Source organism: Conger conger, chromosome 12 (assembly GCF_963514075.1).
Source record: "Conger conger chromosome 12, fConCon1.1, whole genome shotgun sequence".
NCBI classification, from domain to species: domain Eukaryota; kingdom Metazoa; phylum Chordata; class Actinopteri; order Anguilliformes; family Congridae; genus Conger; species Conger conger.
The window spans coordinates 35987874-36094572 of record NC_083771.1 but is presented as its reverse complement, the minus strand read 5'-3'; the positions used below and the strand labels follow the sequence as shown (position 1 = coordinate 36094572).

General features: G+C 39.7%; 4 protein-coding genes across 7 annotated transcripts; all 4 read right to left on the bottom strand.

The window, feature by feature from the left end:
- Nucleotides 1-1789: 1789 nt before the first annotated feature.
- plpp1a (phospholipid phosphatase 1a) lies at nucleotides 1790-19755 on the bottom strand. Of its 2 annotated transcripts, none has more exons than XM_061263604.1 (6): nucleotides 19295-19755; nucleotides 11220-11371; nucleotides 9377-9657; nucleotides 8233-8290; nucleotides 2667-2843; nucleotides 1790-2278 (listed from the first exon to the last, which is right to left on the bottom strand). In XM_061263604.1, exons 1-6 carry the CDS (start codon nucleotides 19350-19352, stop codon nucleotides 2168-2170), a joined length of 837 nt encoding a protein of 278 aa, XP_061119588.1. In that variant the 5' UTR covers nucleotides 19353-19755; the 3' UTR covers nucleotides 1790-2167. The 2 variants fall into 2 exon arrangements, with proteins under 2 accessions (XP_061119588.1, XP_061119587.1); XM_061263603.1 differs by lacking the exon at nucleotides 11220-11371 and adding an exon at nucleotides 16120-16274 and having other exon boundaries at nucleotides 19295-19746.
- A 5842-nt stretch (nucleotides 19756-25597) lies between these two features.
- On the bottom strand, nucleotides 25598-65738 carry csgalnact1a (chondroitin sulfate N-acetylgalactosaminyltransferase 1a). 2 transcript variants are annotated; one of them, XM_061263684.1, is made up of 8 exons: nucleotides 65440-65738; nucleotides 52162-54076; nucleotides 47162-47378; nucleotides 41408-41509; nucleotides 30448-30626; nucleotides 30160-30254; nucleotides 29963-30044; nucleotides 25598-28066 (listed from the first exon to the last, which is right to left on the bottom strand). In XM_061263684.1, exons 2-8 carry the CDS (start codon nucleotides 52802-52804, stop codon nucleotides 27777-27779), a joined length of 1608 nt encoding a protein of 535 aa, XP_061119668.1. In that variant the 5' UTR covers nucleotides 52805-54076; nucleotides 65440-65738; the 3' UTR covers nucleotides 25598-27776. The 2 variants fall into 2 exon arrangements, with proteins under 2 accessions (XP_061119668.1, XP_061119670.1); XM_061263686.1 differs by lacking the exon at nucleotides 65440-65738 and adding an exon at nucleotides 65238-65282.
- Nucleotides 65739-73527: 7789 nt separating this feature from the next.
- Nucleotides 73528-77733, bottom strand: nxnl2 (nucleoredoxin like 2). 2 transcript variants are annotated; one of them, XM_061263513.1, is made up of 3 exons: nucleotides 77364-77733; nucleotides 75859-76032; nucleotides 73528-75273 (listed from the first exon to the last, which is right to left on the bottom strand). In XM_061263513.1, the coding sequence occupies exons 1-2, from the start codon at nucleotides 77663-77665 to the stop codon at nucleotides 75864-75866; spliced, it is 471 nt and encodes a 156-aa protein (XP_061119497.1). In that variant the 5' UTR covers nucleotides 77666-77733; the 3' UTR covers nucleotides 73528-75273; nucleotides 75859-75863. The 2 variants fall into 2 exon arrangements, with proteins under 2 accessions (XP_061119497.1, XP_061119496.1); XM_061263512.1 differs by having other exon boundaries at nucleotides 73528-76032.
- A 3400-nt stretch (nucleotides 77734-81133) lies between these two features.
- On the bottom strand, nucleotides 81134-104303 carry LOC133141936 (spindlin-Z). Its single transcript, XM_061262768.1, has 7 exons — nucleotides 104134-104303; nucleotides 94557-94783; nucleotides 90602-90653; nucleotides 87775-88028; nucleotides 85614-85847; nucleotides 84327-84526; nucleotides 81134-84218 (listed from the first exon to the last, which is right to left on the bottom strand). The coding sequence occupies exons 2-6, from the start codon at nucleotides 94606-94608 to the stop codon at nucleotides 84327-84329; spliced, it is 792 nt and encodes a 263-aa protein (XP_061118752.1). The 5' UTR covers nucleotides 94609-94783; nucleotides 104134-104303; the 3' UTR covers nucleotides 81134-84218.
- Between the last annotated feature and the right edge of the window lie 2396 nt (nucleotides 104304-106699).

Here is a 106699-nt window from a genome sequence, read left to right as displayed (position 1 = left end):
CCCTACGAACTGGAGTCCCGCAGGGCTCGGTTCTTGGGCCTCTCCTCTTCTCGCTATACACCATGTCCCTTGGTTCTGTTATCTCTTCCCACGGCTTCTCTTATCACTCCTACGCTGATGACACCCAACTCTTCATTTCCTTCCCCCCCGACACCCAAATCACCACACAGATCTCTGCCTGCTTGATGATATCTCTGCGTGGATGACTTCCCATCACCTGAAGCTCAACCTTGCCAAAACTGAGCTTCTCTACATCCCTGCTAAGTCCTCTCCGTCAATCGACCTCTCACTGACTCTGGAGGACTTTGTAGTTTCCTCCTCCCGTACGGCAAAGAATCTTGGGGTGACTCTTGATAACTGCCTCTCCCTGGCTCCACAAGTATCCTCCACTGCCAGAACCTGCAGGTTCTTTCTGTATAATATACGCCGCATCCGTCATCTCCTGACGGAGAAAGCCACCCAGCTCCTAGTCCAGGCGCTCGTCATTTACCGCCTGGATTACTGCAACTCCCTCCTAGCCGGTCTCCCAGCGTGCGCCATCAAGCCCCTCCAGCTGGTCCAGAATGCTGCAGCCCGCTTGATCACCAGTCAGCCCAGGTCGGCTCATGTCACCCCGCTTCTCATTGGCCTCCACTGGCTTCCTATTGCCGCACGCATCCGATTCAAGGCCCTAGTGTTGGCATTTCAGGCTGCTAAGGGGACTGCCCCACATTACATACAATCCCTGATCACTCCCTACTCCCCAGCTAGACCACTCCGGTCTGCCAGCTCTGGTCGCCTTACGGTTCCCTCTCTACGGGCACCTGGCGGTCGAGCTGCACGTTCACGCCTGTTTTCCGTTCTGGTTCCTCAGTGGTGGAATGACTAGCCTACCACTGTCAGGACAGCAGAATCCCTCCCCCTATTTCGACGCAGACTCAAAACACACCTCTTCAAACTCTACCTTAGTCCTCCCTCCTGATTAAAAAAAAATAATAATTGCACTTATGATGACGACTATATGTTTAGAACAGCAGTCCAGGTGTATTTTCCTAGTTCTGGATGTGATGCTTTGACTTGTGGTAGAACCTATGCACTTGTAAGTCGCTTTGGATTAAAAGCGTCTGCCAAATGACTAAAATGTAAATGTAAAATGTAACCAATCTTATTTTGATTTATAGCTGGTATGAGTATTCTTTTGAAGCATCAGAGGCCTTTCACTGCTATGACATTATATGCTTTTTTTTGCATGCTTGGTGGTTGGTTTGGGGGTTTGAAATTGATGACTTGAAGTAGTTGCACGCGGTTATAGGCAGTGTATTATGGTGATGTAATTGTGAGATTTTTAGGTGGTTTTGTGGGAGACGCTCACTGAAGGCCAAGGTCTGAAATGCACAGCCAGATCCTGCATTTTAGTTTGTGTCAGCTGTCCAGAGCAATTGCTCTTCTTGGTGTCTTTACCGCCTTAAGTATTGCCCCTTTTCTTGATACAAGCTTAAAAATAATATACCCAAAATAAAATATTATTCTTGAACCCTTTTAACTACATGCATAATCCTGGTCTCTTGTGAAGGGTAACCATTTGGGGTCAGAATGACTCCAAATATTACCGAAACAAAGTTACAGAAGCTCAAATACAGTAAAAGTTGTTTCAAATGGTATATCCTGTTACCATAGTGATTGGAAATTGAGAATTAAGGGGTTAAAGACTATTTGAAATCATAACCGCTGTCAGGCTATACTGTTGTAGATATAGTAACCAGACACTATCCTTCTGCATTATGTTTATCAAAAGACTGGAAACTGGAAATGTGCTGATTTGTTTTTATTTGTTACTAAGCATAGTGGGTTTTTCATTTTTTAAAAAGCGCAGAACACAAATTGGTATATAACACTTTAAAACAATTTTTATATAAAAAATAATTTTGCATATTGCTTGTATACATGGAACAGTAAAAAAAGTTGAAATGGAGGGGTTTTCTTTGTAAGCACAGGTACATAATATGGGTGCTCAGTGAAGAGGGATACACAGGGTGCTTTGGTTGCAGCAGTAGCAGTCCGGCCAAGGCAGTATTTGACATAATCACACATAGTCCATTATGAGTTCTGCCTCCAGGCTTGTATATGTCATCTGGAGAGCGAGAAGCAGGGTTACATTCACAGATTGTCCACCTGAGTCCTCCTTGTCTTAGTGGCTACTGCCAAAATGGTTTCCATTAGTGGGGGTTTCCTGTAAACTGGTCTCCTCCAGTTTTACTGGCACCACTGGCTTCTTGAAGAAATCAGACACAAATGCCACCTGTGTGGAGAACATAGGGGTTTAATGGAATCGTACACGTATCTCATAATTCTACAACTCCTTTTGTCCCATTTAATTTTGCTGTCAAAGTTTTACTGTCCATTCTTTATTAAGAAAGAATGGAGTTCTTTTCAAATTTTTTATTTGTATCCCCATGGGGAAAGCCAGAAGGGGTTACAGGTAGCAATGGCTTGGCAGTATAGAAACTGCAATGGTGGGAAATTAAACCCCCAAATGCTAGCGTGTAAATAACTGATCAAATCGCATAACTGTTCACTACTGGATCACAAAATAAAATAAATTGTCATAACTGACATAATCCACAGTGTGATCATCGCAGATAAGTAGAGGCTCCGGGCTCCAGGGTGACAGCCTGGCATGTACTCACCACCAGTATGGCCATCAGAGCCCCCTGGATCAGGCCGGTGAGGACATCGCTCCAGTGGTGCTTGTAGTCAGACACGCGGGAGAGGCCCACGTACACAGAGGCAGCGATCAGGAAGAACTGGAGGGTTGGCCGGAGCAGTCGGGCCCACTCCGTTTGAAGTCTGGCCTGAATATACAGCTGGGGAGGAAACATGGGAAATGGAGTTCCTGAGTCAATCGTCAATCGCCGAGACCTCACCCTCGCCCCCCCCCCCCCCCCTTTCCATACCTTAGTTTAATTTCATAACATTTTGTTTGACTGATTAGTTGATGCTGGATATGCAGATATGAATTTAGTATCACAAGTCTTGTTCTTGTTTTCAGCTAAGATTAAGCAGTGTCAACTTTTGAATCACACAAATCGAATCCATATAAATCTAGTTTGGTGTAAAAATATTTAGTAATTTGCTTCAGCCACAGTAAATATACTGTAAGTAAAAAAGAGCTGGGATGATACCTTTTTTCCAGTTAATTTAGGCCTACTTTAGAAGGATATTTAGAAGGATATCATCTTTTAGAATGAACCTCACAAAGGAGAACCATTTTGGATACACTGGTTTACAGCCCTTGTTTTCTAGGCCACACACTGGAAAAGTAAACATGAACTCTTAAGTGGTCCGCAGCTTGTCTGATTGGATGTCTGCTCTTCCTGTAGTCTCCCCAGCTGAAAGCCAGCTGTATTGAGCTCATTCCTCCCACTCAGATGCAAATAGCAACATTTCCATTTTAGGTGCCATCCAAGAGCAACAGACTTCAAGTGAAGAGAGATACAGGTCTGCCTTCAAGTCATTTTTACATTTGGGTTTAACTGAAAGAAACAACAGACTTTCTCTCATATCGCAAGCCTAAGAGAGGAATCCAAATATGCTGGCTCGACAAGACGTCAATGAGAGAAGGCTGTGTCCGGTCTCGCCTCTGCAAGCTGTCATTTTGCCAAGGGAGTCAATTGGCTGAAAGGTCGGGTGGCATGGTTTGTGTGCCTGGTATTGTTTGTGTCTTGGGTGGGCACTGAATGCTGAGTGCTGTGGGCGACCTCACAACCTGTTTTCAATAAGGTCTCTCTGTGGCCCCAGAGAGGCAGGGCAGTGGTGCTCCCAGCCACTCTGCTCACTCTTACTGTGGCGGGAGCCATCGCGTGAGCCAGCCCTCCGATAATAAACAACATGTAGAGCTGAGCCTTGCTGGTACCGCAAACCCAAGTCTGACCACCAGCTCTTCAGCAGCCAGCCAGTGCCCTACCACAGTATAATCCCCAGGCCAGACATGCTCTTCTCTCTCTGTCAGAGAAGACTCTCTCTGTCTCTCTGTGAGGCTGTGACAGAGAGGTACTTTTTGCATTGTCACCAATAGATTGCATATGGGTGGCTGAAAATACGTGGCCGGATATGCATGTTTCATAAACACGACTTGTAATTTTGGTTAAAACTGTTCTCTCGTCTGTTTCTTTGGCAGTTCTTTCAGGAAGTATTGTCAGTGCTCATTACATATTACATATGTATACAATATTGCAATATACAGTGGTGTACAAAGACTTGGGCAAAAAAGGCTTCCAATTAATATCGAAGTGAATAGAAATGAACCTGACTTCCAGATGGTACAAAGTGCATGGTACATGTGTTAAACATGACATATTTCTTCAATTTTAAAGCAGATTACTCTTTAGAAAAATAATTGACAGTTTCCAAATAATAATAAGATATATATGTATACACACACACACACACACACACACACACATATATATATCTGTATATCATCTATAGAAAATTTAAATGAAAAGCAATCTTGCTTTAAAATCTGCAGAAGGTTTTCATGTTTAACTCATTTAGAGTTCAGGTTTGCTTTCAGTCATGTACAGATTCAATGTAACCGACATTTGTTTTCAATAAGGTGTTACAAGGGGTGCCCAAATTCTTGCACCCTGCTGTATGCACTATTACCTATATGCAACAATAGCAATGCTAAATAGTTCCCGCTTGTATACATTCCACACCCTACTCTAAATGCAAAACATCCCTCTATTTGGTTACTTTAATCCTGTCCCTCGACATACTACAAGATTGGTGGGGAACAACAACGGGACAATACGGAAATATGACCCTTTTGGGAATTTTGGGAATGAGGCAATATTTCCTGACTTGACCTGATACTGTGTTCGTGCTATGACTTCACACCCCAGTGGGGGGCGATATGAAGTAAGCATGGTGTGTTAATGCGCAAATGGAATCTGGGTTTAGTCCCAGCAGACTTCATCAGTGGATGTGTGCCAACTGGTGCAACAGCTTACAAGGGATTGAGCAGGAAAAATTAGCCTTGAGAAAATTTTAATCAGGTTGCAGAGACGTGCCGCAGCTGTGCTCCACCGGTGCTGCGTAAGCAGTTTTTCATGCTAAGATTTGAGATATGGGTTCACTCCACTCCTCCTATGGTCTCATTCAGTACAGCAGACATAATTTTAGTCATAAACTGTAAGTGACTTAAATGCTCTGACACAAGCCTTGCTGCAAGCAAACACAAACCGTCCAAGCCAAATATCAGGCTTCTTTCACAGCCTCTCATTTCCTGTGCCGTGAACCTGTTGATCTACTGAGCTTCAGTAGGATGTTAACCCAAAAACATCCCTTTTTACAAAACAAAGATCAGTTACCCCTGAAAACATCTTCATTGTTTCATCATGCTTGGTTACAGTAGACCTGTGTTATCAGATTGGTAAATCTTTATTTAAAGTAAATAACCTCTCCCACTGGCCTAGACCTAACCTAACACTCTGAAAGATCTGAAGCCTGCAAAGTAAGTTCAATAAATGCGTGACAAGTTGTGACATTCAATAAATGTGTGATACAGCACAGTCTCCATGCCAGACACACTCTTATCTCTCTGTCAGAGGAGACAGAGTGAAGCTGTCGTTCTGTGACAGAGAGGCACTCTAACAGCATTGTCACAAATGGAAGTAAGTTCAATAAATGTGCGACAACTTCTCATATGGACCCAGTAAAAATATCTATCCAAGCACAGCCTGGGGATGGAGAACATCTGCAACTGCCTCATTACACGGACACTATACAGCCATAGTATGAACAGAGAAATCCCACATTCTTATCAGATGATGTAAAATTATGTAAATGTATTTTAGTGAATGGTGGTCTAATGCAGTGACTAAATTACCAATGCTAAGCAGAATGAGGCACGTTCCATTCAGAGAAGCCTCTGCACTTGTACCTGTGAATAAATTCCTTAAGCGGAGTTGCTTCAATAAATGGGTAGCTGTATAAATAGTTTCTGTGAATGGGTGTAAACCATATAAACCATATAAAACCCCTGGAAAAAGGTGTCTGATAACGAAATAAATACTGCAGTTAGAGTATTATTATGCTAAATCCTGGGATTACTATGTGATATATTATGAACTGTGATGTAATGCAAATACAGATCATGGTCTATATAGATGCTGAATTTTCATTGTGCAGTGTATCACACTGCGATCAGTTTAAATCAGGTCTACCTCAAGTCCAGTCAAGGTACGTAATCCAATAGGTTTTACACACAACTTTGAATTGTTAGTATGCTCAGATTAATGGAAAAGAGACAAAATGGTTGATCAAGGCGATGGCTGAGTAATCATGATCGAAGAACTTACAGATGTACACTCACTGAACACTTTATTAGGAACACTATAGTAATACTGGCCTCCCTTTGCTCTCAAAACAGCCTCAATTCTTCATGGCATGGATTCCACAAGATGTTGAAAACATTCCTTTGAGATTCTGTTCCGTGATGACATGATTGCATCACACAATTTCTGCAGATTTGTCAGTTTCACATTCAAGCTGCGAATCTCTCGTTCTCCCACATCCCAAAGGTGTTCTATTGGATTCAGATCTGGTGACAGGGAAGCCCGCTGAAGACCACTGAACTCATTGTCATGTTCATGAAACTAGGTTGAGATGACTTTTGCTTTGTGACATGGTGCATTATCATGCTGGAAGTAGCCATTAGAAGATGGGTACATTGTGCCATGAAGGGATGCACATGGTCAGCAACAATACTCAAATAGGCTGTGGTATTGGCTTTCTGTCAGCTCAAACCAGTCTGGCCATTCTCCCTTGACCTCTCTCATCAACAAGGCGTTTCTGTCCACCGAACTGCCGCTCACAGGATGTTTTTTGTTTTTCTGAGTAAACTGTTGCCTTTTGTCATTCTGAGTAAACTGTTGAGTCTGTTGTGCGTAAAAATTCTAGGAGATCAGCAGTTACAAAAATACTCAAACCAGTCTGGCACCAACAATCATGCCATGGTCAAAATCACTGAAATCAAATTTTTTCCACATTATGATGGTCGATGTGAACATTAACTGAAGCTCCTGATCTGTATCTATATGATTGTATGCATTGCACTGCTGTCACATGATTGGCTGATTAGATAGTCACATTAATAAGTAGGTGTAATTAAAGTAAACAACATAAAAGTAAATAAAGTGCTCTGTGAGTGTATATCAAAAAAAAAAAAATTCATATTGTTTAAATGATTAAGGTGACATCCCTGTTGAGGTTTGTCTCCTCAAATATGATTTTTTTTCATATCAAGGTCACACAACAGACAACCGAACATGCCAAATAAGGTACAATTAATATATGATTGGTTGTAAGGCCATGAACATAAAGTCCAGTACACTAGATAGGCCAAGTCTCTAACTACCATAGTAAGACAACTACAACTTGAACATGAACATTATTTAACTGAATACACTGGTCACTGACAACACTACCTTCACTGCCTGGTTCATTCAGTTTACAGACAGACAGGCGGACACTCTATAAATAGAAAGGAATGTTGGGCATATACTTCTGTTCCATTATACAGCTTCCCGCATAGCATGCTAGAAGCAGAGTACTTGAGTGACGTTATACTGAAGGTAATTCCAATGTCATTTACAACCGCAGGATCTGCCATTGTAGTTGTGTCTTGATTGTAATTTAGAACATGCTATTTTGACTACCGTGAAATACTCGATTAGCCTGTGCTTTTAAGAAGAGGTTAAAAATTGTCTCGCTAATGGGTCAGTTATCATCATTGCAGTCAGTAAATGAACACTATTTTTACTGGCATTATAGGGAGAAAAGTGAAAAGCCCATAGGCTTGTTTTGCTGACAGTTACCTCTGTGAGAAGAAACAAGGCTAAAATACAATGAATGAGAATAAATTAAACTGGCATACTATAAAAGGAACAATGACACTACACATCACTTAGAATGTGTGTACACAGACAATGGTGAAGTTGTTTCTATAGGCCTCATGCATGCAAAGATAAAACTAATGACATGTGTGAGCCTACTGTATACAGTAGGCTCACACATGTCATTAGTTTTATCTTTGCTTGGTTCACAGAAAGGAAATCTTGCAAGTCTGTTTGGAAAAGACCAATGTCTTCTGACATTTTCTGAAGAGAAATAGACCTTTCCACTTCTCTTAAATAATATGGCAGACGGATTGTAAATGTGTTGAACATTTGGCTCAGAATTAATACTTACTGCTAGGAAAAACATGCAGTACATGGAGAAGGAAGAGTGACCCGAATAGAAGGAAAGCCTGCAAAACAAAAGACAAAATGAATATGGGAGTTTGTGCTGTACAGTCCCATTGAATTCTAAGACAAACAAAACCCTATACACCATTATTGTTGATTGAAATATTCCCCCTCACCATTGTTCACTAGAATAACACACACACACCTTTTTCCTGGTGACCGAACTTCACTAAATGTCACATCCATTGGCGTCAGTAAGCTAGCACAACAGGGGATGTTGAAACTGCACCAGAAAATGAGACCAAATTATTTGTTGGATATAGGGCCTTCCTGTTTACTTAAGCAGGGGAGAGCAGACTCCACCCATAGATGGCTCTGATAAGGAACTGCTGAATTAAAACCTTGAGTCCACGTGTAGTGAATGATGGGGGCTGCTGTTTAAGTACATGTCAGCTGTTGTTTTAGGCCCGGATTATATTATCCACTGTTAAACTCTCCATAGCCTCCCGGACACGGCAGAGATATAATATAAAACCCGCAGCAGAACAGCATGGATGTTTAACTCACGCCGCACAAGTCACATGGGCAGTGCCAAAATGTAAATTAACATGCCATGTGCTCTACTTTGCCAGCACTGTAAAATATTTGTCTTAACAAGCGTTCTGTCTTGTAATAAGAATGTAACACTGGTTTGGTATACATTTTCAGTTCCAGGAAACTACTCATTCTTATAACATGACACCATCCCTGAGCTCCAACTTCCAATGGTAAATTCCCGGATGGCTGAAAGATTATCCACCAGGCTTGATTTATTTGCTCCACTAATAACTCCCACACTCATCGAAAAGGTTGAGAACCTGAGCCAAATTTACTTTACTATATTAGCTACAGGAACCACACCTTCTCCAACTATAGCCCCGTCAAGACTTGAATTCCAATCAGTGTGATTCATATTCACAGAATATATGTTCATTATGCACACCACCCTGACAGATGTGCTTGTGCATTTTTTATGATTGCAATCCTGGTTAAAGGCTTCACGCCCAGGAAAAGCGCAGAAAGAAAGCCTTTAATTTGATGCCTTTATTTTGAGTCAGTGTTCACTGTACAGATTTATGAAAAATATTTCCATTCTCAGTATCACTTACCTGCCCGCATTGACCATGGTCTTGTCCCCGGTGCAGGTGAAGTTCTCGACGTAGCCATCGGTTTTGCAGATCTGGTCCCACACAGGCTTGCACACGTCCAGAAAATGCGGCCTCAGCCGACCAATTGAGTACTTAGCAATATCAGTCAGTGAATGGCTCATAGCAGCACCAAATAAAAAAGTGCCCACTGCCTTGTAAATACGGGCCACATAGATATTGCCAAAAGATGACTTTGAATTGACACGCTTAAGATATACGGAAAGGCACTCCCCAAAGATCATCTGCAAGAATGAGATAGGTGAACAAAGATTAATGTCACAAACTCTTGCCACCTTCATTCACTTGCATTCATATATGAAGCACAGAACTCACCAATGTACAGTCACTTGTTGACTCATGCTATTGTTGGTAACACTTTATATGCATACACCTTAACTGAGGCAAATTCTCCAAGCAAATGCCCATATGTTGTTTTGAACAAACAATGTGTACCGCTGTAAATGGGTGTATACTAGGTACCCCCAAATAACAAAATTAAATTAAACCAGCATTTGGAAATCCTGATGCAAAATGTTACCAACACTTTAGTTTCCAATTTCAGTTAAGAGACAGTAGGAACAATGTGCAAAAAAAAGAAAGATTGAATGAGTGTCCACTGAAACAGCTACATCATACATATGCAATGCACCAATTGCAAGAAAGCAAACCATATGGAGACAGAGAAAAGACAAGTGGTACTTCACAATGCAGCTGTCACTGATTTACAAAAAAAGTAGACACAGATGTGCACCGAACCGTTTAATTTTAAATGAAGTGAAACTGCAACTCACACTACTACTGTATGTAAATTACAGAATCTTATGATTGCATACTGTGGGATCGATCACACAATAACACAGAGACCCCACAAACACACTGTGTGGAGTCTGATTCATGTCAACTTTAGTGCTACACTAGCATTATGCTGGTAGTGATGTCACAGCATGACAAACAAGGATAATGTAGGGACAAACTAATATAATTATTATTCCAGATGCTGAACGAAACAAAATATATACAAAGCAATTAACTCTCGGCATACGAGTGCATATGTACTTTTTAAAATCATCTGCCATTGTTTCACTTTACTTTGTCTTGGTGCAAGTATTCACACTGCATATGTGCAGAAACTCAATAGTAGATCTCATATTACCAATCCTTCCCTGTATTAATTCTTTATACCACAGCCAAGAACTGAAGAACACTCCAAAGAGAGTTGGCCATCTCGCAAGGGTAGCAGTGCATCTGTGAAGTGTTTTTCCATTTGTTTAGTTAAAATATTATCTCTGTACACTACACATGTCTATACATTTGTCATGCATTACAGTCATTTTCTTGTGTGTCATGCTTATATGTTAATGGTTTGATATTTGTTTTCTCGTTCTCAAGTCAGTCAATTCACATGCACTGTGAACAGAAGTGTAAATTAACTGGCATTTAGTGGCTAAATGTCAGTAAATTAAAAGATCACAAAGCATGTAGAACAGAATTCACCACACGAGAAATAAAGGCTTAAAGGCTTATCATATACAGACAGAATGCATTTGCCGGATGAAATCATGCCTAGAAAATATGGAACCATTTATCAACTTATTTCAAATTAGTAGCCTTTTACTTTTGTGTCATTAACACCATTATTTTGTTATGCATTTGTTTTTCATACGGACAAACGTGTTGACAGAAAGACAGAAGGGGAATGGCATGGGTAGAGTAAGCAGTACATTGCTCAGGTATACGCCTCCCGCGACGAACAGCAGACAGAGCAGAAAGGGGATATTTAGGCGACAAAGCAAGAATCACTTACAGCAAGCACTGTGAAGGGAATCATTATCCCACCTAACAACTGATGGGATATGGTGTCTTCTTTAAAGGGGTACTTGATCGATTCATCGTTACAGAAAAATCCTCGTTTGAATGGATTGTGTAGCAGTGTGAGTATTGTGAATGGCAGTCCAGCTAACAAAAGCAATAAGAGAATAGAGAACAGTTAACAGAAGGCTCCACGCCCACAAACCGTTATGGTAGACTGCTCATTAATCAGGGAAATTAGCATTTAAACAGAGAGGAAGAACAATGAGAAATGACCAAATCCCTGTAAGTTAGAGAAAGCAATCCATGGTGGTGCCTGATGAAGAAAATGTGTTAACTGAAGAAGATGCATACATAGCAGCCAAGACAACATAAAAAGCTTAAATACTGATGGAGCCTGAACAGAAAAAAATAGTCAGTGGTTAAATTAATTCAGTTATCCCAATTATTTCAGTCCTCAACTTGTCACTGTATGACTTTATCCTGAACAAGTAGGCCTATTCAAGAAAGTATACAGCATTTCAATGGTACTCGATTATTTTGTATTTCCTAGAGGCCAGCAGCAAAATTGTTGTTGAAGTTGTAATTTGTGTGTATTATTATCATTTAATCATATCTCTGCTTTATTAATCATATACAAAAATCAAAGTGGATGTACAGTAGGCTGTGGGGATTTATTTCCCCATGGCACTGCATGGCTCAGGCTTGGTCAAACTCTCAAGGGACCTCAAATTTCAAACTAGTCAGATTTGTGGGACCATCTCCCAGATATTTGGTTCAGTCTGCATGCAAAAGCCATTGCGCTGCCTGGTTCTTTCTGCTGCACTGCCTGTTTTGGAATGGTGCCATTGCCCATATTGCATGTTATTTTAGCGCTGCCACCACCACCCCAGCATCCACCGGTGAGCTCTGCTTATCAAGATCCCCATGAGGAGGGGTTTGTAGCCACATCCTCTTCAGCAGGCTTACAACAGGGAGTGATGAAAGGCAGAGCTCACAGCAATGTTTGCATTTACATTAAACCTACATTAAAATATTAAATATTGCTTAATTCATCGTGAGTTGCCTGACAGAAATACATTTATCCTCGGTTTAATACTTGTGCTACTTTTAACACTATAGCCTCAGGTCCCTTTGTTACTTAAGTCATTATATACTCAATCTCCCTTTTATGCCTACAGTACTATGAAACTTGACATTATGTTGTTGGCTTACGTAAGGACTTCCATTCATCACTCATTGTGTTGGCTCTGCTATTTGCCTGACCTTCTTGTGAGCACATAGGTTTGCTTTCTGATATTAACTTTATTAACTTTATAACTGTGACAAATACAACTGAAATGTGGATAAATCAAAATGTTAGGCATGTATTGCCAGTCATATTTGTAGGCTTACTGTTACTGTTTTTGTTTCATTGAAGCTGCAGTGATTGAAATAAAACTGAAATGTAGAAAATGTGAGAAAACTGTTTATAAAAACGGCCTAGAAAATATTGGCCTATGACATTCTGGCAAGTGCCCTATCAGTACTGAGGCTCTTCAAATTAGGCACAATTTGTAGCCATAGTGACGCCTACCAAGCATATCAGGAAATAACTTGTGTCCACTTGTAACAAAAGCAACTGTTCAAACCATCAGTATCAGGTTCAGAGGGCTCCATGAAATGTCTTGGTAGAGCCTTTCTTTCTGTGCAATGCCAAAACCACAGAAAACAATACGACCACTGACATTTTATTAAAACAATACGACAAGCACAGTGCTCCTCCCTCGTGTAACAGAAAGCAGAAATACAAAGAGAAAACACCCTTTTCGGGGGCATGGTTTGTGAAATTTCAGCGAGAAGACATTTTGTAAGCATTAAGCGCAGACGACCCAGCCCCATGCTAAATCAGCCGCGCTGGGTCACTCTTTAAGCAGCTCTCACATCACAAGCACATTTCATGCTATACATATTTACAATTTATTAACAGTTTTGCTGACATTAAGAACATCTAAGTACTTCATGCAATTAACTGAAGCTACATACATACACTCTAAATGAGTGATACACTCTTAAACAAAATTTATTGTAATGAGAGAACATGCTTAAAGCACTGAACTCAATTTAAAGTGGAAGTACTCATGTTTAATGTAAAATCTAAATGATATCATTACAAATGAGAAGGTTGCATACTGTATATATTTCAATATGTTTGATTTTACCGATCTAATAAGATCTAATGTCTCTGTAAATTAGACAATGCGTCTGCAGTGAATATATATATATATATATATATATATATATTTATATACATATAGTATATTAATTATATATTAATTACTATCTCAGAATGATTCGGAGATGGTTCTTGCAGTAGCTGTAAAGACAAATATCCAGTTGAATCATCATTTTTTTGGATGAAAATCCAAGCTACCCTTCCACAATACTACAGTCGCAGAATCTTTTGACCTGTTATAGCCCAGCCCAGTGATACATGAATAATAACTGTTTAAAAAAGCACCAACCATTGATGAAAACCACAAATAGCCCTACTGACTGACGTAGTTGCAGTTTCAGAAGCGTGACAGACATCCAATCTCTCCAGATGCAGACAGCCTGCATGTAAATCTAGTTTCCATCAGAAAAAACTGTCTGGTGATGGGGGTGATGTTTGATTTTACCGATCTAATAAGATCTAATGTCTCTGTAAATTAGACAATGCGTCTGCAGTGACCAACCATAATAACAGCAAGGAAAATCCTAGTGGCAGACAACCACAAAACTAAAACCCTTCATTTAAGACAATGTTAATAGACAGCCCCTGAAAAAGGCAGACAGTCCACATCATAGTGTTCAATAAATCACTAACAAACAAAACAACAGCTGCATTGAAAGTACCACTCATTTCACTTGCCTGCAATATGGCTGCAAAACCACTTGCGCAATCCTGGTTTACTCAAAAGACACAAGGACTGAAACAACTGAAATAGATTACAAGGAATTGATGTATGTTTTCAATATTTATTTTCTTGTGGAACAAAATACATTGTGTAAACCAGCATTCCTTGTGGGGCTATTTTAGGTTTTCATTAACGTGAGTGCAGGAAAACGAGGATTAGGCAGACATGGCTTTTTGGATCACCGGAAGCAGCAGAAACTGTCAACAGGTCTGCATACAAATTGGCTGAACTTCAGTCCAAAATCCTGAATTACAGAGAAGGTAATTACAGAATAATTCTAGCCACAGGACATAAGGTTCTGACATTGTATAATAATATTGAATTTGTATTGACCATTTGTGTTCTAGAAAACTATTTCAGATGTTTTTGTGCACATTCAAACCAGAGACAAGGGCAGGCCTATAGGAAGCACCCACTAACTGGCATATGGGTTCAACACAGTCAGCACCCATTTGCTGTAATTTTACTGTAAATGTTGGTCTCATGTGGTCTTTTACAGTACGACTGAACAATGGTGCTGAGGTCAGATGAGACCAAATGGAACATTTTGGTCAGATGTGTATGTTTGGTGTCAGAGATGCATAAAAGGATATGTGCCTCATACTCATGGTGAAATTTGGTGGTGGGTCAGTGATGTTTTGGGGCTGTTTTAAGTCCAGGGGCACTGGCTAAAATCAATGGTATAATGGATTCAACTATATTAACACCCCTTCACAATGTTGGCCTCACTGTGGAATCAGCTCTAAGCACAATAATCTGCCCGGTAATCACGTCTTTCTGAGCCATTGTACCACTGTGTGACAAGACAGGATATCCCACCTTGCCTAATTCCAGTAAGAGAGTTAACTGATTTTTGTCAGTTTTCCCTCATGCAATATGGGACCAGAGTGCTTTGGCTGGAGTGAGTCTTCAGACTTATTTTCCTGGAGGTAACGGTCTTTCCTTGGCCCTTGATAGTCATTGCAAAATTTCTGAAAGCAACTTTAATCTGTACAACTCATAAACTGTTGTGTTAATTATTGTACAATGTTTTTACTTATTTTAGTTTTTGTCCCAATGTTCTATACAAAGGTTTTATAAAACATATTTATATTAATAATAATAATTAAAAAATATATATATATATATATATATATATTTATATACATATAGTATATTAATTATATATTAATTACTATCTCAGAATGATTCGGAGATGGTTCTTGCAGTAGCTGTAAAGACAAATATCCAGTTGAATCATCATTTTTTTGGATGAAAATCCAAGCTACCTTTCCACGATACTACAGTCGCAGAATCTTTTGACCTGTTATAGCCCAGCCCAGTGATACATGAATAATAACTGTTTAAAAAAGCACCAACCATTGATGAAAACCACAAATAGCCCTACTGACTGACGTAGTTGCAGTTTCAGAAGCGTGACAGACATCCAATCTCTCCAGATGCAGACAGCCTGCATGTAAATCTAGTTTCCATCAGAAAAAACTGTCTGGTGATGGGGGTGAAGAACACATCGCTACATAACAGATAAATGCACACAGCAACACTGTCAAAGGACCAGACAATTCATTGAAGATTTGTAGCCTGTAAATTGCAATGATCCCTGGAGCATTAGCAAAGTGAAGTGTTTGGTGCATACCTACTTCAAATAATCATAACAAAATCAGCCACAATTGAAACAAACATAATTTCATTGGTACAGCAAAAATAGAGCTGCACTGCAGAAGTATTCTGCTGACCCCCGTCACCACAGCTGAGTTTCTGTGCACCTGATTACAGTCTATTCGTCAGCCTGACGTTACAGATTGCACATGATGATTAGACACTGTAGACAGTTATAGTCAGATCTCCAGTAGAGATCCCATGAGAGTGACTGTCATGACATGCCATGGCAGCAAGGGCATGGACAGAGGCTTAAGCATGCCCCCCCAGCACCAGAGACAGGTGGAGATTACTTACAGAGCAGATAGGCAGGGAGAAGCCCACTGTGTACAGCACAGTGGAGGTGATGGTACTGTGATGGAACGGGTACTTGATGCTGTCATCGTTACAGAAAAATCCCCTCTGGTAGGGTTTTATTTTGCCCAGGTTAAATGCTGCCAGCGGCAAACCAGCTGTGGATGGAAACAGGTTACACACATTAACCCTCCTCATCCGTAACTGCTCCTTATAAGATGTGGGCACTGCAGAGCAGCCATATGGCAGAGAGGATAAGCATTCTTAAACAATCAGAGAGCCTCCAGTGGATCCATAAATTGTTCTGTCACATGTATATGCAGTACAGTAACAGAGAACTACAGAGTGAGAATATGGCAGGGATTAGATTGTGTTCTTTTTCTTGACACAAGGTGGAAAGAAATGAAATGGTTTGCACACAAAAAATAATTTATAACTGTGTAAGATGTCAGTCAATAACTGTACATATTACACTTTTTATTGTTTACAAATGCTGACCAGATCTAGCACAAATGTATGCATGTATGCCTGCATATCAGATATATAGCCAAAAAGGCGCAAGTTATCTGTCGCATTTATTAACAATAAAAACTATAATATGTATATTATTATATTATTAATTTAAATATTGGAAATGTCATTTCTGAGTGTGAACCACCACCCCCCCCCACCCCCCATTTACAACGTCTCACTGTTTCATACACTTTAAACACAAGGGAGAGAGAGGTGGTTCCTCAAGCTTGGCACATAAGGACATAAGGTGGCATGACCAGCTGCAACGAGCACTCATAGCCACACCTTCTTTAAACTAATTTCAACTACAGGCATATCGCTTGGGGCTACATATTTTGGCCCTCTAGTGAATAACTGCACTTTGACCGTTGATTTTTGCCACTGTGCTTGATAACAGTGTCTGCTAAAGGTCAAATCTGATAACGGTGATAGCAGTGAAATCAGATCCAGTGTCAGACCACAGTTGGTAAATAGGACGCATACTGGAGTGAAGGAACAGTCCCTTCCCACTGACATGTTAGAAATAAATTAAAAATTGGTTAACAATTTGAAACGAGACTCTGGTTCTTGGGATATCAAAGGGAGAACCACTACCTTATTTTTATAATGGTAAATTGTTGGCATTTATAGAGCGCCTTTATCCAAAGCACTGTACAATTGATGCTTCTCATTCACCCATTCATACACACTCACACACTGACAGCAATCGGCTGCCATGCAAGGCGCCGACCAGCTCGTCAGGAGTATTTGGGGGTTAGGTGTTTTGCTCAGGGACACTTCGACACAGTCCAGGAGGGGGATCGAACCGGCAACCCTCCGACTGCCAGACAACTGTTCTTACTGCCTGAGCCATGTCGCCCCATTATTTTTTAACTATCATCCATCCATTATCCTAACCCAGCATAAATTGGGTGAAAGGCAGGAATACACCCTGGACAGGTCACCAGTCCATCGCAGGGCACACACACCATTCACTTCCACACTATACATTTCCAACAGTGGCTTCTCATACAAGCTGCTGAATAATGTTAGAGCGGCAGTTCATGCCCAAGGAACGCTGGAGCAAGAGAAGCTCAGGGGAAAATATCCCGTTTAATGCAACAGGGGAAAAAGACTGATGTGTCAACGTCTACAAAATCTTCCTCAGAGTCAAGAGTGAAAATACAGGTACCGCACCAGAGGTATACTGTATATATCCTCCCATCCATTACATAATTAAGCTGCGCATGTATAGCGGCTAATAGTACCTTGCACAGATAACATACTTATAATAACAAATTACGCATTCAAATGTAACATTAGAGCAAAGTAAAATAACAATAACTCATCAACTGTGTCCGCGAACCAAAATACACAACAACAAAACTAAAAAATATATGTCTCTAGGCATGCACCAGAAGGCTACTTCTGTGATACATACTGCAGACAACTTCACCTTAATGCCGATCTATAGAGGTGATCTAAGTAAATAATTTGCCACACAGTGGATCCATTCACAGCAATAGACGACCATGCAAGTTAGCCTTAGTCTTCTGCAGCCTACTCCACAGGCCCATCTGTCATTTCCATGAACAAAACCATTAGCCTAATCTTCACAATATGACTAATGAAGGGGATCATTCTTTTAAGTTTGCGACAACAACAAAAAATGTCCATGGAACTTTAGTGTCCATGGAATATTGGAATTGTATCAATTAGGTAAATGAGCCGGCATGCGAAGCGAACTGAAGATTAGGCTCTTGCCACAGGAAAAAACTTTGAACAGAAGACACATAATCGAGCCTGCTGAATATTCATCTAGCTAACCTAGCTAAAGTAGCGTGGCAACTTGAAGCTTGAAGGCGCGGTATATCGTGAACATATTTCTAATTAATGCATGTTTAGTCTGTTTAGTGCATGTCTTCTTTTATTGCAGATCTATAAAATGTCTGTTTTCACTACATTCTATACTAGAAACGAATTACAGAGAAATAGCATAGACGTAGCATAACCATTGTCAGCTGAATAGCCCATTCGTGTGTAAAGCCATCTAAAAGGGAGGTCTGACTGTATTGTATGCTCAGCGTCGTAATAGTCAGAGCAGGTTAAACGATCATTACACAGTGCAATGTCTATTATAAGTAGGCTATTATGTTCAATATATGTTCGTTCAAAACAAACAAATCACCAGGCTCCATGTAGCTTCACTTTGAGGATAAACCTGCACGCACACTCAGTCACGGTTAAGGCACCATACGTTCCACTTGATCGACAAAAAAAGTCTAAATACGCAATTTAGCTTTCACGCAAAAATAGTTGCTTCCGCATAAGATAGTAAACTAAATACTACAAATGACAGATTGGACATTTGGGCAAACTGTTCTAGCTCGTCTGTGTGTACAATGACGTAGATAGCTAGTTGAATTAGGCTATGTCCAAACTACAGACATGCTAAAAAATAAAATAAAAAATAAAACTGCGCATGTACCCCAATATAAAGTTGGTAGATCTATTTCATGTGAAAAGGAAGAGTTTAAAACGACATATGCATGACCACGCCCTTTATATTGACGTAGCAATCTAATAAGAATGAACCTGTCAAGTAGCGTGTAACGTTTCAAATAAAACACAAAACTCACATGTAACTAGATAGTAGATAAACACACATAATATTCTTTATACATACCAAGTATAAGACAGGCTATGTCAAGAAGAATGAATGGGATTCCTCTCGTTTCAAACATGTTCGATCTTCGTATTCAGTTTCAATAAATAAATTGCTCCTTGGGTCGTTGACTTCGATTGATTTCCTTGAAAAGTGTCTGACCTCCACCGCTAGTTTTTTTCATTTAAAGATAAAACTGCATTACAAATATTCACTGAATAGAATTCAAATAAAATGTAGACTATATGCATACGTTAATGACTACTACGTTAATCTCTGTTTAAGGAAATGAAACAGAATATTTCGCTTGCTCCCTTCTACCAAGCTGCCAGCACGGAAAGGAAAAAATAACAAGCGGCACCGACCCTCTCCCACTGAACTTGGCCCACCGCCGTCTCATTTACCAGTGCTTTTCTCAAATGGTGGCAGTGCAACTCCAGCACAACCCCGGTCAGAACAGTATCGCCTCGTCCATATCGCTCCTCCTTCCTGTCACTGCTGTACTGCGGTTGAAATGTATTTATTTATTTATCTATTATGCTTGCAGAAATTCCTGTCCAACCCCAAAGGCACAAGAAATAAAATGAGCATGTATATGCTTGTATATGTTTTGAGAGCCAGACTGTCTTTCATTACACACATAGACCCACTTTTAAATTCATTAAAGGGATTAACAAAGTGAACTACGGGAGATTCTTCAAGTTGAGTTAGCAGAACGAGGGGACATAAATGGAAATGCGATTCATGGATTAATTCCGCGCAGACATTAGGAAGTATTTATTCATACGGAGGGTGGTCACAGTGTGGGACATTTAGTGGTACACTTTAATGGTAGGAAAGGCAAGCATGCTATGTTACATAAACATAATTATTAACTTAAAGCTTCAGCTTTATGCCAAAGGAGCAAGAAGCAGTCCCAGAGAGTATCAACTTGACTCAACATGAATATAACAGTCATGAAAAACCACAGTATTCATGGTGGTATTTTCATGTGGTAACTTCAAACTAGTGTGCTTGAGCTGGTGTAGAGCCTCTTCTGGAAATGCATACAACCACCATGCTGTGATACTGGCACCAGCTTTCAGCATGAATGTATAATATAATAATAATGCACGTTATCAAACACTGAATGGAAAATAATGCCGCAGTTATAGGGTTTTTGGACTATAAAATGAGACATATTCAATCTTTTATTTATTCCTTGACAGCAAAAAAAGAAAGAAAAGAAACGAAACGAAACGAAACGAAAAGAAGAAAAAACAAAAAGAAATGTGTGGCTCAGGCCACTGACACTGCCGCCTTTATAACAAGGGGTGTCGTACTATATCATGTGACCCGGTTATCTTGCTCATACGTAACTGGCTGTTGTCCAACAACACAGCGTGGCTTTTCAGACAAGCTTTTAACTTCTGGTCTGTACTCCTACATTTATTACGTTTATAATGTAATCATACTGCTATCACATGACTAATCCATGTCTTGGCAGTAAAGTCGCTTTATAGGATTGGCCATGTATTAAGTTAATTAACTTGCAGGATACCACTGGGATGGATGGAATATGCTTCTATTGCAGTTTTTTTTTACAATCACTTTGACACTAATTTCAGAACCTTGAGGTCATTTTTCCGAACTCTAAACTTTTCTTGGATACAATATACATAAACCAAAAATAACTAGGTCTAAATGATCCCATCAACTTGCTAGTTTATTTCGTAAGTGGCCACTTCTCCGTGTTCAGTTTGGATATGATTCATATGGTTCATATGATTCTGACCTGCTTACTGTTCCCATATGTTAGGGAATAATGCCGTTTTGCATATTTTACAGGTGAGCATCGTCTGATGAAACAGATCCCAGTAAAAACAATGATAGCTATACTTGAGTTTAACTTTCAGATTTATTTGCAAAGAAATTGAGAAAGCTTACCGGCTTTCTGATTTGAATCAGACATAGTAAGGCTCTTATACACACTTTTCCAGAAGGGGGGGCTTTACCAAAAAAAAAGACATGAAGCTGGCCACTAAAATGTATCAGTATTTTGTCTTCTGAATACCCCTTGTTGACCTTGCTGTAAGACCGGAATGTGCTAGCTACCCCCTTCCAGGAGACATTAAGGTCAAAGGCTGTCTGTCTGCTGGGAGAGAGACAGAGAAAGACTCCTAGTACGTTTCATGCTTGTCATGTCATGTTTTATGTTTAGTTATTGTCTTGGTTATGTTATTGTCATGTATTATGTTGGTCTTGTCATGTCACGTAATATAGTTTATTGTCATAGTTTTGCAAACTTGTTATGTCACAAATTATGTTTCATGTTATGTTGTACTGTTCATTGATTAGCATACACTTTTTTGTGTCTTTCTGCAAATCTTGCATTCCTGCTTTCTCTCTCTCCCTTTCTGTCACTCACACCCTAATTGTTTCAATTTCCCTTGTCTTCTTACGAATCTACTAACTTTAGATCAGGATTGGGTAATACTAACATTCTAACCATGTGTTCATGTTACCTTACATTTCTTGTGCATGTCATTTACTAATTTACTAACGCTAGGGCAGGATAGGTTTATTACTAACGATTACTAATTACCTCGTTAACTTGTCAATCCTCCACACCTGATTTCCATTCTCATGCTGCTCTCAAGCTAATTGTCTGCACCTGTCTACACCTGCATATAAAGCTAAGTTTCATGTCATGTCTTTGCGAAATTAAGAATGCGAAATTAAGAATCAATCAATTTTAATATTGCATCACCGTCATTTGTCACAGAGGTTTTCAACCTTTTTTGACGTTTGAGCTGGTGGTCAAATGTCTGATGATTGATTTTACATAGTGGTAAGAGCAGGAGTAAGGATGTGTAGTCACCTGCAAGAACATAGCGCCAACATGGAGCAGTCAGATGATCCTTGTTAGAATAGAGATCAAGCAGTGAGAGGAGGAGGTGGAGGTGAAAAATGGAATGGCAGACGACAGGTACTCCTTCAGAGAGGGCCTTGTTTCTCATCTTAGAGGTGGGGGGGTTGTCCTAGTAGAGGATAATGTCTTTCACTGAAGTTCAGGATTTCCCCCCCACTTTGTTACCTGTAATTTTGTTTTGCAATTGCTAAAAATGCACTTTTTCAAAACTGTTCATGCAACTCTCTGCACCAACATGCAGGTTGTCGGTTCATTTCAGTCAAAAAATGGATCAAAACTACCAAACCACTGTGAACATGTTTCAAAGGAAGCACCAGCACTGGAATTCTTTGTCACCACCAAAATACTTTATTCAAACATGTATCAAGTATTTTTCCTGCTATAGTAAAGTATTGTAAAAACAACTAAACAGTGAAACTATAGGGATCTTTTGTGTGGGCGATCGAAACAAATGTTCCTATAGTAATTAATGAAAAATGATGAATTTGAACCAATGAGTTTGAAAGTGCAAAATTTCCTCAAAGATATGCTTACCATTTTGAGTGTTGTGTCTATGGTTTTGAAAATTGAGCACAAGCTTGTGAGATTAGCGTCTAAGTGATTGTAAAAACTGTAATCTGCTCTTAGAATCTTAATTAATCAAACAATAATTTCCTTAGGCAGTGTTTAATCACACAGGTAAAATAAATACGTGAATAAACGCTTCTTCTTGATGCCCACTTTAATGTTTGCAATGAGCACTGCCTCCCATCATTTTACTCTCAAATATTTACATTCAAATTCTGCTCTGTATTAACACTAACCACTGCTAAATCAACATCAATGAAACACTGCCATCTGCTGGCTACTATTAGTATGCGGATGCTTATGACGCACTCAATGTTTAACTATTACAGTGCCACTGGATAAGCTTGCTATGCACTCATAATCAGATAAGCTTTCAAAACAAAGTGTGTCTAAGGGCTGGTCCCAGGTCAGCAAACATGGCTCTTACCACAACACTTTTAATAACCTCACTCTTATAACTATACAACTGTACAATAAGGGTTAACTGATTTGAACTAGGCTACTCCAAAGCCATTTCTAAAGATCTGGGACTCTGGGACCATTATCTGACTCTGAGAGCCATTATCTCCAAATGGAGAACTCTTGGAACAGTGGTGAATCTCCCCAGGAGTGGCCAGTCTGCCAACATTTCAAGGGTACAGCAACAATTCATCCAGGAAGTCACACGATACCAGAAGAACATCCAACGAACTCTTCAGGACTGCTAACCAAGAGAAGTATCAATGCTCATTTCACATTAAAAAATCCAGTTGATTCCCAAGCTTGTGGGATAATGTTGTATCTGCAGATGGGTGAAAAGTGGAACTTTATGGGTTAAAACTGGAACAGTCAAACATGGTGTGTGATGGTGTGGGGATGCTTTGCTGCCTTGGGATCTGGAAGACTTGCCATTATTGACAGGAGGGTGTCCAGTCATCTCTACCTGAGCTGCATAATTTGTTTACGCAGAAAGACAATGATCCAAAACACAAAAGCAAGTCTACATTGACTGGCTGAAAAGAAACAAGAGTAAAAATTTGGAGCGGTCTAGTCAAAGTCCTGACTTGAATCAAATAGAGATGCTGTGGTTGGACTTGAAAGACGCAGATTATGCAAAAAAAACTTTGGAGGTTATTATATATTATTATAGCCTTTTTTGTTATATAGGCAAAGGGATAAACATGTCGAAGCATATTCAGTTACAGGCATGCTGAGAAAAGCAATAAAATAAGCGAAACAAGATAAAACAGAAAACAGAGTTTTAAATATGAAATCCATCCATCCATTATCTTAACCCGCTTATCCTGAACAGGGTTGCAGGGGGGCTGGAGCCTATCCCAGCATACATTGGGCGAAAGGCAGGAATACACCCTGGACAGGTCGCCAGTCCATCGCAGGGCACACACACCAGTCACTCACACACTCATACCTACGGGCAATTTAGACTCTCCAATCAGCCTAACCTGCATGTCTTTGGACTGTGGGAGGAAACCGGAGTACCCGGAGGAAACCCATGCAGACACGGGGAGAACATGCAAACTTCGCACAGAGAGGCCCCGGTCGACGGGGATTCGAACCCAGGACCTCCTTGCTGTGAGGCAGCAGTGCTACCCACTGCACCATCCGTGCCGCCACTAAATATGAAATGATATATATATATTTTTAAGTTCTTTACTCGCAAGAAATTCAGCACACTTCTCCATTCCTCTGCTTTCACATTCAGCACAGGGCACAGAGAACACACAACTTTGACTGTTTTTTTGTGGAAAAAAAGGCACAAACTGGCTGTATTTCTTTACTGAGTGAATTTTTTTAAGCCCAAAAATTTAGGAAAATTCATGGTAGGAGTATTTCGCATTTACAGTTTTGGAATAATTTTAATTTTAATCCAAATGCGTGATGGCCTCAACTCTGGCCTTTCTAGTGTTCATGGTCATTATCATGATGATTATTATTGCTATAAGTAGAAAAAAATCCAGTATAAATGTATTGATTTCATAGTTTAATTTTGTAAATAAGTGTCTGACACAAAAATGCATAGAGTACACTCAATCAACATGCAGCATTCAGTTTGCCGGAGAATTGGAGATTTCTGTGAAGAAGCGCATTTATTTTCAGTATTTCTTTTCCATTCACTTCAAAAGAAAATGCATATAAGAAAGATATTATTCAAACTATCTTTTACAATGCAATTTGAAAATTTAATTAAAAACAAAATGTTTTTTTTCTTCTGTGACAGTTATAACCTTTCTATTGATATGCAAACATACATCACAGCTTTCAATGCAAAGTGCATTCCTAAATTATATTAGTATATATTATGTTCTCTGTACAGGCTTTGGTGAACCAAATACAAAAATAGGACTCTTCAGTCCTCGTAAAAACATAGAGGATTTTTAAGTAAAATTTGTATAAAAAGAAAACAATCTCTTTATTAACAACCATAACATTTCTGTATGAATTTACTCATGGCAAAGTACAAATTACAACAGCTGCTTTTCCAAACTGTGGCCTTTCATTGTTCTGTGTATAACACTGTGATTGCTAGGCTGAATGTTTGTATGTACAATTTTTTGTCTTTAAAGACTACAGTTTATAAAGCTTATAGTATAAGTTAAGTATACGCACATTTTCAGATTTTCTGGTTAATGAAACACAATTGAATAAACCTGTGCCTGTGAGTGCATGTACAATGTTTGGGCACTAGGTGGAACACAAACCTCAGCCAATAAACAGTTGCACATTTGAAAGGTCTGTACAGTTTGATAGTTCTTATAACTGCTTGTTAAGTTAAAGCTTTACATTCTTATGAACTGTTAGACCAATGCTGTCCTGTGGTTCAGGATTACACAAAAAGCTGAAACAAATACCGATTCACTGACATTTTATTTTGCATATCAACACCTGCAGCCACATTGTGCCATCAGATTAGGTTTTTGGACCTTTGTAATACCTTTCTTTGCATTTTCATAAAAGAGTGCAGTTTCAATTAATAACAAAAATACCAAACTCTTTGTTTTACAGTAATTAACAAGCTCATATGTATTGTGAACACAAAAATAAATATAGACAGAGTGAAATGTAACTTTTGGGGTTACATACAGTGTTTGAAATATGAAAATATGTGCTTAATGGTTATGCATTTTGATATGATTTCTCTATTTCAACTATTGAAGCCTGCGTTTCCAACCGGGGGTCCGCTATCTCCACTAATGTACCCGCTTCCATCCTGGTCCACAGCATCAAGAAGGCTATGCCTTATTCCCTCCTCCAATTGCTTCCCAACTCCAAAAAGATGGAACATGCAAGCAGTGAAGCTTTTGCGAGCTTTCCAAATAAATATGGTTTCATTCATGAAATAAGTTGGAAAAAATAAATCTCTACTGGATGTTTTTTTTAAATAAGACATAGAACATATGATCAGCAAACCAAGGCCCAGATATAGTCACACTGAGGTCAGGTGAATTTCTGCAGCAATAAAACACTATTTCAGGTCTACAGTTGTTATATTTTAGTTATGACTCTTTTCTGAATTGATCATATGTATTATGAACATATTAAATGTATTTTGCGTTTGGATTTTGATTCAATGGCTGAAGGTGCCACGTTCAAATCTAAATGTCATTCATCACAATTGAATGAATGACACTGTATGTATGAATACATACAGTACAGTAAATTCATATTTAACTTTCAGAAATCCTGTAGACTTTTCCTTGGCAAAAGAAACTTACTTTCAGTAACACCAACAAGCCCAGCCACCCCATGTTTGCCCTTTGGGGTTACCATAATTCAAACTGAAGTCTGCCTCTATGCTGGTTATGCCTGTAATATGAAAAATACTTAAAGGGTCCTTATAGTCAGAGACTATATACAAATGATTTTTAGAATTCTTTCATATAAGTACTGCTGTAAAAATGCATACATATATACATTAAATACTATATGTAAGACACAAAATAAAAATCTCTAGGACAGGGGAAACATTTTTGTAAACATGTTTTAAGTGTTTTAAACTTTTCGACAAGGATTGAGGCTGATATTGTGAATATTCAGGTCCAACATCACCTTTCTAGATAAATGAACCAATGTCATTGACATCAGGGGACATTACTTGTGATCATATTAAAATGGATTTTGACTGTCACTAACACTAAATACATCCTTTTATGCATTGCAAATGCCAGTGTGCACTCAAGTTTGTGCCAAGTTCTGGTCAAGAAATGTTTTTGATTGCACGACTCAATCTGCAGCTGCAATGCCATTTTCAACTATCACCAACAGGCATATTTCCATACATACCCAGTAGGATATTAACTGTTAAATCAACTCTGTTCAAGTAGATGTTACTCTAATATAGTACATTATGATCTCTGTTGGAGTCATAGTTGAACTCAGTGTTGCATCATCTGTGAACATTTTCCTCTGTAGCTTTCAGCAGTGAAGCATGCAAGTCTCTTAAGTGTTTACTATGTGGTATTTGTTCTTGGTAGCCGATACATATTATTAGGCCTAGTGAAAATCCCCCCTCCCCTGTGGCCAGATTGCTTGATTTATTGCTTGCTTGCACTCTACAATGTTAAACTCAGACCCCACATGACTGAAAGATGGAGACTTTCTGTTCACACGTCTCATAATGATGGCTCAACACATATGGTTCTTATCTAGAATCAAATACAGCTGTCATCTATTCACATCTTCACAAATGAAGTTGCCATAAACTTGTAGGATCTGATAGAGGCCTGAGTGGGGAGGGTGGAAGTTAGGCATGGGGCTAGCAGAAAGACGTATCTCTGTTTTATCCATTGTGTGTGTCGTTGAGTATATCTCTAACCTCTCACCTCTCCCTCTGCCATTGTTCTATCATAACTGTTTGAGTCCTTCCCCCACCCTATCCACCGGTACAATTACACATCCTCTATTTCCACCCTCTCAAAACTTCTTCCTCGGCGGTTTTCTTTGTTTAACCTAAAGCACTTCATGTCCTATAGACGCAGTCTCTGAAAGCATCTTCCCACACCATTCCAGGTTCTTCGCCCTGCGCTCTCATGTCTTTTTGCCAGCTCCGTGTTGCTTCTGCTTGCGCAGATGGGCCTCGATCTCGTGTCTGAAGAAGAGCATTCCCAGCTGTCCGTGCGAGGCCTCGTTCATGGCTTTGGACTGCATGCACATCTTGTACTGTTCGGGCGGGAGCTCGTCAGCGCAGCGCTTCTCGTGCCACAGGTGGAACAGGCCCCGTGAGGGCGAGCGCACCACCAGGAGGTTACTGTGCAGGTACTTCCTGTAGAGGTGCACGTCCTCCCCGCCCCAGCCCTTAATGTCCACGTCAAAGCCACCTGCCGGGGATACAAGGAGAAGCAGCATTCAGACTGTACCCATAGACTGCACTGTGCCAGTGGCAATGTTTATATCAATGTTGTTGTTCTGTTCTGTTTGACACAAGTTCCCAAGTTACCGCAAAATAAATGACTTGATGATTCATGATACAGTAAGTCATGTTGAGGTGTGGCGGCTGTATTTTCTGAAAATTATTAATTTATGTATAATTGCAGAATAAGGAATTGCAACCTTACTAAAATATATTGAGTGAGGGCACTGTGGCCAGTTGTGTTTTATTTATGCTTGGTGTGTGTGTGTGTGTGTGTGCGTGCGTGTGTGTGTGTGTGTGTGTGTGTGTGTGTGTATGTGTATGTGTGCGTGTAAGAGAGAGTGAAAGATCACACAAAAGTTTGAGTGGGTGAGAAAGAGAGAAAAAAGGGAAAGTGAGAGGATGAAAGAGATTTTTTTAATCTCCCTATTAAACTGGAAATGCAGTGCTCAGAGCCAGAACAAATAGCTGAACCATGAAGCTAAGAAGTCATTTTCATTTGTCATCTATTTACACATCAGGGGCCAAGTCACATTCTAATTCCAAAATGTTATTGCGCAAACACCCAATGACATGAATGACTTGATTTCTGCAGCTGTGTTGTTGTTGTGAGCTTGTGACCCAAATAAAGGACACATGTCCTCTAGTTGAATGGAGGCAGTGATCATACTCAATAACCTCATCACATTTGAGCCAATATAGATCCCTCAGCAGACAAATACACACATGCCACACACACACACACACACACACACGCGCGCGCGCCTGCACAGACACACACACGCATACACACACATACACCCACACACACACATACACACTTCAAGTGCCAATTTTAGAGATATACAGAGTCTTGCCCCTAGAATTCTCTATATTCGGAACAGGGGAAGTAATGGGAAATAAGATAATTTAGACTACAGGAATTGGTATTTTCATCCCGCATGAAAAAATGAAAAATAGCAAATAAAAATAAATAAATTCATGTTTTCCAATAACAAGCTGACAGATGATTCGCTGACTGAATTGCCATTTCTAGACATATTGTCCACTTGGTGGAAATTGGTGGTTATAAAATATTTTACAACTTCTGATTTCATCTCCTGGCTTTGCCTTGAGTGGAAAAATCAATTGAAGCAAACTTGCTAAAGAAGCTGATATCCCAAGAGCTTGCTACACTGCAGATGGTATGGATCTAGATCCCCATGGCACTTTGCAAATGGACCAGGCTGCCCTTCATGTTTTCTTCGACTGCAATTTAATTCATTCATTCATTATCCTAACCTGCTTATCCTGAACACGGTCGCAGGGGGGCTGGATGGAATACACCCTGGACAGGTCGCCAGTCCATCGCAGGGCACACACACCATTCACTCACACATTCATACCTACGGGCAATTTAGACTCTCCAATCAGCCTGACCTGCATGTCTTTGGATTGTGAGAGGAAACCGGAGTACCCGGAGGAAACCCACGCGAACACGGGGAGAACATGCAAACTCCACACAGAGAGGCCCCGGCCAACGGGGATTCGAACCCAGGACCTCCTTGCTGTGAGGCGGCAGTGCACCATCCGTACCGCCTCAACTGCAATTTCACAATCCAATTTAGAAGAATGCAGCCAATTCCAAGTTGTGCTGTTTGTATCCAAACACAAAAGGTACCATGGAGCATTTACATGTAAATTACATGCAACCAATGCAAAAATGCAACAAGATTACATTAATGGGGGTCAATCTGTGATATAATGCAGCAGATATAGACATTACCTTTGTAATAATGCACGTAGTCATTCATTAGAACATTTCAAGTGACATGATGAACATGTTGAGTAATATGCACACTATTAGACTTCTTCCCACATTTACCTATATTGATGAAATCTGACCTATACTGACAGGTCATGCCAAAGCCAAAATCCCTCCAGAATCCTGTATCTTTTTTGATTGCCTGGAAAAAAGATAAGCACAGTAAATAAGAACAACTATCAGAATACATATTTTTTAAATGTTTTTTCATAAAGCTTTTTTCCAAAAAAATGTTCAATTTAGATAGGATACATTACCAGCTGTTGCTCTATAGGAGGAATGTTGTCATGATGGCCATAAATCAGGCTTGGGTTATACTGACTGAATAGAACTGGATAGAATACTTTTTTACCTAAGGGATTGGGAGAAAACAACATGTTATCATTCTTGGGCTTCATGTCCGAAATGTATTAGATGATTTGTGAAAAGAAGCTCAGCAGATCTGGGTCTAAAATATGTGAACTGTCCCTTTAAGGTGATGGGATTCTGTCAGCAGTGAGAATCACTAACGCTTTTGGATTTTTCTGAATGACAGGGGTCCTCACCAGGCTGCGCGTTGAGTCGGCAGGAGTCCAGAAACTCAGCCGTAAAGTAGATGTCCACATCACAGAAAAAGAGAAGGATGTTTCCGCCCTTCCACGCCCTCGCCCCCACATCCAGGCCCCTCCCCCGGGAGAATTCCTCATTCAGCTGGATCAAGGTGAAGTTCTTGAAGTTTATCTCTCTGCATAGAAGAAGAGAAGGGCTTCAATCTCTTGTGGTTGGTGTGTCAGAGTGATGGCATGCTGTTATGCCATTGTTTAGGCTATGTTTTTGACATTTGAAATGTATTTAAGTATGATTTTCCTGATCTTTTAGGCACCTTAACTTCAAAAAGAGCCAAAAAACTCTTCACTCAAGGTTGAATGGAGCCTCAAGAGATGTAGCAGGAAGCTTTTTGCATGAAATATCAAGTACTTTTACCATAGGAATTATTTATGATGGGCATGGACCATAAAATTATTTTGTCTTGAAGTGGATCTAGTAATGAAATAATAAAGTCTCTAACTTAGACTCAGGGGTCGATTAAATCTTAGATGACATGCTTTTGCATAATTTACATTACAATTCAATTTAAAATTAGCTGTAAAGGTTGTCTAAGCAAGGATGCAATAACAATAACAGAAATGAAGTAGTTTATTATTGGGCAGCATAGTGGTGCAGTGAATCTTGGCTGAGTAGAGTTGGGAGTTTTATCATGTCTGTGTGGGTTCCCTCAGGGTACTCTGATCCAGAAACATGCAGGTTAGGTTAACTGGAGAGTGTAAATTGTCCTTGGGGTATGAATGTGTGAGTTAATAGTGTTTCGGCCCTGCAATGGATTAGTGACCTGTCCAGGATTAATTCCTGCCACTCACCCAATGCTGGGATAGGCTCCAGCAGATCTTCCCCCTACCCCCCACTCAAACAACCCTGACCCAGGAGTAAGTGGTTTAGAGATGGATAGTGAATTATTGTAATGTTTTACAAGATAGACTCAAAAAAGGAGAAAAACGTTGTCAGTGATTACATTGGTGAGACTTTGAACATGATTTTAAGAATGTTCTCAGTCAAACCCAACTTTTATTTGTACTTGTAAGGACAGTCCCACAAGAAATGTTGCTTGCATAACTCATGGCCAGAACTGGGACACCCAGGAACTGTCTTCATTAAGTCAAACATTCGATTGGTAGAGAAAGTTCTAAACTAGTCACTTGGATCCAAATGCTTCACAAGAAAACGTCAAAAACTAGCCTCGTCTCGATTAGTCATCTCTAATGTCCGCAATGCAGTAAAGAGAGACCACCTGAATCCTGCGTTTCAGAAAAAAGAAAAGAAATGCCCTGATTAATCTTTTATCTTGGACCTACCTCTGGGCAAAAATAATTTCACAACTGAAATGAGTTAACCTAATAATTGCAAAGTAATATTAAGCAGGCAGATGGCACATGAAAAAGATGGTACCTCAAGTACCTAACTGGAACCGTGCCACATCAGAGCCGTGCACAAATATTATCTCCTACAGCAGTGTTCTCTGTGCTCCATTTACCCACAATTCTAAGGGATGAGTAGAAGAAAAGACACGCATGACCAGCAGATGACTCGGTATTGATGTGATTTCATATCACTACTGCCCGAATGGATAGCTAAGCAAAGTGACACAGTAATGAGGACACCATGCTGACCAGGCCCACTGTTTTCCTTAGGCAGACTGTGAAGGTGAAAGGCTGTTATGCAGAGTTTTTCTCCTGCATGCTGAACAACTGAAGCACTGTGAGAGATACCCTAGTTCTATGTTGTCAAAGTCAGCCATTTTGCCTCTGGTGATGTACCTGTTACTCAGAGTACCAGGTCTGTTTATGTCCCATGACACAGCCATCAGGAAATGCTTTAAATAGCTAATTCTATCGGAGAACGAAGTACGACAACACAAACATGGTGAATAATTTACTCACAGGCCTTCGGCTTCATAAAGCAGTCTGAGGAAATGTGTCAGAAAGAAAAATGGTCTATCAAGGGTAGGGGCTGCTTATTAATTTTACATTTATATTTCAGCCCCTTTCCTCTTAACGGAAGGGACATCAGAGACAGTCACCATCCCAATATGATGGCATACATTATTTACAGTATGTTCCTGAATCAGTCTAATATTTTTATTTGTATTTAAGTATTTATTGTGTACCACATACCTGGTAAACAGAGAAAATAAGGGGTCTGGCACAGGTGTGTAGACTAATGAATGATTTTCAATTTCAATAGTCATCAGACATTTTTGACTTTACAGTGTGCCACCTACAGTAAAAACATTGTTTTTGTTGCCCTTCCTTTATTTGAGCCTGGAGTGAGAGGGATTGTCTTGAGTTTCCCTTGGTATTGTTTGTCATGCTAAATCATTTACACCTTTCACACTTGGAATCAGTGACACGAAAGTGTCACCAAGCCTTCAGAAGGGTTTGGAACATGTCAGATGGAGTTCATGTTCATATGTGCTGAAAACAGTTACTCGTTTAACACTAGGTTTGTCTGAGTAATGCTGACTAATGAGGGAAATCAAGAATTTGATTCCATTATTGGATCATCGCTCAAAAGGAAAATCAATGTGTAATTTTCATGGACGTACATGCATGCATGTGGCAGACAATCTTATCCAGACTGGCACCTTACATTGTACAAATAGATCAGACGAACATGAGTATGATAGCACCTTCATGCAGTAAATGGTCTGCTTAGTCATTCTGTAGGCCAGAGTTGAGCAATAACATGTTTTATTTCCATCACTGTGGCTATATTAGCTAATTGGCTGTACACCAACATTGGTTCTCTAATAGATTAAAAGTAAAATGTTAGATGGAAGACATTTTATACAGGGACACAAGCACAGTCTTTGGCTGTCTTGCATGTGCTTATCAATGTGAGATGGCATAAATCTTTGTAAATGTAATTAAATCATTAAAGGCAGAAAAGCAGATGAAAACCAAAAACAGATACAGCCCTTGTTGCCCACCTCTGCTCTAGACCACCTTCTAGCAACATCTCCAGTTTGAATATTCCTTTGTGAAATTCTTCTCCATACAGTTTACCCAAACAACCTCTGGGTAATATAGCACAGAAACATATCTGTGTGATGAATAGAGCTTTCAGATGAAGAATTCCGTAGTTTCCCAGAGTGATCCAAAAATAAACTTTTTTATCATACTGAGTCAACAAGGCATCCGCTGTCCAATAGGGGGCTCTGCAGAGTCTGGTTGCAGTTCAGCCTTCAGTCAACGTTTTTGTGCCAAAATGGGATAAATGGCGAATACTTAATTACTTATATTTCAGGCACAGGAATATTAGTTGGGTAATTTACACTGAGGTCAGAATTTCAATTCTAAAGCTGGAGAGAACAGTTTATTCTACCTCATCAAAATTCCTCTACAGAAGCGGAAGCCTGCTAAAAATAGCCAGGAATTCATTTATATTTATTATTTTCCATCCTGTAAGTGGTAAGAAAATGCAGAGTTCTCTGCAGGGAGTCGTCGTATTGTTGCAGAAAACTTGAACTGCACATGTGCCTGGGGAATAGACTGAAGAGGGTGTGGAGCAGATATTTACATGTTCCCCAATAGCATCCAAAGAATATGTCTCATTATGAGTTGTTATTCCAAACTGCCAAACAAGCACTCCACTCTTGACCATAACATTTATAACCACGTTAAATGATTCAAGGGAATGAGTGAATAAACCAACTGACAAATGGACAGCAGAGCAGGGTCAGTTTACTGGGATAATTTGGATTAATTATCATCTCCACACTCCAGTCTGTTAATTAATCTAAATGAGAGCCCTATATAATATAATAAGCATAAAATGTGGTTCTTAGTTAGTATGCTTATTGTGCTTAGGTCTGCTGGGGAGGAAAGCACTGGACAAAACACTACATTTCCATATGCTAAATGTCACCTGACCAGGGTACTTCAATGTACTGTGCATTTGCTACACAGTAAAATGTCCAGTGTTCATACAAATGAGGACCATACTAAATTTTACTGTGCATTAAATACTGAATATTTATACAGTGTGCAGTCAACATTAAGGTATACATAAACTTTAAGATTTGCCTTCAGCAATAACAGTTAATTATAAGAAGTGGTAACTGTCAGTACCATGAACAACAATTTAATTTTCATTTAATTAAGTGCTAAAAACATGTTATATACATCTAAGCAATATGACTGGAATATTTTTAATAGGAGCCAAGTTCACAGGTACTGTATTAAAAAGATTACATAATAATCAGTTTGGTCAGTGTTAGAATGTGTGTAAAATAATATCACAACAAAATAGAATTATTTTATTTTATTTTACTAAAGCACAGTATGGCGCAGTGTTACTGGTATTAAAACCACCACCACCCCTGCACGCTGTCTAATACTGTTCCAGGAAGTAGTGCAACTATCTGATAAAATACAGAGGCAGCTGTTACTCATATACTGTTTGCTGGAAAATTCCAAGGCTAAAAAAAAATACATCATGTATTGCACGTTTTCTGTTGATTTGGAATCTGCAAGGGTATTTGAATGTTAAGATGAAAGTATTTAAAATATTAATACAACTTTAGAGAACAACTTGAGAAGCACAGTCCATGCAATTTAAGGTGACATCCACCACCTGCTTCTGTGTGCCCATAGACTCCTTCTCTGGGGTGAAGACAAGAACAGCTAATTTCATTCTGAAATGACTTTCTGAAACATATGTTTAATCAAAGGGACCATCTATTCCATTTCCTATTAATTTCTGGGGCAGTTTCTACAGTGCAGTCATGATGAAATTATGTCCTGAATTAGGCCTCTGCATCCTAAAACTGCTGCTTGAAGATTTAAAATTATGCATAAGGAAGATGAAAAAAAAAAATTAGGCACAGTGCGATTTTTAGATAATGTCAGCCAGATGAAACATTTTCATTTTAAATTGTGCATGCACTCCTGCTGATAACGAAATGTTCCTTATCCTTGACTCTGAGTGTCCCTGTCATTATTACAAAACCAATGTTTTAATTTCCTTCTTGAACTGACAGAGCTTTTAACTTTGTTTTTGCCAAATGAATTTAAAGTTTAATGAACTGAAAACAGCTTCTTATATTTGGATATTTTGTGGATTCACTTCTCCATACTCCTGTAGTCCATTCTGCTGTTGCTTTTCTGCTTTTCTGGACCCTGACAGCGAGGCAGCTGTCCTGGTTGCGTTAAAGGATAACTAACCAGGTCAATGGACGATAGAGAACCTGTTATTTCTGAAGCTACAGTATTACATTACATTACTGGCATTTGGCAGATGCTCTTATCCAGAGCAACGTACAGTTGATTAGACTAAGCAGGAGACAATCCTCCCCTGGAGCAATGCAGGGTTAAGGACCTTGCTCAAGGGCCCAATCGCTGTGCGGATCTTATTGTGGCTACACCAGGATTAGAACCACCGACCTTGCATGTGCCAGTCATTTACCTTATCTTATTGTGGCTACACCGGGATTAGAACCACCGACCTTGCGTGTCCCAGTCATTTACCTTAACCACTACACTACAGGCCACCCCATAGTAGAGAAGGAGATCTAGTGGAAGAGGTTCAACTGCTTGGCTCTGTTGGCAGGCAGGCATTTATTGCCAGTAGAGAGGTCCTGGAGCCTCAAAACCTTTTCCGTTTGGCCACTGCCATGGTGTAGGTGTACATGTATATTTTTGTGCCTTGTCTAATTTGACAATCGCCTCCACATTGCTAGAGATGCCAGTGCTGACACTATAAAAAGCAGCTACTGCATGGTGGAGCTCCTATGATCCAGGACTGGATTCAGTCAACTTGCACAATTAAAGGCAAGTGTTAATTAGTGTTTTTTTTACTGTTGTGAAGAAAAAAACATTTGGTATTTGGCTCTGAGTTAACATTAAAAGAACAGTATTGAATCTGAAATGGCATGTGCTTTGGTATATCCAACCTAATGCCTTCTCAAGGTTAATTTTCAAATACTTTACTAATTTTCTAACTAGTTCCAGTATATACTCCAAAAGAGAATTATGAGGCAAAATACAGTAGCTGCTGATATTTCACAGCACAGCCTCAGGTTTCCGTGGGTGCACCATTGCGTGATTCATCTCTGCACACTGGGACCCTACAGTACAGCCCCTCACTCCCCATTGCAGCTCAGGAACAGGAAGTTGGGCTCAAACAGATGGGATTGTCCTTCAGGCCTGCAGACTGGGAAACGGCTTGGCCAGAAAAACAGACACACAGTGGAATTGCAGGTGCTCGTTGGAAGAAGCTCGGCATGTTTACACTGTCTCGACTGTTAGCGGGCGAGGCACAGACCTCAATGTGCGGGAAAGTGGCATCCGACTCGTCCCATCTGCTGTTGACTTTACCAAAGGGAAGGGCTTCCTTCCTTCTCTCGGGAGATGGGAGTTTGCAAAACAAACTGGACGTTTGCTTTGGAGATATGGTGACATTCTATTTTATCTGCAGTTTTGGAGAAAAACAGCCCTTCCCCCTATGTGCACACATGCATTATATCATGTCTATGCTGACTATGCGGAAGGAAGTCTGTTCATCTTGCAGAGCTGCACAAAAACCATGATCGCCTGAAATGCAGAAGCCTTGTAGGAATATCACATTCTACACGTTCCTGTGATATTTCCCTGTGCTTTTATGCTTATGTTCTACTGAAAACGCATCTTTAGTCTTCCAGATCATTTCAGACGTATGTACATCAATTATTATGAGGAAATTACAAATTTGTCATGAAGACAAAACAATTAAATGTCAGGATCTAACAAAAAGATTTCTGATGCTGTACCCTCCCCTAAAGCATATAACAAGAAAATAATTGCCTAAAAACTCTCCTGGATATGGAGTAAAGGTTTGCAAAGCTTTGTGATGATACAATGACTATGCACTGACAAAAATAGTCCTGTAATTAGGTTTTGAGAAAATTGACACCAAAGATAGAAATGGTAAATAATTATACTTATTTCACCATACACATGGTGTAATCATTCTAAAGATGGTATTGTCCTGAAAGTTGAATAGTTGAGGGATGATTTGCAGCAGTAAACAGAAAAAGGTCAATTTGACTGAAAATGTGATTTTAAACATACCCGTGGGCTATGTTCTTACAAGAATTTCTCGGTGGTGGCAGCTTGCTACAGTAGAATTTTTACTGGAGCTTTATTACAAATCAATATATCCTCAAGCTGTGAAAACATTTTTATTTCAGAATGATAATATGAATGGATTTGTTTTTGACATTTAGGAATATGTAGGAAGATAACTATTAAAACACAGCTGTCATTGTCCATCATCCTCATCTTATGCATGCCTAACAACCATTTTGGGTAACATGCAGTCCCTGATATATTCAGTCATACACACTGGGCCTTTCAGAATGAAGACTTATTTTGATGACTAACATTAAATATGGCATTCAAACATGGACTCATCTGCTCCTTTATAGTTTAATAGCTATTATGGTAGTTACTACAACTAGATAACTGTAATGTATCTATTAAAATGCTTGCCAACTGGCCAGCAATGGATGTCCTGTGACTATTGTGTTGTGAGAGTCTAAGGTGGAGTCTGGTGTATAGATTCAGTCTGGTATTGAGGAATCTGTACCCAGTTAATCCCAACTCTAAACCCTATAATTCCAGGTCAGAACCCCTATGACTTAGGCAAGGCTAGACAAAAAGGCTTAGGTAACGGGTTTTCCATTGCATAAAATTCATACAGCATTACAGAGCCCTGCATTTAACTGACTAGTTTCCTGTCAAAAACAGATATTTATGTATATATCTGCGGAGCTACTGTAATCTCGCAGCGAGCAAATCTTTTTTGGATAATTACCTTCAGTTTGAAGTAAATTTCCTTCAGGATGTTATCATTATACATTCAGAGTAAGTTACAATTTGAGAAGCTGGTAATTAGCATGGATTTGTCCCCATTCCCCATGGGATGTTGAGGACAGAGACCAATTCAAAGAGATATAATGCAATGTATCCTCACAATAACTCTAACTGCTCTACTTCATTTGCCCACAGATATTGTGGACCATTTCAATGTGTCATGTCGAATAACAAGTATTCATTTTTGGATCATTTTTTTTACATTATTTTAAGTTAAACAATTACAATTTATAGGGAAAAACTTAAATTTTGCTAAATATTAAAATAATTATTAATAAACATATATAAAGTAGATTGTCCCAATTTCTATAAATATTTTATACATTCGCACAAAAGCACTACACTGTGAATAAACTCTTGAAACTCTCAACTGAAGGGCCACACATCTGTGTTTCCTTTTACTTTGGTCAAAAGACCTCCTGCTCTCCTTCTCATCTATGATTTATTACAGGCACAGTGCACAGACAGACCTCGAGCGGGGCTTGAGCCCTTGCCCATTTGCCCTCTCACTCAACATACCCGTTTGACCAGTGGTGTTTATAATTTGGGTTCATAGTTTTAGCACCAACCATAGTAGCTCTTTTAGCTGCCGTAGCTACCGGGCGCTGCTACTTTGTCTGGATCAGCAAACATTTGCCCACTTGTTATGGATGTACTTTGCTGTCGATGCACATCCTTAGATAACAGGTAACAACACTGTGATTTCCCTACTGTGTACTCTTTTGCACTGGCATTAAACAAAATCACTGTTGAAACAGCAACACTTACAATCCTCCGAATAGAATAGTCAGATTAGACAATTTACAAATATGCAATGTTTGAAGCATATGGCCAAGTGTTTGTAAGTGTCCCCTTTTGTTGAGTAATGCAGAGGATGGTAGTCCGTTTGTTTACTAGTTGGTTTAAGTTGGTGGTAATGACACATTGTGAATTAAAAAAAATGCTATGTTCAACAACAAAAGCCTGGATGTTTGTATGGTCATGCTGTGGTTTATCCTCGCTTGTGATGCTCAAAACATGTTACTAAATCATATAACTTCAGCTATACTTTATTCCTCAATTCTAAAACTATACTCAATATGAATAACAATATGATACAATACAAGAAAACAGAGGGAAGTAATGAAACCTTAAAATCAGGAATTTCAGAGTAGTGGAACTTATCTAATCTCATTTAAAGTTATACTGGTAGTTTTCTTTGCCTAAAAATATTATAAAAGAAAATATGAAAAATTCTTCTTATTATAAAGTAATGGCTAAATGATACAGACTGAACGATAGCGAATAATGCTATTGTGCAGTGGACATGCTTATTAGGTCCAAAAAATGAAAGCGAGATTAAATATTACTTTAAGGAATTATGTTTGAGAAGACTCAAAACAAGGCCCATATTATGAACATAGTGTGTGATTATGAATGTGGTGTCGGTGTGGCAATATCAGGGTGAAGATATTGGGGATGGTGTGCAGAGGGTGGAGGGTGCCATTTTGTTTTGAGCCCCTGCCCACCAAAATGTCTGCGCACAGCCCTGATTTATTACATTCAATTATGAAGTAATTGAAGCTGTTTTCTATTTAGAAATCAAAGTGTTTCTTTGGGCCAGTTTTCAGTCTCTTGACTGCACACTTGTTGGATGTGTATTACACACACTTGGAGGACTTGTATCACTGTACTTGCTTAATGAGAAAAACAGGACCAATCATTCCCTGGCGGTTACTTTGAACATGTTTTTAAATGTTTTTCTCTTCTTGCAATCCTCATAAAACCAAGAGATTCCAAATCCCTCGGGAGTAGAAAAAAAGCAGCGTTTAGACAGATCTATTAACAATGATTTCAGATGTGCTCTGATGAGCTTCCCTTGGGAGCCTGTCAGTCTAATTTCTCCGGGCAGGGACTGACATCAGAGATTCAATCAAGTACGGCAAAAAGCAAGAATCCATCTCGCAAGGCTGCGGCGATAATGGCTGGCTGCCAGACATCAACAACCTGTCAAAAACCCTGGTGATCTAATGCTATCCTGGTCTGTCCTGACCACGAAGAACTGTCATTTTCTACACAGGCAAGAGGGTCAGTTCATGTTACCGGTTGCCCACATTTGCATTATTCATCAAGTGATGAGGGTTGTTTTGAAATGCTTTATTAATGTAGCATAGGTATCCACTATTGGCTCTCATACCCTGTGTGCAAGGGAGTATTTCTTACATTGAACACAAAACAAATGGGCAGTAACTTTTCATTAAAATGTATTACCACTTCAGTCTCATCCCGGAAGGAAGCGCATTGTGAGCAGATTTATGGATTGTCATTTGCAAAATTGTACTTATAAAAAGACAAATACAAATTTAGCGTTGAAAATGGGCTGCCATTATGATAAATATAATTGATTTTGGCATCTGGATACATTTTGGATACAAGGTTTTGAGAAAAAGCTTTCCATAAATAAAATTCCTGTTGGCAGGAATAGATTTGCCTAAATCTTATTTATTGAAAATTGCACTGCTGTGAGATTATATCATTCTAATGATGTCTTCACAAACAATCAATTACAAGCTAGTACGCATTCAGGGCCTGATCCTGGCTTGAGATAAGCACACTTAACTGAAATTTTAGCACAATTTAAGCATCCTGGCTTGAGTGACTTGAGAGGGGGTGTAATAGATATTGGAGTGGTTCTCACTGAAAAAAACATATGGCTCATTGAATTCAAGTATAAGTTATCTAGCTATATGTGTGTAACCTTAGGTGGTGTAAAAAGGTTGATTTAAAATGGCAAACCTATTGGCCAGCATATGAAACATTGAGAAAAAAGGTTAGAAAAAGAAAATAAATTCATGAAGCTCACTCTCGCCTAAATTAATCACTATTTATCATTTATTTTGGACTGACTAAAATGCTCCTTATTCCTTTTAAGTGCATGTGTTCAGTGTTTTGAAGTAAGTGTTAAGTCATAAAATGTGTCAGCGCTCACAGACGAATGGAATCTGTGAGCTGTGGGAAATACTTGCAGACGCTTGGGTTCCTGTGTGGGCAGCAGTAGACAGGAAATGGCCTGACTCACCTGGAAGTATTCTCCAAGATTCCCTTCACATCGCTCATCTGGTCCTTCCCAAAATACACCACTGTGAGGTGGATCCTCCCATCCTGACGAACACAGACGTCTCTGGAAAAAACGCATCACAAATCAACCAATGTCAACTTTTCATTAGAGACATGTATCACACTGCATTTATATTAAATTTCAGTACATCCACATATCCAGAGTAACTTATAACATAAGATAACCTGTGGTTCTGGTATATGAACAATGCTGATAGACCTGACTACATACAGTATATAGTGTACAGCATAGCTAAAGCAGTAAGCAAAGATAACTACACCAACCCAACTATATACCCTGGCCTAAAAACCCCAAAAAGCAAATCAAGGGTGGCAGTGGTAAGGAAAGATCCCCAGAAGGCATGTAGAAATAAGTCTTGGCAGGAACCAGACTCAGTAGGGGTCCATCTTGTTCATCTTATTTATTACTGAGACAGTGAGCAGTACATCTCCATACTGGCCCGGAAAGGCAGTTATATCTCAGAATGAATATTTCTACCTGGCCCCATCCTCAGTGGCGTGTGGCGTGTTTTGGTAAAACCGGCAGATTTACAGTGCCGTAAAGCTGCAGCGTGAAACACTTGAGGAAGTTCTCCGCTCAGCGGTGAAAGCCGCAGCGCTGTTTCCATTTCACACGAGGCGCGCTGTAAATTCCAGCCGGGGGCGCAGAAGGAGGGAGCCGTAAGTCTTCCGGCAGGGCCGCCGTTCTTCTGAACATCGCTCTCCCACTCCCAGCGAAATGGTGCATTAATTATGAGATTAGCGCTGATAATTCACTCTCCTCTCCGTGGCTCCTGAGTAGCAGTGGCTCAATTTCAGGCTCTTAGTGTTTTGTCTGAGCCTGTGATTTAGACTTAGTCGCATCTGTCTAGTGTCTATGGTGCGGAGCGCTGTCAAAGTGTCCTGGCTGCTAAATTAGCTATCTTGATATTTTGAACACAAGAAACTAGAAAATAAATATATTTCAGACTTCACGTGCATTTAAAGTATGCATTTCTTTAATTTTATTAGAAACATAATTTTCTGGTGCAATGTCGTGCTTTGAATAGATCTTTGCATGGATCATAAATTATTTGTTCCATGTATGCCATAAAGAATGTAAGTTGTTACAATTAATACAATTATCTCTATTTTTTGAAGCTTAAGAAATTTATAGTATGGTTTCTATGGCTTTTTAGTCAGGAAAAACCATTGCTTACATCCTAGGGTAAATCATGTCATGAAATAAAATTTCAAAGCACCACTGGATTTTGATAGATTGCAACGTAATCTTATTTTACTTCCATACAGTTCAGACCACAGTTCCTTGAAAGAGATTAATCACGTAATCCCATTACCATGACTCTTCCCTGCTTAAACTCCCTTTGACCAGTTCTCCCAGAGATTTGCATGAAAAAGAATAACCCCTGACACTTAAATTGCACTGTCAGTCTTTTTGATATTAAGCCTCCTTACAGAATATGACAGAAAAATTGATGAGATATATACCCACAGTGCGCACTGCGGTCAACAGTTTTCAAAATGCGACATACACACTCAGTGAGCACTTTATTAGGTATTTACTAGACTTATTTGTTAGTCTTATAAATGCATGGTTATTTGCATTACTGTCACCTTCAACCAGTCTGGCCCTTCTCCTCTGACCTCTCTCATTAACAACGCGTTTCTTCCCGCAGAACCGCTGCTCACTGGATGTTTTTTGTTTTTCACGCCATCTGCAAACAAATCTGCAAACTCTAGACTGTTGTGCGTGAAAATCCCAGGAGATCAGCCGTTTCTGAGATGCTCAAACCACCCTGTCTGGTACGAACAAGGTCACTCAGATCACACTTCTTCCCCATTTTGATATTTGGTCTGAAAAACAGCTTAACCTCTTGACCATGTCTGCATGCTTTTATGCATTTAGTTGCTGCCACACAATTGGCTTATTAAGCTGGTGTACAGGTCTACCTAAATAAGTTATCTCCGAGTGTGTAAGACAGGGAAACGAACAGCTTTTTTGCCAGTTAGCCTTGAGGTATGCAAAGCACCGACCAGCACCGAGGACACTGAGAAGCCAGCAGAGGCACATTTCTCATTTGGAATGGCTGGCCTGTTGGAAGAGAGCCATCACCAGGGAACCAGAGGAGGCTGCTGGTTATTGATTAGCTGTCAGAGGCAGAAGGAATGGATATGTTTGAGAGATGCTGCAGTCTGACCAGCCTCCCTGGCCCAGACATCGCAATCACCCCGCAATACGGCGCACTCCTGTCATGTGTCACACCACATCTCAGAACACATCTGTTTATCTGTGTGTGTACAGTGCACCTTGTCTTGTGCACCACTGCTCCTGTGTAATGATCTATTGTAAAGACAAGCAGTCTGTTGCTTAAGGGATACTATTGGTGAAATAGTCATCTGGTCCAGGAATTGGGAGCAAGAAGTGCATTTCTATAGAGAGTGTGCAGACTCTTCCATTTTACTAAGAGGGGTGGACAAATGGGTAGAGGCTTTGTAAAATATGGGTGGCTGTGGCTAAAGAACTGGCCTTGAGCCCCTGAGATGCAGGCTGGGTTGCTGGGATAGACATTGCTGTTTTACCTTTGACCAACAGACATAAACATGTATACCTTCATACATTTCCTACCTGTACAAATAGAAATGTCAGCTATTTAAATAATAATAATAATAATAATAATAATAATAATAATAATAATAATAATAATAATGATAGCATAAGTTGTCTCGCTGATACAGCAAGCTGAGATTTGCACATGAGCACACAGTCATGACCCAGGCAGTGGGAATCACTTGCAGTACAATGTTTAAAAAGGAAAAGCAGCGAAAGTATCATGGGCCAGAAAAATTGTCCCTTTACAATCTAAGGATGTTTCTATACAAGAGAGCTAAATCATTCCAAAAAAACATAAACCCATTAGTGTAAGTCATGCTTTACAATATAAACAACAGCTGATTTGATTCAATGTGTGTGTGTGTGTGTGTGTGTACAAAAAAGCAAGTTACTTTCAATGACTGTAACGATGTTTAGCGCTTAATGAATATTCACATGGTGCTCTGCAATAGTATTCAAGCCTTTTTCTGTAAGAACTACGCCTTTCAAGGGTTTTCAGTCTTTTTGTGCAAATCAAAAAAATGAAAGGAGAAAAATTCAAAGGAGCTGAAAGAGCTTTGCAAAAGCATTGAAGTGATGAAAATGTCCATCACTGGAGAGTACTTCTGTTTCACATCCATCCACATGATTCAAATTGTGGATTTCCAATGGTTTATTTATATGCTTCAATCAAAGTGTCTGTTTTTGCAGGGATTACGAGATACATAAATTGCTCCAGGATCTGGCGCTGTGTGAATAAATTATTCAAATATTTATATCGAAGATACTGTGGAACTGAGGAATCATGTCAATTCCTTTTTGTCTTGCCCTGAATGGACTTGTTAGCCGTTATTATCTATTTATGTATTCATTTATTTAGCAAACTCATCAACCTAAGTGACTGTGCTACTCAGAAAAAAACCAGCACTGAGCCAGAACATGTTTAATATATTTAATTAATCATTTCATTTATATTTAAATATAGGACTAATTTAGATTCCTGATGTACACATTTCCTTTCCATCTGTATAAAAATACAACCCCAAATGTGGGATCTAGTCATACCCCTCTCAGACACACTCAGATCATTACTAAGTCCAGCGGGAGCTACATTCAACTGACTGGCACAGGCATGAAGGAAGTGCTAGAGACAACTATGGCTAGACAGAGTGGGAGCATAGGGGTGCACTATTCACTATGGAACTACATACAAATATTGCCTGGGGCAGACAGCTCCACAGCTGCTGTGAACACAGACCGCAGCTCCCGTGTGAAATTCCTGCCCTTTGAAACAGATACATTCTAATGGAGAGATGACAAATTCACCACACAGATGATGAATATGTTTTTTGTTTTTTTCCCATGTAAAAAACTGTGCGGTAAAGGCACCCTCCCAAAAGGAACTCCCTTTTGTTCATTTTTTGTATCTTCTGCCAGTTCCACAGACACACAAGCTGTAGCACATTGTTTATAAATGAGGATGTTCTGCTTTTTTGGTGAAAGGAAAGAATTGAAGATTCCAATATCCAAGGCTGATATACATAATCCATTATGAGTCAGTCCACCTCAGGAATTGTTTTCAGAGAAGCTTCTTGGATCAGAAATGTCAGTTTGTTGTTATATATTTTGAAAGGGTGATATAATAGGATGCCAATACTATAGTAAATCCGACCAGCCATCCCAACTTGAATCAAAGATAATTTTCTTTTCTAATTTAACTAATTTTCTCAGACATTCTTCATTCTTCAAGGAATTTTTATTCCTTAAATATCTTGAATGAATTTAGATTTAAAGCTTCAGTCATATTGACGATAAACAAGGAGCCCCACCATCTTAATGCATGTTTTATTTTTAAATAATGTATTCACATACCACTGAAAAGCATACGTTTCCTGGTAACCGCACATTTTACTCTCAACCAGCAGTAAAGAGTTTTCCATTAGGAAGCACTGTGCTTATTTATACTTGCACACAGTCGGGACAGCTCCAGCAGGAACCTGTGTTTTATCTCATTATGCTGCATGTGCAGTTTAGTTCTTACATTAACTACCATGTTGTTAAATGCAGGGTTGAAAAGCTCAGCTGTTCCTGTGAAGCACTTTGAGAGAAAAATGTAGGGTAAGCATTTTACGGTTGCAATAGTAAATTGTGCCCTCCCATGTTTCACAAACTGCAAACAAACAGCAGCATTGAGTGGCTAATCAACTAATGCAGAAACGGAACAATTCTGTCTTAGATATTTATGCCTCAATGCTTAATCAATGAACGGATCCCTGTTCTGTGCAGCATGTTACATAATTAAAAGGAAATGTAAGATTCCGCATTAAAGAAGAGAAATGTGCAGCTACCTCTGGGGTAACATTCTTCCTGCCTGCCTAAACCTACCTGAGACAAGGGTGGCTAGCCAACATGGCTGGATATTTATATGTTGGTTATCATAGGTGGACGAAAAACACAGAAACACATTCTAATGCCATGGAGCCTCTTATTGTTGTATGCTTTGTGCTTTATTTAAAGGTGTCTGAGACAAAGCACACCAGCTGGACTATGTGTGTAATGTGATATATTGTGACATCATTAGAGACTGAAATAAAGGAGAGGTGTATCAGGTAATGGCGATGTTTGGCCCTGCGTATATCTGCCAGGGAGCCATTATCCGCAGCATAAAGCCTGTGTGTGACGGTGAATTCCATAATGTGCTGCAATAGAATTCAGCAGCAGTTTGAGTGACAGCCCTTTCACTTTACTCCCCGGAGTCTCCCAACGGAGCACAACACAATTGTTGTTCCGACAGCTCTGGACAAGGTACAGCAGGTAAATATGATGTTACATCAGCCACTGCGGGTATTAGCATAAGGGTTGTTCAATGCAGCAGTGGTGGGCTGGCAGATTAAACTAAGGCGATCTTAAGATCAGCTATGAAAGCAAATAAATCCATTATAAAAGGTAGAAAGGCAAACTGGAGGGTAGAGTAAGTAAGTGCCATGCTGCAAATGTTAAGTTTGGGGCATATTTGTAGGATGTACAGTGAGTCAGTACCATGATGTAATCTAATTGAAAGGTAAGTTGTGCCTGTTTTTATCCAACATTGTAAACACTGCAGAAAGTTGGAGTATGCATCCTAACCTGAAGTTGTGCATGAAGTTCCTGAATTTGTCTGCCCGCTTGGCCAGCGGGACGACAATGTTGATGAGCATGTTGGCCGTGTCCACCCTCTCATTCTTCACCTTCATCAGGGGGCCAAACGGCCGGAAGAACACCAGCTTCCTGAACTCCTGACTGCGATCACTCCTGAAGGTCAGCTCATATAAAGTCCCCTTGTCTTTCTCTGTACGAGAAATTCCTGCCAAAGATAAATAAACAGCAAGGTGCAGTGGACACATTTACTTTAGTTAAAAATTAAATATCTGCATGCATGTGAAGGAGTAGAAGCACTTAGAGTAGAGTAGAAACATGAGATATCTAAATAATCCTCTTTGAACAAACAACATATTCAGCATCAATATACCCCAGCCACCTATACCCCAGCCTAAACCTACAATGCCAAGAGAAAAGGCATTTTTTATTCATTCATTCATTTATTTATTAGCATTTCTTGGCTGGGAAATGAAATGGAAATCTTCTCCTGGCAGGATAGAAACTCAAAGCGCGACACAAAAAATAACTCTGAGTAGGACTGAATGACATTCTGGGAAGACAGAACATTGTGTAAACTGTTAATAATCAAATGGAGATTTCACATCACATGAAAGTCTGTTAGCTCTCTGGCTGGGAAATGACTTGGTCTTGATTCTTGATGAGGCAGAGCCAATGTAATTCACTGTAACAACTCAATCACATTCCCACAGCGATTCGGTGGGAACGAGAACATTTAAGGGCCTGGCAGTGACAGTGGCATCGGCTTTCTTCCCGGACAAGATACAGCTGCTTCAGGGCGCCAAGCAAGGCTGGCTGTACAACCCAGGTTTCCTTAAAATGTGACTTATTGAACCATTTTATGCGATTCAGAAAAAAACAGCAACAATCTCCTTGCCACCCCTCTGCCAGCTTCTGTACATCAATCAAAACTCTTATGTTGGAAATGCCAAGCAGAACTTGGTACAATGCAATCAGTGCATATGCAACTCGAGGCCTTTTCATACTGTACTTAAGATACATTTCAGTGAAGTTTCAGTCAATTTACAACCATTGTAAACCAGCCTGAAAGTTCCATTAATCAATATATCATAAAGAGGATTTATCATTTGAGGACCTGGAAGGTATCTTCCTATGATTGGTTGATTTTTGGATGTTGGGCGGATGAGAATAAAAAAGACCAGACTTCTGCAATGCAGAGACATTTGAGAATTTATAGCCCCAAACCTCTCCCGTTGGTCTCTGAACATTAAACTGCAGCAGCCCACAGGAAAAAACACCAACTACAGTACAAAACACTTGGCCAGACACAAACAAGTGTAAGAAAAACACTCTCACTTATTATTATATATAATTACCATCGCATGTTCAATTTTACTTTTTAGCCAGAGTGTTGCCCCCATATTTTTAATTTACTGTAATTTAGAACAGTCAATCATATTTGCAGTCCTGTCCTATTGCTGCAAAGATCTCCATAAATTCTGGAGCCTGCAGACTAGGATGTGGGTTTTCTAGGGTCATGCAGCCAGCTGCTGATTCCTTTCACTCTGCAGATCACGATTTGAGCTGCCAGCTGTTGAACTTGCAGGATGAGGCAGTGGAGACCCAGCCGATGATGCACTCCCTCTCTTTGACACCCATATTATCAAAACAATCAAACAATCACTTACACCAGGTAGCCTACTGGTTTCAGTGATTAGCAGTACACAGATAAAACAAACTAGCTCAAAGCTCTAACCTCAGTTGTTCAATATAGCGATTTATAAATCTGTACTAAACCTGCTGTAATGGAACGGCCTACAGCAGTATCAACATACCTGGATGAAATAATGCACTCACTGCATCACTGCACTAAGGTCATGTGGACATGTCACGAAACAGACCCAATGCCTGGTATTTGAAGTCACTTATATTCTGTACAATATACCTGAAATGGTACAATATACCTGCTCCTCAGCCAATACAAAGCATACTAAGCACAAGCGTGGTCAATCATTAAAAGATACGGATTGATACTGTAGATACTAAGGGCCAGATTTACGTACAAGAAGCTTGCAGCGCAAAATGTGGCCTGAGGAAAGTGTGTTGATGCGGTCACAGTCAGCCTCATTTACGAACGCAAACAGCGAATGGGACTGCCTATGAGCCACATTTTGTGAATGAGACAGCTCTTAAACAGCGCAATTAAAATGTGTGTTTAGTTCCTTAAATATCTTCACTGCATGAGGCGATACCCATATATCGGCTGCCAGATAAAAGTGTATCCAGCGCAGGACAAAATGTGTACATATTCCAGCTGTGGTGGCTATTGACATTTCCATGACATATTTTATTTCTCCCAGAAGCACAATTATTTGTATGGCTAGTTGTTTGTCTTTCCCCATTCCTTTTCCATGGTTGTTTAGGAGGACAACCAATCAAAACAAGCACACAGCGCTGTTTTTATTATTTTAGCAATGCCATGAGCATGCTCTGTTTCTAACAATGTTCTGCTAAAAGTGACTATCACCAACAATTTTTTGATCCTTCAAACATTTCTTACTGTCTATGGTTGAGCACATTATATCATTAATTTCCCACAGCTTCATATGAGATATTCATTAATTTAATTAATTGTTTTGAAAATATTTTCTGTGATAAGCACCCAGCTATATTATTATTGCTTGGCTGCAGTCAATAAGTAATACTTAATATTAAATAGTTGAAATAGTGTGATTTTTGAGAAATTTCATGCAAAATGGATCATTGTTAAGTGCGTGAACTTTAGTAAATACAACAGGATACATAATCTGCCACACTTATAATATCTCTGCCCTTTATTTGCGTGATCCACCCTTAAATGGAGAGATGGCATGCATACTGCTGACCCAACCCCATACTGCTGGTCCACAGTGAGTGTGTCAACAAAAAGACACACAAGACAATAAGGTCTTTAGAAATCCTGGGGCCTGTGTCACAAAGCAGGATTATGGAGTTAACTGTAAAACTACACGGAGTAAAACCTGGGTCATTCCCAAATATGGAACATGGACTGAAGTACTGTAACAAGAGAAGTTCTGATTTTTACTTTGTGGGGTTATCCGACTCAGTAATCCTTCTTTGTGGAACTGGCCCCAGGAAGACTGAGAATGTTGATGTCTGACACAATGACACGCTGAGGTTCATATGAAGGGTGTGAAGATAATTCATGAAACATTGGATCAATTATCTGGGTGTGGTGTGTAGTGAGGTTACTCCACCAAGAAAAAAAATTACATAAACCCTCATTCAAATTAAAACAACAACATGCTGCACACACTATGGCTTAAACACACTAACCCATGTACTGTATTCCTAGTAAGTAAACTAGCGAACGCATACACTCACACACTCACACACATATACATGCACACACAGCTGTTTCATACAATTCTTATAATTCACAGTTTCATTTCCTGCGATGTTGGCATGCTCATCAAAGAGATGATTGAGTGCATTTCAAGCACAAACACGTCAAGGGATGTGTAGTGCTGTCATAATTTGCAGGCTATGCAAAGTCATCTGAGGCATGAGTATAATATTCCTTGGAAGCACTAAAAATATAGGTAAAGTACTGGAAGCTGGTGTCTGTATTAGATTGAAACCATTAAAAACACAGATGTGGCTATTTCCTCAGCCACCTGTGCAAAATCTGTAAAAAGCTGGTCAAATGTTTCAGCTACAAAATATGTTTCCACTCAAGAGCTTGTATGGAGTTGAGCATTAGCAGCATGCAACTGTAAATGTATAAAATGTTAGATATACAGTATGCAAGTTTGGCTTTGTGGGTAGATGATCATCTGACGGCCTTCTTGGAGAACTTTCCCTCCAAGTGCAATCCCAGACCTGATATGACATCTGTTCATTGTGTATATCAGGCTACTGGAATTGTTTGTACATGATGTATTGTGTCCTGTGCAGTGCACTCTAATTGGTGAAGTGCTGATTCAGAGGTAACTCAGCCTCTACAACGAGACGTGACCTTTAGAAGGAAGCTCACAGCCTCCATTAGGCAGAAGAGCCGTGGAGATGGACCAAGCCAGAAGCAAACACAGCTGTGTTCATTTCCTATGCTGGATCATCACACACAGACTTACAGGATATCCTGGCATGAGTCACATGAGAAGCTGTATTTGTGCCACCATTCTCTCATTCTGAGGTGGTCGATACAACTACACTCTTGTGTAAAAGCAAACCCAAACAACAAAACAAAACAACAATACATTTTGTCTGCCAATTTCCCCCTGCAGACTGAGAGGGATGATGAAAAGGAAGCAAATACAACCCATTCCACCTTTATTTTTAAGTGCAGTAAGATATAAAAACTAGACCTTGCAGCAGGTCTGCTTGTACATGACAAAAAAATGTTTCGCATTTTTGGTGACCATGAGGTTTTGAGGCTTTTAATTCCACAGTACTTCACTGGCTGTCAATGCCAGACAGTTTGCAAAACTTTAGCTACTCAAAGACATAACAGAAACAAGGTTGAAACTGAATCTAAACATGATTCATGTCTATGGACAAGGTTATGGCTGTCAAAGCTCTATCAGAAAATGTCCACTGATGTGCGTGGAGTGTATTTCTAATCTGACAAAACAGACATAATACAAAGGAACATGTTGAATTGAATTCTCTTTGGTTATCTTTAGAGTAAAAATGACAAATGTTTCAAGTTTTATTGTCATTTCCCCTTCAAAACTAATTATATGAGTCTTTATCCCACTTAATATAATTTACGAGTTATTTATGAGTTATTCTTTATTCATTATTTGACTTACAATGATATGTTTTGTTATCAGATGATGTTTGTGTTTCTCTTTTGCAATTTAGTCTATTTACTTTTATATAATGGCATATTCAGATGTTGCCAGATGACTCCAGTGTATCTATGTGTCCATCCATCTATTTATTTTTCAGTAATTCAAACAGTACTGATGAATGCAGTGAAGGCTGTGGATTTATGCTTGACTCACCTTCGATGAAGTCGGAGTGTGAGTAGACCTTTTGCTGCTGGGGGCTGTCTCCATCCCGGGGCGTGTTGAGGGCCTGCACGGCGGTCTCCACGGTCTCGCTCAGCTCGTCTCTGCGGTCCTTGCGGACCGGCTTCTCCTCGGGGTGGCGGGTGAGGCCCATCTCCAGCTGGTAGACCTTCTGCAGGGTGAAGCTCTCGAAGGGCACCACGGCGTACTCGCTGGGCAGCTTGACGCCGGAGTGCAGCTCGGCCCGGCCCAGCTGCGAGCGCAGGAACTCCTGCAGGTCGGCGTGGCTTCTTTCCGCCCCCCCGTCCAGCAGGCCCACAGGAGGAGGCCCGGCCGCCTTCTCCAGCGAGTCCTGGACGCTCTTCAGCTGCTGGCTGCGCTCCTGCAGGGCCTCCTTCAGCTGCGAGATTTGCTTCTTCAGGCTGCTGATGTAGTGGCGGTGCTGCTCCTCGCGCTCCTGCAGGAGAGCCTGGTAGCCCTCCTTCCCCGTGGGGGCGTAGGGCCGGGGCAGGGGGGCCAGGCTCTGGTCCGAGTGCGGGCTGCAGGCCAGCATGTAAAGGAGGGACAGGCAGCAGCAGGCTACCACCAGCACCACCCCGACACGGGACGCCCAGGCCACCAGTCCCCTGCGCAACATAGCACCACCCACGGCTACATCAGGGGTCCTGCCCTGTGCGTCCAGGGCTACGCATTGCAGGCGGAGCAATACGGTCCCAAGGCTAGACCTCCTCAAACACCATCAACCAGCCTTCCAGAAATCAGGCCGCTACCATGGATCTCCAAGCAGGTGACTGATGAGGGTGCGCATAAAAACAACCTCTATGTGAATCCTAAAGATAGACTCGGGTCACGTATAAAAGATGACGGTTTTGGTAATATTGTGCTCACCATTACCCACTGTCAAATTTCAGCAGACCAAAAAAAGCTGCTGTGCTGCACCCTGTGAGTTACACCCCTTCAAATTATAAGGTCCAAACAATCCGTCTGCCCATATGACCGTCTTCTGTGGATCTTGTGGGATGAATTTGTGTGTGCTATCAGACTGCTTGAATCATTGTGTGCCAGTCTAATGTCCTCATGCTGTACATGAGCAGGGCACAGGCTGGGGGTAACACAACAGTGTGTGATGTCCTTAATGGGTCTGCTACAACAATGGGTTGTGCCAAATCACTTCCCCTTTACGGAGCCAGGCATACCGCTCCTTCCCCAGGGCCAATCTGCTCAATATATACTGCTGAACCGATCTACTTTCAGTTCAGAAAGCACGATCAGCCATCACTCATCTGTACCTTTTCACATGCAAAAAAAGCTGCTCAGACGTTGAAGAATGCTGACAGGCTGTGTCTATTGAATGTGGCTCTAATCTGTTTATCTGGTCAATATTTTCATTCCTCACCCAGAAATGCCTAGCATGTTTTTTTTGCTGCTTGTATCCCATCACAAGCTCATCAGCTTATTGCACCAAACAAAGACAATACTGTCTGTTCATGTCATATGTGATAAAGGAGAGGCATGCTTAACAGTACACTATGCCTTGTGACCTAAATTTGCCGTTGGCTCCCCATTGTCTGCACAGATCTGGAATAAAAAAGCTTGCACACTAATTTTCATTAATAAGTTCTGTCATCCATTTTATGTCAATGACATACAGAGAATATCCCAAAGCTCTTAATTATGTTGTTCAAATTCCCTTATGTATTTAGCAGCTATTCAGAAAATGCTGGTTATGCTTTCTGGTACAAAATGTGCTTGAGAAAGTAAAATGTTTTCAATGGTTAAAGACAATGTTAGGGCCAGCTACAGCACAGAGCATTGTGTGACTCTTATTTGTATGTACGATGAAGTCTCTCCCCGGTGAAGGAGAAAATAGCTCCTCAGTTGTGGCATCCTCTTGTGAGTCCTGGTGGATCTGGAATGAGAAATACTTAAATTAGTATTCCAGGGTGTCTTGAAAAGCATGTTTTAAGGGGGCACAAATCTGTATTGGGTTGTCTGAGTACAACTAAGGGCTGTGTAGGCTACACGTTAACAGATTCATTGGTAAGTGTCATGAGGTCATAGGCTTCTGCTTGAATGTGCTGCAGATGCTATGTAGCATACATCATTACACATGCATTGGTATGCAATGATGCTCACAGGAAAAAATGCTCACAGTGGCTACAGATTTCTTTTTTTTATATGAAAAGCTACTTTTCTACATATTCTACATTCTGGATGAATGCAGATTACATTGCTAACAGTATTAGTGCAGGTAACTTGAGGGACTTTAAAATACGGCAGGCACGTTTTCCATAGAAAAGAACATTAAACGCAGCTGAAATATCACTGCTACATGCTGGCTGCCAGACCTCCCTCATAGTGGTTGATGTGGGATGAATCTAGCTAGCATAGCATAACAGACTGAAGCACCTTGTAATGGATGACTTCACAGCCACTGTTAAACGGAGTTATGGCTACACAGCAAAAGGCAATACATAATGTGATTCAGTCGAGTGGTCACTGGCCACTCATTTTTCCAGTGCAGCTACATTTAGCTAATATGCATACGTATTAGCATGCACCACGAAGTAGCTCTGCGGATGTTATGGGATTCCACACGTCTTTTTCAATGTTTGTCAGATTTTCACTCTTGTTATTTTCTCTTGAAAAGGCAGGAGTACTGGCTGCTCTAATACTCACAGCTAAAGCTAGCTGAAGGCTGTAGGCTGTCCAGATGTCCTGCCTGACCTGACCTCGCCTTGTATTCCAGAGCGTGCGCTCACTTTCCTCTGCTCTTGCATGGCCTCTGGTGTAGACCAAATCCACATGACCTCATGTGCTCGTACCCTGAGGAATTCCCATAGCCCCAGTTAGGAACTTTGCGGATAAATAAACCATTCTTTCAAATGGCGCAAGGCAAAATGCTGTGTGATAACATAAACAATTGACCCAGTAGATCAGGATGTTCATGGAAAAACAAGTTTTTTTTATTTACAGATTTTCCTAACCATATGTCACCATTTTCCAAAACAAAGAACAGGCCGAAATAATTTTCATGCATAGACCTACGTTGAACAATGCACAACAAACAACTAAAAAGTTAACATTTTAACACTTCAGTGTTCTGTGACATTGAATGTTGAGACAAATAAAGAATAGCGAAACCACATTTAAATAATTACTGGAACCTTTTGAAGACCAGAAAGGAACTGAAAAAGAGAAGTAGTATTTCCTACCTATAAATACGTTTAATTTTACGGTTCACTTCTCTCCCTAGTCTCCCCCTGTTACTAGGCAACTTCTCTAGTTATTTTTGTGAAAAAAAAAACAAACGACAACAATAAAAACAGTATGGTTTAGCAACATACCTTTACATATATACAGTGTGTGCTCTCACACCCAGCCACACACACACACACGCACACACACACCCACACAATATAAAGTGAACAATGCAAAGGATAGGCTCTGAGAGCCTGTTCTGATAGCAGTGTGTTGAAGTCCTTTTCTAACATGAGTAAAGAACAATGTTGTAGCAGTTCTGTGAAAGTAGCAAGAACACGCTAAATTTGGCCTTGTGGAGAGACGCCAGCCTCTCTCAATGAGGAAGAATTGCCTGCCAGCTGTCTGGCCAAATACACAGACAAGAAGCAAGGTCTCCACTGCAGCTTACAGAGTCAGAGAGACAGTGTGTGTGCCCCTGTTGACTTACTGCACAATTAGCCCCTTTATTGGCCTGGAGGCTGGTTTTAATGAAAGGATTACTTATGTTCACAGTCAATGCTGAACTTTATATCTTAATGGCGTGGAAAAAAGTGAACACTAAAAAAGGCTGCCTATTCAAGTGGGAATCAACAACTACAGTACTTAGCATTTTGAAAACCTAAATGGCATCTAAGCATCATTCTTGTACTTTTCTTCAGTTCTAAAATGTTTAAATGCTTCCCCTATTTTGTTTTGGCATTTCAGAATTCAATAACTGATGCGTTCCAATTCCAATTTAATGACATTCAATTTACCTAAATATTTTGACAGAACACACTTTTCGACGGTTGTTGCTCAATATTCCCACAGATTGCAGTTTGCGGGTGAATTTACATATTTTGCACTAGAGATAATCATACACATGTAGAATTATTATAATATTATATTCACATTTTAATAGACACTCTTGTCCAGACTTACACAGATTAAATACAGGCTGAATATTTGGTTGAAGTACCTTGCTCAAGGGCACAATAGCAGGGACCATAGAATATAGTTTTATATGCTCCAACTCAGTGCATTGCTTAAAACCCAGACTGTTTACTTTGAGTGGCAAGGGCTCTGTGTTGTAGTCTCTGGCAGGAATCAGGGGAAATATGGCATAATGTGTTTTGAGGCCCAGACTAATATCAAACCACTGATTGCAACTACATTCAATCTATAACAACCTGGGAACAACCTCAAGTTTTTTTCTATTGGTGTCATTTGTATTGTTGTTTGGAGTGTTTTGTACACACTTAGTAGATAACATCCAGTGTTTTTTTTGGCATCTCTCATCCAACTCAACTTGGAATAAAAGTCTGTGTCTTAAAAATATCTTTCCTTTTCTGTGAGATTTATTTCAACTGCATAAATAAATAAAAAACAGCAACAAAAGAAGTTCATAGTTGTGTAGCGAATAAGGTTTTCTTTCTTTCTCTTTTGACCCTGTTTTTCTAGACTGGTTGCTGATCTCATACAGTCGATCTGGTGACAAAAACACAATGGTAATGAATGTGTGGTCCCAGGGGAAGGCTGAGTTAAATGGGATGGCTGAAAGAGACAGCTCTCTGTATCTGACTGTGTTACAAACGAGTCTCTGAAAATGAAATGGCTGAGCATGACAGGCTCTTGATCGATCCCATATATGGCTATATAGGGGTGGGGTTCAGCCACGGTCCTCCTGTCCCTGCCTAATTATTGTGATTGACATGTTGCAATGACTACAGTTCACCTATGTATTCAGACAACCAAAGCACTCATTTCCGCGGTCTAACTTGTAAAACAGTGAGAAGTATTTGTGTCTGCTTTCAGTGCTGTTGTTTAAAAATAAATAAAGATATGGGATGATACTGTACAGCAAGATCTTTTTTTAAATCATCTGACTGAAACAGCCTTCAGCTGCAGTAATCCATATTTAATTAATGTCATGTAAAAAAGTATATGAAACTAATATTGTACGTTCAGACAGTCTCATTTTAGCTTCATATTAAAACACATGAATCTTACACATGGAGAGCAGGGATAAGATTAAACACTGTATCAAATTTCAAGCACATGAAATGATCAACAGTACAATACATCTTGATTCCCTGAGGCAAGATACTTATGATATTTTGTAACAATAAAATTAAATAAATAACAATTCCATAAATCCAGCTATTATTGTAATTATGATGGACAGCGGTAGGCTATGCTCTGTCTATAGTGTAACATGTTATGTCAACAGTTTTTGCACATATTCTCACAGGAAATATATATCATTAAATTATTATGAATTCAAGCACTCGATATGTTTGATCAAGACTCTGTACCCTGGACTGCCCATTCCTCACAAAATAACCCCAATTCAGACAGTGAGAGATTAAACAATTATACAGAAATTAGTCAGCCCCGCAATTTCCCATAATTGTTCAGGAGGAATTGCACAGGGTGCTTCCAGAAGAATGTCAGAAACAAGGTTAAATTCACAGAAGTTCTATTCCCTCCTTGCTTAATTAATACTCAGCAATTCCCTATCAGAGACAGTTGAACTGAGAGAAGCACACAGTAAAACATATGCAGAACTGAAGCACTATCATAAATTAGACACAGTCATCCATTTTAGTAGGAAACATATAAAATACATATAAAAGTTACAATATACAATAAGCTCATTTTTATGTATCTATTTATACATAGAGCATCGTACTGTTGGTGTCCCCCAGGTGATTGTATTTCATTATTGGTGTACTGGTAGTGTTTGCTTTTTATGATTTAGTGTCTCCATCTTCACAGTGGTGAAGTGGTTAATGGCAGCCTCCATCTTCACAGTGGTGAAGTGGTTAGTGGCAGCCTCCATCTTCACAGTGGTGAAGTGATTAGTGGTAGCCTCCATCTCCACAGTGGTGAAGTGGTTAGTGGTAGCCTCCATCTTTACAGTGGTGAAGTGGTTAGTGGCAGCGTCTTCCCACAGGACTTACTTAGCATAATCACGAGGAAGACCAAAGCTGACTTATACAGAATATGTACCTGACTGGGCTCAGAGTGTGATGGAGAATAACTTTCTTTATTGAATTAGGCAGCACATACTCCCACAGTAATAGTTGTAACCTTTTTAACCTTTTTGATTTTGGTAGAGTTATTTGTATGCACAGAAAATTATACAGCACACCATCACAGAGCATGGCTGCAGTTCACACTGTTTATTTATGTTTATTTAAATTTGCTTCAGATTTGTGGGGTGGAAGGACACATTTAAAAAAAGTGACTCCTGTCAAGTAATTTAGCCTCGTATAATAAGGGTATTACTTCCCTTAACTATTGGACTACTCGCTGCCAAGCATGAGGCAGTGCCTTAATACAGCCCTAATTCTAGACCTTATTAAGTTGAAATACATTATTGAGAGGAAAAAGAATTTACTTCAGCAACCTGAAGCAACGGTGACCTAATTCAGGTCATCCGCATGCAAGCAACTCAGTTATGGGGCAATCTCAATGATATATCCAGTATTTTTCTTTAGTGTCTTCAGCTCTTCTTTAAGCATGTTTCAGGCAATGTTGCGTGAAGTGGAGGATTATGGTATTATGGTAAACTAAGCAGCAAAGCAGTAGTTTCCTCTGCTGAGGGAGACTGATCCTTAAAGACACATTTTTTGACCATGAAGTAAAAGGCATGGCTATTTTCATTTCGAAATGATTCCTTTTTAATCCTGGCAATATTGGGCTCATAAGCATTCAGTTCACAGAGTGTGTGAGAGGGTGATACAAAGGTGTGCAGAAACTCATGTATTTTTCATGAACTCACTTGGGTAGAAAGGAAACAAGACCTGCAAGAATTGCTTTATACGCTAGAAAATCCTGGGCCTTGTAGAAAGAGGTAGTTCTCTGGGGATTCAATAATATAGATTCATGGAGAGAAGCAGGTCCTATTATCAAGAGACCAGACTGCTCAAGGCCAGAAAAAAGAGGTGTGTGTGTGTGTGTGTGTGGGGGGGGGGGGTCACCTTTTAACCTTTTAATCACAGATATGTTCAATAGGCCTCTATTAGTGGCTCTGATTTGATGTTCTGTTTTTGTTTGCGTGTCTTCATTTCTTTGTTTTTCTGAAGGTCAGCAAAGTGAGAACACATGTCCCACAGTGAGGACTGCAGCTCCTCCACACAAAACCGTGAGGAAAGAGCTGTCCTAGCTGACACGCGAACAGGGGAAGGACATCCGACCAAGCACAGGGCCCTTTGTGTGTGTGAGTGGACGACATCAAACCAATCCCAGGTGTTTCCACATGCTGATTATGGAAGGAGAGAGGAGAGAGCATAAGAGAGGCTGCTTTGATGTTCCGTTGACCCTGGGCTAATTTTCACTTAAATGCTAATTAGGTCAGGATTCCATGCTGCATATCTGAGCCACTACAAGCCAGCATCTGTGTTGCATTACAATAAAAACAGCTACTGACTACTCTTGTTTCCTAACATTTCCCTTTACCCGCTGCGTGTTTATCTGTGTACTTGTGTACCACCCAAAAAAACATCTGTTTTTACAGACAAAACATAGAGACACACCACAACCATTTCTCCTTGTTCATACAAATTGTGTTTCTACTGAGAATGTAATACGGTTCCCAAACAATATGTACTTACATTCTTCACCCTGTTTCAGAAGAGGTGGCTTGGTAATTAATGTGAGTTACAACAGTCGCAAAAACCAACAATGTATTATGCACTGCATCTCATTCAGAACATAATTAAAAGCCTTTTATAAACAATATATCTGTGAAGGGACAAAGGGACCTAGCCAAGCTGAATCTGTCAAAAGACTTGATTTCTTCCAACACAAACTCTAAAGTCTGTAAAATCTTTTTGGATTTGGATGCTAGTTTTGTTTTCTTTGTTTCTTTTGAGAAATAAGACATGTTTCTATGATTATTGGCAATGATGCATCTGATCTGATATTAGATCATTAGGAATGGGCAAAACTCTGAAATTTCTAAACGGTGACAAATACTGTGGCCTCTGTAAGAGCACAAATCATGGAAAAGAACCATACTGTGTGATACCATAGGATAGGTAGTACTTGAACTTGAAATGCATTGATAGGATACAACATTAATATGGTGTTGTGTTCACTGAATCTTTAATACAGATAAATAGAAATTGATAAAAGCAACTAAAACAGCTGTTTATATTTTCTTGCCTTTCTGAAATGTGCTGAAAGTTAGAGCGACTGGCACTTTCTCTCCTATAATCTTTGTGAAGCATCTCAAGGAATGTCAACGTCAGTTAGACACACAAGCAGACGCCAGTGTGATTACTTCAGAGCATTTTTTCCATGTCAGAATCACAACCAGATCATTAATACTTATAAACATGAGCCTCTGACAATCTGCATTAGAGTGAGACACTGTAAAAGGAAACAATTTAAAAAAATAAAAATAACTTTAAAAAAAATATGTTTAGTCAATTAGAGCTGTTCCTAAACGTTTAAGATTTTGTTTAACATTTCATGATTAAATGTTTGGAAGTCACACCTTTAGAAAATAACAGTGAATGCATTGTTTACATTTTTAATGGCAGCCACCATTACTATTCTTACATCACTATGGGTGCTCAGTGCTGTATTACGTCTGAGGAAAACATGTAGGTGCTGAAACACAGTGACACCGCAGTGGTGCAACCATGCCTGTTCACGGACAGCATCCATAACTCACACCAGCATCCACCGCAGGTCATGCCACATCTGCACAGAGGTGGACTGTGTCAGAGTGACCCAGCGGACGCCGCTCTTTGCCATGTGACTACCCCACACATCCCCTTTATCCTCAGAGCACCCTGCAGCAACTAGTGTTCTTCTGGCACCGAACCCCAGAAAAATACTGAGGCCCTGTCCAGTAAATGGAGTAAGGATCTGGACAGCTCCACAGCACACAACCAGATCCAGCAGGCAGGCTGCCCTTAAGTCTGGGTCCAGTTCCTGACTCATACCTTGGCAAAGGGGAAGCATGTGTACAGTATATGGAAAACGGTCCGACCACACTGGCTGGAGGGGAGGGAATTGAGCTCACATCATTGGGGGTTGAACGTGCATTACAGATGTTCACAAGACAGTGATTCACAAGACTTACTCAATGTCAATGGACATGTGGTATGAGTGAGCAAGCACTCATTGGGAGGCAACAACAATTAAATAAATAGTAACGGAAAATACAACATGCTGTGCTTGTGACTTTTACTTCATTTTTGAATAAAGTTTATGAATACAAAAGAAAAGGTTCCATTTCACATTGAAACGGGCCGTGAATCTGCCTCTGAGAACTGCCTTTCACAAGCCTGGCAATAACAGTATCTAAAAAGGCTGCAGGCAAATAATAAACTATAATAAGAATAGTAGTAGACTATCCATCTTCACTTGAATGTGGTTTTTCAGACCTGTTCTCAGTAAAGGCAGCTAAAGTGCCCGTCCCAAGGGGACAACTGGAACATTTGTTCGAACTCACTGTATAACCCTCTCCACCTTTGCTTAAAACAGCTGACTCAATGTCCAATGCATATCCACACCTTTGTAGAACATGTGATAATAGAAGTAGGGCAAAAATAGATATTAATAAGAGTCTTAGTTGATCACTGTGTGCTTTAATGTCCACTGGCTCTGCTCTGTTCGCAATGTAGTCCTTACCACAGAGAAAGTTTTCTTCACAGATTTTCTAATGTGCTATTCTGTTCCAGTTGGCTTGCAGGTGATATAAACTCATCTTTCTTAAGGATCCACCATCTCATGCCTTTTATCAAATTGAATGTGAAAATGTATCTTAACAGGCATTCATGAGGACTCAAAATGTCCTGTTCAAAGTGACACTTTTTTTTTTAATTAACTAAAAAAGGTGGTGCCCTGTTTTGCTAAACCACACCTTTCACAACACACACAACACAGACAGGATGTTCAGTCTGTAGTTAGATGATTATAAAAAGCCACATATAAAGACAGATGTTTCATGTGTAACCATTGTAGAGCTGCTTTTCCAACAGCGATGTGCTTAGCTGTTCCATTCCACAAATCTACCAAAAACACATAAGACCATACTGTCTTAATCTATGGTAATGGGAACCCAGACAAATATGCTCTAAAAACAGACTAGAGTAAACCAGGACACAAGTGTATCTGTTGGCCATATAAGAAGCTTGCATGTATAACAAAAATATTTGACCTATTTCCCCCACGAGAATGAAATACTCCCGTCATTTCAAAACAGAGGAAAATATGTCTGAAAACAATAATTACTTGGGACCAGCAGATGTAGGCACGCTGTTCACAGGAAGAATCCAGGTGATAATGAGCAGAGAACACCTGGGTTCGGGAGTCTGGGCTGGCTGCAGACACGCAAGGCTATGGGGGGGGGGGTCACACCCTGCGTCTGCACGCGCTGACCCGTGAACCTGGGGAGCGCAGGTAGAGGCCTAACCGCACTCCGTACCCGGGGTCGGCTTTCCCATCTGCCGCGTGCGTGCCGAGAGAGGAGCGTGGTTAATGATGTCGCTGCGGGCTGGGTCTCGCCACACGGCACGGGATGGAGGCTGTAACCTGAGCCCAGAAGCCTGCCTGTCAGAGCCACAGCAGGAGGATGTGGAATAGTTTTATGCAGGAGAGCCCACGGGGCGACCGGTTGCAGCCATGACAGCCGGCAGGCTGTGGCTAATTAGGTCACATGACCCCAGCAAACAGGAAAATAACAGGAAGAGGGTGCTATGGTCAGATGAGACCAGAATTGAAAGTTTTGGCCATACACACTGACATGTTTGGCGGCAAAATCGAATGCATACAAGGAGAAGCACCTCATGCCTACTGTCAAATATAGCGGGGGGTCGTTGACATTTTGGAGATTCTTTGCTGGCAGTTGTCCAGGGGTTCTATTTAAGTCAATGGCACAATGAATTTAACGAAGTACAAGTAAATGTTTGCAGAAAATCTGGTTGTTTCTGCTTGGAAGCTGAGTCTTGGTCATAGGTAGGTTGTCCAGCAGGACAATGACTCCAAGCAAAATCCATCCCAGAAATGGTAAAGTAAAAACAACAAGCATGTTCTGTAATGGCCATATCAGTCTCCGGACTTAAATTCCATTAAAAACCTGTAGTCTGAACTGAAGAGTATCCTGGTATCCAAAGATATCAATGATTCTGAAAAGTTCTGCATGGAGGTCTGGTCAAAAATCCCTCCAAATGTGTTTTCTAACCTTATCACAAATTATAGGAAAAGGCTGATGACTGTCATCTTTGCCAGGGGTGTTTCCACAAAGTATTAAACCACATTTTTAATTTGAAATATTTAAGACTTTGGTTGATTCCATTGAATCATTAATGAAGTGCAGTATTTTACGCATGTTTGAAAATTAAAGTTATGTCAATAACTGTTTTATTTTTTTAGTTAACAGCACTTTTTGTGCATATTTATCAAGGGTGCCAATAATTCCCTCTGTATATATTCTACTATGTGGAAACCTACACTAAAATGGACATTCAATAAAAATAAAAGAAACAACATTTTAACAAATATTTTCATTACAACATGTTTTTGTCATCCAAGACACTTATTTTCTACTAACAAAACTGAAACTTTTGCTTGGTTTCAGAAGGTGATGAGAACGGTTTACAGCTGTATCCGGATGAATGTTGCTCATTCAAAGCTCAAGTTGAATCATTATTATATTTGCTCATCCAGAGAGCTGAGCTGTGACTGTGAAGCAAATCTGAGTTATCGCAAACCTCTGAAAAACGCCAAGGGCCAATCAAAAATATTTTTACACACTTTTTCCTTTCCGGATTGACATTTTAATCTCTTCCGTTCTCATTTGCACTTAGCAAGAGTTCTGTGTGTGCGTGCGTGAGTTAATGTGAGAGAGAATGCATGTGTGTGCATGTGTGTGTGTGTGTGTGTGTCTGTGTTTGTGTATAGAAGGAGAGACTCAGGAAGGGAGGGTTTGATGCACAGTGTTACAGTGTTTGAGTGGACCTCTAACAGGCTCTATGAGTAAGCTTATTCTGTAAGTAACTGAACACTCTCCAGTCTGTCTGCCAGTTCCTCCCTCATTGCCAGGCAATTACAGATCCTCTGGGTGGAGTGTCATCCCTGTTTCTTCCCAAGACAACTATTAGACGCCTTTCTCCACACTGTTAGAGCAATTTCCTTTAAAGGATCCAGACCTCAGCACACCTTTCTCTACCCTTTTCATTGCTACACCACATGCTTTGAATAGGAGCTGTAACCTGATCTGTATAACGATTACAGCACCGATTGACAGGTTTTGTATTCACATGATAGGTTTTATCAAATCTGTGAATAAAATATCGCATAATTGTTTGAAACTATAAACTAATTGAACATTAGTGTGGATATTGTGCCGACTGGTTTCACTAAAGGAACAGAAGAAAATACTGAAAACAATATTTTGAGGCATTTGGAATGCCCACTGCCCACTCAAAGAAGACAAACAAACAGACTAAAATTATAGCACAATTACAGGTGTTCCAGGCGTTTTGTCACACCCAGAAGAAATTCCAAATTACTGTGTTTCCTGGTGCCGTACATGGAAATATATTATCATTTTTTCCACATCCATCAATCATGTTCAGAAAGTAGCCCATGTAATTCTTACATTTCACTGGTCAAAACAGAATCCTGAGGCAGATGCCTGACACTTTATTTACAATGGAAGAAAACCCTTCCATGTAGCCTGTCAAGTTGTTCTTAAACCATAACATTTCCCCGTTGTTTTATCTTTCCCTGAAAGCATGTACATTATCATATTCTTTAGTTGTTCTTCCAGTACGTGAGCCCATATCCACAATTCTACAAAAAGCATTTTTTAAAAGAAAACTTACCTCCTGGACACTGAACTTGGGAAACCCAGAAAACACTGTACTGCCTTTTCAGGAGAAAAGTTCCAGACACTGAACACACAGTGCATTTATACCCAGCCCCTGGCATGAGAACAGTGCCTCCATGCATGTGTCAGACAGAGCAGCCCCTCAGTCCCATTGCACTTCTCACCCAAACACATGCTACCTCGCACGCTCAGCCTACCTGCAGCTATCGGCTCTGGCGCGCTCCTCTGATGACGGTGGGTGAGATATGACATGGTCTGGTTTCCCCTAAGCAGCCGCTGTCCTCTTCCTGTCTCCCAGCGCTAATTCCTCCAGAGCGCAGCCCAGCCGAGCGTTCCCATGCCCACAGCGCAGCGGGCTCTACACTTTTCGCTTGTCATCGGGGGCTGTCATGAGTTTTCCGGAGTGAACGAGGAGGGTGAGAGAGAGAGAGAGAGAGAGAGAGAGAGAGTGGGGGGAGAGAGGGAGAGAGCATGCGAGAGAGTGGCCCAGGCTCCTTCAGCGCACTGCACAGAGTAACTGTATCTTCTGTTCCAGCTTGCGAGCGCAAGGCTCCTCCCCCTCTGCTACTATAAAGGCCAAGTTATTACCTGAAGCAACCTTCTGTTAGGCTCTCTGTTTGCACAAGACACACTGGGAAGCCTTTACCTAGTTCCCAATATTTATTCCCTCATGTTGATTTATCTTTATTTTTTTATCCAAGGTGAAACATTCCAGAGATTTGTAACATGTGGTTTAGAATAGACTGAATAATGTATTATTCAGGGAGAAAAATCCCATTTTGTTTTGCAGATTTTATTAATAAATCTATCACCAGAATGGGACACAGGCCTGCCGATTTACTGGAAAGATCAGAGATGTGAGAAATGAGAATGGTTGCAGTCTCCAGGGAGAACAATGATGTACAAACAGTGCTGCGTGACCATGCTGCACTGTGCTTTCTTTAATCACAGCCATCTGGGGTTAGACTCAGGCAATCAGACAAATTCCATTTCAGTCCATTTAACATGCTCAGCCTTAACCAAGCTCATTTCAGCCATATTAAAAGCTTCAATCTTAACCCAGCTCATTTAAGTTATTTTACTAATCTCTGCCTTAACCCAGCAAATCTAAGTTAGTTTAACAATCTCATCTTTAACCCAGCTCTATTATTCTTTGGCAGTATTGACCCAAGGAACCTTGATGGAACAACCAGTAGTGCAACATCTGACAGAAACAAACAATGTATTAGCGTGTTTGACTGGGCTTTATTTCACCACAATATATATGTATATCCCCAGAGGATGCTAAGAGCTGCTTGGGCTCATTATTTGTTTGTGGATTGTCCGGTGAATATGGTTTCAAACTGAAACGGAGAATTTCTCACGCAGGCACTCTACTGCCACCTGCACCATGTGAAAGCCCCAGTTCTGCTGGCAGTGGAGAGCTTCACGGGACTGAAGGACTCTTGTTCTGCTGGTCGCCCATTCTAAAGGAAGGAATGTGAGCCACAGTTCCTCCACAGAGGCTCATTCAGCGCATTCAGACGCTGCTCTCCGCTCGTTCACCCCTGCTGTCCTGTCTCAAGCACAATTAAAGGAGAGAAGGCTTGCCAGCTTTTCTTATCAGCCATCCATCTCTGAACATCCGATTGAACAATTCTCACGGAAACAGAGACATTCTTCAAGGCTACAGCCTTGTCCCAGTGAACAGTCTGGAAAATTGATTTTAATCTTTTAATAAGTAAGGAAATTGGCTACGTATGTTCAGCCGAACAAGACATGACATCAGTTAGGCAAAAATATAATTTTGTGTACTTTTAATAATGCATGTTTTAGATGTGCACACTAACAAACAGACCATGACTGGGGAAATTGCTTAAACTGTTTAGGCTTAGAATGTACTTATTTATGTATCCTTTGAGGATAATTTTGAAATTATTGCATACTATGAATTGGCTTATTTATTTTGAGGATGTAATTAGGCTTAGCGCATGCTGTCTTCTCTCTCTCAGTAGTCTGTGCTGTGAGGATCCCTCTGCTGGTTAAACTGCCACAGTGCCGGCTGTAAGACAGAAGTTAGCCTGACGGTTTATGATGCTACAGAATCAACATGATTCAACATTTGCTTCCAGTTTTCCAGTTTATTCTGAGCTTTCGTCTTAGACATTAGAACATTTAAACTGAATTTAAGGAGATCGAAATCCATCTATTAAACCTGGATTCAATCAACTCATATTTTAGCTTTGATTAAAAATTCAAAGCTGCAGTTCTACAGTGTATGGTGACTTCAACAACCACCAAAAATAACTAGCTACAAAACGCTGTTTGTGAATTGAAGGCTTTAATCTCACTGTGAGTAAAAGTTAAGCATACATATTTCACATATTTATTGAATCTACTGTAGGCCATTGGTATGTTTTTACAAATTGCCCAGTTCCGTCCCTAAAGCTCAAATCTTGCATGCGAAATCATCGAATCATCAATAATAAAAATATCAATTATTGATATTGAAACACTATGCTCAATTCAATTCGTTTCAATTCAATTTTATTTGTATGCTGTTTTTTACAACACACATTTTCACAAGGCCTGAAACCCCCTCAGAGAAAACCTAAGATGACAGTGGCAAGGAAAAACTCCCTGAGTGACAGAAAGAAAATCTGAATAAGCTTTTCAACAGATGGTCTAATCCGCTGCTAATGAAGTGAGCCAAAGACTTTGGTTTTCTTTGTTGAAGAAACTTTTGTTTAATCTTCTGGAATGGATCTGTAGATGAGTGTCCAGGTTCCCTGTAATTCTCTATGATTGACCCTACAACTCTCACATTTAGATCCACTGCTGTGACACTGTCATCACTGAACCAACCGCAGAACTGCTGCTCCCTGGATGTTTTTTGTTTTTCACTTTCTCTGCAAACTTTAGAGACTGTTGTGCTTGAACTTAGTCAAACGTTCTCACCTCATTGGCAGTCTTTTTGTGTCATTTAGTAACAACGTAATAGAAATATGATTTTAAGTCTATATATAAGACTAAGATACTTGTTAAGTGTTTTTTTTTGCAGTCTATCAACCTATTTCAGTCTAAATATTCCCACCTATTCCTATGTGGGGATTGAATGGGTAGAGTTCAATTTATTACCAGACTCCAGGCCAATATATGTTTTAGTCTCATCACATACGTATCTCCTCCCAGTGTTTCAGTTGGAGATTTGGTGGTGCAACCATAACACCAAGAACATCCTTGGTTTGAATCCTGACCGTCCCTGGGCCTTTCTGTGTGGAGTTTACATCTTACTATTTTTCAGCTCTTCATCCCTCTAACGACCTTATCCCTCTCCCAGTCTCCCTCCTCCTCCAACACCATTTACTTGTGGGGAAGGTGGGGTGATGAGGCAGTCCAGACCACGCCCATACAATCCTGGCATCGTTTTTAACACAGAATTTATATCTGACTTAAAATGTGTGTTATTATATTTACTTACAGTACTTCAAATAGATATTTTGTGGATGTGTGGTGGATACATCCCTCTGTGATAATTGGTTGGTTATTTAAAAATGTCTCACTTTAAGGAATACCCCAGTGTTCCAGGTCTTCATGAACATATCACACTTTGGACACATTTAAGCCCAGGTAAGCAGCCATACAGTATCTGGCTGGATTTACTCCGGCCAAGCATTCTTGTGCAGGAAATATAAAAAGAGTGAAGCCGGGCTGTTCATATGGAAAGTTTTATATGTGATTGATGGGAGAGGAGAGCAGGAGACCCAGGACCACTCAAAGCTGTTCTTCAGTTGGCTGCTCTAAGCTTTGGGCTATTCTTTAGATAGACAGAACATAGATGTGGCAGACTTGAAATTGAGAGTGAATGTACTATGGTGCCATTTTACTGGCTCAGAAGACATGCACAAGGGCTGGTATTGTCCTCCCCAGGGGATAGCATAATAAAATGGTTTCAGGACAACTGCTGTGTGCAGTAACCACAACACATAGTTTTCCTTTGTGCTGTCACTCGCCGGATTGCATTGTCAGGATATCCGGATCAACAAGATGTCTGGTGAGAAAGGGAACATCTGTCAATTGAAACCCTCCATCCCTGGACTGGTTGTCAGTCAACACTGATGTGATCGGTATTCTATAGCAGACCACAGAGCATCTCATTTCATGGTACATCCAACCATTTTGGATCCAAGTTCTATGCTGAATTTCTTAATTAGTGCTTAATTATTCAATTTTCCCATTTTGAAATGGGTATTAAATACTACATTAAAACTGAAGCATGAATTTGAACCCTATATTACTTATTACTACTACCACGACAAAGAAAACCAAGTAACATAATGACACTCAAGGAAGTGTTTTTCATCCCTATCTTAGACTGTGAAAGTAGCAGAATGAATATGACAGCAAAAGCAAGTCTAGAATTCTGGCAACAAACTAAACTTTCCCTTCCAGCCAAGCAAACTGCCCCTGTGGTCTTCTTTTTTCAGCAGAATTAATGCACATGGCACAGGGCTGTCTGTCGCTGGGATACTGTGAGAAGCTTCCAGACTCTGGCTAGGCTGGGGAGGGGTTTAAGAGATTTACCACAAAGGAGCAGAGGGCCTACAGCACCGGCAGAGATGCAAAAGCATTTAAGGAAAAAAAAAAAAATGTGCCACTTTTATCAAGGTGCAAGGACAACTACTTTATTCAGAGCAAAATGAGCCACATTCATTATTATGAATTAATTGTAGAGCAATTCTGATGGGTATCCTTTTGATAAAATTAGTATTCCTTCATACATCTTAATTCAAAATTAATATTAATAACACCATGAGTATTTAAATGATTTATCATGCAGTATGAATATGTATTTCACACTGCCACTGGACTAAAAAAATATTTTCGAAGAGATGTACATGAATTTTACTGATTGCACATTGCACATTCTTTGTGCATTGTATTTACACATTTATAAGAAGTATTCCTTTTTATCAAAGTAACCGAGTTCATATACTGTATTTCATTTTTTTCTAATTGATAAACACATGCAATAACTTTTTCTTGCAAATTGGGGCACACACTGGGTTTCATTTACTCTAAAATATAATATTACCCTCACATAAGTTATACTCTAGACCTATCTCAGGTGCAACTAAAAGTATACAAGCTTTTTATTTATAAAACCAGTACAGCTCTGTTCTCGTTAATAAGAACAGGCTTCTCACGGATTTGGCTGAACCCGCTAAGACCATTTTCTTACCCCAGGTGCTTTGTCCCTGTTGAGAAGCAATTTACCAACTGCCGTGTCTCTAAACTTAGGGCAATTTAGCCAGATTGCATTACATTGGCATTGTGTCAGTTTGATATGTGAGATCCCTGAGCATTTTAAGCTGGCAGAGAACTCACATGTGATGCACAGTACATGCAGGACACTATCTATGCTGCTTTTCCATTCCAGAAAGACATGCGCCCTTATTGCCCTCCTCTGATATGCCCCCAAATTTAACCAATTTAACCCAAAAGCCACATTTTAAATAGCAAATTAAGAATTGCTGTGACTAAAGAATAATAAAAGTATATCATATGTTGGGGCAGGAAAGTGAAATATGACATTTAAAAAAAAGAATAATAATAATAGGGAGCCCACTTTCCATTTAATTGGAACATTCCTGAATTATTTGTCGGGCAGAGAAAATTCTCTCATAATGGCTTTCCATACAAGAATCCCAAGTGTCAGTGAAACCGGTCCTAGATGTTTGCTGATAATAATTTTGTTGACTAAGCACATTCTGTAAGCAACATACCCTTGACATTTTCATATTCTGTCCTTTAGAATTGATGCCAATTAATTTAACTGAATTACCTATCGGGGCGACATGGCTCAGGCAGTAAGAGCAGTTGTCGGGCAGTCGGAGGGTTGCCGGTTCGATCCCCCACCTGGGCTGTGTCGAACTGTCCCTGAGCAAGACACCTAACCCCCAAAATGCTCCTGACGAGCTGGTCAGTGCCTTGCATTTCTGTTGGTGTGTGAATGGGTGAATGAGAAGCATCAATTGTACAGCGCTTTGGATAAAGGCGCTATATAAATGCCAACCATTTACCATTTACCAGCAAAATGAAAGTCAGGCAGTCAAGTATTCAGAAAAACTGTAGCAAGTTCTCCGTGCATATGTTTGGAACAACCTGCCAGCCAATTTATTTATATTTTTTAGCAGTTTTAAAGGTGATGGGTGGTCACAACAAATATTGATTCAACAATATTGAAACTACCATTTACTGCTCTTTATTGTACATTTTGCAATATTTAGAAACTATTAATTTCATATTAATTTCATAATTATTTGAAACTTCACTTTACTGGTTATTTATTAGATTTATCAGTGGCCTATTGCTTAATATGCTACTTTATTTAATGAATACAGAAAAGTCTCTGTAACATTTTTGGTGGGAAAATTAATGCTTGCAAATGTGCTCTTTTCTACTGACACACTGATGCAGAAAAAAAAATAAACAGTACTGTATTTGTGGTATTGTACCATTAAAAGTATGATTTGTAATATTGTATCATTACACTTTTATGTTGGGTTGAAAATTTGATGGTAGGTTCATGTTTAACTGAGCCAAAGCTGTGACAAAAACTATACAAAAAAGATGTTATGCTTAGTATCTTGGTGTCTCAGAGGTGGAAATGATTTGCAGTATGGCTGCACCAATTTGATGATTGGACAAACGCTGACTCGTCCCAATGATGATTAATAAAAGCAGCAGGAATATCCTGTCGTTTTGGCTGCAGTACCTCACAGAAAACACAAAGCACAAAGCTTGCCCACTGATTATCTCAACGTACTGTACTGCAAGCTTGCAAACCAAGGAACTAAATTGTGGTGTTGGTCTCAGAGGAGATCCTCCTGGTGGTTTTTTTGCTTTCTCATTGAGTAATGTGCCAAGTCTCAACTGGAATAATTAAGCAATGAGGAGCTCTCCCAAGCAATATCCTCTCTGGAGTCTTCAATGTGTTTACAGTGAGAGGTATGAAATCATTATTTGTCAGCAAAAAAACACTTAATTACCAGACAAGCCTTTCGAGAAAGGAGATGGTGTTAAGATGTTGTCTACATATGTTCCTAGTGTCAAATGGTGTAATTGCAATGATGTGGCCATTAGCCATTTTCCTACCCTAACCTGTCAGAGGAAAACACATAAACAGCAAATAAAACATATCCAGGGTTACCACTCTTTTCAAGACATCTCCATAGATTGTGATTACAGGGCTGTTAGTTCTTCTCCCAGGACATTTAGGCAATTTTACATTAACTTTTCATAAAAAAAACAAAACAAAAAAACAGACAGTCTGGTTCACCAGATGATGTCAGACCCATGATATCATAAACACATTAAAAAGAATATACATATTCTAAAAGGAAAAAAACCCTTGTTTTTGTACCCATGACTTATAGCCCCTCATGTTCAGACACACATTTGATTGTAAGTGGTAGTAAATTCCTACGCAATAACCTCCATTTCTGATAATTTATTATTATTATTATTCCTTTATTTAAACAGGCAAGTCTCAGTGAGGTCAAGATCTCTCTTCCAAGAGAGACTGGTTACAACAAAAAATATATTAAAACATCTACAGAAAAAGATAATGTATATCTCAAACACACATTACCCATAAGGTCAAGCAAGTCAAGAAAGTCAAATAAAAGATGTACGAGCATCACTATGAAAATAAAAGCTAGAAATTGCAGATTTAAAATCATTAAATTCAATTAGTGTGTCCAATTTCAGAGACTGCAGGTCATTCCATTTAGATGGAACATAAAACCTAAATCCAGACTTGCCAAACTCGTCTTTATGCAAGGAATATTTAAGGATGATGTTATTATGACACCTAGTGTGAACAATACTATGTTTAAAAGACATAGTATTGTGGGGTGACATGGCTCAGGCAGTAAGAGCAGTCGTCTGGCAGTCGGAGGGTTGCTGGTTCGATCCCCCGCCCGGGCTGTGTCGAAGTGTCCCTGAGCAAGACACCTAACCCCCACATGCTCCTGACAAGCTGGTCAGCGCCTTGCATGGCAGCCAATCGCTGTGTGTGTGTGTGTGTGTGTGTGTGTGTGTGTGTGTGTGAATGAGAAGCATCAATTGTACAGTGCTAGTACGGGACCAGCAGAATACAGAATTGTGTCGTCTTCATAAAATGGACATTACAGTGGTCTGTAGGGCTGATAATGTTATTTATATAAAGTGTGTATAACATAGACCCGTGGGGGACATGTTTACAGATATCATGGAAGCCTACAAATAGAAAAAAACACACATTTTAGCTGTACAAATTCAGTGTTTATTTGTAGAATTTTATTTTCTCACACTAAAGCTCAAGATAATGATTTGCATAGAATTCTGCAGTACTGAAAATAAATATAAATAAATATTACATATATTGATAATAAATGTCCATCTCCATACATTGCATCCATTTCAGTGGAGTATCTTTGTTCATTTTGTTTACATGTTTTTTCGTAAATGATTTCCCTTTCTCCAAATGTAAGCCCAACTTTGTCTTGATAATGTCAGTGTGTTGAAAAACACAGTATAAGAATGTATTGTAATGAACAATAAATACAAGCATTTATAAAATACAGTACTGTGCAAAAGTAAAATAAGAATGCTTTCAAAAATAGAAATGTGAATAGTTTATTTTGATCAATTAATGAAAAGCATGAACAGAAGAAGTGAACGAACAGAAGAAAAATCTAAATCAAATCAATATTTGGTTGGTGACCACCCTTTGCCTTCAAAACAGCACCAATTCTTCTAGGTATATTTTTGATGTATTGGGCAGGTAGGTTGTTCCAAACATCTTGGAGAACTAGCCACAGTTATTCTGTGGATCAAATGCTTATGTTGCTTCATGTAATCCCAGACAGACGATGATCTTGAGATCAGGGCTCTGTGGGGGCCATACTATCACTTCCAGGACTTCTTCATGCTGAAGTTCTTAATGATATTGGCTGTATGTTTGGGGTCATTGTCTTGCTGCAGAATACATTTGGGGCCAATCAGATGACTCCCTGATGGTATTGCATTATGGATAAGTATCTGCCTGTACGTCTCAGCATTGAGGGGACCATTCATTCTGACCAAATCCCTAACTCCATTTGCAGAAATGCAACTTGCAAGGAACCTCCACCATGCTTCACTGCTGCCTGCAGACACTCATTCTTGTATTGCTCTCCAGCTCTTCAGCGAACAAACTGCCTTCTGCTACAGCCAAATATTTCACATTTTCTCATCTCATTGTCTCATCATTCCAGAGAACCTGCCATTTTTCTGCACCCCAGTTGCTGTGTTTTCATGGATAGTTGAGTCTCCACGTCGAAGGTATGGCTTCTTCCATGAAGACCACTTCTGACCAGACTTCTCCACACAGTAAATGGGTGTACCTGGGTCCCACTGGTATAATTGGTGAATCACACACCAGACTATATTCCTACAAAATCCCTGACTTTATGCAAGTGTACCTAGAAGAATTGATGCTGGTTTGAAGGCAAAGGGTGGTCACACCAAATATTGATTTGATTTAGATTTTTTGCATTTTGTTAATTGATAAAAAATTAACTATTAACATTTCTAACATAACTAATTTTGAAATTACAGCATTTTTTCACACCTGCCTAAAACTTTTGCACAGTATTGTATGTTATGTTATGTGAAGTCATATAATATTTCGTAGGAACAACCATGGGCACATCACAGACAAAACAGAAAAAACAAGGATTTGATACTTTACATAAGGTCAGAAATAAATGAAACGAGGTAAAATGAGCAATGTCATTGTAAAAAAAAATGGTAAAAGGAACCAACTTAATACACTTATACTAACTACAGACCTGAATTCCTTAGAATTATTTTCAACATTTCATGTACAGGCAGACAGTATGAAAGTGATTTAATCTGTTGAATGATGTGAATACATTTGCACATTTTGAAACATACACCCTACACTGGGCCATGTGTCCATCTGATGAATCACCATCACAGGAGGTGAGAGGTGGACCTGACACCTGGAAGCACATATTGCATTTTTTTTATTTCTCCATTTTATTGTTCATTGAACTACATCTTTGTAGTGGGTTATGATAGTTCTTATTACAATTAAAAAGTTGATATGAAGCTGCTTAGAAAGTGCAAGGCATAAATTAAATGCGTTTCTGCAGTCGGTGATAACCACAGCAGATGTGTGCATTTAAAAAAGGTCACCGGTTTCTGCAATATGGATATATGAAGAATGTGAGAATCAGTCGGGCACAGTCCAGTGTATTTGGAGCCAGTTTTCTGCAAAGGAATCTTATTTCCACACATTGCACCATCGTAATATGGTTTACTTGTTACATCCTAGTATGAGGAGTTGTTATTTCCAAAAAACAAACAAATTTTTCTTAGGTTACAAATATGTGAGGTCATATATTTAATTGGTCTTAGTATTTAAAATGAACCCCTGAAAAACATTTATTTTCAGTATATATTAAAACACATTATAAAAATAGGGAAATGTTTAAAAACATGTCTACATTATATATTCAACACACTTCAACAGCAAACTATTGTGCATAGAAAAACATAGCCTTCAGTACAAGGAAAGTACCTACTCTTCCTAGCCTCTGAAGTTTTGGAAGATTTCTGCCACCTCCAACCAGTTCCTGAAGCATGCAAGCCCTTGGTCTCGGATTTGCTTCCTTCCTTTTTCTGTGATAACCTCTCCATTTTCCTTCACAATCACTAGCTTTGGTACAGCTGTGATATTGTACTTCTTTTGCAAGTCACTACGAGAAAAAATGAAACTTATTATATAATTATTGCAGTGTATTAACCACAAATATGCAACATCTGTTTGAATGGTACAGTTGAAAGCTACAGCGGCCACAACTATAACAGTGTCAGAATTAAAGCAATTCTCAAGAATACATTTAAATTCTATTGATTATAATGTTTTGTAAATGTTCCATTTTTTTAAGGTCCTGAAACAAATGAGGCAAAGAAAGAATGTGTTTTAATTCATTATATTTCTTCCAAATATTGTATGTTTACATATTGTGGCCTTGATTTCATTTAGGTGAGTAAGCTTGGTGAGTAAACTTGCATATTTGACAACATTTTGGCTACTACTGCGAGTCTTTCCGGAATGGGCGTCCATATCTGTCAACTTTAACTTCTAATTAAATTATGAATTTAGACCACAAATAATAAATGTACATGCAGAGACTGAATGTAAACAGACTATAGAAGGTACCTCAATAAGTATTTTACATTAACATGGCTACAATCCCTTAACATCCCTGCAACTTGAGAAAAGTGAATCTAATGGGATGCACCTTTATAAAAGATTTTGTGAAAATGTTCTATAAATACTAATTATGAGCAATTAGCCTATTTGAGTAGTGGCGACTTACAGAAATAAACAAAAAATAAAAGGCAACTTTCATAAGAAATAAACAAAACAAAAAAGCGCAAGCAAAATGCATGCTACTCAATGGCCGGTCCTAAGTATCAAGAAGACCGTTATTCTTAGACATAATCTCTCTGAGGGGTGACCCTTAAACCTCTTACTAGGCGCCTCAGTGATACTACACGGTCTACTGACCTATATGCAGAAGTGCACTCTCAATATCAGATCACAATTTCACGTATGTGCAACGGTTATTATTGAATTTATGAATCTATAACATCAAGCACTTCCATTCACGTGCATTAAGAGGTAGGCTATTACATAGGAACTACCATAAGACATTGACACCATCTTGAGGCAAGTACACAAGTTGTAAGATAACACTCATGTAAACATGGATAGAGAAGGTGCACTGTCCAGGCCGGGTTGTCGTTAGAGTAGCCTACTAGTAAAGTTATTGAATATATAAGTTACTTTAATAATATAGTACTGTATTTTATCGTATAGCGTTAACTTACATCTAATTCGCCAAATATAGCAAAACAGACAATACCGACAACTAACAGCAAATAGCCGAAGTAGCTAAATTTATCCATTACTAGGATTCAACTGTAATTGATCAAAGCACATAGACTACAATGCTTTGATATAGATTCATTTAAAGAGAGAGAAAGAGAGAGAGAATTTACTTTGCTGAAGCCTACTCACTGTTTATATTGATCATGCCAGGGTAAGGACAACCAGTCTCCGTGCATGTCGTGATAATACTCGATCATGTCTTCAGGGGACTTGTCGGACGAAATGAAGACTATTTCGAATTGGGCAGGGGGGTCGCTCTCTTCAATCAGATCCGTGTAAAAATCACATAGGATGGGAGTGAAATCGCGGCAGGGCGGGCACCAACCTCCAGAGAAATATATACCCACTACTTTGTTTCTGAGAGCCTCCTCTGGGTCAACGACTGCGCCTTCTTTATTCAAAAGAGTTCGTCCAGAAAAGACTTCCACCATTTCGAGCGAACAAATTCTGTAGATTGTTTAGTTGAGGAAATATGACGCCTGAACTGTTCGGTTGACTGTCTACGTAGTTGCTAACATCAGAAAGTTATCCCGGAAGTAAGAAAGATAGCCAGCACCTCATTTGGTCTTACCGTAGGGCTACGCCCCCTTACTGTATTTTCTGTTAGCTGATTAGCTATCACAAAATGTACACCAACTGTTGTGTGACTAGCTCAGTAATTAGTTGATCACACACTAGAGTAGACCAATCCAAATTATTTTATTTAAAATAGGATGAAACTGCATTTTCTTTTGCATGGAGCAAAATGGTCAGCTGCTTTGTGTTAAAACTTACCGCAATACTCAATATTTATTCATTTCTTTATTTCATTATTGTTTTCAGGCTCGGTAACCTTATCTCTAGTAGCCTATTTAGTATCATATTTAGGCTACTATACAAATTAAGATTTGAACGGATGCAGACTGCAATCCCACATAGTTTACTTCAGTTTACGAGGGAACAACGAGAATGTTCTCGTACGCTGTAACTTGTATAAAAGCATCTGGTAAATGCTGATGCTGTAATGATTACCTAGGTTAGTTACTTATTTTTTAAACACGTTGCCCTTCTTGGTTTATCTGAGATAATGTCCACTTTTAATTCTGCTTGAAAATGGTAATAATGACCAAATATGGTTACAGTAGTTAGAGCAACTAAATAAAATAAACCCTGCGTAAAATTAAGCAAATAAGATTATTCTTTATTATTATAATCTTTACAGCTCAACTGACAAGAACTACACAACTAACACATACTTCACTGTAAAATAAAAATGGGTAGCATTACATTTCTACAGACACTAGACTATCACCCTACAGAATTAAAATAATGAAAAAATGACTGTAAAGGTAATTCTGTGAATGGATTCAGACTACATTGTATGGAATTATTATGGTACGTATTGATTGATATCAGTCTAAAAATGTAAATCTATTCATACAGTATGTGGGGATTAAATGGGTGGAGTTCATTACCATGCTCTGAGCTATTGGATCAGGGTACTTCATGACGTCAATAATTCCAATTCTAATGGCCAATAAACGCGTTAGTCTTTGGTTGAATCCTGACTGGGGCCTTTCTGTGTTGAGTTTGCATTTTGCAGCTCTTCCCTCTACCAACCTTATCCCTATCCCTATCCCTATCCCTCTCCCTCATCCCAGTCAGATTACATGTCTGACTTGAAATGTGTGTTATTATAGTAATTTACAGTACTTTGAATGGTGGATGTGTTACATTCTTGGCATTTGGCAGACGCTCTTATCCAGAGCGACGTACAGTTGATTAGACTAAGCAGGAGACAATCCTCTCCTGGAGCAATGCAGGGTTAAGGGCCTTGCTCAAGGGCCCAACGGCTGTGTGGATCTTATTGTGCCTACACCGGGATTAGAACCACCGACCCTGCGTGTCCCAGTCATTCACCTTAACCACTACGCTACAGGCCGCCCTGTTTGCGGATACATCCCTCTGTGATCATTTATGGTAATTTCCATCTGCCTTACAGTCACTTTAACAAGTAATCAACCAAATGAATCAATCAATCAACCAACCAATCAGTAAGTAAATAGGCGTAAATAAATATTGCCTTGACATCATGATTCTAGTGTAGAAGTAACTGGTGATATTCTACTGGTGGTCAGACATTGCACCACTCTCCAATAATTGATTCAAGAAATTATATCCACTTACTGTTCTTACATAAGAGAGTGCATGTACTTGATTTAAAACACACACACACACACAAACACTTTAGCTGGGGGAGGGGAGGGGGGACTCAAAATGAAATGGCTATCATTATGGGCATTTTTAAATGAAAATATAATTACATTTTAATTTATTACCTCAATTGACTGAATTAAAATGAATTAAACCCAGAGCATAAATTATATGTTCCAATGAATTATTGCTGTAGAATGTACAATGTAAGCACTGTACACAGTACAGTATGAAGTATGATTCCAGAAAATACCACTAGATGATGCTAATCCACACCATTGTGCAGTGTGGATAAAAACATGCACTGCATGTATATTGTTGTTTTGGCTTTGCGCTTCAGCACATTGGATAAAAACAATGACTAAAGTGTAGACTGTCTGCTTTAATTTGAAGGCATTTGCAACCATATTGGGTAATCCAGTCCAGTCACCTGATATGTCACCTGCATGTAAATACCCTAAAGCTAATGGTTCATTCAGATTGGCTTGGTTTCACAGACAACTTTTAAGGCTAGTCCTATTTTTTCCACACAAAACTACTTTTAGTCCAGAATTAATATTAATCTGTGTCTGTGAAACCAGCCCATGAACTGTTCATTATTTCTATTTTATGTCCTCCCTTTGACACACAACACAATGCTTCCATCTCCAACATGCTTCTTCATACTTGGGCTGGGGTTGATGTTGAGATGTGGAGTCAAATTTCCCTCTTTGGATTCATACCAAAAAAAAGTTTTTCAGAAGGATTTTTCCACTCAGCCATACCAACAGCCTGCTCAGGGTAGTGCATGGGTGGTAAGGCTTATTCCACTTTTTAATGACAGGCCATACACCACACTGCAGGGGAGGACTCTGCAACATCTAAATGTTCTTGTAACCTTCTCCTGGGTGTGCTTCTGTTCCCCGTTTTTATTTGCCTTTTCTTAGAAGCTACATAACTTCGGTTAGTTTGTGTTGTAACGGAGTTGTTGGTTAAAATTCAATAATTTAATTGGCGACAAAGACAGACAGATATGTTTACACGACAGTTATCCACTATGATAATACACACAGACCAAAACCATAACAATAATTCCACAGATCTGAACTGGTTTAGGCCTGCCATGACAGACACAGTATCGCAGTCAAGAGTTTGTATGAGCAAATTCAAGATATGAAATACTTTTGAAGGTTTTATGATGGCAAACTCAGACACAATGTAAAAACATAATAGCAAGAGTGACTACTTTGAGAAGGCTGTGAATTTCACACCGTTCTGATTATATTCAATGAGACCATGGTGCTCACCATTGCCATTGCAGCCCCCATAACCACAACATTTTCAAGGGCAAAAAAATCTTGCAAGGCTATTTTCAGTAGACTTCTTCTGTATCAACCAGATACAGGTACAGTTTTTGCTGTGTCATATAAGATGATAACAAGAGTGCTGGATAGAGGGTAATCAAGTTGTAATCAATCAATTCGCTATAATTTTCATCCTGATAAAACAATGGCTGGTAAGGCAATCTTTCTAAAGAACCCGGTCTTTATAGTACAGTAAACAATCTATAATGACAATCAAAACATACTATTAATAACCAATATTTCTAATTGCCATAGGTTGACAAAACTTGATACTGAAAACATATCTGACAGAAAGCATTAATACCAATAACTACATGGCTAACTTGAATAAATACAAGGAGACAATCTCACAGGTACAGCAAATAATTTCACATTAAGTTTTTTATTTTTTAAATGTTATAAGGATAGACTTACATAATAATTATAAAAATTACTTACAGAATTAAGTAACAGGTTTAAAGTGTGTTTATATTTCTAAAAGCAAATAACATGAACTATCTACATTGTTCCAAAACAATGAACAAGCGGTCCAACTGAAGCAATTTACTGAGACGCAAAAGAGAACATGAAGACTTTAACTATACATAAATCTGTAACCATCAAATTGCACAGTATTATACAAAATAAAAAAAGAGCAACAGCATCTTAAAGGGACCATATTTTCCATTTTTAAATTCTCCTCAATTCATTATGTAACTTTGAGGAATAAAAAAAAGAATATCTTTTTTTTTCCCCCCTACTTAAATGTACATTATCTATTCTGATATGGAACTAGCAACTATAACACCCAAGCACACACACACACGCACGTGCGCACACACACGCACACACGCAAACACATACCTCCAATACACAGAAATATTTCCCACAATCACATAAGGCTGTTTTCCATAGGTGTATATACTGTTAGCTGTGGCACTCAAAACATACATATGTAGAAAATATTTAGTCTTTTCAAAGAACAGCAATATTCTTTGTAAAAGATATGATCCCTCAAATGCTGTGTAACACTGGTAATCTGCCCTTTAGTTGGCACTCCACTTGCAAAACCAGTGTGTTTGATCCTATTGAGCATAATATAAAAATAAAATAAAAAAGTTTTTGTTTTTTTTTGTTGTTTTTTTTAAGAAAGGCAAACAAAAAAAATAAAGTAACTTGACAAATAGCATACACAAGAAGAAATCTTTTTTTTTTTCTTTTAGGAAAAAAAATCCCCCAAAATAAAACAAAAGACAGATTCACATGCAACTCGCACTAACTTACATTAACTGTTGTATCTTTACTACGCATGCAAAACAGAACGGTCTGCTGTTTTATAAAACGTCCAACATGGAACCAACATCAAACACAGTACAATACCACAGTAGGTAAATGTGAAAGGCCAATAACTCTTACACATGTCTTTTCTTGAGGTGTCTTGCATGACTGCAAGGCTCCAAGGTTGAGAGTAAGACGGAAACCCTGTGTAATGGGGCACTTGCATTTAGTTACAAGGGTGAGATGAGTGCATTTAGTAAAGCTCTGAATCACGAACCTCAAAAAGATAGGTAGGTAGGACAGCTTTCTGTCGAAGGAATAAATAAATAAGTACTGCCACCAAAACTTGATAACTGCATGTGCTTTGGAAATTTGTGACATCCGCTTAACAGGAAGTATGCACACAACAGAAGTCAACGTAAAAGCGACCAGCTGCAAACTACCAGTAATACAGATTATTCAAACAATTACAGGGAGTCACAACTGCATTACCTAATATTCTTCTTTTGAAGAACAGGTAGAGCTTGCAATAGTATTTTAAGAGGATCATGATTTTTAATACATACTGCAGCAAATGGGGGTTTGGCTCAGTTGGAGACTATAAGGGCCCCCCTTCCACTCAAGAAAGAAAACAAAATGTTTGGTAATATTATATATAACACTCTCAAACTTGATACTTTAGCTGTTACTGATACAGACTACTGTGAAACTGTTGGGGAGCGTCCACCATCTTATGAGGCTCAGGATACAGATTTGTACAGAAACACTTTTTATTTTTGCATCACTGAGGAAACGTAAAAATAAATAAAAAAATGAGGCAAGTGGAAGTTGAATTCACAGGAACACTGTCAGTTACAATCACGAATACACATTTGTATCTGTTTTATGATACATTGAAAGCAACTGTAACATTCCAAAAAAGCCTCCGGTCACCCATTTTGGTTGCAGACAATTTTGTTGCAAGGGGAATGCACAGAAAATGTATTGCTGTCATCTAATATTGAATACCATCCAATAGTGTAATGAGGCACAAGCTCTAAGGCTCAAATTTAAATACAAACAATTGAGAGGCAGAACAGAAACAAAAAGGCAAAGTAATTGTCAAGGCTTGTCAGATTTCCTTCAAAACAAACAGGCCTAGTTTGCCACACTGCATACTAGAACGGTCATACGAGAACAAAGAACAAGGGTGGAAAAACATTGCAAGTTTTTGTTTATAATTCTGAAGACTGCACTTCACAGAGCTGCTTAAAAGAAAGAAGATAATCTTTCAGTCATGCAGCTTAGTAACCAGGAGCATATGGTGACAATTAGCAAAAAATGCTCATTGCTGACCTCAACCGAGAACATGGAGAACCAACAGAAATTTAAAGGCCAAATACCTCAGGAGGTTATACAAATATGAAACAGAAGGCTTATGAAGAGAAGTGTCTACTCAAAGTTCACTCTTGTAATGTTCTGGATAAAAATGTGAAGAATAATAATAATAATAATAATAATAATAATAATAAGCAGCTCAAACTGGTAGATGGATTTTGCGATAATTATTAAACAAATGCCACAGGATTCAATCATAAAAACAAAATATTATTTTAGACAGTGCTGAAGTTCTATTTTGTATATCATATTGAAATACATGAAAATAATATTAATATCTCCAAATGAAAACAAACAAAAAATATCATGACCTCAACAGAAAATTAGTGCTAAAGATCGAACTGCCTTAGACAAGCATCTATCATGAATTCTGTCAGTTGCTTCAGCATAAGTAAACAAATAAATGTGCTCGTCCCTCTACAAAAATAAAACACATACAAGTTTCTAAAAGGTGTTTTTAAAATCAAAAGTGACTTATTTGCATTTTCAATTTTTCAAAAACAGATGTGTTCTCCAAAGGCTTTGCATGCCCAACATGATGCATGGGACTACTTTGCAGTGTGCATAAGCCTTCATCTTAAAATACTTTAAAAATCAATTTCATTTTCCGGTGGAAGATGTGATAAATTCATTGAAGTTTCACTTTGCTTGGGGGTCACAATCTTTAGAAGTGCATCTTCTGGGTCATTCTTCTTGCAAAATGTGTGTACTATTAAGGTGTGCAGAGCTCTCCCTTCTTCTGGAAATAACCAACAAGCACCCTGTACTCGTGGTGTCCTTGGGCTCCAGGAAACCACAGGCTTCAGTTGAGAGCCTGCAAAGCAAATATCCATCTTGTCTCAAGTTGTCTAGAACAAGAACGTTCAGAAGATTTGGCTGTTTAAGTTTGTAGTAGTTTCTTTTCAACCCTCTCTCAACACACCTAGGAGGTTTTTACCAAATCGTAGACGTAGATATGGAAGTCGTCGTCAAACTTGATGAAATACACAGATGGTTTGGCCTCGACCTGATGGATGACCATCCCAGTTCTTTTGGAACCATCTTCTTTGGCATACTCCACCTGTTTGCCCACCAGGCTGTCCACTACCTCCCCTGGCTCACGTTCCGCTGGTGGCGAGTCATCTGAAAACACAGGAGTTTCGTTACTACGGCACAGAAGCTAGCTGAGGGAATGTTTTCCTGGCAAAGGTGATGGCACTGGCAGCGCTTGAATTAATGTTATAACCGCTGTGTGTGTATATGAACTCAACACTACTATTCTCATAGAAACGTAGATTATCCACTTTTTTACTTCACAGCAGTGGTGATAGAACTTACAAGAAGTAAGTGCTAGATTTTACTGGTCCTCATATGAAGTTAGTAACTAGCATAAGCCAATAGCACTAACCCATACACTTCTCTTTTTAACAGGACTTGGTCAGTAGAACGGGAAAAACAAAAGCATGAGATTGCGGTCAGCGGCACTGAAAAGTTATGCTGCATTGTCCATAAACAATGCACTTGCAGTGCTTTAATGAATATTAGAAGACAAGTTTTACTTTGTTCTGGCTGGGCCCTGAAGTTATGGTGTTCCAATGTCTTATCACTAGCCCAGGTTTGACCGTAATATAATCAATTGTGCTCATGAGACATTCTGAGGGAGATGCCCAGCAAGGAAGATTTAAAGGAGATTTACAGGATTATTCCTGCGGATTCATGGAAATATAATCCAAAAATCCACTCTTGGAACACTGCTGTGCCCTGTTCCAATTTAATCGCGAAAGTTTAAACTAAAAAAACGATGTATTTTCTTTGTATATGATGTAATTTCTGGATCCAGCAATGAACAGCACTTTTAGTTAGTTTAGTTGTTCCTGGTTGCCGTTATAAGTTTTTTTTGGATTCACGTCCTTGTATGTATTGAGATATGCAGATATGCATCATACCTTGACACAAAAAACAATACTTAGCCTTAACATTCGGGTGGTGGCTGCATCACTGAGTGTGCACCATACTGCAGTAAACACAATCTACATCATAAACCTACTGGTTTGCCATGACACCAAATTCACTTGCCAAAATATATGCTGGTGCTCCATTTTTCCAACCAACCTTTTAAGGAACTGAAATCAACTTAAAGAAGTGAACGATACACACGGCCGAGTCCTGAATAACCGGAACTGATAAAACAGGAACAGCAGAGCTGAAATCATCATACTGACAAACTCACTTGAATCGGGCATTATTCGAAGGTCGCCCTCTTTGTAGTCGTCCAGGAGCTGATACATGTACAAAACAGGATCCTTTTCATAGGTGATATAAAACCACGTGTTCATGATGGGAGCGCGTGCCAGGACCATCCCCCTCCACTCGTCCTTGGACCCGTCCTCCGTCTCAAACATGTGTTCCACGGCCTTGCCTATCATGGTGTCTGCCAGGTGGGCGTCGCTGATCCTAGAAGAGGCTGCAGCACAAGAATGCATTTTCATTCAATTATTGCTTGGAGACCACCGTCTACATACAGCGCATACCGTCGTAAAAGTGGCAGTCACATAGGCCAATGTGTTCCCGTATCTTATGATACAAGAGCAAATTGACTATTAAAACATTTTGGTGTTATAGTGGCAGATTAGATACAGTCACTTATTCCACATCCGTGCAGTGTTAACGAGGGTAAGTGCTGCAGTGGAAGATATGCCCTATACCCTCACATTTGCCACCTGGTGGTGGTTGTGTGAAAAGCAAACCCTAAACCACTAAGGATTATGGGCAATCTTGCTACAAATGATTTATCCGCCTATTATTGGCCTAAATGCAACGTGACTGCCAAGAGTCTGCAAGCAGTTATGTCACCATTTCAGTATTCCACCCAAATGTAACACAATAACAATTAAATGCCACCATAGTAAAGGATATTTTTCTTAATTTGAAACATGATATCCTTTTCTGCCATCTGTGCAGACACTAGACAAGAACATGGGTGGAATGAGTCTGACCACAGAGCAAAAACACCCCTGGTAACAGAACAATTCTGGGCACAATGGTCTCACATTATGAAGAGCTACGTAAATAACCAAAATTTGTGAAAACAACATTAAAATTAACCACATTCTGCAAGCAGCCCTGGTGTTATAACCATTACTAAAAAAGTCAAAAGAATAAAATTTAAGGGCCAGTCTGAAAACCACAAAGTGGTAAGCTTTTAGTCATAATCTCTCTTCCACCATTTTGCTGGTAATCAAAAGCAGGCAGAAACACGAAGGGAAAATGGAAAACTACCACAGTGGTAAACAAATACTGTAATCTGGGTTCTCCAAGTGAAGGGTCTCTCAGAGGGACAGTACAGTCTACAATAGTGAGGGATGTTTCACTGTAAATTAACAAGACTTATCAGTGACACTGTTGCTTCACCGTGCTTGTTTAGACACGCACTGCCATAGAGTGCTGTACTGAAGTAAGCAAGCGTCCTGCTGTCTTCTGACATGTTGGCTCCTCTAGACAGTCCCCACTCAGGAAACCAAACATACTATCCTGATCACTATGTTTTCTAAAATGGAAAGACAGTGCTGGATAGGTCATGTAATATTAATATGGTTTATGGATGGTAATTTACAGAAAATAAAACGGACTTATTAAATTATAAAAAGTAATATTAATATTAATATTTCTTCTTTTGGCTGATATTCCTATTCCTTGATGGCCATCCCTATTTTACCATGGGTAGGCAGGTAATCCATCATTCTCACTGGTGTGCTATACGCCAATTATTCTCCCCTTAAAGAGTTGGAAATGTAGAAAAATGGAAAATGGATGGAAACCAAGCAGCAAAACAGAACTCCATTCCTGCTACAAAAATAATACAAATCGATTTATTTGGAAAGAAATTGTATTGTGTTACACATCAGCACTGGTTAGCATCACAGAGACATAAAATCTGTCCCTTCACCTGGTTTCCATCATACATGGTGCCTATTCTATTCTTATGGTTGCTTTACAATGAATTACAATTATGATTATAAGGCTTATGCCAGGTGCTCTCTACAGTGTATGACCTAGGAATGGCCAGTCAATGGTGCCTTTCTGAAAATGCCTTCCTGGCTACTATGTGCGGACATGGCCAGGTGCGCAACAATTCACTTATTTCGCATGACACCTTATTTTGCGTGACAATAAAAACCCCAAGATATGCCGTCTTCGGTTAAGGAACCCATCCTGAAGGCCGGCCATAACGTTTGTTCCTTGATATTTAGGTTTTGGGTGGGTTGACGTACTAGTTGAGTCAGAAGAAATTCTGCACCTGCACTTGAATCACTCATCACAGACAACAGTTCTGCCTGCTCTTCCACCTGGAATGTCTCAGCAGTGGCCTATGCTGGTCAGTGAAGACTCACCGATTCGGTCAGGTAAGACCTCAAGGCCTTGCACCCGCTCGTCTTTGTGGAGCTCCAGCCCGTAGACGCAGTCGAAGCCGTCGTACTTGATCAGGTAGAGCGAGGGGTTGACGGGGACCTGGTCCAGGACCGTGCCTTTCCACTGCGTGGCCGCACCTCCGCCCTCCTTCCAGTTGTGCTGTATCCTGCAGCCCACGATGTTCCGCCGGGGCTGCGACACGGGCTTGCTGGGCCCCACATTAGTCTTGTGCTTCCTGTAAGGGTGCGGAGGACCGATCAGAGAAGCTGTGCCAAACAGGGCCTCGACAAATTGCCGGGCAGCTCTGGCAGCAGTGCGACACAGACAGCGGTCGGAGAGCTTGAATTAAAATTGCCGGAAGTTGCCGTTCTGGATCCCTGGCCAGGAACTGCTGCAGCTCCTTAAGCCAAGCGTTTCGCCTCAAGAGCCACAGTAAATATATCTGGCTGAGTACTGGATGAAATGTCAAATGTGGGCTATTGTACGCAGGTGATATAAGACAAGGGCCTCTTCTCAGGAAATGTATTTTCAGTGATGTAAAAACCGTACTGTGAAACAGCAGTTGGGATAGTCATAATCAGTGCATTTGCCCTTGCATAAGACTCTCCTGGACACACAGACATGTTCCTTTCCACTGTGAATTCTCAGCTCACAGCCAAGCTCTGTTCATTTCCTGCTGCAGTGAAAGATACCCTGAGGGGCAGCTGTAACAAAACTCTGCACAGTCTACTGTATATTCTACAGTATCACTCAGTCTGGATAGATTTCACTCCTTTATGTGTGTTGCTGAGCTTGCATTTCACCTGAAGAGATTCACTTACCGGTCACCCAGCGCTGGTCTTAAATTACAATGCAAGGATGAAGCTCCTTCAATGGACAAGTTACATAAGCAATGTAAACACCTGTCGGTAACAGCCTATTTCAAAAAGTCAGTTGTTTAGAGGAAGCTGCTATAATTAATTTAGCTTCTAATCAATACGGTACTACTAAGCACCTGCACCGTATGTTTAATCTTGCAAAATAATATTGGTTGTTGCAGGAAGACCAGGTGTGGAAAAGCACAAATGTTTGCTGCGCTAAGAAAATTGACCTCATAAAAGGTATGTCTATGTAAAAGGGGGTGGAAAAAGAGCATGCTGACAAGACGTCAACACATCGGTAGTGACATTTGGATTAATTCTTATTTAGATTCAGACCAGCACACTACCAAACAACTCAGGACATCATTTCATTCACATTTGACGAGGTGCAAAGCAGTACGCCAGAAAAACATTTTAATTCATGAACTGAATGAACCGTTAATTGTCAATGAATCATCAAATTCATTACGGAGATGAATTTCATAGTAACCACAGCAATCCCCCTCTACTCAACAGGCAAATCAGCCACAAAGGAGGCCCGTGTTCATTTTGAAAGCATTGGCTATAAATCCCAGTTGGCATTTTACCATTCTATCTTTTTAATTGGTTCATATGAGCGATAACATGAGACACATATTCATAAAGTAAAGTGTTCGAGTTCAAGGCTGTTCAACACAGCTGCAGTGCATTTTTTTTGATAAAATTTAAAATGTACCTTTGCCTATGAAGCTAGAATCATCTCTCTTCAATGCAGAGCAACCCAAAGCATACGCCTCCTTCTCTCATTACACAACTCAGTTCAGTAACACAATTACATTTCTTTTTATATTCTAAATTTTGCACTCCCCATACACATCACAGATATAGTGTGCTCACAATTAAGTGACATGGAACACAATTAAAACTATTAATTAGAAGAATTAGAAATGATCAAATAAATGAGAATTACAAAATAAATTATGAACACAAAGACGGGTCAATTATTTCCTTTCAACCAAATAAAATGAATATATAAATAATCAAGCAGAGAGGGAAGCAACAGACGAAGCACACTTCAACATTTAGGCCATACCAACAAGCCCCATTCACAAAACCTTTCTTACAAGCATAATTCGCAGGATTTTTGTCCTTGCTGTGGCCCTGTGTAAGCCCCAGGGTAACCACAATAAGATCAGTGCAGCTGTTGCGCTCTCGAACAAGGCTCTTAACCCCACATTGCTCCAGGGGGGATTGGCTCAATCAACGATAGCCTTTGCTTTGCTCACACTCAGCTTAATACAAGCTTAGTAATAAACATAAGCAAGCTGGTTAGCAAGCAATCTTGGTCTTGAATAACGCAATGTTACCTACCTTGATTATAACGGCAAAATATATAGATATTATATATTTGTTGCAACAAATATAGCTGACATTAGCTAAGTTGAATTGTCAGTTAACACTACTGTATTTTCAACAGTTTAGCTTGCTGATCAGATAATGTCATTTCTCACATTTTTTTCTCACATTTTTCAACATTTTATCCCTGGTTGATCACCAGAAATTACATTTTACTTCAGCTTTTAAGTTGTAATAACATGTTTGTAACAGTGACAGATGACTGGCTTTATGGAAGGCGAAATGCACAAACATTAGTGAACCTGCTGAGGTACAAATTGTCTGTAGTAAAGTTCCAAGAATCAGCAGCATGGGCACACTGCCCATGCAACATTGCCCAAGCCCTGCTGCTGAAAAAAGGCCTACGGGAAACACTGTTACATATTGCAAATGTATGTGTATTTAATAGTACAAATATCGCAATGTAGCCACCTAACGAATCCTTCACATGTGGGTTGACTGAATTGACTGGAATAATCAATTTAGTCAATGGCTACATTGATATATTTCATACAAATAAATATATACTTGCAATGTCAAGAGTCACACAAAGAGAATAACATTCCAAACTTACTTGTGGGAATTCTTTGTTTTCTTCATCATACCTGCAGAAACACCTGCGTGCCCTACAATGGGAAAAGAAACATTACTCAATAAAAAACAGATAGAACTTTAATCAATAGCCAAATTCCAGATATGACGAAAGGCATACTATGCAGGATTTTTACCTAGAAAATATAATTATAATTATAACACATATCTGTGATGCTCAGGTAATCTGTTTTTGCCCACCTTTTGTGCTCCTTTACCTGTAGTTTTTATTCTAAAATATGTTTGGGGCGTTTCTGTGTGTGGCTGCAGAGCCTGTGGGGTGGGATCAGGTTGCAGAGGAGCATTTGTAGCTAGCTACTGCGATGGCAGAGGGGAAGAAGCAAAAGTACAGGAAAGCCAAACAAGCCAATGGCTCAAATCACAGTCAACCTAAGATTGTTTTTTCTTGCAAGTGACAGCTATCAAAAAGCAGAGATATACAGATAAAGAAATAAAAAACATTAAACGGATTTGAAATATAAAAACGAGATGAGTTAGTGGGGCTGAGGATGGAGGATTTTATGGGGATTTTATTTCAAACACAGGACCACGGCAAGGCCAACAATCCTGCATCGTATGCTGTTAATGCACCCAGGAAAGGCAAAGTCACTTAGATCACATTTCTGAAGTTCTGACATTTGGTGAAAAACAGCTGAACCTCTTGACCATGTAGGCATGCTTTTATGCATTTAGTTGCTGGCACATGATTGCATTAACAAGCTGGTGTACAGGCCTACCTAATACTAATAAAGTGCTCACTGAGTGTCCATGGAAAATCCATGACACTTCAATTACACTACATTGTAATGAACCTGGCATTGTAATCGATTATTATTCAATCTCCTGGCTCGCTATACTGACTTTCTTCTGGCTTTCATTTAAACTGTGTTTTTGATTTATTTGGTTTGTTTCATATTCCCCTATAAGGTGGCCATTACTTAACTGCAAACAAATTTACCTACGGGTACAAATAAAGTAACTTGAACTTGAACTTGGTATTAGCTGGTAGTGCATTGTGAAAGGTGAGATTGGAAAGGTGTCTGTGCTAACAAAAAGATAAGTAAGTAAAGGCATATGCAAACGAATGCATTTACACAAATGGTATTACGGGAATACATGGATTTACCATTACGATAAATCCGTACCAAAACATTTTGTTGAATAAATAACACTAAATTTACTTGATTATTATTCAATTTCCTTGACCTTTTATAATGAATTTTTTCTAGCTTTAATTGAAACCATGTTTTCAATCGATTAGGTTTGTTTCACATTCCGCTCTATGGAATGTATGTGGAAGTGAAGTCATGGCATCTACTCACTTTACACAAATGAATAATTGAAACAAAAAAGGATTTACCAGTATTTTATTTATTTTTTATAAAGAATTAAGCAAAAGCAGGCTTTAGGAATAAGCTTAAGTCAGAACTCTTTTCATTTTAAGGACAAAGGTCCTTTGAAAAAAAAAAGTGTGAAGTATCAGTTCATTATGTTCCATAAGCACTCATTTTCCCCACAGAAGACAGTGCATGATTGCTTGTGCTAAAAGGTCCTTCACAACACAGGCTGAAGACCTGTCCTTGACAGACCTCGTCTTCTGACTTTTTGCCTGAGAAACTACTTTTAAGTTATTTAATCCCTAGATGAATTCCAAGCAGTGCCACTCAAAGTAAGTGGATGTGCCAAGTGCCAAAAACCTGGTGGGGATATTGCATGGCATTGAATTATCTATTGACATACAGCATAACATATCATGGCATAATGTTGTATTATTTAATTCAACTTCATGCCGTTTTCAGTCAACAGTACACAGTACAAATCATACCATATGATATCATACTTCACATAAAACTCAATTGATCTGACAAAAATGTTCTGCTCATATAAACAGCAAAATGCTTTTGCTGTAAACCAGTCAAACTCCCTCTCTGATAACTGAAAGATATCGGTGTTGGAATTGTATTATTGTGTTCGAGGAATTCTCAGACCATTAGAAATGAAATTATAATTCCAAAAACCCCTTTAGTGTATATACGCTGCAGGATCTGTCAACCATGTCACCCAATTGTACTTGAAACAGGAAATGTGCCAATAAAAACATTAGAGAGCAGTTTTCCATTACTGTGCCATAGCAACTAAATACTGACCTCACTATACTTAAACAGAACCCACAAATTACTTGATTTATTATTTTTCCCCTCCCACTGTTACTCAGGAGGTAGTTTAATCACTGTTCATCTCGTATATAATAACACAGGCAGTAGTCACGATACTGAGGCAGTTCCTTCCTCTACGGTAGTGAGGGTAAATCTTTTCACGCATTTAGCTGCATCTGCACCAATCGATAGCCAGTTGTCACCATTAAACCAGGACTGGAGCATGTAAATGCAGTGAAACATACATTGAGCACCATAATTCACTGGAGAGCAACACGTGTTTTGTTATTTTGGTTCTGTACTCTAGCACTTTGAGTTTGAAAGGATACAATGACAATGAGGTTGAAGTGCACAGTCAGCTTTAATTTGAGGATATTTTCATCCATATCGAAAGAGCCGTTTAGAAATGACAGCACTTTTAGTAGATGGCCCGTTTAAAGGTACTACATGCATTTGTTTAATTGGCTTCACAGATGTGTTCCGTTAGGCAGGTGTATTCATTTGTGTCATTAGTGAATGCTGAAGAGAGCTGTTGATGCCTAGTCTTGATTCTAGACTTTGCAATTGCCTTTGGGGGTTGTTGCTGGAGTGTGAAAACATGAGGAAAACAGCATTGTCGATGCAAATTAAGCTGGCCGTCATAAGGCTCAGAAATTAAAATTAGGTACATTGCAAAAATTTGGGCATGCCCAAGTCAACAGTTTGGTTCATTATTAACAAGAACTCTGGTTCATTATGAACTGGTGAACTCTATTGTCCCGGTAGACCAGGTAGACCGAGGAAGACCACTGTAATGGATGACTGGAGAATAGTATACAATAGAATACCCTCTATAGTGAAGACAACAGATCAAAAACACTCTCCTGGATGCAGATGTAGTCTACCATACGTAGAAGACCAAACTAGCATATACCAGAGCGATGGAAAGTGAGGAGGAAAAGGAAATGCCCATCATCCACCAAAGTATACCACCTCATCTGTAAAACATGGTGGAGGGGGTGTTATGGCTTGGGCCTGTATGGCTGCCAGTGGAACAGGCTTACTTGTCTTCATCAATGACTTGACAGAAGTAGAACAATGAGTTCTGAAGTCTATAGAAATATTTTATCTGCTCAGATAAAACCTTGGTCGGCACTTCATCATGCAACAAGACGATGACCTGAAACATACTGCTAGAGCAAAGAAGGGGTTTTTGACAGCCAAAAAGTGGAAAAACCTTCACCGGATCTGAATCCAATCGAGCATTTTTACATACTGAGGAGGAGACTGAAGGCAAAAAGTCCCCAAAACAAGCAGGAACTGAAGATGGCTGCAGTACAGGCCTGACGGAGCATCGCCAAGGAACTGGTGATGTGACGCAGACTTCAAGCAGTTATTTAATATTGTGACCAAATATTAAAAATGCACTTTTAATGTTTTATTTATACTTCATTCTACATTGTTAAACTGTCCAATATTCTTTAATTCCCGAACTACGTACAAAAGCTTCTATAATTTCTGAACGGCACTGCACTTCAACCTCATTGACACTGCAACCCAAACTCAAAGTGCTAGAATACAGAACCAAAACAACAAAAGATGTGTCACTGTCCAATTAATTATGGTGCTTGGTGTATACAAAATTGTGAAAACGGTTAAAATCACACACACACACACACACACACACACACACACACACACACACACACACACACACACACACACACACACACACACACACACACACACACACACACACACACACACACACACACACACACACACACACAGGTAAACCCTCACCTGCATCAGCTCTGGATCTCTGGCCCGCTGTCTTCCCGAATGGGGTCTTCATTCATCTGTATTTAGGTGAGCAGCCAAGCTGCCGGACTAGGGTAAAAAAATCTATGTTACCCAATCCAGTGAGCGAGCGACAGCAGGAGAAAGACTGGTCTCCTCACTCCACCATGCAGGCTGCTGTGCATGCAGGGCCGTTTCACACCACGCCGTGCAGGTGGCACACCACAGTCCTGGAAGAAATGCAAATGCAGCGTAGTTATTTACTCTGCTCACTCAGACACACACACGCCGTAGAAAGAAAACCAGAGTGCAATCTCGTAACATGTTATGAGGAATCAAATATGAGAACAAAACCAGAGGGGTTCACTGTGCATGGTCTCTCTCTCTTTCTCTCTCATTTTTACATCTTACATTTTAGTCATATATACTGATAGCAAGGACTTCACAAACTAGCATGACTGTACGGATGCAAGCATTGTTTTCGGAAGTGTCATAGACAGGGCAAGGTATGGTCGGTGACTTCAGGAAATTGTGGTTTAGGTGAAACATGCTGTGCCATGCACACAAACACACAAAGAATTTAACCTCATATTCATTGTTCCATTTCAAATCCAATATGCAGGAGTACAGAGCCAAATTATTATCTATTATCGTGAATTCATTGCATTCTTATGGCAAACAATCCAATCTAGCACCAGCAGTGATTGCAAACAAGGTTGGTCTGGTAATTGAGATTGTTTGTGACATGCAGGGAAATCGAACAAAAAAAGTTCATACATTTTATGTGTCACTTCTCATTTCAAAACAAAGTCTTATCTGGTCAGTTTAGAAAAGATGGATCTGCAATGTTGTAAAGTAGTAAATTAGTTCTATCCCTAACCCATGGTTTCCCTGACCATCTACAAGCCAGGTACCTCAACTTTTCCTGAATGAGAGAAAAAGCCATTTTGCCCATTCTTTCTGCAAGCTCTATTTAACTGGTAAAAGCCTTCATAAGCATCAAGCATGAATTGGGCAGTAGGCCCAATACCCCTGTAACTTATTAATTTACAGTGCATTACCACTAATGCAAGCAATAATAATTGAAAAATATTTCATTAGGACCTTTCTTTTCTTTAAAGGGCAGAAATAACAATGCTGCTCCTTTAGACATCCTGAAACACCACCGTGTTACAAATATTTAGGCCTACATGAGAAAAGCTTAATTTAGCGCCTCAGGAGTCTCAAGCCAGAAGTATTATCATTGCAGTAGCAGACTGTATCCTGCCATTTTAAAGTCACATTATGATTATCATGCAGCGCACTGATGTCAGGAAAATACATATCAGTGTTAAATATGCATTTGATACATGATTTGACAAATGATCCATTCTGTTAATATAATGTTCAAGGCAGCATTTCCAGATAAAGAACTCAAAACACCACAGACAAAGCGTTATTTAAGTTATGCCCTCACACCATTCACAGTATGCCTATGATTGACTTTTATTCAAGGCTCGAGTCTCAGACAGGCTCACACCTAACGACTGTAGGTTATGCATGGCGAAGCTCTCCACTACAACTGCCAATTCACATCAACGAGTCGTTCCAAGTCTTAAACAACACAAAAAGGAATGAATTCTGGCCCCGAGAGGGCCCTTTGCAGCCTAAACAGCCCTGGGAACTCTGAGGAATTAGGTCACAGGCCCGGCTATGAGCCTTACATTATTTAGTCAGCTAAGTAAAGGCGGTTACGTAACAACAGAGACATATAACACCACTATTCAGCCTGAGAACAATAGAAGTGGAGGCCTGGCCTAAACTGCAAAGAGAGGGAAGAAATTCTCATCTTCAAAAAACAGAAAAACGGATTCATACATTCGTTATGTTACTCCTCTGCGTGGCTGCAAGCATGATGGCTTACACAGCTGACGTTATTATACACGCTTAAACAGCTGGATGTTTACAGAGGCAATTCAGGTTGGGCAGCTTGCTTGAGGTTGTAACAACAGTGAGATTAGAATTTGCAACTATCTGGCAACCTATGTAAAATTACACATTTGCTGCATCCAAATTTCAATATATCCACTGTGGAGGATATTGCCTACTGATAGAGAATTTGTGCTGAAGTCATACATCACCAAATGTACAGCACGAAAAGCTGAGAGATTAATGGGTACACATTCCAGTCACAAAAATAATGAATGGTCAACAGTAACAGGAGAGGGGGAAGAAAAAACTAAGAGAAATATGAATCATGAAATGCACATAGGTAGAGACTGCTTGCCAACCAGATATTGGTCAAATATGTAATTGTTCTGAATTCAAATTATTTTTTGTGTTCGATTGATCTTGCCGAGAGCAACTGAGACAACCAAGGCAGCAGTCCAATCCGTTAAATGTCCTGTCCTCGTAGACTTCCAGGCGCCATTTCCAACTGTGTGTTGCCGTTTTCAAGTGTGGTCCAATCCCTTAGAAATGCAATAAGTTGGCGAAATAAGTCCCTCTTCCCTCGACGATGTGGCTTGAGGGAACGAGTCTACAAAGCTGCAGACTTTGAGCAGTCAAATTCCCCAGAATGCTTTGCTGTAAGTGGTGGAAATTACAAATCGCTTTGCTGATTCGAATCAGTTCGTTCAGTTCAGCATAAAGATTGTAGTCACCTATGTGATATTCCAACAAGCATGTTCAGTTCCATTTTAAGGGTGCAAAAAACATATTTGTGATAAGTATTTGCAAATACTTCACTCATCTCTTTGCACTTATGTGAGCAGATCATTCTTCTGCTCCTGTAGGTCCCCAATAATGCAGAAAACTTCCTGGAACTACCTATAGCAATTTCTTATTTCTCTACTATTTGCTATTGGACATATTAGCTCTGCATCTCTGCTGTTCTTGATTCCACCTGTGTTTGTGCATGTTCTAAAGATGGGCTGATATATTGCAGTACCATACAAGCATACAAAAATACCAATGATACTTTGATGCCCTTTTCCGATAACTATTAATTGCATAGTGAAAGATGTGTTCATGTAAAGAGCTTATCAGCATAAAGCACTGCCACTGTTTACAAATATCCCATTGTGATACACAAGAGTGCAAGCAATGTGTTGAATTACTGCCAATATCTTACAAGCAAACTGATACTACTGGCAAGCCCACCAATTAGAGTAATGAGAACTTAAGCTGAAAATTTAATTGCCAAAAAATGAAATGTGACAGCTCCAGTGTGGCAATACAAAGTTTACACCATATTATTAAGGCAAACACAAAACATTTCATTAGGTAAACTGACTTAAAGACAAAGGAAACAATTTGGTTTCTATGTGTTACTTCCTAGTTTTATCATCCAGCTCAGTCTGAGCAAAAAATGTGTTCCATTGCCACCAAGGGTGACCAGTGCACTGGTCTAGTTGCAATAGGATGATTCCATGGAAACAGAGCTGCACTGCTGATGTAATTTACACAAAGAGAACGGTCTAAGATGGAAAGTAGCTACATATTACATTACATTACATTACATTACGTGGCATTTCGCAGACGCTCTTATCCAGAGCGACGTACAACAAAGTGCAAATGATTATTTGGTATAGCTAGGTAGTTGGACAGATTTTGAAACAGCAAAGCAGCTATAGAACAGATTCTATAGATAAGATTTCGATATAGTTATGTGGATAGACTTTGGTCAGGAAAACGGACTCAAAAACAAATGGCCCATGAATGGAATATATAGCCTTCACTTTTCCACATGAAAAGCTGTAAAAACTGCAAGTTTTTCAAGGAGGTGCAAAGGTGGAAGGCAGGGAAAAGATGAACCTACATAATACCCCAATAGTCCTTTTATCATTCACTTAAAAAAAGAGAGATTCTTATGCTACACGGCAGCGGCAACATTTCAACAAAACCCAGTCCTTTGTTCTGCAGGCTGAAGCCATTTTCCAGTCCAGAAAATTGTCCTTCACCAATGTTCTTACAGGTATGTGATCAGCAATAGCCACTGACGTGTGCTCCAACTTTTCAGTACACAATACCTCTGCTTGCCTAGATACAGCTGAGACTTGTTTCTATTTTTAAGCATGATCGCTGAAGTATTCAATTACACCATTTAATTATATTGTTTATTCAACTGCCATTGCTGAAAATATAGGCTACTGACAATTTATGCGAGACACCTGGCTAATTTATGGCAAGGATTGGCTCATCCAAAGTTTGATTACTTGCTACAGTATTATCTGAAGCAGAACTAACAACCATGATATTATTATCAAAAGGTTCATAGCTGAATCCTTTTAAAAGGACAACAAACACAAATATGTTATAAGGGAATGTATCTGAGCTATTGAATACAACAAAGATGTGATATGGTTCTCAACAAGTCTAGCTAGTCCGGCCCTCACAAAATAAATAGCTTTGTGTTCCAGTGTTTCTTAAGAAAAGTAAAAAAGCGATTCAGCGATTGTGGACAGAAGAACAGCCCATATGTGTTTTTCATACAACCGTACATGCATGCAAACAAGACATGCACACATACAGGCACACACATCAATTCTTGTATAGGCCCAAGGTCATAACACTGTAGGGCAGTGAAAGTATTCAGTTTGAATATCTTTTTTTTTCTTATTCTTGGACAATGCTGATATGTAATTACGGACTACTGTGTCATCTTGTATTGTGATTCATAAATGCAGAGCCATGGGGGGTTAGAGCTGAAGGTTCACAACCTGCAATGGAAAGTTCCAAGGGTTGCTAAAGAGTATGATCATCTCCATTTAGCACAGCAGACAAATGACTTTAGAGTAAACTCAAAGTGCACAAGGGAGCTACAAGCTCTGGGAGAGCAACTTGGCATGCATTCATATCATCCTTCTAGTGAAATGGGAACACGGAGGATTCCACACAATTATTAAGCATTAAATGACTTCCTACAACCTGCCAGAGATGGGAGCCTGGCAGAAGACAGTGGTCAGCAAGTGTTCAGATACTTTTCAAATGTAATCTATTCTCGCTCCACGTTAGATTAAAAGCAAAATGGAGTTCTGTGCATTCACTTTTTGGCTGACTCATTGCACAAGTAGAGTATCCTGAGCTGTACCTGACAGAGGAACAGTCTTCTCCCACAAGCCATCTCTGAGCTTAGGAAGACTCATCCAGAGGGATGACCACTAAAATCGGCAAATGATGGAAAGGGACTGGGAAAACACAAATGGAAGAAAACATTTAATAAGTGCTCCCCTACTCACTGAATCTTCTGGTCTATAAAAATAACTAAGGAAATGCCACCACAGCGTATCTAATGGAAGAGCAAAACAGAAAGCCAAAAACGGGAAACCAAGCGGGGAGCTAAAGATGACGCCCACAGAAAAGTGGGTCTGATGAAATAAACAAAAGAGATGAGGACAAACTGTCCTCCACCAAACTTAACACAGGTCTACTGAGAGAGCCCACTAAACCAGGATGCCCAACCCTAGTCCTGGAGAGCCACAGCCTCTTTAATTGCTTTAAGTGCTGAATAACAACAAAAGACAGCACACCCTATGGCACCCTATGACAGCCTAGGTCCAGATTGGATCAAAGTGGTAACTTCTGCAGATGTGCACACCCCTACACACTAGGACAACAACACGGGATAGTGCTCTGCAGCAATTGGCAATGAGTTCGCCCGAGCCTAGGAAACCTGGTCCTTAATATAGAGCTTACAGAACTGAAACCCATCAGGAGTAATTAAGAGAAACCAATGTGTGGAAGCCTCCCAGTGGGCCAGAGCAGAGCCACACTGGACCAGAACCGTTTAGAAATTGTAAAACATTTTGTACAGAGCCCCCTCCCCCCGCCCACAATTTTCGGGCATCAAAAAATATTGGACAGTTTAGCATAACGTAGAATAAAGTAATATTTAGTTGCATATCCATACATACAATGACTGCTTTAAGTCTCCAATGCAGAGACATCACCAGACACTGGGTATCTTCCCTGGTGATGCTCTGCCAGGCCTGTACTGCAGCCATTTTCAGTTCCTGCTTTTTTCAGGGACTTTTCGCCTTCAGTCTCCTCCTCAGTATATAAAATGCATGTTCAATAGGATTCAGATGCGGTGACTGACTTGCCCAGTCAAGGATCTTCCCTTTGCTGCTCTAGCAGTATGTTTCGGGTCATTGTTTTGTTGAAAGATGAAGTGCCGTCAAATACGTTTGGAGGCATTTGGTTTTATCTGAGCACAAAAATATTTTGGTAGACTTCAGAATTCATTGCTCTACTTCTGTCTGCAGTCACATCATCGATGAAGACAAGTAAGCCTGTTCCACTGGCAGCCATACAGGCCCAAGCCATAACATCCCCTCCACCATGTTTCATGGAACATGTTAATCTTGGTCTCATCTGTCCACAAGACTTTGTTCCAGAACTCTAGGGGCTCTTTTAGGTGCTCTTTAGCCATCTTCAGTAAGGTCGGCTTATCAGTGGTTTGCATCTTGCAGTGTGCACTCTATACACCTGCATCCAGGAGTGTTTTTGATCTGTTGGGCTGTTGTCCAGAATACCATAGAGAGTACCGGGTGTACCGGGTCTTTTGACAAAATTCCAATTTCATAAATTCATCAGTTGTTTTTTCTTGTTGATAATCAACCTTTCATTTCTGAGCCTTATGACGGGCAGCTTAATTTACATCAACAATACTGTCTTCCTCATGTTGTCAGACCCCAAAAACAGTCTCCAAAGGCAATTGCAAAGTTTAGAATCAAGACGAGACATCAACAGCTCTCTTCTGCATTCACTAACGACACCTGCCTAAAGAAAAATCTGTGAAGCTAATCCAACAAATGTGTGTAGTACCACAAAATGGGGGGGGGTATCATGTACAAAAGGTGATGTCATTTCTAAATAGCTCCTCCGATATGGATGAACCCTTAAATTAAAGCTGACCGTGCACTTCAACCTCATTGCCTTTGTATCCTTTCAAACTCAAAGTGCTAAAGTACAGAACCAAAATAAAAATGTGTCACTGTCCAATGAATTATGGTGCTCATTGTATTTAATCTCAACGCATGGCCAGAAGCTTTAAATGAGTTACTGGACTACGGCACTGAGAAAGTGGAGGCATTTGGGGGAGGTTCTGACAAGTTGACTGACATTGAGATAATATTTCTTGAGCAGCTTCTTTGTGGATGTTGGACAAGGAGAAATTAGCTATTCACCCTTATAGATCTGGATGCCAGATTGGGGAGGTTCAAGAGGAATAACAGAGACTCAAGGCTCCTGTAAAACACACCTTCAATAACAAGTTCTACAGCAACTTGTAGCAGACTTTGGTCACAAAAGAGCCCGATTGTCATACCTACAAGGTAATACAAAATAACATACTGTACATCTTTGTGACAGTACTTGCCATGTTTATTTATTGCTCCCATCAATTTAAACATTGATATTTTTCAGAACATATTGCATCTTTGGGAGATTATGTTGTTCTTCTCATCTCAGCCACCCAGTGTGGCAGGTTCTCAGTACAAAATCACATCAAAGGTTCAGACTGTCATTCCTGCCGCTCACATAAAACAATAACTGTTTGTTTTAACCCACAAGTTTCTGAACTTCGAATAGCTTTATCAGACCATCTTATGAAACCATGTTCTCCGTGCAAAGAAAAATAATAATAAAAAAAAATAAAAAAACAACCCATCAAAACTACTCTACATGAATTCTCACTCCAATAACATAAATGAATGATGGCTGTACAGAGGAATTATCCTTGGTTTACAACACTGCCATTTAAGTAATCACAAAGTGAAAGGAAAAACATTGACTGGTACAGTGATCTAAATAAAATTGTCTAAATAGTGAACATGGGGCCTGAAAACAGCTTTATAATGAAACTGTAAAGGATGTTAAATGCACTCAAAATCAGTCACAAATGCATCTTTCTCTCATTTGTAAATCTCTAACATCATTTAGTATCAAGACGAGCCGACTGTTTTGCAAGATAATTGCACATAACTAGGGAGGACAGAAGTGACAAGACACTTCAGACAATCCATTATAAAAACCATTTACCGCCTTGTGAGCCAACGGTCTAGAGACCTTGACGCTGTCATTAATATGGAAATATCTCATTGCCATCTGTAAGAACGGTGATTATGGAAGGCTGCGAGGGGGTGAGTGGTTCATGCCACAACATCTTGAAGAGGGATATCCAATGTAATCAAAGCTTACGTGAATCGAAACATTTTATTGAGAGAAAAGGTAAATTATCTTAGTCGTGATACGATTGTAGTTGTGAACATCTTAAAAAGGGAGTGGGCGTGTTGGCAAATACTTCGCCTTCTGTAGCAATTAAACTAGTTTGCTATCCCATTAAAAAACTCAATGAAAGCGTTTCAATTAGTTGAGTAGCTCCAGCATTATGTACCAATTAGCTCGCGATATTCAACTGTGAAATCGTTGACGCAGGAGCATAAACGCGAAGAAAGCTAGCTACACAACTACACAGGCTTGGTAATGTCTCCAAGATACTCCACTATAATCTGAAAATGTACTGCAGAGGTGAATCTTAAAGACTGTCATGAATTAAAAAATAAATAAATAAATAAAAGCGGCATCCCCGCCCCCTCCACATTCCCTGTCTCACGTTATGGCCAGAATCTTAAACCAGTGTTTCTCCAAGATTCGCCTGCTCGTGTTACGTTAGTAATTTCACTTTACTTCTGCAATGTGTCACACTGTATCAATGCAACGAATGAAACCTCTCCCCTATAATTACATTTGGCGAGGACATTCAACAATGCACCACGAGTCGTTTGCTGGATAAAAAAAAAATCGGTCTAGCATTCCAGCTAACGTTAAGGTGATGGAGGGAAAAATCCTGCAGCATTAAACCAAATTCGCTGAATAGGTCAAACCGTTGTACATGCTTCGTTAGCAAGCTAGGTAACGTTATGTTTGAGTACTTTGTCCATGCAAAACTTTCATCTGTGCACCAATGTTTTGCTGCATTAATACATTAACTTACAGGGGTGCTGGGGGAAAATACAGTTGCTAATATAAGTTAGCTACCTAGCTTGCCGTTTTCTTTTTGTATCTTGGGAGCTAGCTAACTTAGCAGACGGATAGCTATTTATTGTCTCATCAAATAGATGCTCCCGAAAGTTAACCTGAAATGTTATATATAGAACTAAGTTACCTAATGAGCTCCATAAACATGTTGTTCATGCTGCTACAAAATGGTGCAGAAAAATACTGTCGGGATTTGGTCCAATGCTAGAATGGTAGCGCTAGCAGACTGGCTAAAATCCTACTCCTGCCTGCAACGGAAACCAATACAGTACAAGCTAGCAATCTGTCTGGCTAGCTACATAGTCAGCAGTGTCAATGTCAGCCATGTTGCTCCACTATTATTTACAAACCTGGCAAAGAGACCGGCAAAACGGCGCAATCGAACAAAGGAAGGACTGTACTCTGTCTGACAAGAAACACATTATGAAATGAGAACAAATTAAACAAAACAAACTCAATTGCTTCCTTTGTAGACCATCCATACTCACTCTAAATTCGCGTCTCTGTGTCTACCTATCGCAGAACGTATGTCATGTTTACACTGTTTTGAGTCGCTTACCCGCTATATTATTAAGCTTTTGCAACCAATGTTGCTAATTTCATCTCCCGCTCTCCCCTCAGCCAGCCTCCGTTTGCAGGGCGCAGGCAACCCAAATTCTACTGCCGAGCCTTCTCCTCCCCTTCTTTTTGCCAAATAATGATCTAGCCACTTGAATAACATGAAGCGAATTCTACCTTCCTGCTTAATACTGAACCCTCCCCCCCCCACCAACACACAGATGGGAACCGACCATTGTGCGCCTGCGCTGGTTTGACTGCGACAGGGATAGGGACGTCTTGAATTCGCCAGGGGCGCTGCTGCGATGAAGTAGATAGAAGCAGCTGGAATATTAATGTTTGCGCACAGTGTAAACTTTAAATATTATTATGATTTAATTACAGACGTTCGCTTTGTATAATAGTATTGTATAATACTATATAGCAAATTGAGGAGAGTTACAACCTCACAAACAGGCCAATTAACCCCCTCAGTAATATTGCATGAGGATGATAAATTTGTTTTTAATGTAATAAAAATGGGGAATTCATTGCGATATTGCCATTACGAAAATAAACACTACATATATATACACAGTGCATCCGGAAAGTATTCACAGCGCTTCACTTTTCCCCACATTTTGTTATGTTACAGCCTTATTCCAAAATGGAATAAATTCATTTATTCATTCATTTTTCCTCAAAATTCTACACACAACACCCCATAATGACAACATGAAAGAAGTTTTTTTGAAATTTTGGCAAATTTATTAAAAATCAAAAACTAAGAAATCACATGTACATAAGTATTCACAGCCTTCGCTCAATACTTTGTTCATGCACCTTTGCAATTACAGCCTCAAGTCTTTTTGAATATGATGCCACAAGCTTGGCACACCTATCTTTGGGCAGTTTCGCCCATTCCTCTTTGCAGCACCTCTCCATCAGGTTGGATGGGGAGCATCGGTGCACAGCTATTTTCAGATCTCTCCAGAGATGTTCAATCGGATTCAAGTCTGGGCTCTGGCTGGGCCACTCAAGGACATTCACAGAGTTGTCCTGAAGCCACTCCTTTGATATCTTGGCTGTGTGCTTAGGGTCGTTGTCCTGCTGAAAGATGAACCGTCGCCCCAGTCTGAGGTCAGGAGTACTCTGGGGCAGGTTTTCATCCAGGATGTGTCTGTACATTGCTGCATTCATCTTTCCCTCAATCCTGACTAGTCTCCCAGTTCCAGCCGCTGAAAAACATCCCCACAGCATGATGCTGCCACCACCATGCTTCACTGTAGGGATGGTATTGGCCAGGTGATGAGCGGTGCCTGGTTTCCTCCAAACATGACGCCTGGCATTCACGCCAAAGAATTCAATCTTTGTCTCATCAGACCAGAGAATTTTGTTTCTCATGGTCTGTGAGTCCTTCAGGTGCCTTTTTGGCAAACTCCAGGCGGGCTGCCATGTGCCTTTTACTAAGGAGGGGCTTCCGTCTGGCCATTCTACCATACAGGCCTGATTGGTGGATTGCTGCAGAGATGGTTGTCCTTCTGGTTCTCCTCTCTCCACAGAGGAACGCTGGCGCTCTGACAGAGTGACCATCGGGACAGGTGTGTGCCTTTCCAAATCATGTTCAATCAACTGAATTTACCACAGGTGCACTCCAATTAAGCTGTAGAAACATCTCAAGGTTGATCAGTGGAAACAGGATGCACCTGAGCTCAATTTTGAGCTTCATGGCAAAGGCTGTGGATACTTATGTACATGTGATTTCTTAGTTTTTTATTTTTACTACATTTGCAAAAATCTCAAAAAAACTTCTTTCATGTTGTCATTATGGGGTGTTGTGTGTAGAATTTTTGGAAAAAAAAGAATTCATTCCATTTTAGAATTAGGCTGTAACATAACAAAATGTGGGAAAAGTGAAGCGCTGTGAATACTTTCCGGATGCACTGTATATATATCCTGGGGGGCAGAGGTAGGGGAGTCATGCCCCTGGATCCCCTTAGAGGGTTGTAGTTCAAGGGTTTGATCCACTTCAACCCCCCAATATTCAAAATAAACTTATGACCTTGCCACCTACAGTATATAGAAAAAGGGCACTTTTAAAAATACACTACCAGTCAAAAATTAGGATACACTTTGCCTATTTCTGATTTTTTTATTAATGTTTTATTTCCACTGTAATCAAGCAATTCATATGTGGTCAAAGTGCAGATTCTCATATTTTATTAAACCATGTTTTTATACATTTTGGTTACACCATGTAGTAATTACAGCACTTACACATAGCCCCCCATTTCAATGTTTGAGATAATTTGACATAATGTCAAATAAAATAGTCATGTTTTGTATTTGGTTGCATATCCATTGTATAGCATGACTTCCTCATGTCTGTGACCTATCAACCTCACCAGAGTCTGGATATCTTGTTCTTAGGTTTTCCTACAAGCGATACTATAACTCTTTGCATTTGAATTGATCTCTATGGGAATTGGGGAGGGGGACTAGATTTGGCTCTAAATTATGCTGATACAGTATAGAACACATTTGTTGGCTAAATGGCTTTCTGTCATCAAGGGTCCAAGGTATCAGAT

What these genes read in the sequence shown, in the direction of transcription:
- LOC133141936 (XM_061262768.1), bottom strand. Translation starts at nt 94,608, where the DNA reads ATGAAGACCCCATTCGGGAAGACAGCGGGCCAGAGATCCAGAGCTGAT. An exon ending in AAAACAAAGAATTCCCACAA is followed by an intron (nt 88,029 to 90,601) that starts GTAAGTTTGGAA and finishes GCACCCTTACAG; the next exon opens with GAAGCACAAGACTAATGTGG. An exon ending in GGTCTTACCTGACCGAATCG is followed by an intron (nt 85,848 to 87,774) that starts GTGAGTCTTCAC and finishes CTTGTGCTGCAG; the next exon opens with CCTCTTCTAGGATCAGCGAC.
- nxnl2 (XM_061263512.1), bottom strand. Translation starts at nt 77,665, where the DNA reads ATGGTGGAAGTCTTTTCTGGACGAACTCTTTTGAATAAAGAAGGCGCA. An exon ending in TGGCATGATCAATATAAACA is followed by an intron (nt 76,033 to 77,363) that starts GTGAGTAGGCTT and finishes TTTTTCTCGTAG; the next exon opens with TGACTTGCAAAAGAAGTACA.
- plpp1a (XM_061263603.1), bottom strand. Translation starts at nt 19,352, where the DNA reads ATGTTTGAAACGAGAGGAATCCCATTCATTCTTCTTGACATAGCCTGT. An exon ending in TCTCCCTGCCTATCTGCTCT is followed by an intron (nt 9,658 to 16,119) that starts GTAAGTAATCTC and finishes TCATTCTTGCAG; the next exon opens with ATGATCTTTGGGGAGTGCCT. An exon ending in ACTGCATGTTTTTCCTAGCA is followed by an intron (nt 2,844 to 8,232) that starts GTAAGTATTAAT and finishes TTTCCTCCCCAG; the next exon opens with CTGTATATTCAGGCCAGACT.
- csgalnact1a (XM_061263684.1), bottom strand. Translation starts at nt 52,804, where the DNA reads ATGTTGCGCAGGGGACTGGTGGCCTGGGCGTCCCGTGTCGGGGTGGTG. An exon ending in ACACTCCGACTTCATCGAAG is followed by an intron (nt 47,379 to 52,161) that starts GTGAGTCAAGCA and finishes TATCTTTGGCAG; the next exon opens with GAATTTCTCGTACAGAGAAA. An exon ending in AACTTCATGCACAACTTCAG is followed by an intron (nt 41,510 to 47,161) that starts GTTAGGATGCAT and finishes CGTTTTTTCCAG; the next exon opens with AGACGTCTGTGTTCGTCAGG.